At 39.1% G+C, this 144,179-nt stretch overlaps 2 protein-coding genes and 2 long non-coding RNA genes across 4 annotated transcripts; 3 read left to right on the top strand and 1 right to left on the bottom strand.

Annotated features, from left to right (window-relative positions):
• The first annotated feature begins 13,188 nt into the window (after positions 1-13,188).
• On the top strand, positions 13,189-21,325 carry LOC117810040. Its single transcript, XR_004630672.1, has 3 exons — positions 13,189-13,226; positions 13,669-13,730; positions 19,821-21,325. It is a non-coding gene; the product is annotated as an uncharacterized LOC117810040 (long non-coding RNA).
• Positions 21,326-63,941: 42,616 nt separating this feature from the next.
• pepd (peptidase D) lies at positions 63,942-84,056 on the top strand. Its single transcript, XM_034680594.1, has 15 exons — positions 63,942-64,068; positions 66,531-66,714; positions 68,113-68,240; positions 69,626-69,689; positions 71,970-72,017; positions 72,283-72,344; positions 73,900-73,944; positions 74,871-74,946; positions 76,625-76,671; positions 77,391-77,459; positions 79,729-79,806; positions 79,918-80,066; positions 81,454-81,638; positions 82,601-82,792; positions 83,539-84,056. Exons 1-15 carry the CDS (start codon positions 64,055-64,057, stop codon positions 83,662-83,664), a joined length of 1,467 nt encoding a protein of 488 aa, XP_034536485.1. The 5' UTR covers positions 63,942-64,054; the 3' UTR covers positions 83,665-84,056.
• A 2,044-nt stretch (positions 84,057-86,100) lies between these two features.
• Positions 86,101-139,630, bottom strand: LOC117809999 (thrombospondin type-1 domain-containing protein 4-like). The gene is made up of 18 exons (XM_034679527.1): positions 139,242-139,630; positions 138,608-138,744; positions 138,280-138,352; positions 136,468-136,778; positions 135,318-135,750; positions 133,054-133,156; positions 129,783-129,919; positions 96,867-97,071; positions 94,006-94,181; positions 93,227-93,323; positions 92,826-93,023; positions 92,464-92,593; positions 90,165-90,369; positions 89,744-89,917; positions 89,282-89,455; positions 88,945-89,124; positions 88,576-88,720; positions 86,101-87,598 (listed from the first exon to the last, which is right to left on the bottom strand). Exons 2-18 carry the CDS (start codon positions 138,634-138,636, stop codon positions 87,456-87,458), a joined length of 2,913 nt encoding a protein of 970 aa, XP_034535418.1. The 5' UTR covers positions 138,637-138,744; positions 139,242-139,630; the 3' UTR covers positions 86,101-87,455.
• Positions 87,345-89,498, top strand: LOC117810000. Its single transcript, XR_004630660.1, has 3 exons — positions 87,345-87,421; positions 88,552-89,180; positions 89,292-89,498. It is a non-coding gene; the product is annotated as an uncharacterized LOC117810000 (long non-coding RNA).
• Positions 139,631-144,179: the final 4,549 nt, after the last annotated feature.

Here is a 144,179-nt window from a genome sequence, read left to right as displayed (position 1 = left end):
AATGTCCCGGGTCTGTTATTTAACCTCTACTCATCAATAAAATGTTATTAAAGCATCACAGACTGTCTATAAGAAGTGGACAAAACCCTTGGTTTCAAAAGTAAAGTCAATGTGGGAGTGCCTCACATCTGCCTTATGTCTTTTGTCCAGCAGAGGGAGGCTCTACTGGATGTTGTAAGAAGTCAGATTGTAGGGAAGTCAGTGTAATAATTACCACACTTCTCAGTTGACTTATTGCCCTAGTAAATATTATCATGAGTTTAAAGTCTTAATTTTTAGTGTAAATGTTTTTTTTTAATCCAGCAGGATGTTCATTTGGTAAATTACAACTAAAATTACAAAAAAGTTGAGTTTACTTTTGGGCATGGTCAACAGTGATTGACAAGTTGCCATCATGCCAAGCTGTAATCCACATAGAGACATAACAGTGGGTATCTATACTGTTGTCATGATCACTTGGCCAAAACACTGGGCTCACAGTCTCAAAATGGTAACTCACAGTCAACAAGTTACATTTGGTGGGTGTGGATGAGTGTAAAAATAGCACTCCAAATTTCCCCACTGAGCAGCTGGGATTACAGCTAGTTGTGTCTTCAGTGCAAACATTCACATGTTGTCTTTTTTGCTCATTTCTAGATTCAATACTTTTATAAAGGTGTGTTGCCATAGCAATCAGGCTAGTAAGAAATAGTGTGAGCAAATTATGCAATCTAAAACTAATCATGTAACTCTGGTGACCAGTTGCAGTCTCAGTGTTCTGGCAGCAAATCGGGCTGTGCAAATAGTTTGATTAGCTCCACCTGCCAGCCGGCACACAAAGCTGTGATTAAAGCCAACTAGTGCCATGCTTTGGTCACAGTCAGAGTTTTCTGCCAAGACTGAAGAGATAAAATTTAATTTAGGTTTGATTTTACTGCTGGCTTCAGCATCGCATTCATTTTGCCAACCCTTTGTTGGTTTCTGTGACCCCACTCTGTTTCTTTAACCTAAAAGCTAATACGTACTGACTCATACACGTTAGTGATGGCATTCTCATGAAAATGTTAACTGCTCTGTTAAATGATGACTGTTTTATCGCATTAACATTCAAGCATAATGAATTTTATCTGTACAAAAATAACTAATTGACTTATTTTGACACAGTCCACAATGTAATGATAAGACATACAGTATGAGAGAAGTCTGAGGCAATTAGACCCTGTCATGACTTTCTTGTTTCCTGTCGTGTGGACACCACATGAGTCTTTCTGAAGACTGGACCTAGGTGAAGGGGTAAAGAGCAAAAGCTGAAGATCTGGACAAATGAGAGATAGACATATTCCCTACTTGGAGGGTTTGATTGATAAGTAGACAGCTGCAGAAAAGAACAGGTTTAAAGTTTGACAGCCAAGTGGTGATTGGCTCACAGAGGGGGTCTGGCGTTGTTCAACTGAGAGAGTGCAGAGAGAAAGAAGAAACATTTAGATACAACAATCACAAAGCTTGTTTCCAAGCTGTCTTTGATGGAAGAAACACATCAACTAAACATGTTTACTGTAGCTGCATTGGTGTATTGTATATGTAACCTTAATTAAGTCACATCATATCATTTTTTGTATTCAAATGTGGGTTGACTGAAGCTATAATCCTGTATTTAAAAAAATATAATAAGTAAAGATTATGAAGCCTCAACACACCACAGTTGAAGTAATCTCTGTACAAATATCCTGTTTAAAATGAAGAACTTGAAGGCACACTTTTGGATATCAGAAGCTTTATGGTTTCCAGTTTGAAGTCTGAATAAAACCGTCAACTGGCATTTCAGTTGGATTTTATGGTAAGGGAGGGAAAAAAAGCCCATGTGGAGAGCATACAAGTTGGAACACATTATCTGAACTGCAACTCTGGATTGCATTGGCTCTCATCTATCAGCTTTTCCCCAAACACCACCTGTGAGTCCACTCCAATCCGATGTATGACTGTTGGCTGTACTTAAGATTTATAGAATCTCTCATTGTACAGGAGTGAATAAAAAATACCCCTGTTATGGGTGCAGACATCTTGCACTGATTATGCCATTTGAAGCCATAGTATGTGTTGGAGTTATAAGCTGAAGTCCAGACTTGCAGCTCTAGACTGGTGGCTTCAAACATATTTCAGCAACGACCATTTTTCTGACCCACTTGTTTAATTCAACAACACCTCAGCTGAATCAGGCAAGAAGTGGAGAGTCAATTGTCTCTTAAGTGTTTGAACACAGGGCATCAGGCTTACTGTGCTTACTGTGATAGAGAAGATTTGAGTCTTCTCTATCAACATAGATTCACAAAAAAAGAAAAAAGAAAAGGGAATTAAAATATTTGAATAGGGAATTGACATATATGGTCGGTCTACCTCAAGTCATAAAAAGTTATTTCAAATTTAAAAATAGACTACTTGCGTGAAGGAGACTGTTTAACAAGAGCGATCACAAATAGAGACAAACAAAGACGAAAGACTCAAAAGACTCACTCTAAACTTCCTTATGGGATGCCAATAGTTCTATGTTCAAGCACTTATCTCTAAGGCGGGTAGGGGTCACATGTCACTGGAGCAGATCTCTCCCTCCTCTTGTACAGATACTGATAGATGTAATACTTTTAACTAAGGGGGGGAATTAAGATGCACAAAACATTCATATCATCCCAGTTTGGCAGTATATTACCAAATCATCAATTTGAAAATAACATTCTTCTAATCCAACAGAATGCTTAACTGTTAATTCACTCCAAATTACCTTACATCTTATATGACAATGCATTTCTCACTGAGAGCACAGAAAGGGAATGATCCTGTCCCATTAAATGAAAGTGAAACATGCAATATTTCACCATAATTTAAGGTACTATCACTTAGAAGCAAAGCATCCTAATCTAGATTTATAAAAGTGACAAAATTTAAATCAAACAAGTCATGTGTCTTTGATTTGATCTAAAACAAGGAAATGACTCTCAAACCAAACATAGAATCTGTGTTATCTTTACCTAAATGGTATAGTTAAACTATTCAATACCACAACTCTAAGGTTCCAACAGGCATTGATGTAGTTAACTTAGGTTATAGTTCTAGATACACATCCTGGGAAATCTGAGCTGGAAAGAATGAATTTGAAAGGCATGATCTGACAATTTCTTAACAATAGCTGTCATAGATCATCAAATATATATCATATATACTATTATTTTAATTGTCATCAGATGAGGAGTCCAGTTAGACAGCACTGTTTGGGATCACAGGTATGTAAGTCTGTGGCAAAATGGTTCAGAAAAGTGTTGCAGTCTCATAAATATTACAATATCTCTTGAGACCATAGACTGTATAAAATATGGACGTAGTATCCGTGACGTCACCCATCTGTTCCTAAGAGCTGTTTTGAAGCAAATCGACGGCAGCAGCCATATTGGTAATGCGGAACTCAACTAGGCAGAGTGTGACGTAGTGTGAGTCTCTTAGCCAATGGCTGTGTGTTCCCGACCGGGAGTCACGTCAGTCATGTCCTTATTTGGGCAAAACTCATAATCTTAATATCTTCTTAACCGTCACGTGTGTGCCATTAGAGAGATTAGCGTTGTAGGGCCAAGCCGTTTTTTGAACCAGGCTGTAAACATGTTTATTAATGCTGCAAAGATTGTCTTTTTCCCATTCATATCTATGTGGTTTCCGGTGTTTCTGCAGCCAGCCTCAAGCGGATTTTCGATGTATTGCAGTTTATATCACTTCCGCATTGGTTTCATCGTTTGAGACCGGAGTTTGCCGCTTGCTTGAGACCCAGTCCTGTGGGAGGAAGTGTCAAAGGTCAGAGAGGTTCAACAGTAATGCCTCCGACCAGATCCTTGACACAGTGGTGTCAAACATTGTTGCTTTGAATTACAAGCTCCGTAAAAGGTGTTGGGATGTTAAAAGTTGTCTCTCTGACCAAGAAGGAAGGAAGTAAGTGGGTTGTGGGCAGTCCAGGACTGGAGGAGTTACAGATTGTGAGTGCACAGCGGGATCTGGTTTTATCTGCTGTTTGAGATGTTGGGGATCAAACGGAGAGAGAGGCAGAGGATCTTTATGCAGGGTGGTGTCTCTTCAGAGAATGATGTCTGAATCCTTATGATCCTGGTTTAATGTGCTAAATAAGCCTGCTTTTTTATTTTCTGCGACAAGTTTCTGTTGCCTGTGGATATTATTCATGGTGAAGACAAAATAAATTCAGTGAGATCAACAGCACCATGTTTTTCTCAGATGACATCTCCACTGCAAACATGCACAATCACAATCACATTCCCCTCTTTCTCTCACAGTGACAAGTAACCAAAGTGTACCTCCAATTATAAGATCAACACAAATCTTCACAAAGTAATTAAGAAGAGAATTTAAATACAATGTTTTAACAGATATATAATTAAATCACAATACTGCCTGGTCCCGTCCAATACACTCCTGAAGTGTAACAGGAATGTTTTTAGTAATTATTTCACACTGAAATATATCACACCATGCTGAAGTTTTAAATGGCTTAAGGCGAAATTTTGTTATTTTTCTCTATGAAACACATTCTGACCTGACAAAGCCCATGTCTCAAGGTTAGATACATATTTTTTTGCTCATCAGACACTGAGTGATGACCACGTGGGGATTGGTTATTCTCTTCTCCGCCAACTCCACAGCAGTCAAACATGTTATTGTATAATGAGATGTAAGGTGAACTTTGACCCCTCTGACTTTTCCATTAGGCCAGTTTTAAAGTTTCTTGATGAAAAGTTCTGGCGAGCAGCTTCACAACAATCACACAGAGGAGGTCAAGTGAAATGTGCATTTAGAAACTGAGCATAGGCTAATTGGACAGTCAGGATTGATGGCATGCAATCTAACTATGAGAAATAATTGCTTGTCTCTCTTAAATTGATTAATGAAAGGACTCAGAGAAGATATTTTTTTTCTTTTGTTGCTGATTACAAGTGGCGATGTTATTTAATTTGGCCGTGGCAAGAGAGGAAAAAAATGAAATGTCTCTGCTTCTTGTAAGATTCTGATTGTGCATTATATGGCACGCTGAATATTTAAAGCCACAGGAACCTAATCCCCAAGAACCTTCTAACTGTGCAACTAAGAGTCCTATATACATGATTGCAGGCATATAAAAAGCAAAAGAAATAATGCTAGGCCATATTCCAAATATGTATTTTAGCATTCATACATTTTCCTTGGAGAGATGTCAAGGTATAATGGCCATAGGCATAAGTAGTTATCAGCTACACTCGGATTAACTTGTGCAAATTTATTTTGGATTCAGGGAAGTCATGTGCTGTATATGTTTCCTTATCAGTTTTTATATCACACTCATGCTTGTCACAATATTAAACGTTAAAAAGTTGGACATAGAATACTTTTCTCGTATCGTAAACTTTGAATAGGTAAAGGATAATGTGTAGTGGATGGCTGGCTATGCAAATTAAAATCCTGACAAGGTGAGCAGGACCCCAACATTTCCTAATTTGCATAACCACCAATTCACTGTACTGCACAGCCAGGCAATCTCTTTATGTCGACTTATTTTCTACAATGTGCGTGATCAGATTGTCTTAGATACAGCTTGTGATCATTTATTACTATTAAAAATCAAGAGTTTAATACAGATGGGTATTAGCAGCATTAATCACACTGCACACTCTATCTTGAATACATTTCTTATTTACTCTTTATATCACCAAAATAAAAGGTATCGCAATGTTTGGTTTTCCTTGTATTGTGCAGTCCTACAACCAAGCTAATTGCTACATAGAGCAAATCATGTTGCAATTTAACATAAGGGACCAAGTAAAATTCATAAATTCATTGTGAGAACGCATCTTCTCCCTCGTCTGATACATATCAGTACGACTCAAACACATATCAGGGTTCCCATGCATCCTGGAAAACCTGGAAAACAGTTGACCCATTTTCCAGTACTGGAAAACACCTGGAAAATGGGAGAAAAAGTAAAATGTCCTGGAAAATCACATATAGTCCTGGAAAATTATTCCAACATGGCTTTGTGCGACCTGACCCTGTTAACAAAACACATCCCCATTCATTGAAAGTTGAGTGCACGCTGTGCTGGAAAAGACAGCGACACTGCGCAACTTTTTTCACATTTTTTCTCCTTCACTTCATAATCATGCATTCACAGAAAACGGGGGTATATTGTCTAGTTTTATGGTACATTAACCTTGTAGAGTGCTCTTTTGATTCAAAGAGTCTTATATTTAAGTTATAGTGTGACCAGTGGAGTCGGGCAGAGAGCTTGGGGGTCTGTGCCTCACAACTTTCTCTGCAGGCTGAGAGCTCAATTACTGTACTCTAGCTCAGTTGTTCTCAAAGTGGGGTCCTGGGACCCCTGGGGGCCGCGAACCATAGCGTGGGGGTCCATGAAATAATTTGAATAAATTTCTAATAAATTATAAAATTGTGCTGTGTCATTACAAAACAGCATACACCATTGTTATGATACCATTTGGTGGCTCAAAGAGATATGCGAGTCTTGCTACTGTTAATTTTCTGAAAGCGTTTAAGATCAATTACTTGAAAAGTATAAATGCTGTCATGTTGAGTCCACAAGGATTGAAATGACCCTCTGTTTTAAAGGATACAAGTGGTATTTACTTGATTCAAATTGAAGTGTTATCTGTTTATCACTATGGTTGTCATGATCCTCATCATGGCAGCCCTCCCCTCTCCCTCTTTGTGTGTGTGTTTTGACATTTCCCTGTCTGTTACTCCTCCTCCTGTGTCTCGTCCCCTTGTTTGTTTCTTGTGGGTGAATGTGGACAGGGTTTCCAATCAACAGGCAGCACCAGGTGAAGCCATTCACTAATCAACCCTCTCCTATAAAGCCTCTGGATTTCCTCCTACTCATCGCCAGATCGTACTTCAGTTTTCAGTGGTATTCTGAGTCCGTGGCTCCTCAAGCATTTATGTTTTGCTTGTCTTTGTGTGTGTTTAGCTGACTTCCTTGTGTGTTTCTATCTTGCTTCAGAGATTGCCGTGCATGCTTCCCGCTCTCGTGCTGATCGCTTCCCTGTCTGCTGCTGAACCTGCCTGCCTTTGCCTGAGCTCCAGTTACCCTCTGTGTGAGTACGCCGGAGAGAGGGACTGCTCCGCTCTGTACTCACGGCGCCATTACCACAGAGTGAACTCCAATAAAAGACTTGTATTTTCACAATCCATCTTGCCTGAGTTCTGCTTTTGGGTCCAGTCCTGGTGACAATCCATAACAATGGTACAGGTTTTACAATACAAATAGTTCCAAGGGCATCTAAGAGTGCAAATGGTAGTAAGCATGTGCTTAAGTGATGGGAAGTTCGGCTCTTTTCAGAGAGCCGGCTCTTTTGACTCAGCTCCCAAAGAAGGGCAGGCTCTTTTGACTCCCGAAAGGCTCTTAATTTAGGATCTTTTGTAGCCGTATATTTTATCTTAACTTTGCAAAAACTAATGGTTTGTGTGTTGAAAACCATTTTACGTAAGGTGTTTTTATGAGAAGACTTATAATTGCCCAATTTTGTACAATTATTCTTTTACAAAACCATTCTCACCCTGATCCTAGGGTTAGGGTTATGATTAGGGTTAGGGTTGTGATTAGGATTAGGGCTAGGGTTGTGATTAGGGTTAGGCTTGTCATTAGGGTTAGGGTTGTGATTAGGGTTAGGGTTAGGGTTGTGATAAGGGTTAGGGTTGGGATTAGGGTTAAGGTTAGGGTTAGGATTAAGGTTGTGATTGAGGTTAGGGTTGTGATTAGGGTTGTGATAAGGGTTAGGGTTGTGATAAGGGTTAGGGTTGTGATTAGGATTAGGGCTAGGGTTGTGATTAGGGTTAGGGTTGTGATTAGGGTTAGGGTTGTGATAAGGGTTAGGCTTGTGATTAGGGTTAGGGTTAGGGTTGTGATTAGGGTTAGGGTTAGGGTTGTTATTAGGGTTAGGGTTGTGATTGGGGTTAGGGTTGTGATTAGGGTTAGGGTTGTGATTAGGGTTAGGGTTGGGATTAGGGTTGGGATTAGGGTTAAGGTTAAGGTTAGGGTTAGGGTTGTGATAAGGGTTAGGGTAGTGATTAGGGTTAGGGTTAGGGTTGTGATTAGGGTTAGGGTTGTGATTGGGGTTAAGGTTGTGATTAGGGTTAGGGTTGTGATTAGGGTTAGGGTTGTGATTAGGGTTAGGGTTGTGATTAGGGTAAGGGTTAGGGTTGTGATTAGGGTTAGGGTTGAGATTGGGGTTAAGGTTGTGATTAGGGTTAGGGTTAGGGTTGTTATTAGGGTTAGGGTTGTGATTAGGGTTAGGGTTGTGATTAGGGTTAGGGTTAGGGTTGTGATAAGGGTTAGGGTTGAGATTGGGGTTAAGGTTGTGATTAGGGTTAGGGTTAGGGTTGTTATTAGGGTTAGGGTTGTGATTAGGGTTAGGGTTGTGATTAGGGTTAGGGTTGTGATTAGAGTTAGGGTTAGGGTTGTGATAAGGGTTGGGGTTGTGATTAGGGTTAGGGTTGTGATTAGGGTTGGGATTAGGGTTAAGGTTAGGGTTAGGGTTGTGATAAGGGTTAGGGTTGTGATTAGGGTTAGGGTTGTGATTAGGGTTAGGGTTGTGATTAGGGTTAGGGTTGTGATTAGGTTTAGGGTTGTAATTAGGGTTAGGGTTGTGATCAGGGTTAGGGTTGTGATTAGGGTTAAGGTTATGATTAGGGTTAGGGTTGGGATTAAGGTTAGGGTTAGGGTTGTGATTAGGGTTGGGGTTGTGATTAGGGTTAAGGTTATGATTAGGGTTATGATTAGGTTAGGATAAGGGTTAGGATTAGGGTTAGGATTAGGGTTAGGGTTATGATTAGGTTTAGGATTAGGATTAGGGTTAGGGTTATGATAATGGTTAGGGTTAGGATTAGGGTTAGGGTTTGGGTTAGGGTTATGATTAGGGTTAGGGTTAGGGGTATGATTAGAGTGAGGGTTAGGAATAGGATTAGGGTTAGGGTTAGAACCAGAACTTAACTTAAGCAAACAGAACCAGAACCAAACTTATGCAAACAGAACCAGAACCAAACTCCAGCAAACAGCACCAGAACCAAACCCAAGCAAACCGAACCAGAACCGAACCAGACCCGAACCAAACCCAAACCAGAACCGAACCAGAACCGAACCTGAACCGTACCAGAACCGAACCAGATCCATACCAGAATCATACCAGAACTGAATCAGAACCGAACCAGAACAGTACCAGAACCGAAATGAACCAGAACCGAACTCAAACAAACAGAACCGGAACCAGAATCAAACTCAAGCAAACAGAACCAGAGCCAATACCAAGCAAACCCAACCAGAACCGAACCAGACCAGATCCAGAACTGAACCTGAACCGTACCAGAACTGAACCAGAACCGAACCAGAACCGAACCAGAAACATACCAGAACCGAACCAGAAGCGAACCAGAACCGTACCAGAACCGTACCAGAACTGTACCAGAACCGAACCGAACCAGAACCGAACTCAAGCAAACAGAACCAGAACCAATACCAAGCAAACCCAACCAGAACCGAACCAGACCCGATCCAGAACCGAACCTGAACTGTACCAGAACCGAACCAGAACCGAACCAGAACCGAACCAGAACCGAACCAGAAACATACCAGAACCGAACCAGAAGCGAACCAGAAGCGTACCAAAACCGAACCGAACCAGACCCAAACTCAAGCAAACAGAACCAGAACCAGACCCGAACTCAAGCAAACAGAACCAGAACCAAACTCAAGCAAACAGAACCAGAACAAACTCAAGTAAACAGAACCAGAACCAACTCAAGCAAACAGAACCAGAACCAAACTCGAGCAAACAGAACCAGAACCAAACTCAAGCAGACAGAACCAGAACCAAACTCGAGCAAACATTATTAACGTCCTCAGGTTGGCATTGAGAAAAATCTGATGCCTTAGCTTGGATGGGCTGATCTGATTTCTCCTCCCAGTGAGTATTTGCCCGGTCTTTGAGAAGACTCTCTCTGATGGAACACATGAAGCCAGGATACACAGCCTCCCCTCCATCACCTGTATCCTATATCCTCACATATGATTGGCCGCATGGCCGCCATGCTGACCAATCAAAACAAAGTTCTGCTGTGAGCAGAGCTGGGGCTGAGCACTGTGAGAGCTAAGCAGCGAAAGGAAAAAACTGGGAGCCGACTCTCGATGTGAGCCGGCTCTTCTGATTCACTATAAAGCATCGGCTCTCAGAGCTGCAGCTTTTGATCATGACATATCACTAATGTGCTTAATCTGTGTTACAATTATGAGAGGGCCATGGACAATTTTCTCACCTGTAAGGGGTCCCTGGCTCCAAAAAGTTTGAGAACCCCTGCTCTAGCTAGTAGGAGTGCAAACTCCCGATAATGAAAACAAACGGAACAAAAAGAGCGACACAGCTGCACAGAAACTCCACGTTGTAGACATCGCTGATCATAATAGACATCGCCACGCAGGAAGACAGTTTACATTTTTTTAAATATCTGAGAGATCTTCAAATACAGAGTGCGTCTTTACACCTTTGCTGGCTCTTTTTTTTTTTTCTTAGCTCATTTTATATTTTTTGAGAAAAGAGAAGGCTGAGATGAGAGTTGCCCATCATTGTTACTTGGTTGCACTAATAAAGTGAAGTGCTGTACATCTGTGGTTGCATTATTCTATTATCAATTTGCCATAATTTTTAAGTATGTAAGAGATGATTTCATTGATAGCCATAGACTACATGTCTTTCAATGTAGACTTCCACTGAGAGGAACATATTAGACTATTTAGGAACTAAATTAGGAACTAAATTTAGACGGTCATACTAGCTTGATCATCAATGAAAATGTCCTGGAAATGTCCAGGAAAATGATCTCTGGAGGAGTGGGAACCTTGCATATACTGACTGCCCATTGCACTGCTGTTGTGTGCAAGGCCAGGGGGATCGAAAGAAGAAGGTTACTCCACACCTTGAGTCTACAGTGAAAAGCTTACACAGAAAAAACCTGCCTTTTCAAATTTTGGTTTTCTATCAATAATTAAGGTCAGTTTTCTCTCAGATTTTAGATGGTTTTCAATGAGACTCTCCAATAATGTATTTTTAGTATTTAAAGGTTGTTTAAGGCTCTATGTCACTTGAAGGGTGTTCAGTTGCAGACCTTTGTGTGCAAAATAGGTGGCAGAATTCTTGCATGAGAGCTTTTTTGATACAGACCCATAAATAAATGTTTTTTTGTTGAATCATGTCAAGCACAATGAGTTAAAGGTTGATTAAACTAAAGAGGGCAAATATTATTTTCAGACATCACCGCTTTTCGTACCAGAAAAACATCTTTCTTCTTTTCATGCAGTTGTAGAGATGGCCTTGAACAACAGGGCCGATTTCTCCTCCTGCCTCCTGGTTAGCCCAGCCTTGAGCTGCCTGAGGCGCTGACTCCAACCTTCCTCTCCTATTTTCAGCAATAAAGCTGGTGATGTATATTAAATGACATAGGTCTTCATAAGTGTCATTGGCTCTCTGGTCTGATGAAGACTAATATCTGCACTCCTTTCAACAGCTGTGGCTTTCTCCTTTATAGCTGCGGGGATACTCGCAGAAGTGCAGGACTCTGGGGAGAAATAAAGGCGTAAAAGCCAATGTATTCCACATATGGGAATAAACTACAGTGCTATCTATGAGAGTGTTTGAGGTCAAGGCAAGTGCATATGGGCAGGTTTGTGCAAATGTATCCAAGCAGAATATTATCTATTGGGAAGCTCCTTCAGGGACTGAGAGTCACATCTAGAGGAGGTCTGAGAAGCAGATATTTACATTAAAGACAAACTTTTTCTGCAGGGCCCCCTTTTGGTAGTTCAAAACATTTTAAAGCTCCCCATCCCCTCACTGCACATAAAGGATATGGTTATATACACTAGACACACTATCAGGCACATCATTTGTAAACAAATTCCTGTCTTCAGAATTGTATAGAACACTGTCTGCAAAACATAAAGAGCAAAAACCTCAGTGTGTAATGCCTATTTGAAAAACCAACAAGCAACTTTTACAAATGAAGCAATTAACAGTGATGCTGCAATGGTAGAGGTCAAGCAGAGGGCAGAGTATGACTCATCTTCATTTCTTGTCTTTGTTTTAAAGGCGCACTGTTCAGTAATTAGCAGCATTTAGTTGAACGGACTTTTTTGAAATGTGATATAATATTTATTAGTATGTTTAAATTGTATAATCACCTGAATATCAAAACTGTTTTGTATTTGTTAGAATTAGCTTTTTACTGTATATCTACATGGGAGGTGGTTCTCTTCCACGGAGGCTGCCATTTTTCTGTATTATCAACAAACACAGTACAAAAAATGAACTAGTTTAATACATGTTTTGGTATTTAGTTGGTGGCCCTGAGAATGCACTGATTGGAGGACAAATGATAATAATAAGAGAGTTATTGCTCAAAATATTTTTTATTTCAAGATATTTTTGACAAATTGAGGCTCATATTTATCATGCATCTCAAGAGCTTCCTTTCCTTTAAGGCCAGCATCGCTTCACCCCTCCCCTCAGTGAAGCAATGGTTTTAATCTAAAATCTAGATATCGCTATTATTCCCATTTCTACTCTGTATCTTTAATAATTATGACATTAGTTGTAAATTCATTGTCAGCTTTATTTTTTTTAGTTTACCTAGCAGTCCTTTTACAAATTTGACAATGTTTTGATAGCTGTGCTCAACTTTGTGCATTGTGTTTATTTAGCCCTGCAATCTTTTGAAAAAAGTATTGATAAGAAACTCAATCTATTGTTCCTGATGTCAACAAAACATGGTTTATACTGTACCCTAATAACAAATTGATATTTTTTATTGGGAGTTTTATTTATGCAACATAAACCAAAGGGAAGGCTCTCTTAAGTTGCTGTTTCTTGCCAATAGTCTTTTGTATCACTAACTGGTTTCAGCCCACATATGGCCAGATAACATCCAGCATTAAGTGTAAAAGCCTCTACACCACAGTTTTTTTTAATGTATGTGCTGTGGGAGCAGTGGTTTTAGTCAATACTTTTTCATTGTTGGCCTTGAATGCAGCCTCTTGAAAGTAGGTCAACTCCTCCCCTGTTCCAGCCCCTTAATTAGCTGAACCAGATATAAAGCACCTGTGGCAGCATGGCTGCCCATTTGTCTTGGCTGTTTGCTGGTTGCCACATGCTCCTTGCACTGAGGTAGGTTACAAATCCAAATGATTATTCTAAGCTTCTTTTAAGTAATTTTGCATTTACTTAAAATTAACTAAGTTAATTTGTCCTGGAATAGCCCCCTGTCTGCCTCGGGTGAACTGGTGTCTGGTTTGCTTCAGTTTCATTCATTTAGTCTCTGTTGTCCTGTTGGTCCTTTGCATGAGGTGTAAAGACTTGAAGTCTTTGGTAGCTGTCACTTTGTAAGTCAGGCAACATGACTCGAGAGTTGATTTCATATTTTATACATTGTTTATAAAGAAGTTTTAATATGTAATGCATTCATTTCTGTATTTCAGACCTTTTATTGGCTGCTGTTTTGCCTGTGTTGAACATTTTGCCTAAGTTGACTATTTGCTTTATTGTATTTTCAGCTGGACCAACTGGTTTATTGACTTTTCTTTGTTTTAATACTTTTATTTCCCCTGAGGTGTTTGCCGGCTACTGATGGAGGCTAGGCACTCTGGGTGGTTCCCTGAACTGTTTATTGTGGTAAGCGCACGGGACAAAATAGTTTGCACCTATTTGCTGTGAGTTCACGAGTGGTGGGTAAGTTGCACTCCTGGAACACCAGTTTACGCTAGGCTGCCTCCCCTCTGCTGGCACCCCTCACTTCCACCTCCCATTTAGTTCATTTCAAATTACCTTCAATTGGAAGTGTCTTTTTTAGATACCACCATAATTTACCTCATTACAGCAATAAGAGCAATGGATCAGCAAGTTATCAGAGACAGACAGACCATTTTTAACACAAACTCAGGTTCTATTTGTAGTGATTATGTAGGATTAGGTTGTCTGTTAACATACATAAGCTGAGTGTGAAGAGCGTACAACTTGTAACCACAGCAAGGCATATTATTTGTGACATACTGTACCCATAGCATAAACGTATGTAAATCAGCTGTTAAACAGGACTTGTAATATGGGGCCTGTTTCAGATTTGCTTGCTTGCTGACCTGTGGCAATCACTCAAGTAGCTTTAGCTTTGTTTTTTCACATATGTCCATTTAGTTGTAGAGACTGCCACATGTAAACAACAACAAGAGGGATCATTTTTGGAATTAAACTGTGTAAGTTCCTGCGTAATGAATTTAAAGCATGGGAAATTAATAGCTTGTGTGAAAATAAAGAACAAAAAATATTTGGATTACTTGCATTGTTACTGTTGCATCAAAAATGCAGTATGCCAGTATGATGAATGATAAAGGATTTCCAGGCACTCAAATACTCTGAAGTTAAAAAAGTAGTACTCAGAGGCACTGCCATATCTCTTTTCTGACTCTATCCTGTATTTGTCTAGTATTCTGATTTTAAAAAGATCATTCTTTACTTTTTAACAATCATTCTTTGCAGAATGAAGAAATGGTCTGTTTTGCTTTTATAGGTCTTTGAATAACACCAGTAATATTCTCAGTCTGTTTCATAACCAGCTTAAAACTCCTCACAGTAGGTTTAACCTGCTTCAGAGCAGCATTTAGGTTCCCATGTTCGTTCACCCTGGTTATATAAGAGCCCGCTTTGTGTCACTAAAAACCTGAATATTTTATGTCACATTATCTTTATACATTGTCTTGTTTGTGACATTAGCATTTCCTAGAAGGGATATTATCAACTTTAAACCCTAAAGGCTGATTTATACTTCTGCGTCGCCCCTACGCAGCAGGGGCTGACGTGGACATGAGCCCCACATACTTGTGCGTCGGTGTGTCTGTGTCACGCAGCAATTCTCCGCCGAAACCCCTTAGGGCAGTGCGGTCTCTCTGATAGCCGGCCGCCTGCTTCCGGTCCCGCTACAATCTCCGTTTACTTTTCCACAGAGTTTCAGAGCATGTTATGTTAATCTACAGCTGCTACATGTTGCTGTTTATCATACAGACATGATTAAATGAAGAATAGAGAGGAGGAGATGAAATACGCGGCCGATGTCCGGGATCCCGGAAGTGTTGTAAATGCGGGAAAGACAAAGCCGTCGAGTGGACCAATCACAGGGCTTGCGGTCCGCGTCGGCTCTACGGGGAGTTACATTTTGGAGGAGGTGCACGTCAGCTACGTGCGTAGGCCTCGGCGTAGGTACGGGAGCTACGCGGACCCCCGGCGTAGGGTACGCCATTGATTCAACGCAGAAGTATAAATCAGCCTTAACCCTTACCTGACATCAGGCCAAACTGACCTTTTATTTCCACCCCCTCATCCAAGCAGAGAAGTGATAAAGATGGTGAGCATTTAGAAATATTGCTTCTCAGATTAGTCTGACAGTAAAGGGGGAGGCAGTAGGATGGGTTGAACATAATTTGAGGTTGATATGATTTTGCTGAATTTAACTGACACAGTGAAGCAAAGAGCATCCTGAAGGCCAGTGGAGATGGCAGAGATTACTTCTCCCAGGAGAGGCCACGCTCTGTCATACACTGTTTTCAGAAAATGTAGGAATGTGTCTCAAGGCCTCTGCTATGCTGTAAATCTGACAAGAGGCGTACTTTGCAGCCATTTGACCCTTTGACCTTCTTGATGAGAGGGTGCTGTGCAGGCTTTGGTCAGGGGAATAGAGACAAACTCTGTATACAGTTGATGTAGTGTGTTATGAGAGGAGACCAATGTGAGGTCGTCTCCCTTGCTCTCACGCTCAGTCAATATAGATGGAGGCAGGGCGCACTATGACATCCTGGCCAGTGTGTCCTTCACCATTGTTTTCAAGCTGACTGCACCATCTGTCACTAGAAAACGCTCGCATAGCCCAATGACAGAAACACTGTTGCATGTCAGGATGTCTGCTTGGCTTTTAATTAATTTCACTTCACTTTAATTCTGCTGGAGAAATCTACCATTATCGACTTCAAATTTTACACACAACTGAAACCAAACAAAAGTGCACAAGCACACATGCTTATTTTTTCTAGATGCACTATCGTTTTAATGAGGAAGATTATTTATTGCATCAAAATGTCAAAGTGTGAACAGGGACAGGCCCATTTACATGTCCTGTGCCCTGACAAGGTAACTATCCTTGGCTTTGACTTGACAGGGTCAGTCTGCTTTGGCTTTGTCTTCTCATGGGACATCATTAAATTTCTTTTTCCAGCACCTGGGCCTCTTTTAAGCATCTGATCACGTTCCTCCCTATCTCCCTGAGCAGTAATGTGATGTCCTCTTTCCTTGCCCTGGCTCAATTCTTAAAAAGGTAAAGTTCTCCCAAGACTGGTCACTTTTGATTCAGTTGTCTATAGAGATGAGGCTATGCTGGAAGGAAGCAGAGCAGACCTTTTCTGAGTCAGTGCTTGGCCTAGATTGTGTCACTTAAGGACAGTAGCATTAAAATGATAATGACAAGGTAGTCTGCTCCATAGAGCTACAGAGGAGAACAAAAATACACTTCCTATTTATTTTGATATCCAAGGTCAGGACCAGTGTGTAGAATTCATTTGAATAAAAATAAAAGATTTCTAAAAGCTGGACTTTTAACAGGTAAGTAGCTGTGCTTCAGGCTGATGGTCTACTTACTCAGTTTGTGATTTGAGGTTGGAGTAGAGGTTACAAGAAAAATGAAAAAGTGTGTTTTTAAATCACCGAGAAAGGTTGATCATCAAGTTCAATAAATTCAGCAATTGTCTTTAATTGCTTTTTCCTTTTGTCTGTCTGGCAAATTTTCTGCAATTTCCAAAAGTCTATACAAGCACAACTTTTTCCTCAGTACCATTGTTTTCTATGTATATGTAAAAAAGACTGTGTATTGCACCTTTTAAGTTTCCAACCACTGCAAGCACTTGACACTATGGCAGTTTTTAATCTTTGACATGCACATTCATACACTCTGTAGGTGCCATGCAGTACAGCAAATTAAATAATTATTTACACATTCACATAGCAAAGGTTTTGCCTTCAGGAACAATTTTACAGTCAGTATGTTGCTGAGTGATACTAAACATGCCAGACAGGGGATACGAGGATCAAGTTCTTGTAGGAGTTTGAAGCGTTTTTAAGAGCTGTATCACAGGTCCAGTTGTGTCTCTGATCAACATTTCTTGTGTACTTTTTTTTGCCTTTTGGAACTTCAAGAGTCTCTGCTGTTTCTGGACAAGTTCCCCTCAAGAGAGAGTTTATTTCTTATGGAGTCGGGTTATGTGAGGTACTTGTTTATAGCAAGTGTATTACCCACAAGAGATACCAGTCAGTACAGGCCCATTGAGAAACTGGCCAGAATACAGGCATGGACACTAAGATATAAAACGCTACAGACACTACTAAAAACATACTTATTGAAGAATGGTGTTTTATTGCATTGATTGTAAAAATAAGTTGGCCCTCAAGAAATGCATTGTCATTTAAACCTGCTTTGGAGCAGTACCTTTTGCAGTTGTTGACAAGCCCCTATACTACTGTGTACATACTGTACATCAATCTTTCAATGCAGTTTATTGATTGGATGTGATGTAGACGTGACAACTCGGCGCTCTCTTTGTGTTGTCTTTGGTTGTGCAACAGTGCCACCAGACATGTTGACCTCAACCAGACGAGAGGTGGAAGTCATCAAGTTGTTTTTATCATTGAAACGTTTAGCTGCTGCCACAGCTAGAAACTTTACCAAAGGACAATCAAGCAGAAGACATGGCTTTGGATGGTCACAGAGTCCAACCCTGTAATTTGTGTCGGCCTCCTGCCTCTCATTATCACCTTCAGATGTAACTCAGACCCACAGTCACCTTCACAAGCTGGTGGAGAATAGAAGCACATATCATTATCTGAAAACTGAGGTGGAAAAAATTGTCACTTTGTGTCAGTCACCTGAACAGCTACTGCTGCTATCACAAAGGACAGCTGAGGAAGAAATGAAGTGTATATGGCATTTTTTTATTATCATTTTGGAAATAGAGCTTACAGAGACAAACCTTGTGGATCTTTTAGAGTTTGTTCAGGTATGCATTTACTAAAATGAGGCTGACACGTCTCTTTTTAAAAAAGGCATTGTGAACTGTCTACCTTTTCATCCTTGCCTTTGTTCTTTATGTCATATTTTGGTAGACTTTAGTAAAAGTAAATGAGGATTTGTTAGATCTATTGTCAGGGCTTCCGGGATTTGTCCGAACTCTTTTGGTCCTTTACTGTGGGAGTCATAATATTCAGTGATGGATCCAGACTTTGATCACATTTGGTACTTAGTCCAAACCCTGTATTTGGGGCTACCTTCCCCAAGGAGAATTTTACAATTGAAGGCAGATCTGTGCACTTTATACAAGTCACTCTTTGAATTATTTTAAATCTGCAGGGGAGAACATCTGAAAATGGACCCCAGTACAAAGAATAAAAATAACGAATTGGGACACAAATATCTGACAAGCTAACCACAGCTAATGCTAGAGAGCTCTACAGCACATTCAAAATATCCATGGGCACTGACAATTAATTTGCTATTCACGCAACATGGGCGCTGGGTTTGAAAATGTCAGCTGAATCAGGTGGAAAATAGCAGTGACACTTGCATTGCACGCTAAGGCGCTTTACACCATGTACAAGATAGGGGCCATTATGTTCCTTCTCTATGTCAGTGTTTCTTCTGTAGTATAATCCTCTGTTAACACTGAAACTACCGACAAGATAACACACAGTGATGTATGTCTGAACCCCCGATCACAATGATTTCCTCTGATATCATTGACCGATAGTCTAGTATGTTACCAGCGTGTCCTGTTTGTGAACTGGAGCATGAGAGGATGAGATTGTACCTGTGATCCTATCAGTTTCTCTTCTTTACCTCGTGCTCCTGTGTGGATGCAGCACTTGACCTGAGGGCTGATGATTATATGAGAAAAGGCACAGCACCAGAGGGGGTTTCTTAATCTGTCATCAGCTCCATTCGGGCATCGAGACATTGTACCGGGCACCTGAGAGCTTTAATGACTATGTGTTAATTAGAAGGCAGACAGGATGAGGCAGAGCAGGTACAGGTGAAGGAGAAGAACTCTGGACACAGGGGGACTGCAGGGATCTGTGAAAAGGTCATGGGCGAGAACCGTGTGCCCACTGTGAAAGATAGTTTATGACAAGAGGACAAAGCCAGTGACCCAACACATTCAGAGTGCCTGACACACCGCGCTCTGCTCAGAATATCTTTTATATAAAACACACCTGCTTTCATCACACAAAAAGAATGACGGCTCCATTTAGAAGCCTTTGTCCAAGATGCTCCTGATTCCTATTTTCAGCATGACCTGTTCTATGACAAGCAGCTTTAAAGAATTATAATGTCATTTACCTGCATATTCTGGAGACATAAAGTGTTCTTCAGTGGAGCATTACAGATGAAGCAGTGGTTCTTAACTGGTCCAGTAGCCTCAGGACTCTTTGCCTCCTCCATGAACCAAATTCCTCGAATTGGTTGTGACATTTATTGGCAGGTGACAACAAGCGTTACTGCAACTTACTGTCTTGGAACGTGAATTAAAGGAATAGTTAGTTCTTTTTTGAAATGGGGTTGTATGGGGTATTTGTGAATATTAGGTGCAATTTGTGAAAAAAAGAAAACACAATAATACATCAGAATAAATTCTTCTTCCAAACGTCTTTAACCGAATTCTGTTCTTTTTCCAGCTTGTGAATTGGGCAGGCTGGACACGACCTCTAACCATCCGGGGTGGGTGGGTGAAGAGGGCAGCGGCTGAGGTGGAAAGCAGCAGCTTCCACCTGTTTAAGCTGTGGTAATGCTGGCTGCCAGATGTCATAATGCCAACAATATATTCTTGACGGGGGGGCTCAAAACTGCTTTGATTGTGGAAACTGAAATGACAATTTTCAAATTACTTTTTAAAACTAATTGAGGACACTTTTTAGGTGCTTGCTACTAGCTCCAATAGACTGAATTACAAAGATTTTGTCAAGTAAGTTTCTCATTAAACTCCAAAACAGGTGTACTAGAGCCTCACAGATATACGTTTACAGAAAATGTAATACTGTAGGCGCAAAAAGTATTTTCACTTTGAATAAGTAAGTTGCAATTTCACAAGTGTATAATTTTATGCACCAGTTGGCATGGTGATAATCAAACCAATTAATCTGGAAGTGCACCTGCTGAGCTGTACAACATGTTGTTTGATTCTGTTGTGAGACTGAGACAAGGACAGGGGCAGGATATTTATTATCCATGGGGATCCAATCTGTCAAGATTAGAAAGCGTTTGGTGATTTCATTAATGAGTTTTGTTGCATTGAGTGATCACAGTCAGAGGTTCTCCACAGTCAACAATGGTGGAAAATGTAATTACTCTGAAAGTAATTATTCATTCCAGCTCTGCTTGAAGGATGACTTTGAAAAGATGCTGGGTGGCTGATGATCACTGATGCCCTTGCCCAAATTTTGGTCAGAGGTGTCACCTGATACTAGAGGGGATCTGCCCACCAACATCGCTTATCAGCAACTGTTTTACATTAGACACAGCTTTGTTAGTTATGTTTTGTGGCTTGCATAATATTTTTACAAGGCAGCCCCCAACTGTTCTATGGTATGATCTTTTTAATTTAGACTTGGGAACCTGCATATCAATACCAGCAGCAATACAACCAAAGCAAAACAACATAAAACATTTCTACTGCACTCAGTGGAATGCTGAAACAATAACTCATCATATCTTGTCTCCCATCATGCATTGCATTGAACTGAATTACTGTTTTGTTAAGCTTGTTGTCTAAGGCAGTTTTTATTTGGGTTGTTATTTCTATCATTGCTACATGTCAGAAAACATACTCTGAACATGTCAGGTTGTAGTGTAATGCAAAGAAATGGTACCCTGATGCTCAGTTTGCATTGCTTAATACCAACAACCAGACCAGATTGATTATATTGTCTCCAAGATATAGAAAGGAATTGCTTTTTCAATGTCCAGAATTTGTTCAACCTTTTGTCATAAAATATGTGGTTCTTTCACACATGGAGTACTGTCCACTTATCTGGTCAAGTTCTGTGGAAAAATATTTAAAAGAAACTTCAAATTGTACAAAATAGAGCTGCCACATTGGCCCTTCATTGTTCCTTTCACACTAATGTGCGGGAGATGCATAACAAGTTATCTTGGCTAACTGTGGAGGCTCAATTAAAATCACTTCTGCTGTCTTTTATGTAAGCTATTATATGGAATAATACAATGTACATAATGCACTCTTCTTTTCTGATGAACTAGAATGTTCTGGTGGTTGTCATGGGTATGTGACACATCAGAGGTCACTGGTTATCTGGTATTACCAAGTCCACAAACTAAATGTATGATGAGATCTGTTCTTTTAATGGCGCATTCACACCAAACGCGAATAGAATCATTCGCGCGAATGAAAAGTCAATGCAGAGGCGCGTGTCATTCGCGCGAACGATTCGCGAGAGTTGAAATATCTGAACTCAGGCGCGATAGCCAATCGGCGTGCAGATCCCCCGGTGACTTGTCTTGTGTGACATATGGACCAGCGGAGATTCCAACGGGGATTCCCTCATCTGGAATATATGGGACACTTTGATTCTATCACCGTGCAGCTTCCCCAAACTCTGTGACTCTACCTGTTCTTATGGGATGAGGAATAAACAGGAGCTCACTGTGAGGACAGAGAGGGAGGAGGATTATGTGGTGAGTTGTGAAAAACTTTGCCTGTCAGCTATCGGTTGTAGTAGTAGGAAGTTATCTCTGCCCACTTCAGTATAACTGGCTTCCCGCAAGCTCAACCTTGTTACTGCGATTCATTCGCTTGAGTTCAGATATTTCAACTCTCGCGAATCGTTCGCGTGAATAAATTTGCTTCATACGCGCGCGATTCGCGTCGCCGAATACGCACGATACGCCCCGCCAGACCTCTACTCGCGCCTCTGCATTGACTTTACATGTACTTCATTCGCGCAAATGATTCTATTCGCGTTTGGTGTGAACGCATCATTAGAGCCAAGATTGTGTGAGTGAGAGTCCATGGGGGTTTAAGGTGGTATAAAACAGAGTCAAACTGACACTTTCATTACATGACATGTTGCATGGGAACAAGATGCACCATTAGATTACAAAATAACTAAAAAATAAGAAAAAATCAATCCATCATGGATTTATACCAATTTTGTTGAGTTTTTATATATTTTAGCTAACCACCAACAATCAAAAGGACGTCAATGATAATCCTGCGCATGGACTTGTCCAGACATCTTTGACTTGGGTGGCCAAATTGAGGTGCTGACAGGCAGGGGCAGCCTGGGTAACTGTGCCCATATACACCCACACTACAAGCATTTACCCTCTCTGTCTTCACAATACTTTAACAACTATGTATAGCACTACAGTATCATTCTGCTCTTATGTTCCTATCATTTTTTGACTTTGAAAAGAAACACAACACAGTGAAAATGCATAATTCATCTTAGCTTAATTCTCCAAGGGTTCAAAAAGAAGATGTTTGTCCAAGGTTACAACTTAAGGCACACTAACGATTGAAAAGGAGCTGATTTTAAAACAAAGAAAGCTACTGCCAGCCTCTTAAACTTCCCAAACCCTTGATTTCAACATGTCATTCCCCTCACCAGGTAAATAGTCATTCACAGTTTGGTATTTTGGGTGGCACCTAGGATGGCCAATCAGATTTCAAGGGGAGTAAGCGCAACCCCTGGCCATACCTCTGGACATGCCATGCCTGATCCTTTTTAAATACAACTAAAAAACAAAAAACAGTCCCAAAGTTGAATTAATGGCACCAAAAGAGATGTGGTGACTTACAAAGTAAGTTGTCTCATGCTTGCTTTGTTTAAATTTCCAAACTTCATTGAAAACTGCTTCGCAAACATTTGTTTACATTTAGTACAGGGGCTGAACATGAGTTACTACATGTCATCATGAATGCAATGAACTCTGTCCCACAGTTTAGTCAGCATAAATGTGGATGTAAGATGCGTTATTTGGCACTGTAAACTCTGCAACAGAGAGCTCACACACTTGCTAATGTGACAGTGGGACAGCACTAAACATTTACACAGTTAGTGGGGAATATGTTTCCTTACAAAGATCAAAGGTAATCAAACTTAACCCACACTAATAACATGCTAAGACCGAGACTAAAGGGTAATAAGGGTCAAGTTCTGTGGCACACAATCACAAAGAAACAGGAAGAAAGAATCTCTAAACCCAAAAGACAAGAAATGATAAGTTAAAGAAGAAATGATGCGTGAACAACAATAATAAAGGAAAAACTTTATTCAACAAGGATAATGCATGACATAATATTACCTCTGTTGTGTTTCAGTAATCCACGAGGCCTCATGCTCTTACTTCTGCTTTTATGTTGTACTGCATACATTTCCATGGTCATTTTCTCTCTGCCTAAATGTTGTGTAACTGGTACAGTGTGATAGCTATTTTTGTTTGGATACATTCAAATATTTCTAAACTGGAGGTGAGAAATGCATTTAAGTGACTGATCTCAGCGCTCAGCATGCACTTATAAACTTTTGGTTGAACCCGGAGGGCGTTTTGCTTGTTTCATTGGATGGTCTTTGATGTGATAATTTAATTTTATACTTTCTTGAGACTGGGCACATATTGTACTTGGTAGTTCAAATGATTAAAGGTTGTTTGGAGGGCCTGACATTTCCATGCCCTCACCATGTTTTATAACTCAGATTAGAAATGCAGCATGGTCACAGTCTCTGACTGTTTGTAATAAAATTAAAGTATGCATAATGTAGTTCACACAGGACAGAGTTTAAGAGTAGTGTTACACAATTTATTACACTGCTGTGTTGGGTATTTGATTCTGGTTGGTCAATCCTCTGTAGCAATGATTTGTTATCATAGCAAACTGGTGATATGCTGCTTTAATCGCAGACCCTTGAGAACAAATGGTAGGCTAACAATATCAACATGCAGGACACTGTCTGGTTAATTTGATATCTGTTTGTTCACAGTGAGAAAACCAAAGGAGAAATTAAAGACAGAAACTGTGGGATGAGACAGTTTAGTTTAATGTGAGTAATATCTGCTGAGTTAGCTGATTTTAAGAAGGCTCAAGATTTAACTGTTACTATGAATAGTCAATAGATACTATTGATTTATTAAATAAGAAGCTGAGTAATAAGCTGGTCCATGTATAGTGAGCAGGTTACTTTAGCTGAGGAACCCCTTCAGGCTAAGACAAAAACCCTCCACATTCTGTTGGGTTCCAATCTGATACAATAACCCACTCACAATACATTATCTCTCACATAATTATTAAAACAATCATCTCAATTAAAAAGTGATGTATGAATTTACAGACTGGTGCCATTACAAATTCTGGTCTAAAAAGCTTTGAATGCTAAGGCTAGAAAAGCAACACATAGGTGTAGTTTAATTGCTTGGTGTGGAGTGTGGTAACTTTTTTATGACTGACTGATGTTATGCTTTCTTCTATCTAGGTGCTCATTCAAGAAGTTTGTTTGTCTGACTTTGATGGACCACTAAATGTTTCTATTTTTATTATTATTATTAGTAGTAGTAGTAGTAGTAGTAGTAGTAGTATTAGTATGATATCAAGTTCACTCCTTCTAGCTAACCCCAGTTATTTTAAGTTAACCAAGCTATATTGGGCTTGCATTATATCTACAGTACAAATGGCACATGTGGTGTTCATCTTTGTTATTTGAGTTTAAAAAGTGTATTTTGATTCGGATAAAGGTGTCTTGAAGTAAAGATCTGGTCTGGATGATTGATTAGTATTGTTGCACTCCCAGTCATCTAAAATAAGGATTTTTAGCTATAGTTAATCACATTATGATCTAAATATCTATCTCCTCTGGTGTAAGATTACTATGGTTGCAAATGACACACAGTTTATAATCTGCATGAAAAAAAGTATGGCAAATCTTTCAAAGAGGAGTAATTAAACAAAAAAAAACTCTTGGTACAGTACCGCTTCACACCATTCCTTAGTCCTCATTGAGTCTAACAGTCTCACTTTATCATAAAGTTGAGTCTTCTATCAATCCAAGGTCCACTTTCACAGTACTCTTTAAAAGGTCAGATCCATTGTCTATTTCCTGCGGTGTCGTACAGTTTAATTTAAAGACAGAAGCCACTTCAGGCATGACAACAAATCAGGCTGGACATTCACTCCAACACTTCAGGGATAGACAGGGCTGATCACAATGTTGGTAGTGCCCTCTAATGACCAAGACATGAAACAACCATATTTACCTTAACATGTCAAATGTATGTAGCTATGTACATTCAGACAGAAACTGATCTTAACTCTGAGGTGTCACTGTAAGGTAATTAATATTAATAATTTAGATCATTAAGAATTTATTCTGTTTTGGAAAGATATCAACAGCTGATTATTGATATAACACATGACTGCTGCAGCCAAATAATTGTATTGCAGTGTTTTAGATTAAATTAATGGCTTCATTGAACTTTAAGTTTGCTTTAAAAAGCAATTAACCCCTATTAAGCAGCATCATCAAGGTAAAGTTTTCCAGATAGAAATGTGTAACTGTGAGACAAGCATTTCAACTGCAAGGTGTAGATTCTAAACTGTAAAATTAAACATTTTGAGAGTGGATACACACAAGAACTGATCTGGTATCAGCCATCCATGTCCAAAATGTCATTTAACTCAAAGGGCTCAATTAAAATCAAGAAAACATATGGTTAAATCAACTGAGTGAGTGGTCTGCCCTGATTTAATTAATGTAACTGAAGGCAGAGTTTTATAATGACACTGACAAAGAAAGTATTAAATGTGGATCAGTCACATGTGGCCTTACCTGATTCTCTTATAAAGGTCAGTGTCAGTGATACTACTCAGACATTTCACTAAGAAATGTCATCAGCTTGAAATGTCATGAAAACATGTTAAGGACAAGAGAACCCTTTGTGCTTGTGTGAGTCGTGTTAGGGGGAGGGAGGGTCACTCGTGTTCAGGTGCACTGTGGAATCCATGTAGAACATTTGGTGTCATTTCAGCCTCTTATTAATGTGTGTTTCTCTTTCTGCAAGCCGTGCACAATAAGAGACTTTTGTGTACCTACTGCTCCTAAGGCGTGGGCAGAGATGAGAGTGACTGTCTGTGGGGGAGCTTGCAGTCCACTGTCCCAACAATGAACCACAGAACAAGAGAGAGACAGTCAGATTTTTTGGTTGAATCACAACACTTATTGTGCAAGTTAATTTTCTATACAGAGATGACTTAAGCTACTAGTGGGTATTTTCAAATGTGGATGCAAGATTAAGAAAGTGAAAGAAAAAAAGGACAACTTACACTTGACAAAAGGATATGATATTTGATATTTAAATATCAGATTTAGGATTAGTGGAATCATTCTTGCCAAGAAAACCAGTTTCTAATATCACATAACAACCAACAATCTAAGGCTGTGAGATTTTTGTTTGGCTGTGAGTTCAAACAAACGCTCATAATTTGCACTAAATCCCACAGATCACAAACTTAATCTTCCTCATATCTGCAGAATAATATCTCTCTGAAAGCCAGTTTACATCTTCCCTGAGGAGTTTTTACTGGGTATGACACAGCCTCAATTCAGAACTAATTTCTATATGACCCACCAAAGCAAACCAGACCTACAGATGGGACATTGATTTATTAACTGTAGTAATTCATAATGTCTGTTAACTCTTTCAGTGGGTCAAAAAAAAAAACAGTTACCAAAGTGTCATGAAAGCACTCAATCAAACCATAGACTCCCTAAACGGAGGAAAAAGTCTCAGCGATGTCACCCACTGGTCTTAGGAAGCATAACGAGGCCAAATGATGGTGGTCACGGCATTGGAAAAGCTGACTCCAACTAGGTTCCAGATAATCTGGAAACTGGTAAAGAGGTGGAGTTGAGACTATAGCCTTGCCCCCTAGCCAAGAGCTACAACGCACCCACCTGTCAGCTCAACCAGCCTGATTATGCAATTGTTAGATAAATCCTAACCTCAATATAATCAAAACACATGAGATATAAAAAATGTGCAGTTTTCATGAATAATGATATGAGGTTAAAAGACCAAAACGTTTTTTGAATCAGGCTTTAAACAGCCCTAAAAGGTTAATTTGGTCTTACACCTTATGTTATAGTTAAACATTCTTGTCACTAGACCTGTGTGTTATCTTCTTACTTTGTTTTTTGTTTGTTTCAACCACAAACTTCCTCAGTCTTCCTCAGAAGAGTCACATAGTATTGCTTTGATTTGTCTGCCAGCCGTTTTATAGAGGTTTGCTCATCCTACCTGAAGCGGCAGGACAACCACGCCCCCTGTTGTTCGACAGTCATAGGACAGCATCCCATGTGTGTGACAGCATGTACGTAGGCCGCCTCATCCTGGTTTACTGTCCTCTTGGCACACTTCCTGATCTCTACTGCCTTCCTTATCCAACGCTTGTATCTGTTGCTCTCAGAAAGGATGACCTTGGCTTTTTCCCAGTCCATGATGTGATATTCTCTCTTGCAGTGTTGAGATGGCTATAAACATGTCAAATTCAGCAGTAAAAATCTTCTTTTTAATATGGGTCTTAAAGGGGTTTCATTGGCTTTTGGAGCCTGCCTCGAGTGGACCCACGAGAAACTGCAGTGAGCACAACTGCACTTGCTTCATTTTTCAAAACTGAAAGGTTCCTGCTTTGTCCAAACACACAAACTGGAAATTAATTCCCTAATGTTTAAAAAAGATGATGAGCTAAATTTATTTAAATTCACATTCATTGAATGTGATGGAGATGGAGATGAATTATACAAGTAAAAAAGATTTTGAATATTACATTTTGTGTCAGTTTGTTGGATCAACTGTGACAGTGTAGTCTATATATTGGACCTGTTTGTTATCAGGCTAAACTAATCCTAACTTAATTTGTATTTAAAAGAAAAGTGAGTAAGTTTCGGATATCTAATTCCAAACTGGAGGTCAATAAACCCATCCTCTATGGAAGAGAAATCTAACATCCTCCTGCAGCTTAACATCAAAAAATGTGGGAAATCTACTTTGTAAGTAAAATTGAGTGCATAGGTGTCATGTAACTAAAATTTTCTCATCACCATAAAAAATCACTCCCAGAACTAAAATTATTCCAATCCAATATTATTCCAATATCAGCCTGAAATCAAAGGGTCATCTGATCCTGTTCACTGTTGTGCAGCAATTTAGGGGGGGAGTGACACTGTTAGCGCAGGAAGAAAGTTACTGAAAAGGAGCACAGTTGATCAGGAATGATTGTACTTTTTGTCAATGAAAAAAAGATGCATCACAGGAGTTGAGTCATCCTACAAACACAGTGGTACTTTGTGATGGATGTGAAAAGCCTGGGCATTTGTTGTGTCCGCTGTCTTGTAGAGCAAAAGCTGTTTGACTTCTAGGTAAAAAGAGATTTTCTTGTTGTGAACTTTCAGGTGCCAGATCTCCTGAAAATGTTTGGGGCTTCATAGATGAAATATCATCCAATGCATAAACAACTGACATTTGGAATCAAAATAGACAGGACTTTTGTCTTATTTATCTTCCTTAGACTTGCACTCAAGAACAGATCATCCTGAATTCATCATATGAGATGAACTCAGTAACTTTGGTGGGTAAGCCTGTTTAGAGGATAGAAGTTTAAATAGAGCATCTCAAATATTTAAAAAGTCTATGGAGATGAAACAGATTGTGCAGTGACACAGATCAGGCCATTACACTGGGAACAGAAAAACAGCAGATTTCTCATAATGACTCTTGTAGGAACTGTAAACATCACCCAGAAACACCTCGAAACTCTGGTTTACATTTCTTTGTAAAGCCACAACATGTAAGAGTTTCATTGGTTCCTTCTGGTTATTACTGGAAACCGCATTTTCCATGTTTTAAAACCCTGGCATACAGTGGTAGGTACCTCCAGTAAGCCAGCTTATTCTGTCATATCCCAGGTCTCTTATTTGTGTTTTTAGTAACAGAGGTTTGAGCTTTTGCCCACACAGTGTAAACAGCTGACATCGCCAGCTCATGAGCAGAATATGTGCAGTAAAAATCCCTTGCAAAGAATCATAATTTGACTGGCAGTAAGTCCATAGATTGAATGTTATAACAAATAAATAGTCTTGTTTATTTCTGGCTGTGTTAAGTACTTGATTCTGAGTGGTCTAGACCTCATTACAATAGTGATTCAATCTCAACAACAAAACTGACGCTAGAGACATGCTGATCACACATCATATCAAATCAATCTGTGGTAAAGAGTCCAGCACATTTCACCTCTAAATGTTAATTTCCGTCTCAGGCTGGTCCCGAGAGTCTGAAAATAATGTCACATAGAGGGCACAGATGTGAGAGCAGCCTGAGGAGCAACTGGACCACAGTAAGGTCCTGTCCTGCAATCCAGCCTATATGGCAGCAGAGCCGGTGAGTGCATCTCTAAGTTGCTGATAGCTACAGAGAAACTTAAACTTTGAGTGACAGTAGTAGCGATATTAATAATACATATATGTTTAAAGGTGTCAATTAAAAAGCTCAGAGAAGAATGAGAGTTGAATGAGAACAGAAATGTCAACTAACTAAATATACCTGTTCACCTTGTCTAATATGACATTACTTTGATGGAAAAGTTCAGTTTAATGTTATTTACAACAATTAAGCAGGCAAACATTTTAACTTTACAGTGAGTAAAATGTTCAATTTAAAATTAATTTGTACAAAAAAGAGGCTGTTCAGAATCTGTTGCCATGGAAGAGTTGAGAGTGTACAGAGCTTGACTGCAGTTTGCAGGCAAATGAGTTGTGGAATTGTTTTTGTTTGCAATCTGTGGATTTAGTTTTAGCCACAGATTGTAAAACCTTGGCATGGTGTCGGCAAAAATGGTTTGTTGTTGCAGTATTTTGATACGGCCTCACAGAGCTTAAATACAGCAGGACTTTAAGGACAAAATGTGTGTAAACATCGTCTTTTAATGTTGTATGCTCTGACTTTATGTTACTACCCACCGCTGACACTGTTTTGTCAAGAGGGACCTCTGTACAACACTGATCACTGTACAGCGGCAACCATAGTGCCTCCACACGGGTGGGGCTTAATTACAATTGAAATAAACAATTCCAGGATTGTCTGAATTTATATTGAATTGAGAAAAATATAACATTATAGCAATGATGAAATGGTTTTTACTCAGCCCTATAGTGAACAGGTTGTTACGCAAACTAAAATCCCTCCATGGATGATACAAGACCTCTCTGCTTTGCATCATAGAATCTGATTGGGGTAACTACCTGTTCATAATACATTATGCCTTACATAGTGACTGCTACCATCATTAAGTAAAGATACAAAGATTTGTCAACAAATAGTTCAGCGAAATAATCATGAATAGGTTGTTTTGTATTGAACAAGAATGTTTCCAAGGCAGTTTCAACAGTAAACGATGGTTGTGTTTTGGCAGTTAATTTACATGGAAACAGTGTTTTGTACAACTGAAAACACAAACCTTTGAAAGCAAGTTCCAGAGGCACATTTTTTGAAAATGAAACCCTTTCTATTGCATGTAAACGAATGATACGGGGATCCTTTGAATGTGGTAACATCACAACCCCATACTTGCATGCATACTACATTCCCTGTCAAATAGCAATGTGGAAGTGGGAGGAAAAGAACAACAATGGTGGACTGTTGAGCCTGTGGTTTTTGAGAACGTATTCACCATAGTCTTCTTGTTTGTTTGTCCTCACCGCTCTGTTGAACAACAGCATTATGCACAGGCACGTAGTGGTCTATGGTGTTTAATTTCAAAGTTGTACTGCCAACATCTGGTCTGGCATGTATACCCCAGTATTTTCAGTCGTTTTTGCATTGTCATGTCAATGCAGATTTTATTTTTAAAGCAAAGGAATTACTTTTTTTGCTTTTAATGGGGCCATTCTGGAGTGAACAAAGCCTGAGGCTCAAAAAGTCTAGAACACAAAAAATATCAAAAGCAACACTCAGACCATTATTCTTTTTTTTAATGTACTCATCTTGTAAAAATAAATATGATGCCTGTTGTATGAAATTAGACACACATTGTAGCTTAGATGTGCTCAACATATGTTGCTTCACATACAATTTGTTACATGGAGACACATTTCAGCTCCACAACTGAATTCATGCCTTTTAGAGGCTTACATCCACTGTGTGCACGGCTCTCAGAGAAAATAAATCACTCTGACTGACTTCTACAACAGAAACAGAATTAAATTGATTTTCATGCCCACACTGAGTAATCCTGTTTGGATATCCTCCTGTGCTTATTGCCGTGGTGATTCTTACAGTAAAGAGAGGAGTGAAACAAGATGAGAAGGAAAATGAAGCCACTCCATTTTAAGCTGACACCATTCAAAGTGGGGATTATTAACCATTAACCATCCATTTCAGTTTGCTTACAAATGCATTCCTTTTGTCTTTGAAAAGCTTAGGTAAATCCAAAATGGCTTCTTTGAGGGGTCTTCCTCATGCCTAAACGACAGTATTTCTAAATATTGCTAATTTGTCTGACTTAAGCAAAGGGTTGAGTTTACAGCTTGTCTTTTGACAGATATTGTGTCGACAGATAGCATCAAACAAGAGGAACAGAGGTCTACACTCACTTCATGTTTTCTTTTCTTTGTATTCCCTTAAAAGCAGCAAGGGAATAGTCCTATCATCACCTTTCAGTGGAGGTGATGATGTGTTTGAACTGGCTGTGTGTGTGTGTGTGTGTGTGTGTGTGTGTGTGTGTGTGTGTGTGTGTGTGTGTGTGTGTGTGTGTGTGTGTGTGTGTGTGTGTGTGTGTGTGTGTGTGTGTGTGTGTGTGTGGTGTGTGTGTGTGTGTGTGTGTGTGTGTGTGTGTGTGTGTACCTGTGGTAGGGTATTACACTGGCACTGTAAAACTATTAGAGCTATTATTCTCTACAATGATGGCAGGCAGAATTACTATCATCAAATGTCTGCACTATTATGCTTTGGATTTGAAGAAAGAAAAAGAATTGCAAGGTATGTTTCACATTGGGGGCATTATACAGTTATATGAATTGAACTGTATAACACAAATGACCAAGTGCCTATCATTATGCTATTGTGCAATAAGTTGTGCAGCCAATAACAGTCACCCATTGTTTTGTTAGGTGCTGTTTTGATGACCTGAGTTTGGCATTATGGCTGTTTATATCTTTTATTTATTTATTTATTTTCAGTCAGAAGTGACTATATTAGGATAAGACAAAAGGAAAAGTGGTGAAGGGTTAACAAATGCTTGCATGTCAAAGTTTTACCATCACCGAGCCTAAACTCATGGTTTACTTAGCTAATTCGCTCTTTAGAAACTTTTTTTTCCACTGAACCATTATTGAAAAGGCACCAACACCACAAACTCGGCTATGATGTACAGCTCAGTAACTGGGGACAGCCAGCAGCATCCACCTGTCACTCACTGTTGGCTCAAATAAGAACTGGACAAACAGTAGCAAAACTATAAAAATGCAGCCACAAGCACAAAAAAAGAAACAGAACAAAACACAGTGACTGATCTATGTGTGTACGTCGCTTTGTGCTGTGTCTTGTCTCACACTGTCAGGATTCTATCTCCCATAACTACCTGCTAACCATACATTATCCCTTACATGAATGTGTGTGTTTGTGTGTGTGTATGTGAATGTGGTCATCAAGTCCAAAGCTTTTTAAGTCGTTAGATAAAAGATGCAGTCCTTTCATGTTACATGTGAATAAGTCAATACTGACCTTGGGTTACAGTAGGATCTCAAACAGTGGTCAATGTGTGTTTGTTCAACTCACACATCCACCCTGACCATCATTTGTGGATTTTCTCTCCTAATATCAATTCAACAATTTTCACTGAATGCCAAATCAGAACGTTCTCAGGACACTACTAGACTGGACTGCATTCTTTGTAGAAACCTTGTGCAGAGCCAGTTTCATTGGTGTACAACTATCTGTTGTGACCAGTGTGAACTGAATACAAGGTCTTTGGAAGTCACTCTACAGCAGTTATTCATAGGCCTCAGTATACACACTCTACACTATTAAAAAGGCATTAAATATGGTTACTTATTGGACTTTCCAGGCTAACTTTCAAGTTCCTTTTTGTTTATTTTGGACATGTTGCGTCATTGATTCTTCCAAATCCAAAACCTGGTTGAATTTTGCTAAGCTTGGAAGTATTTCTAAAGCCCCATTAAGTTTGCAATAACAGATTGGGCGTTTTACTGTTCAACCTTGTACTGGCATTGAAACAGTCTGAATAGTTATTCTTAGCATAACATTCATTGTGGCCCCTCTGCAGACCACTCTGTGCCTTCATTTGAGAACCAGGATGTGACTCATCTCATCATAATCTTTTAAGGCGCTCCAAATTACATTACAAACAAGGTCAGAGCACATTCAGAAGTAATAAGATTGTGATAATCATTTTTAATCCCCATCCACCCCACCCCCACTGTTACACCACGAGACAAACTGTGTTGTTTATTATATTTTCCATGAGTGCTGCAGATGAACAGTTATGGTTTCCACTCTCAGTACAGGGAATTAAAGCTTCAGCCCCTCCGGTCCCCCCCCCCCCCCACCCCTAGCCCCCAGCTCATGCAGTTGAGTTGATCGCCGATGTGTCTGTCTGTGAGTTTGCAACGTTAGACAGTGCAGACAATTATGCCCCTACCCCACAATGCACTTGGGCCAGGTTCATTTAGGTGTGACCGCGGGATTGGTCCCTCTGGGAGCAATTAGTGCTCACTAAAGGATGTGGGATGGTGGGAGCACCGAGATGTCAGACAGTGGCTCAAACCTTCGTCAGCTAAACGCCTGTTGGCCTCGGCTCCTTAGAGGGTGAACTGACAGCGTTTGGTGTTTCTGCGTGAATGCTCCCCAGCTGCAAACACCACGGCTCAGAGTGATTTCAGACAGTTCAACACAACCTGCTGCAAAGTGTAATGTCATGGTGGGTGTACTGTGTCTCTCTGTGTGTAGAAGACTGCATAAAAAGTTGATGGTGCCATGGTGCTGTAACCATCATTATGTGAACCAACTTTTGAACCTTGATTTTTGCACTTGGGCAATTGCCATCTGTAGCACTATTCAAACGAGGTGACTGTGGCTCAGTGGGTAGAGTCGGTCGTCTATCAATCAGAAGGTTGGCGGTTCGATCCCAGCTCCAGCAGTCACATGCCAAAGTGTCCTTGAGCAAGACACTGAACCCCAAATTGCTCCCTCTGTTGTTCAGAGGTGTGTGAATGTGAATGAATGAGATTAGCTAACACTGATGGTCCCTCACTACATAGCAGTCTCTACCATCAGTGAGTGAATGGGTATGAATGGGTGAATGTGACAAGTAGTGTAAAAGCGCTTTGAGTGGTCAAACACACTAGAAAAGTCCATTTCCATTTACCAAACGAGATTAGTATGACTTGGGGACCTCTGTTGATTTGTTATTTACCCCCTGACATCAGTGCTTGGTGTCACTAATTCACACTAGATAAGCAAAATCTGTAATTTACTCAAATTTACTTACATTTCCGATTGAAAACACTGATGCTCTGCATGACATCCACCTTGTTTTGGGGGGCAGCGTCACACTCTACAGAGCACAGCCTGCCGAAAAGTCATAAACAATACTGTTTTATGGATGTCTTTATAAAAAAGAAGGCATTCACACACAAAAAAAATCAACAAAGAATGCAAGTGCATTCAAAACTTTAGGACAATCTAAGATTATAACTTAATATCACATAAGTGTAAAAGCTACCATGCAATATAGCAATTCATTTTGAACCCAACCCCCAGCTATTTTTGATAACTGGGGATTTCATCTGATAATAATAAAGCACTACACTTCTATATAAAAAAAGCAACTTGGTGCAACCCACAAAATGTATTTAATCTTGTATTGAAAAAGACTTAAAACTATGAACTGAAACATAAACTCGGGGAGAAGGTGACAGACCAGAGGATTGACATCATACTGAAGAAACAGCCTTTCAATACCTTTTACACAGCAAATAGTCACAATAAGTGGCACATTTGCCTATTACATAAAGATGGCAAGATTATTTTTTTGTCAAAAACAACTACATCAGGATGAGCATGGCAAGATCAAAAAAAAGTGATAAGATGTTCATGTTTGTTGACAGATGGGAACAAAATCGACCCAAACATCACAGCAGATTTTAGATATACATTTTCAACAGTTGCACTTATGTGTAGGTATCTATTTAAAGAGAAAAAATATTTGCTGTCAGACAACCACAGATCAAAGCTAAAAACCCTGATTGGGTTCCACTTGCTTTTGCTCTCCACACTTACTGTTTATTTCTGCATGCAGCAAAGCTTGCTCATAGATGATTGATTACTACAGTTATAATTACAAATGTACAACAAATAGAAACTAGAACGCGTCACTGACTAAAAGATCCAGCCTACTGATCCTGTTCTATATACAGAGTCTGTAAATAGAGATTTCATATGATTGGTCTTATTGCAACCAGTAAAGTTGTCCTCTCGGGCACAGGCCATTATGAACAATGTAGGGTTAAGGCACTTTTGCATTTTCTCCACTTGAAGGCTATGTTCACTTTTTATATACTTTACTGTCTATGGAGTGTGTGTTTGTGCAAAAACGTGACTGGACTTCTTCAGCTGTGTTAAACAATTACGTTTAAAATGTGTTCTCTGGTAAATTAGTAGATGCCTTTGTTATGTTAATTAAACAGGCTTGTTTTCTTTTGTCTTCCCATCAAAACACTCCCAAAAGGGGAAGCGTCAGATCTCGTAGCTTTCTTCTTCATCTTAAAAACAGATGCAAAGAAGTTGAAACTTTTGACAAAACAATGTCTATACTTGTCTTCAAAGTCCTATTCATCCCTGCCAGTCACCCGTCAGCACAGGCAATTTATTCATCTAGCAGGAACAAAGAGACCCAAATTTGTTTCAGAGTCAAAAGGCAGTGATTTCTTTGGGATGTTCTCTCCATAAGACACAAATATAAATCCCTGCTAATAGCTGCTGTTATCAACATTCATGTTTTTTTCAGACTTCACTTTGAAAACACTGCTAAAAGTTTTGGTGCACTTCGACACTTCTTTTCTGAAGCTCAAAAACACCTTGTGACAGAATATCTGTTCGTTTGGCAGAGAGAACAGACCAGTTGTTATGGTAACAAGTTATAAATAGAGCAGCTGGGAGTGTAGGTGACAAGGGAACTGAGAGCTCCAGGATGAAAGACGCACACGAAATCCACCCCACAATCCCCTGCTGCAGACCTACTAACTTAGAGGGAAACTTGCACAAAGGGAGGCTTTGAAACATTAGTCGACAAAAAGGGAAAGGAAACTTGAGCTGCATAAATTACAGAATGCATTTCATCTCACCTGAATGTAATGTTTTTATTACTACTTTCTGTTGCTGCTTTGACAGCTGACATTCATGGCATGGCCTACGTTAATGTCTACTACTGAGGAGGCAAAAGTACACACACTCAAGCTAAAGTAGAGAAGTGAAGTAAGTTAGTGAAGTAAGTGCAAATTTAGAAATTTTACTATCAGTATTTAATTAAAAAGTTGTCCTCTGAGTTGCATTTCTATTTCCACTGTTTCAGTGCAAAGTTAACTGAACACCATTTGGGAGACTAAATTAAATCATTGGAACCCATTAATAACTGTTAGATTGTGATATTGTGAAATAAAAATAAACTACTTAAATTCCCCTTCCTTGTCATCTAAAAGGGTGCTGATTCACTTTAATCCATGTCACTACATTTTTCATACTTTAAACCAGCGACACATACATGAAACCTTCTTAACCACAGTAGTTTCCATCTATTGTCTCTTTTGTCTTGAAATGGCTTTAACGAGATGTTTGTCATATTGTTTTTTTTATTGTTTGTTTTTTTTGTTTTTTTGTTTTTTTTTCTTTTTCTCTTGTCTGCATATATATTTCTGGTTTGTGTCATGTTTGTCACAAACTGTCAAATATTAATGCAATTTATTCTTGCAGCAAAAGAAAAGAAAGAAAACCTTTTTCTTCTGTGCTTGTGACTGTGTGCATGCAACCATCACCATTCGTCTTAGAACTCTGGCCTATCTTTTATTGACAGCTAATATCATGTTCTGTAAAAGAGGGGGTGCACACCTAGGTGGGCAAAAAAATAAATAAAAAAAATAAGAGAAAGTGAAAGAGAGATGTTTGTCATATTGTTGTTCTACCAAAGAAGAACATGGCTGTGCTTGAGCTAACAGTGAAAAAAATTGAAGGGGGCTGTCATGGGAGGAAGAGCGTTTTCACAAAGCAGGGCCTGAAACAAGCACCACTTTTTACACCCAGTTTGTGACGTATGAAAACAAACTTGATGGCAATATGTGCGCACTGGTAAGCACACACTGACTCATGAGTACGAACATTTTGGAGGCAGGGGAAATTGGCAATGCAGGTGGTGATAGGGTGAGCTGAAGGCCTTTTACACAAATTATTTTATTACATAACAACATATTAACAGATCCATGTCATCATAATCACTAAAATCAGCTTAATTCATTTGGAAATGTGACTGTGGTGGCAACATGTGAGCCACTTCCTGTTGGCTTTGCCATCAAAAGATAAAAGTGTGTGTCTTTAAGTCAACCAAATATTGCATCATCTTTTCCTTATCTTCACATTTCAAGTGTAATGGAAGAAAAACGGACTGTATCCTAATGTAGCCATCAAGTGATAAAGGCCAAAAAAAACAACCGCGGAGTACAATCATTTTTCAATGTGCTCTTACACAGTGTAGTGTCAGTGTAATCATATATTTAATGAAGACTGCTGTGCAACACTCATGGAGTGCGCAGGGACACAGCGACGACTGAATCAAAAACTCTTGGCACATATCATTTGCACGTATTTATTGTGTTAATGAGAAAAGTATGGAAGTTAAGCGACTCTCACACAATTATTAGCCTACATTTCATCTCATACTAGGTCAAAGCAACCGGGCTAAGCTGCCCATGATGAAGCCAACAAATTAAAAGTTACATTCACGGATCAAACTTCTGTCAAATGGTATATGTGAAAAAGATCAATGTGTAATCTGCAAACATAAAAACACTGCAGTGACACCGGTGCGTAATGATGAGCGATAAATGCACTGGCACTACTGAAGGATATGAATGCTGCAGCGGCTGATTTATATACATTTTAATTACTAATTGCTAATTAATTAAGGTACTTGGCATTGACCACCTATGGACGAAAGTGGGCGTGAAGTGGGCTGAATACTAGGCTGAATCCAGTGCACATATTCCCAGGTGGTTTGTGATTTATAAAGGGGAAATTGATTGAAAGTGTCCGTGCACAAGGTTTTATAAATCTGAATTATTTTTGCCGCATGCCATTTCTGGCATATGTTCACTTTCAGTATTGATTCAACACACTTTTATAAGTGAGACCCCAAGTCAGCAACTTCAACAGACCAGCTGGAAGGCGAGGTGCTGGAAGTAGGGTACAGAGGTTTTCTGGGGCAGTCCCTTTACAGAGCCTACACAGCACTCAGGATCTCGGATAAGAGGAGGAAGAAGGCCATCTTTAGACATGGACACTGCTGAGAAAGCCTACAGGTGGCTCTGGATCAAGAGAGCTGATCCATGGGAGAGCACTGCTAGGGCACAAGTTGAGGTTTGATCAGCCTCAGCAGGGATTGCTGATATTCAACCCAAAACACCATATGACCTCAGGAAACATCACTGATGATGTCCCCCTGCTATGCATCAGAAGATGTTTCACAACAGAGCGAAGAGTATTGATTGATTTGATGTAACTGAGAAAGTCCATTCTTGTGTTGTTTTTTTTGTACTGAAGGTTCAGTTTTTTGTAAAAAATTCAGCAGAGTCCCAGTCACAATGACAACACTTCTTAACAAAATATCAAAGAACACAACAGTCTATGGTTTCTGAAGTTGTTTTTGAAGTAGTTTCCAAAAGCATTTCAGCGTTTGGTTTTTCAGGGTTAGACATCATCCCACAAATTAAAGCTCCATGTATTATTTCAAGTTGCTGTAGGATTTAAAACAATGACCACAGTTTAAAAAAGGCAAACTAGCCATAGATGTCTCTCATCACTTACCTGAATCACCTCAGCTTTACAGAGAGTCGTCCAAAAACTGGACTATATCCTGCTTTTGTGATATGCGATGCGATCGGAGACTGAAGCTAGCATGCTCTAAAAATGTGAGAAGTAGAAAGTAGAGATGTTTGTATTAACCTTTTGATTGAAAGAAGTAACACTTTAAAAAAGAAAACTTTAGAAAAGCATAGATACCTATAATTTCTACTTGAGTGCTTCTCCTTCATCACTTCCTATCTCTGGTTTGCTGTGACTCTGCAGTTTTAATGTCCACTCATGAAACAGAACTGCAGACAGATATGGATGTTTCTTCTTGTCTGCTGCAGCTTAAATCCCCAGCCTCCCCTGTGATTTTTGGCATTGGTGTCATGCACATTGTTCTCTGCCCCAGTGCCCAGCACCAAGGGCCTCCTGATATAGCCCGTAATTAGAAGCAGCTCAAGGATTTAATGAAGAGGCGCTCACTTGATGGCAGCAGCTCTTGAGACATTGCCAGTGGCTCTGACTTCAAAGCCGCAGATATGGCTGCTCAGCAAAGGCCGGGGAAAAGCTGCGACGAGATAACAAGTCATGGCTTTCTTTTGATTTGTGGTCTGCCAGGGCTCTTACTACATAGGTCTGCAGCCAGTGAGGGCATGCAAACGGTTGATCAGTGTGGCATTGCGCTGCCAGGCAATGAGTATCAGAAGCAATAGAGGACAGTAATGATGCGAGTGGGAGGTAAGATAAGATAGTCTGTGTGAATTTTCCCCTGCTGATTCCAAGTCAGTAACTAGCAGGATCACTTCTCGTCATCTACTTTTGAGAGCTCTGCCTTCAAGAAACAAACTCTGGAGGAGCTTTGTGATTAGCCATAAAGCCTTAGAGGAGGAGGATGTCTTTCAAAGTCATTTTCAACTTTCTTTGACTGCTGCAAACCTAACAGGAAAAAAAACACTGTAGTTATATGACATTTGCAATTTTCAGATTAATATAAATGAGAGTTGTCAGGCAATACTGTTTCTATTTGCTTGTTAGGTCGGTATCTGTTGGTTAAATGCATTGTTAATTGTACAGTTCATGGTGTCGTGTGCTGGTCTGTGAGGATTAATGAAGTAGATAATGTCCTGAGCTGCAGCACTGAAGGGTTTCCACCCACACATTCATTTCATATTAACTACAGTTTATTCCTCCAACTTCATCCCACTGATAAGATACTTTTTCCACTCTGAGATGCCCTCTAATTGCATTTTGCTGTTTCATAATTCCCATTTTAAACCGTTACATAAGACCTCTCCATAGGGTCCATACTGTACACACACTGAAAGGACTCAACAGATCAAGCTAATTTTTTCAGATAATACAACTCTTCATCTGATTACAAGAGTGTGTCCTAATCTCTAATGAGGACCAAAAAAAACTCAGACAGAAGATTTCTTCTCTATTTCATGGTGATCAAAATAGTTTCAGTACATTGTATCATCATCTCTACAACACAGGCCCCAAGGTTTTCCTCGTCAGTGAATAAAGTCTTCTTTAAAAGTCTGAAGGGAAAAAGTCTGTTTTAATCAAACATGGAATTACACTCCATCCAACAAGATCAAGTTCAAGAAAGAAAAGTTGAGGTAGACTTTCTAAGTTTGCTTTCTTTTTCTTCTGTTTGCTCAAAGCCTTTCTCGAGGAATCTTTTTATATATTCTGGTCCCCTTTGAGGATCCTGCAAAAAGCCTTTAGCTCTCAGCTGTTTTCATCTTTGCTCGCATTAAACAACCAACACTTTCACACATTCAGAAGGTGTATGACGAAAGATGCATCAGCAAGCAGCTCTTGAGTGAGGTTATTTCTGTTAAGGGTATATTCTCTCGCCAGGGTTCTATAGATGAATACACTTTTTTTCCATTCTTATTACACAATAAGTGAGGGTGATTCACCAACTCATCCTTAACTCAACATCATGTGTTCCCTCCTTTCAATCTTATTTTAACATGTTATGGAATATCAGAATAAGGTTTTTATGAGCTCAAAGTACATGCACATACTTTACTTTTGAGAACATAAAACCATCAAGAGTAATATACGAGTCTCTCATCCATGTGTTTGCTGTGGGAACTGTATGCCTTCATTCAGTCCTAGAAGTCTGCTAAGGCTGAACCTGCAGCCTTTAGATGTTTTTGATTTTGTTTGACAGTGACAAGGCAGAACCTTTCTACAATGGACAACAAGGGCAGATGATCTGCAAAGGCCTGAAATATCGTCATCAGGAGAAAATGTGCTACAAATGCGGAAACAATGCAATTTCAATAAGTGCTTCAGGTCTCCAGACAAGACAGCTTTGTTACTGACTGAACAGAGAAGAACTAACACTGAACTTGTTGTTTGGATAGTGAAGAGGCAGCCTGGTGTCTTGGAATACCGTTAAAATTATTGTAGACAAGAGGTATCTGCCCTGGACTTAAATGCCAATGTTACTGTTTTTTTGCAGCTTGTTTCATTTACAGTGTTTCAGCTCTTCCAGTTGTTCAGTACTTGTTTTAGAATTTCCGCATTCGCAGCCCATTTGTCCTGGATGAAGAAGGGCTGTTGCAGATTGTCTGCCCTTGGTGGCCACCATCCAATTCAGATTGCATGCATCTAGGTGTCACTGTGCATGGGCCAACTTTGAATGTTGTGTTTACAATCTATAACTGACAAGTTCTACTCAGTTTGATCTAAACAGAAAAATCAATTATGCAAACTGTTACAGATCAGATCCATTGTAAAATATGAGCACAATGTTAAATCAGCACAGATGTTTAAGCTCTACTCTTAACCGTTTTCTCACTTCTCTGTTTTAATCTAATTTGTGTTTCATAAGCTGATGTTTGAAGCAACCTTAAATGTATGACAAATAAAAGCTTGTGGAAAAAGCTTTCCACATTCATCATCTACAAGTCCACAATTCAATTTCTTCTCATAAGTCTCTCTAACACTGTCTCTGCATAAAGCTGCATGCAAAAGATTTCTGTTAGTTTGTGATGTCCAAACTATTACAAAGTTTTGTTCTGAAACCAGGTGAACTTTAATTTACTTTCAATCTTTGTGGACAAGGGGGTGACTCAAGGTTTGGCTGCAGATGGCACAGCTAAAAATAACTTTCCTTGACACTTCATCATCATAATAAAAAAACCTTTAGCATGCATTATCAAGCTAAATTATATTAATATTTTAATCTCATACTATCTCTGGCAGGAGAGGCAATTATTTTGCAGTGATGGAGTGTCACAGCTAAATGAATAAGCAGTTGTCACAGCACAGCACTGAGGAAAGGGGACATCGCTGTGTGAATATAAAGCTCGATATATTCACAATTAACTTCTCCCCTCCATTCCCCTGGAAAGCGTAAATAACATTTATGTTGCACTGTTTCTTTTGGTTGAGCTTGTTCTGCAGGGTGACGCATATCATCAGCTCATTACAACGGCGCACACACACATACATGCTGCTTTGTTCTCATTAATCTGCCAGTTTACCCCAACTCTCACTGTCTTCACCTAATGAGTATTTATGACCTAGAACTGAGTATGCTGAGATATCAGAAACTACACAGACAATACACTTTATATTTGGGGCATTTTTACTAAAGCTGATATAGAAGACGGTATAAAAAAAAGATGTAGAACAGCACATAAACAGACCAAAGTCACAGATTGATTATCATTACCCAGCTTTACTTATCATCAGGTGTTTAGCGGATCCCCTTCCACAGAGGCTGCCATCTTGCTCTGCCATGTTGCTACAGTATGACAGAACAAACAAACTAGTAACATACAGGATTTTGTATTCAGTGAGAGGCTGTGTTCAATGCACCAGTTTAAGATAAAGAAGAGGAGACTAGTTGTTTTTGGTGTTGAAAACTTGACAAATAGAGGATCATACTTGTCAGGTGTCACAGAAGCTTCTTCCCGCAAAGGTCACTGTTGGATCGACAGGAGGGGGGAGCAAGGGAGTGTTTCAAGATAGGAAAATAAATATATCTAGATATAAATATTCCCATTTATACACGCTGTTCCTTGAAATGCTTTATTCTAATTGGCGGAAACCCCATAACAGCAGTGGTTCATTCTCATCAACAAAAGGGGAGATCATCTTTAAATATTTGGTGTCAACTTGCTTGTATGTTTAGTTGGTAGCTGGGTAATAATCATAACAGGGCGAGCAGGTCTGCTCACCCTCTCCAAATTCTAATTCACATCACTACCTTTTCACTGTGCATTATCCCATACATAGCAGTTTATCTTAAATACTAAAAACAATGCAGGTACTTGTCATTATCTTGCAACTCATCACCCAATGGCCACTCAAAATGAGTCTAAGACAATTAATTTATAGCATTCAGCCCATAGACTTCTTTCACTTACTTTGTTAATCATACCATCAATGAACAAAGCCCCAGGAGCGAGTTTTCCTCTTTGGTTCTTCAGTTTCCATTTCAGTTTTGACACTGTTCTCACTACGTCAAGTTAATTGATCTAATTAGTATAATTTTCTCTCCAGCGCACCACATCAAACACTACATCACAGCTATTCAACTTCTCAACCAAACCAACTAGAACATTAGATTAACAAACACGGCTTCTTTAATGTTATATTTGTCCTCTTTTTCCTATGAAGACATAACTGGCCTTGAGACAGCTTCTTTATTTGTGTAAATATTATGTAGAGCAAGGAAAGAGCAGATTAAAGTCCCGTATGGCCTCTAGTTTATTCCTTTTAAAATGGAGGAGGAGAAAATTGGGTCAGACAGATGAAGACAAAAGAAGAGAAAGACTCTTTGTGTGTTTTCAGCACCAGGACTCACAGAGCTGTTCATCCATGTACTTCATTGAGACAGAACACCTGGCCTCTCCAGCCTGACGAAACACAGGAGCTGCACACAAATATTCTTTTTGAGATAACTTGTTTTTTCAGGTCATATGTACAAAACACTACAATATAATGTCATACATGATACCAAAATCCCCAAATTTTGAACTCTTAATATTGTAGGCTGTCATGATACTAATGAGGACTTTTTACTCCAGACAACATCCACTGATTGGTCACACCATCAGGATCAGGTGAAGTGTAAACACAAGAAGTACTGCAACTTGCCTATTAATAAGAAAAAAAATGTCCAATAAGTGTAAATGTAGTCAACTTAGGCAATCAATTCTTGAATACTATATTGACCAATGTAGGTGAGTCGTGCTGGCTCTGTGTTAGTGCCACCAGTGCTTACATGTACCATGATACAGATCTGCTGTATTACTTGTGCACTCCTGCCTTAAAAGAAGGTTCAATATCTAAAAAGACAAAAATATGTAAAATGTGTTGTGTCATCCACTCTATGTTGGGATGTTGGGTTTTAGCCTTGAGCTTTGATTAATGGCTTGTTCACTTCTAATGTTAAGGGGTAGTGAAGAAACCCAAGCTAAAAACAACTTGTAGTTCTTCAGCCACCATGTATGTTAAATTTGAACAGATTTGTCAGCTATGATCAAGAGATGAAGAGATCATACACAACAGTTTGAGTCAATTCTCTATAACAAATCTGGAGAGATAGAGACAATGTTTACAAACTGTGAAAACATCCATGTTGGTTTGGGAACTTTGTGGTTATGATTATGCTGTAGAGTGTTTGAAAGAAGCAACATGCAATGAAAAGGTCACTTGCAGTGGTGGGAAAACTATTCATACAGTTTTCTTAAAGCTCCAGTAAGGAGTTTTTAGTTGGTTGTAAAACAGACTGAAATTAATGATGTTTCTTTATGACCTGAAAAAGCAAACAAGACCAGGAACAAAAAGAGTTATTTTTTATGTTTGAAACAGCTGGTGGACAGAAGGTGTCCGACCTAATGATTAACCTCACACTGCTTGCACAGCCATTTTTAACACATTTCAAAACAAAGATGCCTGAAGACTGATGCATTTGGCAACTAAAAGTAATAATTACACATGTAAAGGACAGAACCAGTCATATGGCCTGTTCTTTGTTTTGTAGACAAAGACTACTTCAACAAAATCAGCACAGAAAAAAGTTCTCCACAGAAACGTTAACAATAGTACCGAATGTACACATTAATACTCCTTTACTGAAAGTAAAACTTTAAGTTATAAAACCTTAAATGTATCTAAGCATTATCAGTCAATTTAATATGTATATGAAAATTAAAAAGCTGTTCATCTTCAGAACAATTTCTATTTTCTATTGCCTTTCACTTTTAAGGATTTTCCAGCTGATGTAAACATTTATATGACGTCTGTTTCAATTAAAATGTAGGAGGATATTCTCAACAACAAGAACAAAAGCCTTGTTGTAAATGTTAGTCATTTTATGCATTTGCACTTATGACTAGGGTTGCTTTGTTCAAATGAACCGTACTGACATTTTTTCTGCAGTAAGAAAGAAGAATCAACAAGCGCAACATATGACTGAGCAACACTGGGACTCTGTATGCAATATATCTGCAGCTGTTATGTTATATTATAAAAGCAATACACCAACATCCTCTTGTCTGAAACCATCTGTCACTAAAGTGCTTAATCAGATACTGAAGGTGAACAGATAATTCAATAAAAGTTTATCTAAAATAAGATTTATACATTGCATTACTCGTGCATTTTACTGGTGGAAAAGTTTGGTTCGTGCAAGAGGAATGCAGCTCATTGTAGGTAAGCATCTCAAAAAATATAAAAGACAAAGAGAAATAAAGATGAAGCAGAAGCAGGAGGAAAAACTCTGCACTTATAGTCAATGTGAACATTACCCTGTGCCAAGACAAACACTTTCTGTGAGATGCCTCTGAAATAATTTAGTCAGTGGCAAACATGGATCCATCTCTGTATTAACATAGTAGATAAAAAAATATGCAGAATATGCCAAGGAACTGTGAAAATGGAGTGGAAATTTATACAAAAAAAAACATACCTTTTTTTTCTTTTCAGGCTTTCTCAGTGTATTAACAGTTTAACCTTACATTTTGAAAATGTCATTCCATGTGTGTGTCATTAAATTCTGAGCATCTCTTCATATTTACCTTGATAAAGCTTTCAGAGGAGTATTTAAATCATGCACTATACAGAGTTTCATGATGTTCCTGGATGATAAAAGCAACACCGAACTAACCTTGACCTCTCTGCCCTGATCGTCTCTCTCAACCCGATGAAATCTCTGTCACAGAAAACTGTGCATGCATGTTGAATATGTTTATACCCTAACAGACTCAGGGTCACAGTTTTCTTGGAACACTCCTGTAAGTCCTTGTGTTCTGATTTTGATTGACTGTCCATCTGAGAGGGGCATTTGTTTCATTTCTAAATGGAAACAGATGGTACCCTTTCTTTCCACTGTTAAACCTGAAGGTCGTTTGAGGGTAATAATGACTGATCTCCCGAATGCACCACACCAGCAAAGCAGATCTCAGATGGAAAAAAAGTTGCATAATAATTGAAATTATTTACTAGCTTAAGTAAGGGGCTTTAGAGCAATCCAGTTTTAGAATTTGACGAGGATAAATCCTGATGAAATATGTGTGCTGTCCCTAATCCTCTCCAATCATAAACAGCTGTCCTGGGTTATGGATGTGACTGTTGCTTAACCTGCAGAGAAAGAAAGAGAGAGAGGCCTTTGATCTGGATTTGGCTCTGCCCTAACCTGATCCCCTTTCCCCTCTCCCTGCCATCTGTCAGACTTTTTTTACTCTTGTTTTTTAAAGTGCATTTGGAAAGCCAAACAGCATCAGAAAGAGGTTTTATTCCTCGATGAGCTTTTATTTGTTTTCCAAGCATTGCTTTGGGCACACTTCATTGAGCATGCACACATGGGGTGTATTCTCACTTTCCCCCTTTGTCTTCTGGGTGCTGCTGAATGCAACCACGAGCTTCACCTTCCTTTAGTTATTTGATGGTTTAATGTTTGCCAGTTGCTGCAACCAGCAGGGAGATAGTTATTCCTGTTTGAGCTAATTATATTAGTCCTACACAGTGTTAACAAGTGTGAAGGTCAAAGCTGGATTACCCAGAAGACCCTCTGGTTTGAATTCCCATGCAGAGCATAGAAATAATATGAACATTTTTCTGCTGTTTTATTCCCTTCTCACGAGGCAACAAATTTCTCATAATGCTTTTTTGTAACTTTCCACTATTTAGCATTCAGCTCAAATAATTCTGCCATTAAAGTAAAAGTTTCCAGCTTGAACTGTGTGATATTCCCAAAGGACTTTCTTTCGTGTTCCCACATTGTCTCTTGTGACTTTTTGACAGTGCTCATGAATACAGTATAAGATGCTGTATTCAGGTATGGTATATTTTCACTTCCCCATTTATGAACTAGTGGATAGAATTTGTGAGAAGAACAAATTGAATTGAGCACAGATATAACTTCATTATAATTCTCTTAATTATTGAAGTCAAGTATCAGTCAAATGCTCTTTCCCTCCTCTGCACCACTGATGGCACTTCAGAGAGTTTTTTTAAAGGTATATGTAGGAATCCCAACTTATTTTACAAAACTTGCTGTAGCAGCAGCCTGATGAAGCAATGTGATGAAGTGGTCAATTTAACTTGTGTACTTAGCTTACTAATTTGCACAACTGTCTATGATAGTCTGGCTACTGTTAAGGATTAGGTGAGTGACACTCTCTTGCAGTCAGACACTATGAGGCGGAGGTCTTTATCACTTTATCTGGTAAAATTAAGTGTTTACATTGTAGCGCTTTCTTTACCCTTTTCTACACCCCAACGTTCATGAACTTAATTCATGAGTTTACCCCTTTATTTATGCATATACTCTCTTGATTAAGCTAAACTGTCTATTTAATATCAGTGTTAAAGGATTATTCTGTACCTTACTTTCAGAGATCTAATTTACTCATTTATACTTAAAATTAATCATGTGACAGCTAGGTCCCCATAAATTAATTTCAACTTTGTTAACAAATGAGAAAAAAAGGATAAAAATGGATCACAGGTAAATGAAATACCCAGACTGAAATTAAATCTGTTAAACTCAAATTTAATCCCTAAATGTAATATTCTTTTAAGCTTGTTTGGTACCTGTCAAAGTATTTAGTTCCAACACATCTACGTTCCTTTAACCCTTGTTTGGCTTTTTTTTTTTTTCCTATTAATGAACTTTACCCCCAAAATACTTTAATAATCTAAAATACACAAAAATAACTCAAAAAAACTCAACGAGAAATACAATTTTTAAACCCACACTACAGGACTGATCCATGCTGGGGAGCGTGGGGGCTGAATACAGTTAAATCCACTTCACTTTGGAGAACAAAAACGTAGAGTACTCACAGTAGCAGCAGAGTCCAAATGGTGCACCATGAAGCTTGTAGGATACAGACAAGCTGGTATTGGTGGGCTGACCGTGGTGGACCCTTGTTGGCTGACATCTCCTTTCTTGGTCTTGGAGTTCAGCTAGCCGCTAATCTCACTCTCTCACGGTTACAAAAGCAAACAGCCACAATTTAAAATTTAACCCTATGAGCTGGAAAACTAAGCAGCCAGACCAATGACCAGCTATGGCAGACAACGGAGAAGGTAAAATCATATTTTTCCCTCGTGTTCCTTAAGCTTAGCTAGCCACTGCAGCTAACACCCAAAATAGCCAAATCCAGTTCCAAAGTCCTCTACCTGCCACCTGTGGAGAAATAAGTTGAAGGCTGATAACTTGTCCTTGTTGGACAGCTAAAAACTCTTAAGTCGTTACTAATGTTCTGCTTCTCCAAGTTGCATCATCTCTCTCCTCTTCTTTTTCTTTTTTCAACCACACTGCTCGGTGCCCTCAATGTCCTGCCCTACATCCCATCATCAAACAGGAAAAGTGACATGAATTTTAAACAACAAAAACAAACAGTGAAGTTAAAATTCTTTGGTTGTACTATGCTTATATACTGTATTAGCCAAAGGAAGTAACCTTATGGTATTTAAAGTTGCAATGTGAGGTTTATATCAAAGTAACAATATTACCATCAAACAAAGACATAAGAACGTTAAATCAAACACAAAAACCTTTAGTTAGCAAATTTATGAGAAGACTAAATTATACAGGGCTACAACATGGACATGTGCATCCTAGTTACAGACCTTATCCCAGTTATTAGTTGATTATATTAGGGAAATGGTGTTTACATCCACACAGACAAACCTGGTAATACATATCCCTGTATAAATAATAGATACTTGTATCCCAGTTTGCCGTTTACTGCATCTTATTTGTGCAGGCGCCTGTAATGTTTGTTTATTTTAATTCTGAGAGAAATGAGACCGCTGTGGCTTATTGCAGGCTTAGCACTTTCATATGTCAATATCGCGCTGCGGATATGTCTGATCAGCCTCATTTCCAGCAACAGGAGAAGAGAGGGACAGCAAGTATTTAACATGTCCTCAACTCTGACTGGTGTCAGCCTGTCATTGCCATGGTGTTGGCGCCTAGGTCCTGTAGCCTGCTCACAAGAGACTTGATTAGGTCAGCATTTTAATGCTATAAAATGCTCTTATTGCTGCCGCCATGTTTGTTTTGCTGATACGTCACTTGTCTGAGGCCGTGCTTGCACATGTTTTTTGGCAGCAGTCAGAAACTGTGATAAGCAAGCGTTTTCTTTCAGGGTTCCTCAGATACAAAATCAGGTTTCTCAAAACCAGGATAAGGGCTTATCTCAGTTTCTTAATTTAGAATATGACGTTTACATACAAACATAAAAACTGTCTACTTAAAAACCAAATCAGAACCGGGATACGCAAGTCTATGTAAACATACTAATTGCCTCCAAGGTTGCTCTGTGTGTTTGGGTCCCCTCTATTCTCATGGAGTCATTTGTTATTGGGCAATGCCTTTTGATCAACATCATCAATCATTAACACATTCATGTTTCTGTCACTTAGGAAACTTTGCTAAACTAAAATCTGTTGTCTCCCGAGCTGTTAGAAATTCTGATTTATGCTTTTGTATCTTCATGGCTCCACTATTTCCTCAAAGTATTTTCTTGACCATCCAGTAACGGTAAAAGGACTACTGCACGGCTATTGACTGAGTCCAGAAGGTACACCCATTGGGTTTTTCCTACATCGGCTCTCAGGTCTTTAGACCAGGATCTACTCCTTGTCTCTGGTGTATGACTCAAAATAAAGATCATGAGGGAGATTTTGTGGAAGATTCTCCCTTTCAGAAACACGCTCTGCTTTCTTTACAAACTTTTTATTTCAAATCGACTTTTGGCAATCTAATGTATTTGGAGCAGCTTTATGTACAGTGTGTGCCGATCGAGAAATGAGCTATGCAGACTACATTTGTTTTTTGTACCAGGCTGTAAATGTGTTTATTTCTTTTGTAAAGATTGGCTTTTTTTAATTTGTGTGTATGTGGTTTCTGGTATTTCCAGAGCCAGTCTCTAGCGGACACTCGGGAAACTGCAGTTTTTAACATTTCCGCATTGGCTTCAATTCTTGCGGCTGGAGTTTGACGCTTGGTTATGGTATATTACAAGGAAGTTGTCAACATTGTGTCGGCCAGTGCAGCCACCACCATCACCAATGTGACCTGAAGCGGTTGGACATTCCCCTGTTCATTATGTATTGCATGCAGCTGATTCACTGCACAAGGCATGCTGGTATACATATGGACCACACCAGCATCATATTTCACAGCTTTTCTCGCTCATTAGGTAATAACCATGCATTTAGAGAAAACGGGTATACAGTGAACACCTTTGGGAGGGTTGGTTTGATTGGAAAGGTGAGGACAACCCTGAGCAGCAGAGATTCCAGGCAAATTGTTCATGGGCAATGGATCTGTACCTCACAGTTATCAAAGCAGGCTCAGCTCAACTACCGTATTGGTAGCTGGCAAGACTCCACATAGCGAGAACAGATGGGACAAGGAAGAGCAACACAGCTGCTCAGAACCTGCAGGTAGTAGATTTTACTGACGGTAATGGGAATCATCACTCAGGGAGACAGTTTATAAGTTTTCCTTTCTGAGTAACCATCAAAAACAGGCCACTACAAACCAGAGCGACTTATATAATGGTAGTCAGCTACTGACTTACTATTTTTAATTCAGCAGCTGTTATGAGAAGACAAAACTAAACAATACAATTGCAAGTGGCTGTGAAATACTGAGAGTAATTTATAAAATACATTGAAATATGATGAGGCCTTCCCTTCACCAAATGACAATCTCTTACTTTCATTCAGAGATTTGTATAATGTGTATGTTGGCTCTAAAGCAATTTCACCAAATCGCCAGCAACACCAATCAAAATGTTTTACTACAAGTTTTAATTTCTACACTGATGACTCTGTGATGTACAGCTCAGCATCCACTCCAGATCAGGCCCTCTCTGTGTGTCACAACTCTTCTCAGGGTGTACAGACCAGGTCTGTATCTCACTACAGATATCCATCTCTGTCTCGTTTCATTCAGTAGCCGATGAAAAGATCAAACGGGTTTTCATTTTCGGATCAAATCCTGCCTTTCTTTCAACTTCAAAAAGAGACTGGTTGCTGTCGATTTTTATGTCTTTGCGGGTAACATTAATGTCTTAAAAATGCACGCCTCTTCTCAAAGCCTACATGCTGAACACTGTACATCATGGAACACTGAGGTGAATCCAAAATGTTAAAGCCCTTATTCATCACTGTTTGCTTAATGCACATGTTGAATGGTCTCCCTTGTTCACATGTGGACTAAACAGCAGGATATTCTTTCAAACAAGTCTATTTAAGTGATATTTCTATCTATTTTGTCAGGCATATTGAAAAATAAATTTGATTTCTTGTTGGTATTTGAATTTAGATGAAGGTAAATGAAGTCAAAACCTGACCCATTATTTTTCTTCTTGTATAAAATCACACAGTTTAATGAGAGGAACTGTTAAGTCGTAAAAAATGCTTAGCCTTGTTATTTTGACCTAGTTTTTATACAGCTCTGCTAAAATCTAATGAGGACATTAATCAGCATTGCCACAGTAAATGGTCTAATACTGATTTTTAGTCCAAGAGCTGCCAGAAAGCAGGCGTGTTAAACAGGATGTAAGAGATTATGTTAAAGACAAGTGATTTAAGCATATAAAACTCTTTGAACACGCTGTACATCTGCACTGGGACCGAACAGAGAATGAGCAGCCCAATTTGGTTATGCAAGGCCTTACTGGCCACTTCCCCAGTGTGAAGCCTGCCTCCCAATGTAATTCATCCTCCAACACATCATACACAGCACATTCTGTAGCTTACATAACTGAACCAGCCTGAGTTAAAGTTGTACTGCGCAAAGTTTTTAGAAACAGTGAATGAAACACTGCTGCTGATTCAAAGATGCTGACCGATGATTTAAATGAGAAATACATGTCCAGTATAACCTCTATACAGGAAATTCAGCTCATTATCAGGGTCTGATATGGCACACATGCTCATTCAAAGGAAATTGTGAGCAGGTGTTCTCGTTAGAAACTTCATATTCACCCATTTTAGCTACCTGTCCAGCATAAAGTTGATCAACTAGGGATCAAATTAAACTTTTCAACAGCTATCCAGAGATTTTTGAACTCAAGTCCTTTTTTTCTTCTCATGGATCCTCGTGTTGGCAATTGTTTTCTAACATGATGGCCATAAAACTTGATTGGCTAGCATTAGTCTCCTTGTCGACTCAGAGCTTAATGCAGCTCTCACTCCTTCTGTGTAAAAAGAGCAGAACAAAACAACTTGTCTTTTTCACTACAAGGTTATTTATGCAGCACTGAAGGTCTCCATTGCCTCCTACAGCCATGTTTATCTTGTTTAGCTCTCAGGAGATCTGCCTCTAGTGAGTCTCCTGACTACAGCCAGCCTCCCAAAGGCATATTAACAAGATGGAAACAAGCAAAGCCGACACTCCGAGACCATCCCTCTCTGGCTCTGGCATCTTGGCAGATGGAAAGGAATTGGCACATCATCCTTGTGCCACCAGCATTGCACCCACGGGGATGCAAATGCTGTGACTGTCAAAGTTTGAAGGATAGATGTCTTATAGTTAAATAGAGATGACAGTGAATTGTTTTTGGAAAATACAAAACAAAAGAATTGGTATTTTCCTGTCAGTAAGCTCTAATGAATAACTGTCAGTGTGATGGTGTTTTTGTCTGCCAATTCCCAAGGTCACCTCATAGAAAGTTATAAATCACTGTACTATAAATGTATAAAGAAATGGGATTCATGTGCTAATAAAAAATGTCCCCTGGGCTTGTAAAATCATTTTATAATGAAACATGCAGGAAATCAATGAGATGATATCCTAAAGGGTTTTGTCGTCTATCTGGGAAGACCATATATGTGTAAGGAGTCTGCATGAATAGTTTCTTTGACCTGAAAGGAGTGTAGATGTGGCCTCAATAGAATTTATTTAATATTCTTTTGAATCTCTACAGATGCTGTTCATCTATCTAGAAAATGTATCCCAAAGTCATGGTAATACAAATTACCTCAACCTACATTATTTCTTCTTTTCAAGGTTGAAATCTTAGCAAATTTGGAAATGATAGACCCAATAAGTTTCAATCAAATAATATACACAGAGAAGGATCATTTTGAATGCCACTAGTATGAATAAGCAAAATAGTGCTATATTTTTTGATCATACAATCCCAAAATGGTCCAGTAGCCGACCCCTGTAGCACACCTTCATATATTGTATAATGATTTTGACGACATGATGGCATGCTAAAAGTGAAGCCAAAAGATTTAAGATTAGAAAATGAATGCATTTCCACTCTTTTTTTGAAGTCAATGAATTGTAAACAGGAATATAACACCTGTATGATACCATAATAATAGTTGCTTAAGTAGATAGTGAAAACGGAGAGGGTAAATGTTATTAATTTGTGTGTGTGTGTGTGTGTGTGTGCTTGTGTGTGTGTGTGTGTGTGCGTGTGTGTGCATGTGTGTGTGTGTGTGTGTGTGTGGTGTGTGTGCGTGCACATACTCCAGTGCCCCAGATTAGCCACCTGGAATATTGGTATGTTAGTATTTAACCCATTAATGTCTACGAATTGTCATTTGTGTTCATCAGAAACATTCCTCACAGCCCCTGTTACATCAACTAGTGTCCTCATAGTGTATCAAGTGAACCCCTCCAGATTGACCTTTCAGTATATTGCTCATTAATAAATACTATTCCTTCCTTCTCCATATATGGAATATATGGAGATATCCATATATAAGCATATATGGAATGCTTTTATAGACTAAGTCCTACCAACCATTTTCCATCTAAGTCTGTAGACCTCTCATGATTTATCTTTTGTTCAGTTATATTCTATAATGTTTTTATTTGTTTTAATGTATCATGTTTATTATCTTGTATGTCCTTTAAAAACCTGTAAGCCATGGATTCACTGCTTTAACAGTTTATTTTGATACTCTGCTTGGAGATTACCACTCTACCAGCCTCAGCAGAGTTTCAGATAATTCTCCGTCACGTTCTCATGTAATCATAGTTTTGTTCATAAAGAATTCTCTACAGTGAAAATGAATAAATAAAAAGTTTTTTTAGTGCACTTTCAATCAAAGTGCTTTAAAGAGATTCAAATTATAGAAGGTATAACACCATGATTACCATCTCTCTGACAAATGAGCCTCCTGCAGTTCTGTGTGTACTGTATTAGTCGTGTAAAGGAGAAACCACGAGGAAATGTTACAAAGATTCACATAAGATCCTCGAACTTCCTACGACTGTGAGTGTTTGCTTCAAACCAGAAAAAGAAGCTGTTATGCTACCAGCTGAGCCGACCTGATGAATCTTTGCTGTGTTATTAAAATGTATCAAGAGTGTTTGGGTTAGTAGGAGTGATACGTCGACACTTCAACTCTGAGAGCTGATTCCTACTGCGTTGACTCTGGCTCTTAATGGGCAATATGTCAGCAGCCGTCACGGAGGATATGTTGCCATTGCTTTCATACAAGAAGAGGAGGCAGAGACGTGTCATCCACCTTTACAGTGGATGAAAAACACATGTAATGATTAGAAACCATGACAATGAGCCAAGTAAAGTTCCCCAAATGAGCCAAGAAGAATTCCAAGGAATAAAATAAGGACCACAAGGAGTGTAAGTAAGAAGAGAATATATCAGGGAACATGAAATGTGCAAAATATCAAGTTAACCACTGGACTACACAGCTTTTCCACTGATGTAGATTATTTTTCCCATGCTGTTCTGATATGTCTAAGTTTGTAAAAACACCTTCAGGTTGATTTCTCACTGGAGTGAAGGTGTTGCAGTAATTAGCCTGCTGCTCATCTACTTCAGGAGCAACTAATCAGCTTAACTCTACCTCAAACAGGCCCCCCACCGAGGGAGCCGTAGCAACAATTTCCATTCTTCTGTAAACTCAGCCTTTTATGTGGTGGTTCAGTTAGTGATTAGTGTTGTTCATGCAGGAAGAAGTTTATGCATCAGAGGAAAATCTGGTCAAATAAACAGAACTCAGGTTCCTACTGTGTGGTGTAAACTCTTGTTCTTATATTTACAGTATTTAATAAAAAACTGCTCTGTGTGAACAGGTTCATCAGAATAATTAATCATTAGAATTAATCTTAACCTACTACACCCTTAACTTCATGATGTAGACTCACATTAATATCTTCATTTTCTGTGTGACTAATTTTCTGTGCTTTCCCATTAACTTGTGTGCTGGCCGTGTTATATCTCCTATTCATTGATATCTTGTAGAAAAAATAACGATACTAATTTATGGTCGTCAGCAAAGCATGCCTTTGATGTGCCTGCCTGTTTGATGATTACTGAACATTGTTTAACATCTTAAAGCTCTGGACATGCGAGGTATATCAGGGAGAAGGTGCTCTGGATGATAAAGATGTAAAACCACTCCATGGTTGTTAGCATTTCCCCTGATCTGTGACTGCTGTCATCACAAGCACAATGATCAGAGTGTGTGTTTCTCAACTTTGAACAAATTCCTTGTTGGCTCTATTATCTTTTTCTTTAGCTTACAGAGTTGACCCACAGTAGAAAAAATAATAATAATAATATGAAGTTTGTTCTGATAAAATTATACTTCAATTCAATCAACAAATAGAAAAGTGGAGTTGTGCCCACAAGCTAATGGGTTTAAATAGATATGTGTCCATTTCTTTATTTTCGAGCGCTCACTCATTCACATTATGGTCAGATATCTCACCTAAGCTTTCTGGTACAAGCGGAGCTCATCTCTGCTGGCTGATATGCCTTCTTTATATTTCCAACTAGAAAATGGTTATTAACTTAAAGCTTTAGAGTTTGAATACATTTCTTAATGAAAAATCAAACCTACCAAAGGAGAAGTTTATGCATGACAGAAAGCTTTGTTTTGTAAATCCCACCCATGATTGAGTTGCTTTTAATCCCACCTTAATCCTAGTGGGAAGATCATTTTAAATCCACTGAAGCACAACAAAATGTTACCATAATGAATACATGGCAGTCAGAAAGACCAGTCAAACGTCTGAGGTTCATTTCTCATTATACAAGAATTATTTTTAACCAAGCGATCTGATTAGATAGGTATTCACTGAGTGATGATAGAAAGTAACATCACGGATGCTTTTCAGTTCATGTGACTCACTCTGCCTCAGCAGGAGCCCTTATACCACAGCAGTGCTAATATTCAGCACATCACAACCTTGAGTGTAATACTGCTTAAATATCACATTATCTTTCTAGAGTGTGCCAAAAATATTTTAAAAAGACAATCATTAAATGTAATCTGTTTTGCTATGTAATGTTCTCTACTCCTTTAAGCCTTTCTCTGCTGATACATTCAATACAAGTGATACAAGTGACCAAAATTGAAGAGGAGCTGTCAAATTAAGTCCATAATTATATTTATCTTTGTCTTTGGGAGGGACATTATAATTATTTGCACACAAGTATTGAATAATGAATGCCTTATTTATATGGTAGTATGGTGATGAGATTCATATTTACAGATGCAGTATGTAGTATTTGGCAGCATTTAGCAGAACAGACAAACTTGGTATGGAATACATATTTGTAAAATTATCACCTGAAAATAAAGACAGTTTTATTTTTGCCTTTTGTATCTACATAGGAGCAAGTCCCCCACCATGGAGGCTGCCATCTTGCCCTGCCATGTTTTTACTGTGGCACAGAATGGACAAACTAGAAACATATTTGTTTGTTTGTTTATTTTTGTCAGAAATTTGTTTTTGGTGGGTGGCCGTGCACTGGTTGGACGACAATGAAGAAGGGATTGATTGTTGTGCGTAAAATAATTAGTACTGATAGAAGTTTTTGATGGTAAAAACTTGCCAAACTGAGGATCATACTTATCATGCATCACAGGAGTTTCTTGTTGCAGTGTTTTAATCTAGAATCTGACCACTAGATATCACTAAATATTCCCAACACTGTACCTTTAACCCTCTCCTGTGACAGACCTTCGTGTCTGAGACCCACTGACCAGAATTGATAGCAGTAAGAAGCTTCTCAGCAGAATGAACCTGCCTGAGGCAGCTTTTTGTGTTTTAATTAAAGCCTCCACTGGTCTTCTGAGGTGAGTAAATAATCTGAGACATATGAGCTTCTCATCACACTCCACTACCTGCCTAATAGACAGAAGCATTTCTGTAGGAGAGAGGTTGGGTTACTCTTTGAGGGAAACGTATATTGATCTTATCTCTCTTTTCCTGTTGGCTTTGAAAGTGTCAGTTTGTAGTTTGATTAGCTTAAAATCATGACAGTAAGAAGGTAGGGTTGTCAGAAAAAAATGTCAATTTCAAAATATTTCTGTATTATAATTGCCTTCTTCCTTGTCAATTTGATAAGAGTCATACCTCGCCTTAATCAAACCATTACTGTGTTTTGGTATTAGTGTTACCTTCCTGCAGGTCACTGGGAGGCAGTATCAAAATCTAGCCTCTGTATTCACTGGGATATATAAAATCTATCCCAGATTACATGCTGCACTGTAAAAAGGAGTGGTGGAAGGCTGTGGAGAAACGTAAGTCCTGTAAGACTGTAAGCTTAAGCTGCAGGAGGTCCTAAAGTTTCTAAAATAATTTAAATAACCAGATCATGAAACGACCCCATGTAATTGATTTATTAGATCAGCCATCATGTTCTGAATCCCTGGTTTTACTGCATAATGTTCATTTTGTCAATAATACTTTTTACGTAAAATGAATAGTAAGACAATATACAATATACACCCCCTCACTTGTTGCCATTATCAGCTCCAACAGTTTCAAACATTGTTATGCAGACGAAAACCTACTCTTCTTCCTATCATTTCGGCCAGATATCAACTCAGTTTTAGCACAGATCTTGTCATGCCTTGCCGATATCCCTGAACAGATGAAGGAACGCCACCTGACTGAGTTTCTTGTCATCCCATATAGTCCCTCCATATTACCAGATCAATATCCAGCTCAGATTAACCCCAGCTCATGCCCAATAGGTCGGCCCAGAATTCAGGCGTCATGATTGATGACCAGCTAACCTTTAAGGTTCATGTGGCCTTGATTGCTTGGTAATGCTAATCTGCCCTGTATCATCAGGAAGATTGGACCCTACCTGTTAGAGCATGCAACAGCTCCTGTCACAGGCTCTCATAATATTATCATGCATTGACCATTGCAACTGATCCAGAATGCAACGGCATGACTGGTCTTCAACCAACCCAAAATGGTTAGTTAATTCAATACAAAACCTTTATTTTTTCTCGAAAAGTTACTGAGGTTTCCCTCATTTCCAAGGTCGTCGAGATCACAGGCACATTAGAAACAACAAACAAACACACACAATCATTCACAAAACAATAGATTAATTAAATCAGGTACAGTTTGAGACAGTGGTCAGAGATCAAAGTCTTAAATTCTGCAAAATAGGGAATGGATATCAACGTTAAAGTCAAAATGGGAGGGAAGCCTCAACAGACCTTACAGAAAGTTTCTCACTAGACATCCCTGTTAAACTTATTATAATACTCCACTCTTTTATTTATTGTATAAAAATGGTACGCCAATGTGCGTTACCAGCCATCCTCTCTTTTGCTTACATACACAGCCCCTTTTTTGTCCTGAAAATCTCTGTCTTTGAAGACACTCCTCCTTTTAAATGTCCAACCCCCTCGAGGAATAAAGTCACGGGTTCAAAGCCGAGCTGCTCAACTGTATCAGAACAACTTACAGCTGGCACCAGAGATAAAACTTAGGATGCAGGGGAATTGGCACCCAGTCTACAGTGACAGTGGTGGCTTGATGCCTGGTGTCCCAGGGTCTCTCTTTGTTCTTCGAGCAGGAACACTTCCTCCATGCCAGGGGCCGCTGAGGGGGAACAACGGAATTATGAGTGTGAAATGTTTGGATATATGGTTTCAAGCCAGGGAAAAATGTGAATCAAGGCATGGATTTGAACTCATTTAAATTTCCTATAAAGTTTTTATATTTTGTCAGAATAGCAAGCATGATTTTAATTGGATTGTTTTTGGCCTCTTCAAAAGCGGCCACCAAATGTACATGCAAATAATGAGCACTGGTTAAAACTGCCTCAGGTTCAAATTAAGCATAACTTACAGAGAGCAATGGCCTCATTTAACTGAGACTGTCATTGGCAGAAAGGTTGTTTGAAAGGTTAAGAGTCTTATTAATAATACCTGAAAATTGACTAGGGTCTTCACTATTCACTTTTCGACAGAATATAGAGTCTTTGTACTAGTTCACACTTTTAGAGGTGCTTTTTCAATATCAAGCAACACTTAATCTTTAATCAGCAGAGTTTCAGGAGTTCACAGAAAAAGTTCCTATCTAACATTAAGTTGAATGTAAACTTTTGGGTTAGCTTCTGTCTATATTTCAGTAGTTTATAACACTATTAAAAAATGTTATTTCTACCAAAAAACTGACAAGTGTCAACATATCTTGTTAGCTTACACAGATATGTCAGCATTGTGAAAGCTGCTCCTGTTTCATTGTCAGTGTGTGTCAGCCCTGTTGACAGTATGTCAATTTTTTCTGGATGCTGTCATTCATGAAACATTATTTAGAGCTACCTGCATCATGTATTTGTAGTCACTCATGATATTTAATTATTTCTTTAACACTCTGCATTGTGACAAAAGAGGGTTGCAACTCCCCCTACTGTTTTGACTGTAAAGCACTACTAAGGATCAAAGGTAGTAAAACAGTAAAATGATTATTTGCAAAAGGTCTCAACTCTAACTTTCAGGAAGTTTTAAATATTGACAAGCTCTCTTGTGTAGTTACTACTATCCAGAATGTCCAGATAGTGTCAACTTTAACTGTGGAATATGTGAAAGCTAAACATTATTCAGACCGGTCTTGTCTTAAAAAAGGAAAATATTAGAATTACATTTTAACTTGTAAACTAAATTTGGTACACTTGTTGTAATGCAAATGTTTGGAAAAACTTAGGCTGCAAAAATCACTAATAAAAACGTAGCTTTGCATATAAAAGAACAAAAAAATGTATCTTCTATTTGACTCTGCAAGGTCAGAGGCCTTATTGGCTCTATTCCTCTCTTTAGTTTGAAAAACAAAATCGAATGTTTAACTGCATACAGTAATGTTTACAACACGATGGCAGATGAAGCATCAGAGAATGATGCTATTTCTATCAATGCTAATTTTGTACCAAGTGCAAGCAACTTCGTCTTTAACCTTATACGTTTATTCATCCTGTAACGTGTTGCTCTTCTAGGTTCCCACAAGTTGATATCAACATTGTCGCATGCTCACCCCCCGCACACACACACACACACACACACACCCACACACTTGCTTGAAGTGAAATTTTTGGAACAGTGTAAGAGACCACAAAGTTGCCATTAAAACTGGTCACCATAAGAAAAAGTGGCTGAAAAAAGTAACTCATTGACTAGTTTCCTCAAAGATGAAGGAAAGATAAGTTTTTTCCCCTACGTTTTTTTTTTCAGAAAATCCCAGACTTTATTATCGTCAAAGAAAAGACAAACTTATTCAAACCATAGACTGTATATATAATGGACAGCATTGCTTCGCCTTTTCACATTGTACGGTTTTGAAGCCAAAATATCCCGTTACAGAATGCTGACATCTTATACATTTTCTGCAGCTAGAGTCTGCGCAGTATAGGAATTTGTGTTTCTACATTAACAAGCTCTGATCTCCAGCGTAGCGTCCCGAGGTCCAACAGAGTTTCTCTCTTCGGCAGCTGTCAATCAAAGTAAACCCGGGTGTAAAACCCTGTTTTTTAACCTCTAATAACTAACGCAAAATAAACTTTTCAGAAAAAAGAGGCCTTGAACACAAAACAGTCAAATAATAACTACATATCACCACAGCATACAAATGTGAGAAACGTTTGTATGACGTGTATTTATTTTTTAAAGTTTGTCCGCAGCCTGATTCAAATTAATGGAGGAGGCAGAGTTTTTGACCTAAACTGCAGCCAGCCACTAGGGGGAGCAGTTTTTGTGGCAGCCTCACTTCGAGCCGAGCGTGATGACGTGCATTTTATTTAACCTCTTTAACCTAACACATTTTATGATTCAAACCCTTCAGAGAAAAGGACACAGCAGAACTGACAGAAAGATATATTTTAGTGGAAGTTCTTTTTTTGCTCTTTATTTCCTTTTTATATTTTTTGATGTATATTGAATTGGTCCACAAAACATTCAACCAGCTAAAATATAGTTACGACATCAACATGTCAACAAATACATTTAATTGTCATACTTTCTGATTCAACATCTTCACGTTGAAAGCAGTTTGAAAATTATTATTGCGATGGCATTTCTTAGGAGTCATTTGTAGCAGTAGCTGAACCCTTGTGGGAAAAAAATATAAGTGTATGTCTTTTGAATACATTTAAATCTGAGTTTTTTTGCACTTTATGCACTAATCTCCCTAGAAAGCTGTGGGTCTACCCAGGGGACTCCTCCTATTTGGACGTGCCAGGAAAACCTCAAAAAGGAGATACCAAGAGGCATCCTCATCAGATGCCGTCACCAACTCATCTGTCTGTCTTTCGATGCACAGGAGCAATGGCTCTACTCGGAGATCCCTCTGGATGTCTAAACTCCATACCCTATCTCTAAGGCTGAGCCCTGCCACTATAACTAATTTCAGTGGCTTTTATCTGCGATCTCATTCTTTTGGTCAGTACCCAAATCATGATCATAGGTGAGGGTTGGAACATAGATCAAAGCCTCGCCTTCAGGAGAAGCTGCCTCTTCACCCCGATGGTCCGGTATATGCCTGCAGTACTGCTGCTGCTGCTGCTGTGCCTGTCAATGCCCCCCCTAATTAAGAAGACCTTAAGATAGGCTACTTTTTCACTCAGGGCAAGAACTCACTCCACACCCAGCTCAGACATTGGTATATCTCCATTTACAAGGCACTCTGAACAAAAATCCCTGCCTACTTTTCGTCTCTTTGACTCTACGTAGAGTGAAAATCATAACCTGTGTGTTGGACATTGTGCAATTTGTTGTTCCCAAAGTCTGAACTGAGTTAGATAAGAAGGCTTTTAGGTTTCTTCACAGTAAATGCACCAAATGACAGACGCTTTACTTCTATCTAATCCGATTTTAAATTTCAATGGAAAAAAATGGGTGGGTTTTCTTTAGGGTAAACCTCCAGATCGTTCAAAGTCGTCCCATAACCAGTCTGCTGTAAACAGGTAGTTCTTACAGGCTGTGACTCTACAGGTTAATGTTTTAGTTACTCGAGGCTTTGCTTTTGAAGTCACAGCAGGTTTAGACTCTTAAGCCTTGGGTCCACAGGATGCGTGGCGTTACGTTACGGCTGCGCCGCGCCGTGCATTGTTCTATGGTCCACAGGGCACGCCTCAGCTCTGTCTCGGAAGCTCTGTCTCGGAAGCATGCCCCCGCGCCGCTCTGCCAGAGATACGCTTGCCCTCGGTCGGAGCAAACACGCTGCGCAGCCGCAATGTGGCGCACACGTATCCTGTGGACTCCCTGGGTTAAGGAGTTTCTGGGGCTTGGGTTGCTCTGTTCTCAGAGCAGATTCAGGGGTCCCTTTAAACTCTGGGATTAAGCCACAAAAATATCCTATGACTGTACAATCTTTAACATTAAAATAGGCAACTAGTCAATCTCATCTCTTGATGTTAATAAATGAAATATGTTTTAACAAACCTACCGCATGACATTCACATAAAACAAAACATTTTATTCTGAACATACTTGCTAGCCTACAAATGAAACAAATTATCAATGTATATTAACTCCTTAAGATTAAACCTTAATTTAAAATCCTTATGCATCCATGTACATGAACATTATTTTCTTTTGTATCCTCTATTTAAAGATTCCTGTCATTGAACTAAATAAGTACTGACTTTATACAGTCTACGGTGCTGACCTGCTGACATGTAATGTTTGATGGTGTGACATTAAAGGGTATAGGAAATTGGACGGATATCTTCCGAAGTACGTAGCTCATAATACTGCATTATTTTGACCGTCTTTATTCTTTAATCTTTTTTCTCGATGCTCTTTAAATTGATTTATTCTTCTTCTTTCCCCTTTTTTCCTATGAGTGCAACACTTTGCAAACGACAGCGGTTCATAAGGTTTATTTTTCATAGGAGGAGTATGCATTTACCATTGAGTTGAGTTTTTCCTACTGACATGAACGCAGCACGATGCCACGTCAGCTGACTAGCGCCAGAGCAGTACCAAACTCACGTGATCCCTGTCAGCACGTGACAGTCCGGACCAGCACGTCAATATGGCTGCACCACAGTGAGTTGAGTTTTCTGATTTCTAACAGTGCTTTGACTAACTATAATAAATACTATTTAGTCAGAAAGTTAAATTACTCTTGACATTTTCTTTCTACATGCAGAAAAATAGAAATGCCACTCCGCAAAGCTCGCGAGCTCGTCTGGCGATGCACATGCAAAAAGAGATGCAAAAAGAGATGCATGTTAACCAGAAGCCTTAAAATGTCCTTATACCAAACACATTTGAAGTTCAGGTTCGAAGGTATTTATCTGAACGCGACACAACATTTGGGGAGTTATATTTAATATTGTTAACTGTCTTAATAAAATATTAAATTGCACTTTTTTACATCAGGTAAAACTGAAAGTGCTGTCATCCCAATTAAACATAACAGGTTACTTACACATTTAAATTGTCAATAATGTAGTTTTACTAAAATAGAAAATATATTGAATCGTTCTTCTCCTTCTTCTTCTCCCTCTTCCTTTGAAATCTGAAGTTGTATGCCTTTTGGATGATCCTGACCCCAAACTAGAAACCATTAGAATAACTGTGTACACATTTATATCTTAAAAAATGTGTATGTCACATACTCTGTACCTTCATTATGGTTAGTTGTTTTCCATCAATGTACTTTCATGCAATGCAGTCGGTTTGTGTTCAAACAGTATATTATCTTGTAACGTGTATCGTTGATAAATCATGGATGTGACTTGAATAAAGGGATCCATAGAACTAATTCAGAATTGTGTATTTATAAGTATTCTAAGTGAATTGAAATGTAGCAGTCTACTCTCACTTCTGCAAACATGTACAATCCTGCAATTTCTTAAGTCTAAAAAAGAAACAAAGACAGAAGACCTTCCTTGAACACTGAATATTTGTTCCTGTTTCATTGTGTTTTAAGTATATTGCACAATGTTCTGAAGTAATTAGGCTGTCAGATGATCTCTATAGAACAAACTTTGTATTCTGTTATCATGAAGCAACCAAGGCAATCTTGTTATGATCATTTGATAAAACAAGGAGAATCTGCTGCGGTAATCAGAAAGTTGTCAGTGATCAGCAGACATGCAGAAACTTCTGCTAGAGTCTGGAACAAACAACACACACCCTCTGAGATTATGTAATCCAGTTTTACCCTTTCCTCAAAGATTAACATAGTTTGACATTTAGACATTGACGATGATTTTTGTTTCAAGTGTGAGTTATATTTTTAAGAAACTCAACATTTTAGATGATTTACATTCCTATTTTAGGGCTAATGACAAGTATTTATTTGGATTGTCATGCAGTTCAGTTGTGTAGACTTTCTACTCTAAGAACATAATTTATCACCTGAGTGGCTCTTATCTGTCCTCACAGCTACACCTGCCAACTCCTCCACCAGTGAATGATACAGAAATCCTTGATCCACTGCGAGGTTGTTATGGATTAACCTTTGGTACGGTTTAGAGTGATCCAGATATGACATTTTGTTATCTTATCAACAAAGCCATGGCTAAGATCAAGATAAATTACTGGACTTATCAGAAAAAAAGATGTGTTTCTGTCTATATCTATGTCTTAACAGTAACTGGAGACGGTCTGGGCTGTGGCTGGATAACTTTTTCAGACTCAAATGACCCAGCAAATCCTTATAACCTGCAGATGGATCTAATAGGGAATCATGGGTGCCCTCTTCTTTGTGTGTTTATGTGTTGGGTATGAAAAAGACTGAAAGAAAGTTCTACAATAGAACGTTTTATGGAATATCCCAACTCGTGGGGTATAATTATCCTCTACCTGGTGCAAAATCTTGATATTTCTAATTTATCTCACAGCGTCACTAATTCATGACCAATGGCGGTGGTGCTAATGACATTAATCCTGCATAGAACCTTTTAAGGTTAATTTGTATTCTTCAGTTAATCAGATGTCATGATGTATAATATGATTGTGTTGCAATTTATCGATTACAGCAGAATGTCTGCATCCTGATGGTTATTGGTGCCCATATATTATGCATGATCTTGTTAGTAACCCCTTCCCATCTCTGATTGGTTTATTTTGTAACCTGGAGTAGGATTAAAGATGGCTGAAGAGTAGATGCAATAATTTGGACACATTTCCATTATTTATGAAAGGCTTGTGGACCAGTCTTACTCTAGACCAGGGCCAGTCTCTTAAAGCTGTCCCCTCTGCTCCTGTAAGCCCCGCCCACGTACAGATCATAGTGCATGCTCAATCAGGACGATGTAGGAGGACCAATCAGGCGAGTGGCTCTGTTTGTTCAGAGCTGACGAGAGCAATTGGAATTTATAGATTGCTGGATACAGAGGCTTTGGAAAACACACCAAAATATCAAAATACCTCATTTATTGATGGCTGTTGATGAGTGTACAGTTTTTTTTTTTTACCCCAATCCTACCAACTGCAGCTTTAAGCCACAGCTCTCCCCTGAACCACCCTGTTTTGTGCCCCCCCCCCCATCTTTTCAGATCCGTCTACTGGCTCGGTAATGACACCCTGAGGGTGTCTGCTGCCCTGTTTGCAGAGAACCGTCGACGTCTGTGTGACGGGCTGAAGGCCAAAGATGGGTTGGTGCCCCAGTCAGTGGTGGTGCTGCAGGGAGGAGAGCAGAAGCAGAGGTACTGCACGGACACAGACCAGCTCTTCAGACAGGTAAGTGGTTGGTGGAGGACAAAATCTTGAACCCGAGTAGGTGTCAAGAACTGGTTTCAACTTGGAAATTGATATCCATATGGAAATTGATTTCTATTAAATTGAAACCCTTAACCCTTAACTTTAGTTGCAGTGCTTAAGTTATTACCCCATGCTATTATTTAGATGTAACATTCACTAATTGAAATATATTTTATAAGGTTATAAGTTAAGGACCCCACACAATTTATAATAACAGGATTTGTGCTGGTAGATTAGTGGGTATTTAAATTAATTTACAAATAAATCCATGAAAAGCTGTGACTGCTTTCTAGTGGAACCCCTAACTGAGATCAGCTGTTCCCAGGCTAACCTTCAATCAAACATATATCTGCTATTTGAACTGGCCTTGTTGTTAATACAATGTTAAAAGCCCCCTTAAAAGTGTGATTGAACCCTAGGATAAAACACTGTTAAATGAAGTAAAGTCCAAGTAAACACTCACTCATGACACTGAATGAATCTTTGAATCTCAGCCATCCATCCAAGTCAGTTGCAACTTGAAGCACCTCCAGCATATCTCCATGTGCCCATTCCCCTCTGACCTTGCTGCAGGCAGAAACCTATATTTTGTTTTTGGCTAATTTGAACCAGATAGATATTACAAAATCTGAGCTGCAAAAGAGGTGAAAACCTAGAACTTGGATTCTTGCCACATTTAAGGTGTTTTAAAAAATGTGATTGTAATCAGATTTCTACATGTGTCTCATCCTACATGCTGTGAATGATAAAATTAGATTTCACTGCTTTTGCGTCACTATCATTGTGTCACAAAGCACGGCATGAAATCCAGAATGAAGAAAGTGCATCAGAGCAGCTGAGCAACACGGGCAATGATCAGTGGGAAAGTGTGAAGGGTGTTTCTTGTGCCTCTACAATTGAAAGCCAGACCTCCATTTTAGTGGTTAACAAAGCCCTGAAATTACAGCAGACATGTGTTGAAGATCCAGTTTTTTAACAAACCTGATTTGCATGAATTCTGAGCAAATTTAGGTTAGTTGTCTCCAATCACAACAAGCCTTTAGGGTACTGTCTCAGTGCCACAAAAACCTTATCTGGGTTATACAGCTGAAAAGTCCAGTTCTTAGCTTTTCTGGTAGTAAATCATCTCACTTTGTCAAAAATACAGGCCCGCCACCCTGCAGAAAAAAATCACTTTTGTCAGTTTTTCTGACACAAAAAATACTCACCTAAGTGAAGGCTTTATTTTCATCTTGCTATATGTATTCACCGTGAACTACCTGTCCTAATGAAGGACAGCATCAAATAATTTGTAATGCGTTAAAAATCTAACTCTCCTCTAGCTGCCCGTTCTAATCTCCTTCTCTAATGCTCAGACTCCTTCTCTCCATTCTACAGGAGTCTTTCTTCCACTGGGCTTTTGGAGTAACTGAGGCTGACTGCTATGGAGCCATTGATGTGGATTCAGGGAAATCCATCCTTTTTGTTCCCAAACTGCCTGAGAGCTATGCTACTTGGATGGGAGAGTGAGTCACACTAATCTTCAAAGAGCGCAGTACATGGCCAACAATCAGAACCAGCTGGTCCATAGCTGCAGGCTGCAACCTGAAGAAAGAGTCGACAAAGTCACACACAGTTACATCTTTTATTCAAAGCAGAAAACATGTTTTTCCACCAGTGTTTGTAGTCACTTTATGTATTGACAAAGTCATGAAGAACCTTTCACACAGTATTTTTGTCTCCCTATGTTATTGCATACATATTTACTATTCTAATACCAAACACTGCTGCAGAACTTCAGATCTTAAGTGCACTGTACACAAGGTTAAAAAGAGTTAATAAGTCAGATAACATTAATCATAATTATTATTATAATTATTATTATTATTTTCATTTTACTGCTCGTTTAGGAAATTATGATGCCTTTTGCAAATGGCTGTAAATTCAGCTTTTGCAATGTAATTGTAAAATAACCTAAACTTGCAGGTAAACAAGTCCTGGGTTAATTTTTGCTGCTTTATTTAAAAACCTGAATACAATATTGAAATAATTTTATGTGAACTTCAGTGGATTAAAGACGTAGTACATGCAGTTAGACTCTTGATTGCATGCAAGCTATTCAGTGAAACCACTCCACACGATGATCAGTAAATAACCTGCTGACTCTTGATGGTGTCACGTGTGCTCTTCCCCTCATCTATAAACCACAGAACAACTTTTTAACTCATGTGACACATATAAAATAATAACACAAGTTACTCAATCAGCATTTGTGTTTGGTAACTTAAATTCAGCAGGTATCTTCAGACAGGATATAACAAAGTGTAGATAGCCTCTTGGTTTTAAAACTGAAGCTCTGTGGTGACAACATTCTTCTTAACGGCTAGCCTGGTACGACTCTTGAAAACAGATTATATTGAAACAGATGTAAAAAAAGCTTTACTTTTCAATAGATTTATTATCTCAGGAACATTTTTCTAAAAAGTTCATGATCCCAGCTGCGAGTTTAAGTCTTCTTGAATTCAACATGGGTTTTATTTTGTGACTAATGGTCTGGTGTAAATTTATATGCTTAGTAAAGTATGGTTTGCGCAAAAGCATGGATTGTGAGATTGAAGATTCACAAAAATGGCATTATGTCAACCAGGATGGAGGCGTACAAATATGTATTCATCCAAATATTGTTATTGAAGGTTCCAAGGTAAAATCATGGCCGATAGTAAGAGAGCCAAATTCAAGGCAACAGACCAGGCTCCCAAAGCATTGGTTCACATTTTCCATGTCTTGATTGTCTCTCAGGTCTTTACCCTGCCTGTTTTGATTCCTAAAATGCTCAGTGTGTGTATGTGTAAGACTCCTTCCTTGGTGCCTGCTATTTTCTTCACTAGTTCCTTTTTACATGTGTTCACAGGATCTATTCCAAAGAGCACTTCAAGACAAAGTACGCTGTGGATGAGGTGCAATACGCCTGTGATGTAAGTCTGTCTCTGTAAGTGTTGGTCTTCACAGCCTCTGTGCGTGTGACCTTTTTCTGTGCAGCAAGTGAACCTTAATGTTAAGTTACTGAACTATGAAGTTACAGCAGAGGACACCACTACCTCCACAGATTGTTTTTAAAGGTGAGCGCCATCATTCTTTTATTGGACTCCTGGAAAAGCTACTTCTCAATTTGTACAGGGACCTTTCAGATTGAAGGTGTCACTTCAGTTTTCAGTTCAGATCAGGCACTGTACCACTGTTAATGCTGATATTTCCAAGACAAGAGCTCCATCTGAATGATCAGCAGCCGTTGTGTGTGTTTACTCAGCACATCATTGTTTCAGATGGAAGAATGATTTCTCATGTACAGTAGTTCTTCTCTGTTTGATGTACAGTAACGAGTATTCACTTTAAAAGTTTCTGTTTAATTTTAATGGCAGTAGTGAATTTGAAATATTACTTGATACGCTTAGTTACTACAATTAGTAGAGGAGTTACAGTAATTTGTTACTTAATGATGGGCACACGTCCAGCTGAGATCAAAGACCCAAACATTTCTTGGGATGTATTTTATTGTACTTTTACTATATCTGTTATAGTGTCTTGTAGTTCCTTTTTCTTATTTTACCAACCTTGTCTCAAAAAAACGCTTCAAATTGAGGCGGTCTGTGATTGGCTGTTAGAGCCTGGGGAAACATATAGAAATATATGTTTATATATATATATATATATATATATATATATATATATATATATATATATATATATATATATATATATATATATATATATATACTCAGTGATTCCCAGGGGATGTATCCTGGAGGTTTGACAGCTCTGTAGCTATTTTGGAGGTGTGCCCGTCAAATCAAAATAGTATCATTTGACTAAAATAAAAAGCTCTATCTATCCAGAAATAAATGTGCAACTGCGTATGATCATTTCAAATATTAACTTTACTGCGCAAGTTTGTGTTGAAATGATCACAGCTCTATATTTATTTCTCTATTAACACTGTGACCTCCTGATGACTCATCCCGCTGATGTTATTTCGGGATTTTGACATCTCCACACCTGCTTGAGGTGTTAGATTTCCCTAATTAGTCACAGGTTGAGATTCAAATTTTCACTTCTGTCAACAGCCAGTTCTTCAATGAGGTATCACAGCTCTGCACTGCAATGTATTATAAGAAAACATTAATCCTGTAATAACTGCCTCTGTATTTGTTTAACTCATACTGTTATAAGACAAAGAAATCAGTTTCTGGTGTTCAGCATTCAGCTGGCAACGCTGCCTGCAGAAGGATCTGAAAGAGAACAATATTTCATTTTAAATCCAAACTAGGTCATGAATATTTGAGCAGTTTCTTATATTCTAAACACACTCATGATAAGTATTGCTGCACACAGTGTTTCCTGTTGCTAAACTGGCAAGTGGGCAGATATTTTTATTTTATATTTTTGGATCCGTGATGATATTAAAAAAATAAAAAAAGTAAATGCATGAGTCACATCTCCACTTTCCAAACTTTAGTTGTTATTCTGCAAGTGAGCAGCTTACTTTAGAATACACAGGAGTGCCCACATAGGGTTTTATTAACATTGAGTTCCCATATTTTTATGTGCTTCAGAAAAATTCAATTTCTTTCAGCAATCTCTAGAGTTGTTTTATCTGCTTTTTCTGGCTTTACTTGACTGACAGGTGTGTTTTACTCCAGTGATTTACATCTGCTGCACACACAAAAAAAATCTCATTCATGCTTAAAATAAATTCAAATCTCAGAAGTCTTCTATCAGATACTTTTTGACATACATTGAAAAACATGAACTGTTAAGGCAGTCTCTTTTACAGACTGAAGTTATTGCTATCTGTTCATTTACTCGTGTGATCTCTTTTAAAAACCAATATAGTCCCAACAATACTTAGCATTAAAACAGTATATTCCTTGTCTCCTAATTAAGATTTTAGGTGTTAGGGAAGCTTTTTTCAGAAGTGCGATAAGAGTTTGATGTCGATGTTATTATTAATAAAAACAAAGATTAAATATCACCAGTCTGTGAACACTGAGGATCTGCTATTTCAGAGACTTGCTATCTGACATTTAGTCTGTTGGCGGAGGAGTAATAAAGTCGCTCGAGGTTTGTCATTTGGTGTGCCGCAGAGCAGCAGACAGGCTGCGTCGCCTCAACAGCGTCTGCCAGAGTGACCTTTATTCTGCAGGAGAAGAAAACCTGTGCTTGTTGTCGTCTAATTACTCCCTGTCTGCTCCCCTCAGATTGCTGATGTTCTGTCCAACATGAGACCTTCAGTTCTCCTCACACTGGTACGCTATTTACCTCCACACAATTAAGCCACTATTACCCTCATCCATCACCAAGGTTTTTCTGAAAACAGCAAATGAAAATAATTTTTATTTTAAACAAGTTGTAATCATCTGTAGCCAGACTTGCAAGTCTTTTCATGTCGTATTTGTAAATAAAGTTTGAGCCAGGGTGTAAACCATTTTAATGAATCGCTCTGACATTTTAAAGCACTTGGCCGTGATGTCATTGTACTTGTATTGTGTTTGTTTTTCTTTTTCCATGCAGCGAGGACTGAATACAGATAGTGGGAGCATCTGCCGTGAAGCCTCCTTTGAAGGAATTAGCCGGTACGTTTAATTGGCATCACTTTGCATGAACATAATTATTCCTTTGTTTGTTTGTTTTGGAGGCTATCGTTTTTTTATCTTTCTTTTTAACCAAGGATACAACAGTCTCTCATGCATAATGATTGGTGCCCATTAACCTGATTCTGAAAATAATTGAATTAAGCAAACAATTCTGCTTTTGCTTGTTAGATATCAATTACTGGAAATGTTTCTGTTGTCCTTAGCGCTGGTCTTTGTTCTTATCTTTACTGCATACATTACAACATTCAAGCTTTTCCTCTCTCTGACTGAAGAAGATCTATAGACTAATTTCAAATCCATGCGTTAATAAATTTTACTCAATTAAGGAGAGTTAAATACTGGAAGTGTACTTAAAAAATATCTTAGGTTAAGGTCAGTTTGTTTTGTTGTTAAGACTTCATCAGTGTGAAGCATCTTAATTAAGCTGAGACACTGATAAAGACATATAACAGGTGAAGATCCCCACAGAGTCTGGTTGCAGGTGGTTCATGGAAACTTTCAGTCAGGTCTCTGTGGAAATCGTGAAGGTCAGGCTGGTGGTGGAGAGGAGGCGGGTTGTGTAAAAATAGTTCTGAAAGACAGAAGAGTGATATTTAAAGATCAACAGGCAGGGGCTGATTGGAGAAATGCAGGTAGAGAGACTGTTGGGAAAGTTTGGTGACATTCAAACAGTGAAAGCAGTTAGAGGAAAATAAGAATAAAGGAGGAAATAGAACAGAGGAATTGTATCTCTTTTTTTTCTTTTCTTCTCATTAACCATTCTCCAATCCACCTGAACTAAATAGCAGGAAAGCTTTAAAGAAGCACCTCACAACTCATCTGTACAGACAGGCCTCTATCTAACTTGCAGTTCTGGTTGTTTGTTTTTATTTCTGTCTTTTTTATTTCTGACTAATTAACACATTTTAGTTTGATTTTTTTAATTTGTGTTTTCTTCTCATCTCTGTGCTCCCAAATAAATGTGAGTGCAAGTGTTTTAAAAATGCTGGATAAAAAAGATTTTACTTGCTAATTCACAAAAGTAGTGACTACTCCCGAGGTCCCTGGATGTTCACATGATGTTTAAATGTACAGCAATTTTGATATAAAAAATGCAAGGCAACAGGGAACTGTCATATAACAATGTTAGGGACATCAAACAAAAAACAATAGCTATATACAAAAAGCAAAAGGTCCATCGAATCAATGATTGTGCCACCAAAATCAAGCAGTTCTATGATTATAGCAGGACAAAAACAGGAAAATCACAATAAGGTGAGCACAAAAAGGTTCTTCATCAAAATCAAATTGGCACATTACATGTAGAAAACTTTTGTGTCTCATAACTCTTTAAATTCTGTTAAAAAACGCTTTTACTTGTAAAATGTGTAATGTGTGACAGCACATCTACATTGATATATATCTTTTCAACCTCATATATCAGCTTATGTTACCTTGTATTTGTTTTTTAGTCAGAAAGTTAAAAAAAACTTTCATCAAAGCATCTTTGATACTGATTTTGTTGTTAATGTTTCTTTGTTGTTCTTTATTTCAGCTTCACAGTGAACAACACTCTTCTGCATCCAGTCATTGTTGAATGGTAGGTAATTTAAATGTGTTTAATATTTAAATCAGTCATCAGACTCAGGATGTGAATAAAGACATTACTCAGGATCTCTCTCATAATAACCTTTGAGTTTTCTGCTTCATTTTTAACTCTCAAACCACAACAATCACATCTACCTGTCAGGTAATTGTGAGTGTGCAATCAAAAACAGCAGCTTCTCTCTGGCGTGTTTTTTCTTCCCTCTCAGAATCGGGAACCAGGCCGCACAGATGTAATGGACTCCGTGCTCGCCTGGTCGTCCTTGGCATTAGAGTTTGCACCCTCCAGATGAATTGACATTTTCTCAAATAAGGAGGAATGCTTTTCAGGCACACCTCCTGGGGAGCAAGACTTGATTGAACCCGTCTGCCCCCCCATCCCTGAACAGCTCACACAGCTCTCCTTTAATGGGCTGTCATTCCTGTTACTATTGGTTACCACCTCTTGGGATATTTTTCTACTTCTGTTGTTGTGGTGATCATTAATACTCTCCTATATCTATCAATGTAAGGTGAGGAATTAGAAATGGGATGATTAGCAGGCACTTTTTTTGTCCCAGCTTAAATCAAAAATTATATTTCATTTTAATGTGGTTTGAAACATTTGTAGCTGCTCTGAAGCAGAAAGCTGTGAGGGTTTTAGGTGGAGTAACAAACACGACAGGTTTAATTTATCTACAGGTTGACCGCGTGACTGCTGTTTGTTCTCCACATAATTTACTGTCATATTGATTTTATTAGAAAGAGGAGTTCAGCACTGTCTCAGTATCAGCTATCAAAATACAGGCCGAAAGTATGACATATTTGAATTCCTCAAACTGTTGAACTTTGCATTCATCAAGCTTTGCATTAATAATCTGTAAGTTTTAGAAGCACAGTGACACATGGCCTCTCTCTCCTTATTTTGTTCTCTGTCTGCAGCCGTCTGGTTAAGACCGACATGGAGCTGGAGGTCTTGCGCTACACCAACAGGATCTCCAGTGAGGCCCATAAAATGGTAAGATCCATCAGGGTCTGCAGTGGTTTGTTTTGAAATTTCAACAATAAAATAAAGGAATAAAAAGAGAAGGTCAGAGCATGGGACGAAACAGCCAAAGTATCAAGCAGCTTATTGAGTTTAAAACTGTCCCAAAGGATTCAAGATGTCAGGCTCCTCTAAGGCTATAAACTGTTTAAGCGCTATCGATTTAAACTTCATCCAGCTGCTCGGAGGCTGGCCGTTAACAGAGATAGCCTTTGACCAATAAGCTGTAACATTAAAGCAATATTTTACTTCTGCACAGGATTTCACTTTATCACCATGAATAACGTCTTCGGGGGTTGAGGAGCAGTTAACCTCTCACATTTATCTTTCCTCTGAAATCCCTGACCATGAACGGTCAATACAGTTTCCTTTACAAGTGTCATTAAAAGACTTTTCAGAGTTATGTTATTACCCATGTGTCCTCAAAGTAAGGTCCATTGTTCTGTTAATGTGTAGTAAAAGCAGAAAATGCTCTTTCAAATCAGCAGGGGCCGGAGGGCAGTCTGACTGGGCCTCCGTCACAAACATCCTCTCAAGATTTTTCTTAAATGTGTTCTTAAAAAAATTCAATGAGTAGTCTGAGGCAGAATTCATGAAGCTTTTCTTAAATTGATGAATACCATGTCCTTGTAAACTTGAAGCTTGTGCTTGATGTACCCTATTAGGATGGGTAAACTGGCCAATGACCATATGAGGGCGTGAGACTGCAGTGTCATGTGCACACACAAATATGACAGGATTAAAAAGAGAAGTGGAGAAATGTTAGAAATGCACAAATTAAATCATAAATTGATGGATCACAAAAAAGTTGAAGCATTTGAGACAGCATTAAGAACCCAAAGAAAATGTTTATTAGCAGGGATCGAAACACAATTCTATGAAGTACCAGGTTCTGCATTTTAGATGGAGCTTATCAATTCTGCTGTTGGGTCACATGCGTCCTATGACGAACACTCAAGTCGAGTCACATCACTGAAACCTAATCACTGGTGCACAAGCACACATGGATTGCATAGTAAGTAATATTGAAGTTTTGAATAAAGCTGAATTGCAGGCCACATAAAGCTGAATTGCAGGCCACAAGGTCTTTAAGAAGAAGTCTGAGGATCAGTTGTGAGGTTTTCTAAATGTGCTAAAAGCTCTGCAGTCTGGTTACATTTTACCAAAGCAAAGGATGAGGAGGAAGTGCTGTGCTTCTCATTGGAAGATGTGTAATCTTAATATCTTCAAAATTGCCACGTCAGAAAAAAAATTCACCCCCTTTATGATCTGTAAAGATCGGCTTTGAATTGGTGTGTATGTGGTTTCCGGTACTTCCGGAGCCAGCCTCAAGTGGATCCTCGATGAACTGCAGTTTTTAGCACTTCCGCATTGGACTCATATTTTTAGACTGGAGTTTGCTGCTTGGTTCAAAGCCAAGTCAATACAATGACTATTTTGGTGAAAGTAAATATAATGAATCTCTTAAAGCAACACCGGTTCTGTTGTCCTCTCATTTTAACACCAAGTATCAATCGTGGAAAAGATTAAGACTTTAATTGTTGAGGAGGCTCAGTAATGGTGCCAATGTTGATAAACTTGAACAGTTTTCCTCACTGGTGATGGGGCCTCAGTTTGCTAATTGCATATGATCCCTCTTCTTCCTCTGTAGATCATGAAGAATGTCAGACCTGGACAGAAAGAATATGAGATGGAGAGGTAAGCAGTGTGTTTTTCCCATGAATCCTCATTTTCTCCCTATAAGAAATTGTAATGACCATGTCTCTGGACATTCTGCTGACACATCTTCTGTAGCACACAACCACCTTTCAATGTTAACTTTTATTCACTTTGACAGTGACATTACATCAGTTAAAGAGGAAAACAGAAATCAACACAAAGGGAGAATAACTGTTGAAAAGAAATACTCCTGAAGCCAAATTCAGGGGGAGTAAATTAGATGGATGGATGATTCTGGAGATTAATTAGATAGTTTAAATGTAAAATTAAAGATTGAGACCAGATCTCTGAAATGTCAGGTCAGGTGTGAGTGGCTTTGTTTTCACTGCATGTATGGGTTTGTGTACTTGAATTTCTCTTTGAATTACCATGCTGATAGTAACCTGAGCCGGGCTGTAATTAAACTCAGTTTTCCTTGTTTGAAACATTGATTTTAATAATCTTATGTCAGAGCAGCTGTCACTCATGCTGATTAGCCTTTCGTTTCATGGAAGATCCAGGAAGCGTGACCTTGTCATCTTTCACAGTGTTTGATGTGTTTGACTGGGTGATGATTAAAGAATCGCTGAATGAATTCTTAAAAAGGCAGAGAGTCAGAAAGAGGGCAAGGAAAGTATTTCAGTTAATTAGTGCCTTCTGTGATCTCTATGCTGAAAATGTTCAGTATGTTTTTCTTACTGTTTTGTTTTTTTTCTCAGCCTCTTCCAGCACTACTGCTACAACAAAGGAGGAATGCGCCACACCTCGTACACCTGTATCTGTGGAACGTAAGACAAATGTTTAACTTTTCATTTCTTTTTTTTTTTTTTAGCATTTTATTTTTCATATGAAATCATAAAGCACATTACAAAAAAGAACACAGACAAAAAGAGAAAAAAAACTAAATTGGGAGATATTGAAATATTACATGATTAATTTAAGTGTAGAAAAGAAAAAAAAAAGAAAATATTCTCAGTCTATTCCAATGCAGATAATTGATAACCACTTGTTGCCAAGATACACACTGAGGGGGGACCACTTTGTTTCATTTCTGACTGATGCTTCTCTAGAAGATGACAACATGTGAAATAGGATAGAAATATTTGCAGAGGAACTGAAGCCCAAAGCTCCAAAATATCAAACGTGTGTTTTGCCGACCTGCGCTTTAGCAAAGCTGATTGGTTGATTGTTGTGGGGCAAATTTAAATACAAGGGAAAAGTTTTTTAAAAAACATCAATATTAAAATATGGGGAAAAAACAACATGCAACCCAGGGGTGCACAATCAATCGCTATTTCAAGGTTGACACAACATTAACATTCACAAAAAAACACATCACAAAAGTTTCAATTTATCACAGTGGATAAAAAAGTTAGTATTTTAGTCAACAAGCAATGCTTTCTCACTCAGCAAGTTAACTTTTTATCATCTCGGTGGAGTTCTAGTTTTGCAGTAGTAGCCATACTTTGACAGCATTTCGATGCAGTCAGACAAAAGATAAAGCTAGCCATTAGCAACCCTCAGATTACAATCGGTATGATGAATTCAGGGATGGAAAAGTTTTGTTTTAATTTTTTTGGATTCAGGAGAGACATGTCACATCACAAAAAACCTGAAGAACAGCTGATAGACATAGAAACCATGAATTAGACCTAATATTAATCTTGCAGTATTTGTTTATTTATTGCACCATATGTTTTGGCAGTACTGAACATATCATATTTTCAGTACTGCCATATGTTCAGCATATTTTTCTCATACCATGCATGCCCATTACAAACATGCATAGTTAAGTGACACCTGTGCATGTTTGTCTTCACTGCCTCTGAAGAAGTACAATAACTGCTTTACTCAGTCACCAAAAATCAAAACATCTTATATAATCTACCAGCTATACGCCTGCTATATTATCTTATAATAAGGATAATGTATGTAGGAGCCTAAATGCAATTCATATTGTTTATAATAATTTAAATTCATGTGTGAAATAATAATTTAAATAGTTCATTCATTTTACAAGGATTCAGAGAAATATTTACAGATGGTAAAAGTCAAAGTTTACAATTCTATATGCAAAGTGATTTATAACATTTGAGATGTATGTGTGTTTGTTATAGAATGTCGCTGTTGGATGGGTGCCCTAACAGTTGCATTCAGTAACCCCGCCCCCTTGTTAAGGTGCTTTAATCTCCGGAGAGAAGTTGTTTTTGAATTAATGAGGATGCAGTTAGGCAAGCAGAAAGTAGAGCCACACAGTTTTTTGTCTCTCTTTGAAGATCTGGATGATTTGGATGTAAACTTAGATAATGAACACCTTTCTGTACCTGTTCTATTTTTGTTGAAGTATATGCTTTTATCGAGGGGTCCTGTGGCGTTTTTGAGGTGAAGTACAAGAGATGAGGATGAGGAGATTTGTCAAACTAGTGTGTCAAACTAAGGCTTCGTTACTGGAATCCACATTTTCATTCATGGTAAAAAGAAGATTATAGGTTAAAAATTGATTCTTCAGACCAAAACCCATCTAATTCTATCTGCATATCAAAGAAGATAATTAATAAAATACAAAAGATGTAGAAACACTTTATAATATATATGATGGAGCAGCCTTTTTAGCCTCTGGACTGCAATCAAAGACAGAAACAGACTATAGGATACACATTAATTAACCCTGCAGTATCCTAAGTTCTTATTGTCTGTACCAAACCATGCTGCTGAAAAAATACATCTAATTCCTCTTTGTTGCCAGGCTACTGTTGGGTGGTAGTCTAATTTTCTATGAGGAATTTTGAGACATTATTATAATCATGTTTTGGCCTTTTGTATTAAAGGCCATGTGTAATGAGTGCCTCATGAGGATTGGTGGCCAGTGGATACAAGTTATCTTCCCAGTTAAATTAAGAGCTTGAAAAATAACGACCTGATCTTCCGAGTGGTTCATCAAAGGTGTGCTGTATGTCTTTAATAGTTACACGGTAAAAGAAACTGATCAAATATCAGAAGACTGGAGTAGTAGTTACTCTGTGTTATAGATTCATACATATTATTTTTTGCCAACAGGGGGAACAACTCCTCCATCCTCCACTATGGCCATGCTGGAGCTCCCAACGACAAGACGATTGCAGATGGAGACATGTGGTTAGTGTTCTTCAGTAGATTTTAGCTAAAGGCTAGGAAACACTTCAAACACAAACCCAGTTCTGTTTTTGACTAAATGTGACTGAATGGTGATTTTTTTCCCCCCTGCAGTCTGTTTGACATGGGTGGAGAGTACTACTGTTACTCTTCTGACATCACCTGCTCCTTCCCAGCCAACGGCAAGTTCACAGCAGACCAGAGGGCCATCTACGAGGCCGTCCTCAAGTCCTCCAGAGCTGTCATGGCCGCCATTAAACCAGGTCATTATCATAATGATTATTCATTACACATAGGAATAAAAGTTAGTAATTAGCCTTACACGACACAGTAAGCCCCTGTGGATGAAAATATGGGGTGTAAATGTACCTGTTAGTCCTGCAGCTCCTCTCCTAAATCTTTGAGAACATCCAAGATTTTCTTTGTACTTTTAAATGAAAACACAAAATCTGTTTGGCTCTTTATGTTTTATTTCATTCTCAATTTGACCCTGTTATCTCTTGGCTCTTTTAGTTTTAATTTCATTTATCAAAGCTCCAAATAGGCAAGTAAGCTAACTGAGCTAAAACTTAACATTTTTTGCTGTATTTATTAGTCATCTTTATCCTCTAGTTACCACACAGATTTTTTTCAAACCTAAAAACATCCTTGAATCATTTTCAGTAAGATCTAGGATATCTTTCTGCTTCTAATTGCATGTACTCTGGTTTTGCAAATAACATTTCTTTATAAATGAAACTTGAAAGTAGAATGTTAGCGTGGTCTAGGACTCATACTGACAAAGGAGATCATGCAAAATCAACCCAGGGTCTCTATGAGTGTGTTCACAGAAAAGGGCTGTTCTTTGAAGAGTATGACCAACCACAAACATGAACAAGTCTCAACAGATTATCATATTTTGCAAACTCAAAGCTATCACTATAAAAAATCTGATGAGATCATCTCAAACTGCATAGTAAATTCAACAAAGCTGCAGCTGCAGATGAAGGAGGAGATGGCAGAAAAAGAAGACTCATCGTGTGTGAATGTGCAAATTAAGGTCATTAATAGTGCAGGATAGAGCTGACTGTTTTAACACCTGTTTATTCAATTATATTCATTCATCACACAGATGTATGCTAGTGACATATGTGATGATTTTAGACATCCTGTTTCAGCTGCAGTCCTGACGTGATCAAATGGAGAGGTATTTAGATAATGAAAACATGCTTCAAAGCAATAAGCAGAATTTTACATCTTATTGATACAACTAGAAGTATCCAGTGCTTTTTTGAGTTTCTGTCATAGGATGGTATTGGTGCAGTACAACTTAAAGTTTGAAGTAAACAAAGAGTCCTGCTCCACCTTCAAGAAAATTGATTGGTCAGTAAGTAATGTTTTTCAGAGGGTGATATGGTAAGGTGTTCTTATTTGTTTATTTAAAGGGACATTGCATAGTAATGAACATTTCAGCATAGCATCCATGTAAATATTCATAACAAATGCTAAAGATGAATAACAGATTGAAACAATACATCATAAACCTGTTCCCTGTACCCTGGGAAGAACTGACCCACCTTCATAGAACCCTGCAAATTTAACTGCAAATCTTGCTTTGTGGTACAGGCCCCAGCTCTTCATTAACAACAATGTCATATGTTTGTGTCCAAGGTGTAAAGTGGACTGACATGCACCGCCTGGCTGACCGGGTTCACCTTGAGGAGCTGGTGAAGATTGGCATCCTGACCGGCAGTGTGGAAGACATGTTCAGGGTCCACCTGGGCTCCGTCTTTATGCCCCACGGCCTGGGACACCTGCTGGGCATCGATGTGCACGATGTTGGGGGATACCCTGAGGTAAAAACAGGACACTTTTGCTTCCAAGGTTGGCCACATCACAAGCAACTAGCAGTTAGTGGTGTAACAGTCAAAGTCTCCAGACTGCAGAAGAAGAAAAACTTACTCCTGTTCCTCCAGTGTTGATGTGTCATCAATAATACAGAGCCTGTGTGTAGCAGTGAGAACAGAAACAAAAAAGGCCAAGCTGCAGGAACAAGTTCAGGCTGAGGTCAGGAGAGAGAGGAAGGTGACATGTTGACTTGAACTTTTAACACTGACAGTTTCAGGTTGTGGTTGGGGATGTTTGCAGTCAGCTACATACGGTCAACATTTAATCCACTGAAGCTTCAGAGGAACTGCTGACTGTCAACCAGTAGATCATGTTAGTGGGAAGCATGTTATGAAATTGGAATACAGAGCTGGTTAGTTTCAGTTTGACAGGCAGGAGACGTGCAGGGAGGTCTGAGCCTGAATCTTTTTTCATCTTTCCTTGGTAGAAATGTTTTTAGCACTGGACATTAAAGAAAGTTAGAGGCATTATTCTACTTTTTGATTTAACACCTGAAAAAATGTATAAAGTCCAACTTTATTGTGGATTCCTGTAGTTATGTTTGTCCTGAAACAGTGACCTTGTTCAGTCTGGTTGCAGAGACCATTCAGTTCATTATGTCTGATTTAAAAATGAGTACTTTCAGGGCACCGCTTTGGCCTGGTGGTTAAGTCCCATGGACAGAGGCTATAGTCCTCATGTGGGCAGCCCGGGTTTGATTCCCACCTGCGGCCCGTTGCCCTATGGACTCCCTATTCTCTCTCCTTGTTGTCTGTTCTATCTACTGTCCTGTGCTCTCATTAAAAGCCTTAGAGCCCTGCAAACACAACTTAAAAACATAAACTAATACGAAATAAGTTGCTAAATGCTGATATCTGAAGTATTACTACAGTGAAGTATTGTAGTTTGAATAAAATGTGCTGTTGTCTAGGGAGTGGAGCGTATAATTGAACCTGGGCTGAAGAGTCTTCGGATGGGCCGCCTGGTGCAGGAGAGGATGGTCCTCACGGTGGAGCCTGGCATTTACTTCATCAACCACCTGCTGGACGAGGCTCTGGCAAACCCTGCACAGAGCTGCTTCATCAACAACCAAGTGTTGGCTCGCTTCCGGGGCTTTGGAGGGGTGAGTCTGCCTGCACAGTTTTATTTGTTATGCTTTTTACACTTTGTTAAACAACAGACAAATGGAATTGATCAAGTTGAGGAGAGGATTAGTCGTTCGTTCCCCACTGATGCTGAAGTTCACTGGACATAAAGTGGCAGCTGAGAGCTTGCTTCATACCTGGTCCATAGAATGTTAAATAGATTTTCTTTTCTGTTTTACAGCATGCTGTGTCTAAATGTTACACAACTTATGCTTAAAGTTATTAAGAAATACAAAACATTGTCACTTTACAACATATTACTAAATGAAACTGAGGCCTCAACATGAGAAAATTTGATAATATCAAGATGTTGTCCTGCTGTGGCTTTTTTCATTTATACATGAAGTTTTTGTGACCTGAAAGTCATCAATTGAATTTGCGTCAGAGCCATGAGGATGATGATGCTTTAATAGGGACAGCATTTTAGCACCATTTTTTTGTCATAAATTTAAAGCAAACTTTTCACTTCAAAAAATGGTATCAGGAAGTAAAAAGGACAAACAAAAGGATTGATCTCAAAGCTGTGTAATGTTATAGCCACATATGTGTCCTGCATAGCCGCTGCAGCAACTTTAGCAGCCAGCACAACACACATTTCCTCCTGCATTCTCTAAAGGTTTTTCTGTGGTTTCTTTGACACTTACTTTTTATGACTGAACATTTTCACATTCCTCTTAACTTGTTCCCTGTTTGACTGACTGAGTGGTGTCTGTCCCATGTGTAGGTCCGTATTGAAGATGACATCGCGGTGACACATGATGGTGTTGAGCTGTTGACCTGCGTCCCTCGCACTGTGGAGGAGATCGAGGCTTTCATGGCTGAAGCTGCCAAACCTTTCAGCCCCCTCTGAGTGACATCTACAAGTAAATGTGTACGCTTTGGTATCATTAATACTGTAATATAGAACAAAGATAATTCTTCTGTACAACACAAGTTATTAATTACTCACTTAGTCGTACAGAAAATCAACATTTTTATGAAGCTGTAGAATCAAAACAACAGCGAACAAAAAACGCAACTTAAAAAGCATCTTTTCAAAGCTTTCATTATGCTTTAAAAAATAATGTAGCTCTCACTTAAAGGGAAAAACTTTACTTGCATACAAGAACAGTATTAATTTCTGTGCCTCTTGAAAATAAAGCCTTTTTTAATCTTTTAAAAAAAATGTATTCTTCTATGTTCCTCTTTGTATACATTGGTTCACCAAATGCTGTGAAATTCAATTAAAGGCTTAAATTTTGATCTTGTTATGCAGTTTTTTTTAATGTTTCAGTTATTTTCATGATTTTTCTCTTTGTTTTAGGGTTAGCTTAGGTTGTACTATTTTTCACTCTTTATTTTTTTGTGAGAAAACAATGGTCAGGCTATTTTGTGGTCGGATTCAACATAGTTATAACCCTCATACAATGTTTCCTGACTAGCTCATGTGAACTTAAAGATTTATACAATCAGTACACAGCAGTCACAGATCAGAAGTATGTTTATTGTTCTTGGAGGGGACTAGTAACTTTCCTGATGTATAACATGGAAGCTGGCTGTGAGTCTGAGACCTGTTTAATAGTGCATCACATTCCCATTTTATACCCTTCATGACAAAGTGAAACTTGGCATGATGAACGACATACCTTTTTAAGTAGACAGTCTCTTGGGAAATTTTATCTGGATGTAAAATAATGTAGAAACGTGTTTTGTTAAAGTTTACCTTGCAACTTGTAAGTATGCAGTATAGAATAGAATAGAATATATTTTATTGTCAGTGTCACAAATACAACAAAACTAAGTGCAATCTTATTGTTTGAAGTGTATCAGTAAAATACTGAATACAAGCATGAAGTTAAGGGTTAGGGAGGGCTACCAACTTTGGTTTGAATGGGACTGGATCATTTTCTAATTAAATACAAGTTAATCATTTTAAAGGTATGATCATGTTTATGGAAGCTAAACTCAAAATGTATGTATTAAGTTTGACCTATATTACAGCTGCACTACCAGCATCTAAGGTTGGCTTTGTGCTAAGTCCAACGGCTGTATGTGATCAGTAATAGTTGTGAAAAATAAGTCATCAGAAAAACATTTTTGAGGTGGGGCAGATGGTCTGAATGAAAAACAAATCAAAAGAATTAGCCACTAGAGGGCACTGTAACTCTAAAAAAAGAAAAAGCATTACCTCGTATGATTACAGAAACAGTTTTCTCTTTGATCATCAGTTTCCATGCTGTTCAAGCACGCCCCAAGAGCTGCATGAGAGCAATGTTGAATCTGAATACACAGCAAAAAAAAACATGAGTCAACTTTTGGGAAGGGCTGGCAAAGGTTTCCAGATGAAGAAGATGTTGTTTGAAGTGAGGAAAAACAAGTATCATTTATCTGTGGGAATCAGCTCAGCTCAGCATGGAGGACACCCAGAAGACCCAGACTATTAGGATACTAGTCTGAAGGTGTTGGAGGACAGGTGAAAAGGTACTTGGGAGTTACTTAGGATGGGCCCCCTCTTCCTTCAGGGAAAGGTTCAGTTGATCAGCTGTGGGTCATCTGTTGTTTAATGTCAAAGTCTCTCCCACTGAGACCAGAGTGAAGCTTCATGTCCCCATTTAGAACATAGTGTCCAGCAAAATAAATCACAGCCACCTTAAGGAGGGTTCAGGTAACCCCAAAGTGTTAAGTTATAATATAGAAATAAGATATGACAAGGAAAGAACATCTGCTTTCAACAAGATGTATTTCTGAGCACTGTGAACTCCTTTAAAAGGTGCCTCCTAGTTAGCTAAAATTAGCCTCTACTAACTGTGTCATAAGTGTCATTTGGTTTTGGATTGTTCATACCAATACACTAGACCACAAAGTTTCCATGAAACAGATTCATAATAGAGTACACAGAAGAAATCCTGTAGATGAAGCAATGCTCCTTCTGAAAGTCTGATGTTGTAATACTGTGTTTGTCCTCTAGATGGATGACTTAGATCAGAGACATTATGTTTCTGTTCTTAAATGTGATGACAAACTTAATCAGCTCACAAGTTTCACTGAAGTTTGCTATAAAGTGTAGAAATGAGTTACTTCATTTTCAAATAATCTCCAGAAAACTATCAGACAATCAACTTCTGATGACTGAAACAAATGTGGATGATTTCTTGGATGCTTTTCGATTCTTCTCTGTTGTTTTGGGAAACTAAACTATCATGCCATGATGCTGACATAATTCATATCACAGTTAGTTTTCTCTTTACTTAAGAAATGGACTTAAATGCAGACATATGTCGTCCTGAAATCAAACCTTTTTACATACAGTACTTACAAGTCAGAGGTAAGTTTATTGTGCGTGGAGGGAACTGATAACATGTTATACAAAATAATGGAACACTTGAGAGGTACAGTGTGTAGGTTTTGTATAAAAATGAACGATTACATGTTGAAAAAGGCTGCTTCCGATTTACTATAACAAGTCCTTATATAAACCGTACCGGATAAATAATCAACAAATACTGACATGATTTATCTTTACAATATGATATTACCAATATGAATAATTCAATGGTTCATGATTGGTGGTTTATCAGGAGTTGTACAGCTGTGGAATGATCACCTCCCACAGAAAATACTATACATGCAGTTTGTTTCATGTCCCTAAAAATATGTTAGTGTTGTTCACCATCTGCTTCTACCATCCAGTACACTGAGGAATGCCTACAGTCAGTCCAGAGGCTGTGATTGGTGGAGACACAGCGAAGGTTTTATCCCCACAGCCAGACAGACAGGGGCCACCGGTGGCCGATAAACCAGCGTCCTCCCTAGGGAGCCACATAAATAAATAAAGAGGGCTTTTTTTTCTCCTCAGTTACTGGAAGGACTGTCTGAAAACCATCAAGAAAGATATTTGTCATTCACTCGGTCATACATACATACATGCATACATTTTACATGGGCTGCAAATACACCTTGTGGCTGTGCATGATGAAAACCTGTGGTTTGTTTCTGTCATCAGAGAAACATAATCTGTGGCTCTACAAATTGATTTTTTCTTGAGATTCCATGCTGTGTTAAGAATGCACCATCTATGATTTGATGCACAATGTTTGCTCCTTAAATTTTTTGATTTGCCACTGTCCTCAGCTTGTAGGGCTTACATATCTTTGGTCAAAAAAGGATTAGTGGTTGATTATAAGTGAGATATCTTATGAAATATTTCCAAATATCTGAGCATCAGAGTGGAAAGAGCCATGATGGATCATTTGTTTTCTATAGTCCTCCTTAAAAAGTTTTTAGGTGCTCTCCTCTTCATCTTGTGTAATCCACAAGTGCCAAAACTGGCTGTAGACGGCTGCAAACTGCCCTTCATGAAATCAAGATGGATTCTTTATATCAAATGTTGTGATTCAAATCCAGTTTTCTGTAGGTTTGACAGTTTGCTTCTGATATCTCTCACCAAACCAGCACTCTGTTTTATCAAGTGAGAGGATTCCTTGTTCACAAGCTGTCTCCAAAAGAATCAACAGAATTGTCTCTTCTTCATTTTCTGTCCTCAGCAATCACAGCAAGTGTCCGTTAATGCCAAGGTCCTGCTGATCCACACTCCCTGCAGGTCGTGGGAGGAAGACTGCCTGCAGCAGGTATTGAGTCCATCCCAACATGTAGCTTTGGGTGCTAGCTGCGGCCCCGGGTGATGGGCTGTCTGTGGGCCACTCGTGAACATGAGGCACAGCATGTCATCTTGTAGTAATCGTACACACAGAGGCGGGCCTGAACCACTACATTGCAGTTAAAGTATTTGTCTCTGCAGTTCTCATCTGAAAGAAAAAATAGAGTTTGCTCTTATAGTTTTGAGACAACACATATTATACAAAGTCAGAAACATTTATAGCTCCAAAATGCTGCTTGAGCTGCTACTGTTGAATAACGGTAAGAGTTTAACAGCTTGCTCAAGATACAATTTCCAATTCAATCATTCAACGATGGCAAAGAAACCTCTCACTTTACTCCTCATGCAAGGAGCTGCAAAGCTAGTCTTGTGTTCCCAAAGCTGTTAGGAACAGCCCTCTATTAATGTGGACATACTGACAGAGACTCAGTCATCAAATTTTTTAAGAGCTCACGGTGCCCCATTACCAATTTGGAACATTGCAGGCCTGCTTTTAGTGCTTTAAGTTTTTAAAAGTAGTATGCAAAGTTGAGTCTTTAGTTATCAAGCCCCTCTTCTGTGGTAGTATCCTACCAGTTTGGGTCCTGTGGCAGATGGCCACTCTACTTTTTAGGCTGAAAACTTTCCTTTTTTATAGAGCTTATAGTTAGGGCTGCTTGCTTGGACCAGCCCCTGGTAAATGTTGCTCTAGGCTTAAACTCCCAAGAGCCTGGTACACTGAAGTCCTGTCCATCTCTCTCCCTCAGTCTGAATGCATGTGTCCCTCTAACACACGCCACTAAGTTGATACTTTCCCAAGACTTTCTGTGTTCCCTTGTCTCACAGGTTCCTGTTGATTGTTGGACTCCCACTTCTCCAATTGTTATAAGTCATACTTATTATTATCATTTTATATAGTTGTTATAGGCCATGTTTGTAATATTTCTATTCATATTATGTCATTATCAATGGCATTTCTGTTGTTATTTTTTATTATTTTTGTTGTTTCCTTAATGTCTCCCTGTCTGTTCATGTATGTTTCTATCTGTCTGTCCTTCTGTCTGTCCTTTTATCCCCCTCTCTTGACTGGACTAATAAAAGAAAAACTCTGAAATATTCCAGATAGAATGCTGGGAGATGACTGACCTATGCTAGGTATGCAGGGCTCTGGGTTGCAGTCCTCCTTCTCTGCCGGTCTCAGCCTCTCGTCACAGCCCTCAGTGGACAGCATGTCATCAGACAGGCAGCGTACCTCCCGCACACGGAAACCTCTCTCACATGTTTTGGAACACTGGAAGGGCAGGAGTCAGTGACAGCAGTCAGACCAGGTCAATGTAACTTTGGGTGTGGCTTATTTGACAGTTTCTCATGAGGTAGAAGAAGAAGAAAAAAAACTTGAGAGATGTTGTCATTGCAGTTTTGAGGGCCAAACCTCAGTAAGGCTAGTAGGGAGGAAACACCTTGATTAAGGACATCTGAACAGCACAAGAGGAGAAGTTTACAGATTTTACTCACAGCACTCCAGTCAGTGTGATACCACTTTGCCCCACAGGCTTTCAGATTGCAGCTTTGCTGGCTGAGGGGGCGATCCAAAGAGGAGCACTCATATGGTGGCATGATGTTGAATCCTTCATCAGACTTCACCAAGCATACCACCGACCTCTGCTGGCTGCCTGCACCACACTCTGCAGAGCACTGAGTCACAGACAGATATATAACATATGGATTCAATAATACAAAAGCTGAGACAGGTGAAGTGCATGTCACTGTGAAATCAACCTAAACCCCATATAATTATCCACTCTAGACAACCTCCCTATAAGCCCTGCCTGACCTTCTGTCATCCTCATACCTGGCTCCAGGGGCCTGTGAACCACTCAATGCGGTTCTCACAGGGGCCGTTGTTGCAGACCTGAGAGTCGGCGGGACGCTCATTGCCACAACCCTCCAGAGGAAGGCTGCTGATGTGGTTGGTCAGGCAGAGGATTCCCCGGGTCCGTACACCCATCCCACATTCAGCTGAGCACTGTGGAGTAAAGCGATCATATAGAGGCATCAGTATTCATTTCAGTCCAATCCATAACAAAATAAAAACTCCTAAAAGGAGGTTTAACTCACATTTTCCATCATAATCATTTTAAAGTTTGTGAAATTATCCAACACGGCCCTCACTCTAAACACAGGTCAGTTGCAATAAAGACCTAAAGCTTTATCCCTGCTGTAAAAGATCTAAGGATGCATAAAGACAGACCAGACATACAATGAAAAGCACTGTTTGGCAGTCACTATGTCCAGCTTTATCTCTAACACCTACCCTGTTACTCCATTCAGTATGGAACCAGCTTTTGGCACAGGTTCCCATGTCACAGTTCTCTACATCGTGCGGCCGAAGATTCATGTTGCACTCCTCGTCAGGAACAAAGTCGCCCACGTTGCTGACACAGCGAACCTCTCGTGACCTCTGACCCAGCCCACATGGCACAGAGCACTACAGAGACATAGGTCACATGGTTAATACAGTAGAAATAAGCACTTCACGAGAGACTGAATGATTCTTTGTTTTTTTATAAACATGGGCTTTAGCTTTATTGAACAAGTGCACCAATGTATAATGTTAGAAATTAAAATCTTATTTCTGTTTGTGGTTCTTCTTGGTAAGCTGCTTTCTTCTTATGTGCAGTGTTTGTCTGAAATACAATTTTGAATGTGCACATAGTGACTGAGAGCTCACTCACAGCGGTCCAATCGGAGCGGATCTGCCATTCACTGCAGATCTTCAGCTGGCATGTACTGGTGATTTCAGGTCGCTCTAGGTGTCGACAGTGGCTTGTGTGGACGTTGAGGGTGCGGTTGGCATAAATTTGGCGACAGAGGACCTGCCGGTGCTGCATCCCTAGGCCGCAGGTTTTACTGCACTCTGACCACTCTCCAATATCCCAGCTGCTCAGGAGGAAAAATCAAAACAGCTTGGTGTTAGCAAGATAACCCTGGCAGTGTATATCGACAGAACTTTTGTATTGGATTTTATGTAGAGTTTAACTTCAGCTTTAGTTGGAATTTGTTCATGGCTTGAGCATTTTTGAGAATGTTGCTGTTTCCTCTGCACTACATTTTTTGGAAGATCTTTTAGGAATATTAATGGGTTTAGTACATAGACTGTATAAAATATGGACGTAGTATCCGTGACGTCACCCATCTGTTTCTGATGCGCTGTTTTGAGGCCAATTTTCGACGGCAGCCATATTGCAGCTGTCGAGTGATTGTGATGTAACGAGGCGGGCTTTGAGCCTCCTAGCCAACAGCTACAGTGTTCACGCCTGTCAGTCAAGTCAGCTGTGCCTCTCATTGGAAGACTTGTAATCTCAATCTCTTTGAAATTGCAGCGTTAGAAAAAAATTCACCCCCCATACAGTGTGAGCCAATCAAGAAATGAGCTATCCAGACTACACTTGTCTTTTGTACCAGGCTGTAAACATGTTTATTTCTGCTGTTAAGATCGGCTTTTTTTAATTGGTGTGTATGTGGTTTCCGGTACTTCCGGAGCCAGCCTCAAGCGGATCCTCGATGAACTGCAGTTTTTAGCACTTCCGCATTTGACTCATATTTTTAGACCGGAGGTTGCCGCTTGGTTTAGTATGATATAAGTTCAATAAATAAGCCAAATATATCAAATATAACACAAATAAGATTTTGGAATATTTAAAGTGTTTTAATTTGGGTGATTTGGCTTATAGCTAATGAAAATCAGAACACCAGTATCTCAAATTATTCTAACATTCCTAGGATCAATTACAAAAAAGATTTAAACACAGAAATGTCCATCCTCTGAAAAGGCTGCTCATTCACTTGGTTAGGATTCCTTTTACAAACTACTGCATCACTGGGGCGAGGCATCAGCCTGTGGCACTGTAGAATTGTTATTGAAGCCCAGGTTGCTTTGATATTAACCTCCAAATAGTATCTAGCAACTCCCAAGTGAGGAGGACGCTGCACCGTGGCGACTGGCAGCCCAGTTTGTCAGTGTCGTGGGATCTTTGTTGTGTGTCTGATGTGCTTTTAATGTTCGTACCACAAATTGCCTCTTTGAGGAGATTAAAGTTTTCTAAGTCTGAGTCTATGTCCAACTGGTCTGTTTTTGTGGGTCAGGTGTCTCTCATCTTTCTCTTGATTAATATCCCACAGATTCTCTATGGGGTTAGGGTCAGACAAGTTGTCTGGCAATCAAGCACAGTAGTATCATTGTCAGAAAACCACTCAGTAGAAGTTTTGGCGCTGTGGGCAGGTGCTCAGTCATGCTGGAAAAGATAATCAGCAACTCCATAAAGCTTAGCACGAAGAGTTCTAACATCCCTGGGCAGATGACTGCAGTGACTTCGAACTTGATAAAACAGTGTGAACCAACACCAACAGATGGCATAGTACCCCAAATCAATACACATTGTAGAAACTTCCCATTAGACTTCAAACATCCTCGATTCTGTAGCTCTCCACTCTTCAAAATGGTGGCTGTTGATGACACCAACTTTAGTCAAGCTCTTCGAAGTTCTTGAATCGAAAAGTTTGTTTTTTGACAATTCTCTCAAGGTTGCGCTCATCTCTGTTGCTTGTGCACCTTTTATTATCACACTTTTCCTTTACAGAAAACTTTCCACTAATATGCTTTGATACAGCACTCTGTGAACAGACATGTTTTTCAGCAATGACCTTCTGTGGCTTGCCTTCCTTGTGGGGTGTGTCAATGGTCGTCTTCTGGACAACTGTCAAGTTAGCAGTTTTCCCTATAACTGTGGTTGTGTATTAAACTAGACCGAGAGATACATGGAGTTTATTCTGTTTGAATAGTGATTAACTGAAACTTGAAATAAAATATTCTAAAATGTTTTTCTATTGTTTGAGTTGTAGGCCATAATATGTTTTAGTTAACAACTAAATGAGTCCAACAACTTTCTGTCTGGGCTGAAAGTCCTTTAAATGTACTGTAGCAACATTCAGAAGTGTGCGTTTGTGTGAGAACAGAAGAGTGATGTTACTCACAATGCGGGGCAGGGCTGCAGGTTGCAGGCCTCTTCCTGTGGAGTTGGCTTACTGCTGCTGTCACACAGAGCATCTGACACCTGGGCTTGGTTCAGCCGGGACACACAGTGAAAGACGGAGTATCTGAATCCTTAAAAGCACATAAACAGAGCTTTGATTTGATCACTGAATCCCACATCTGAGTGTGTTTTTAAAAAACGTGAGAAGGAACAGAAAGTCGATGCTAATCTCCATGTAAGAACATATTGTTCTAGAGTACAAGCCTGTAGGGTTGCATTCAATTTTAATAATGTAAAAAAATCAAGCACCCTTAATTTTGGATCGATTTCTTCTGTTAAAAATGAATCAATTCTGTGACTGACCTTTACCACAGGAGGCGCTGCACTCTGTATTTCCAGCCAGTTTCCAGTTGTACTCTCTTGCACGTCTGGGTGGCTGTACAAAGGGAACCTGGTTGTCAGGGAGACGAGGAGGAAACCTCCCCCCACCTGCTGGTGTTAAGTTATCCTGGTGAGTGTTGTAGTGGTGGTCATATCCACCTTGTCCATTCACAGTGTTCCCTAAGATGTGGATACACAAGGTCAGAGTTACTGAGAAAGATACCAACAGAATAGAGCCGCTGTACTGGAAGAAATGGTGAGATAAAACAAATTGACAATTGTTTACTTAAGATTGTTTTAATGTTTTCTCTCCAACATATTGAGAAATCAGGTTTAGCCATCTCAATAAACAGTCAGAGGTGTGTAAAGTGGCTCTTATTTACCTTCATGTCTGTGGTTTGGTTGCTGAGGGCCGGCTGGTGTCTCAGAGGGGAGAATGTATTCATAGTGAACTCCAGGGTTCGGCTGCTGGAAGATCATCTGAGGCAAATCATAAAATAATACTCTTCATATTTTAAATTTAGAGGGTTCTTCTTATATCTGTTATCAGCTTCAAAACATGTTCAAATTTTGGTTCTTCGGTCAAACCACAAACTGTATCGTAAAAGCAGATGAAGCCTCTTGATTTCAGAAGCGCTGCTCAACAAGTGCCTTAAACATGTATTAACTGTAATGGTTAGCAGCGGGTGACTCCACTTGTTTGGGGAAAAAAATGTCTGATTGAATGAAAACAGATGAGAAAAAGATTCTCAGTCTCTGGTTCTGAGTCTCCTTCAGGACATCATGATGGTTATTTTAACATTTTTGTTATTATTCAGAGTAAAATCCTGGATATGGCAAGATATGCTTTAGTGCATGGCTACTTGTGATTAATGAGTTGCCAAAACAGCATCCTGTAAATCAGGTTAGAGACTTAACAATGCTTATTCACCTTCCTGACCATATATGGTTACTTCTGGTTTAGAAAAATTAGATGATGGTAACGATGATATAGAAATCAAGGTTTGAAACAGAGGTTTGTTAACTACTGGGTGACATCACTGTGGCCATCTCTACTTCATATAAAGTCTATGAGTCAAGCCGAAGCGTGTCAGTATGTCTAAAAGAGACTTATAGTGGTTACTGTTAGGCATGTGGGGGTCCGTGTCAATTTCTCACTCACATAAACATCCAAGATCTCATTGGTGGGCCCTTCAGCAAGAAAGGACTCCCCAGCTGTGCTCCGGATTTCATTTGGTCTTCGGTAGGTGAACATGGTCCCCCCTCCTTCATACATCCCTGGTCGGTCAATAGCCCAGTTTCCATTAATAATGGACCGCCCTGATCGGCTTCGCAGAGCTGGAAGAGACGGACAGTAACCACACTATTACCGATGTCAGCTTTGACCTCAAACAAAGAGGAAAAGACTCTCATAGCATCTTCCACTTAATTATTGTTTAATGTCAAACCAATCAGGCATCTTGACATCTGTCATAAAAGACTTCTGACATCGGCCCCTTTACTCAAAAAAGCTATTTTAACAGACCAACTTAACGCTCTAACATGTACTTTCAAAGTCCTTTATAGCTGTGACGATCTGTTTGTGCTGGCAAATCTCTCCTGCAAATCCAGTAACACAATCTCCAAAGATGTTTTCCACTGATTTCATGGATTAAGTACAAGAAGCCATTAGAAAAGCATTAGAAGTGTAACATTAGACGGGGTTGTAAAAGACTGTTTGGACAACTAAAAGCACATTAGACATGCACAGTGTAGAACAGAGGCCTATTGAGGGAAAGTCCGGGACGTGGTGAGGGTACAGAAGGTGGTGCCTGTTGGAGTCATGCTCTTGTTTCATATTTTTGTTTCATTTTAAAACTTATCAAACCATTTTTGGTCTAAACTTTGTACTTTCTCAATCACTATAAAAATAATCTTAAGATGACTCCTGTTTATTTCACCCTAAAGGGTGTTTTACATTTGCTTATGTTGAGAAGTAAAAGGAGTCATTGTCTGTGCATGGTTTCTTTTATTAAAGGGTGATTCTCATAGTGCTAATTAAGTGTTTAAAAATATTTATGTGACTATTTGTCGGTTTACACATTACTCAATGTGCTTGTGTGTATATAAACGGTCAGTTACAATGAAAGAAAGCAGAGCATACTTCACATCCCAGTGCTTCGTATTCAAAAGGCTCTGAATCCATCCTCAGAGTTTCTTACTAGTTTTTCACAGAGAGCTGAAATTCCTCACCTTAATTAAAAAGACGGTGAGGCTTTAGGGGTAAGATCCTCTAATGAAAACCTGTTTATTCACTTCTCTCGAGGGAAGAGATGGTGGGGGGTAACCTGGCTGTTCCCCCTGTCTTCCAAACCTACCGCTGATCTGGGGCATGGCTCTCATTAAACAATGTCTGACATTCCTGCAGTCACTTCTGAAAATAACCCACCACTGTGTCCCACTGTTGCCACTCTATTAAGACGCCAATTATCTGTGCAGTGTGTTTCACTCAGAGGCTCCAGTGAAAGGCTGCAGCTCACTGCTGGGTGGTATTATGGGCTGCACGCTGAAGAAACTCTGAACAAGTGACACCACCCACTGGGGGATCTGCCTTTTTAGACAAATCTGGTGCTACAGGCAGCTGCTGCAGCACAGCTGGAATGAGCAGATTGTCCACATAACAAGTGACAAACCAATTAACATTTATTTACTTTAACTGTGATCTTTTGTGAACCTTCTTCTTACTCATTGCAGACATACAGTTGTAACTTGTGCTGTTTTCAGACACACATTACAGAGAAAGCTCTGACCCTTAAATTGTCTTGAGTTAACTGTTTACACTTGTTCCCTCACAGCATGAAGTTCTCCTTGTTGGACAGGGTGGTCTTAGAAAGGTTGACACGGCAAAATGATGCTGGACTAATCACAGTGCAATGTTTCACAACATTATTAAGGATTAAAACAGCTGATTCTTTTGATCACCCTTCCATGTGTTTTAATTTACTTTATTTCTTATTCTCTTTTGTTTGTCTCACATGTTTGTTTGTAATTCACCGCTGTGTTGTCAATGATTGCGATTAAGTTCATCTAAAAGAAACATGGCAGACAAGCAACAGAGCTCTAAGCATTGACAGCGGTTGTTGAATTTATACCACTGCCAAGGGTAATTGAGCATATACATGGTATCAACAGATGATTGGAAAATAAATCTTAAATAACAGATTATTACCAAAACATGCTCACCATATTCTTACAGAAAACCTAAACCTGTCAGTACTAACATACAGTACATTAATAAATCATTGAAACTGACAGCCTCTGCTACTGATTCACACTACGGCAGTATTTTTTCGACATAGAAGTAGGACTGTACAGAACACTGGTTGAATGATATAAGCATCACCACCCACACCCACTCGCTCTCAGTAAACACTACCTGCTGTGTTTCCACATTAGCTCTTAACCATCTACAAGGGCTACAACACCATAAGAGGGAAGCTCTGCAGTTGACAGCATTTGATGACATAGGCTGGATGAAATCCTGAACCCTTGATTTGCCAAGAGAAAGATAAATTAACTGTGACAGTAACGAGTTATCCAGCAAACACAGCAGAGCCTCATATCTAAAAATATTTTAAGCAGAAAAACAAAAGTATATAGTTTCCATTTTCAAGTATTACTTTCAAATCAATATAGAGACCAAAGCTTAACAATATCCTTGAAAGCATGAAATGAGTAAATAATCTGCCAATGAGGTCACTTAAATTTGAAAACTTGTTAAGCTTCTTGAAATAAGAATGTTGTCTTCCAATTGTGAAATATTAGACTTTAGCTTACATTAAGTGAAATCAGATATTTTTACTAGAAAAAAGACAAAGACACTTGCAGTGTAGATGTCATGATAACCATAAAACCGGTCTTCGTTAAGACAACAGAGACCAACAGCCCAATACCATCACTTTCTCTGTTGTTAAAGTCATTAATATCTGAAAACACATCCAGTACTGCTAAGCACAGCATAACTCAAAGTTAGTTTTTTCTCACCTAAGTAGTTCCTGCTCTTCAGCATTTCTGTGACGTTGATCTTGGTGGCTCCCTCTGGGATCTCTACTATCTTGTGGTAGCCAATCTTGGTCAAACTGTGTTTAAACAGACCAGAGACCAGTCTGCAGGTTGTGTTGTCACCTCCACACACGCCACATTTGTCCATCACCTTTCCTGATCCCAGATACTCATCACAGCCTAGACTCTGTGGACAGTGGAGAGAAACAAGTATAAATGAAAAGTGTTGAGAGACAAGTGCTGAAAAGTGAGACAAGGCTTCAGTGAAAAGGTTGTTGAGGATTAATTAAATCTGTTTGGTATCTTAACTATTCTTGGCATAATAAATAGCTAATTGGGCTTTAAATATTACATTTACAAAGCTAAGTCTGTTGCAATTGTAAAATGACCTTTATGAACACACATCTTTAAATTCACAAATAAAAAAGCTAATTAATAAAGGATTGTGTTACTATGCAGAAGGTGTGACTGTCTTTGAACTCAACCCACAGTTTCCTTCCTACATCTCTAGGGTGTGAGTTTTCTGTGCCATACTGGTGCAAGTGCATTAAAGGAAACCCGGGCACTGTAAAAATAGAACAGTTAACATCAGCAGTCCATAAATTCACTCAAACCAGCAGTAAAAGCAACTCGCTGTGCAAACAGGTGGTGGAGCAGCCAAAACTGGTCCCACTGAGGTACCATACGCTCAAACAAACTGTGGGCCGTGGTTTAAAGATTAAGTCTCAAACTGACCACAGCTGCCAATAAGAAAGTAAACAGAGTAAACAACATAGAGGAGATCTCTCTGGGATTGGATAGGAGCAAATCTAACAGCCTTACACTCAGCTTGAATCTCCTGCTCGGCCTTAATGTGGATCCTCTAACTAAAGCTGACATACTCATCTTGTAATGCAAACATTTTCCCACAGAAACTAGCATGCACTGGATTTTAGCTTTACACAACCTTCACATATGCCAAACCTCACTCCAAAGATAAACGACATAAACACTGTTACAGGAAGCATATAATGGTCAGCTCCATGGGTTGTCTGTACCTGCAGCTGACTTAAAGTTGTATATCAGGATCCATGCACAGAAAAAAAGCACACGTAGAGTCTGACTCTCTCACACCCGTAGCGGCTCATTCAGTTCATTGCCAAAACACCACCTGGGCCAAAACAAACATGAAGTGGCTGCTTCCACACAGGAAATAAGGGATGAGAGAAAGAACACCAAACTACATATAAGAGCAGTGAGAAAATAATAAAACTGCAGAGTGCTTCTGTGGTCAGAGTGGAATAGTGTTGCAGAGCAGCATGGGGCTGGATAAAGCCAGGATAAAAATCACTAATCATAACACAGTAACTTTAAAGGCTGAATTTCAGAATCTCACTTTACAGAACAGGGAATACAGCACTGCAAAAAAAGAGCACATAAAGTGCACTAAAACACATCCTGGGATGTTTTGAAAAGCTACAATGAATCCACCATGGAAAACAAATAAAAATGAAGTCAAGGAGGAGAATTAATGACAGAATTTCCAATGAGTATCTCCTCCATGTCTCCATTTTCACCATAAATCCATTCAACCTAAAACAACACCATTACAAGGCGAGGCAGATTGTGCCTGAAAAAGGGAAAAAATGTTCCTCTCATAAAACAGAAGCTGACATGGTGAGAGGTTATCTGTGGCCATTTGGCATGGGAACATGTCTGAAGACAGACATATTTATGCAAGAGGAGAGAGCAAGTTAAAATGTATGACGCCAAAATCAGATTTTTTAAACTGATATAACTGTGGATGTGAAAACACAGTTGTTTTTCAGGCAAAACATCAAGATCATTTTTACGCCTACAACACAGCAAGCATTAGAGGGTTTACAGACAACTTGATATATAATGATTTGGACAGTTGTGCCACAAATATCATTAAACTGTCAAGTCAAACTTTTCAGCCTTTCAGTAGCACACTGCCCCAACAGTAACATCATAATCTGCCTCTGAATAATCCCACAAACTGTCACATCTGCCCTCCAGACTGACTTTGACAAATGTGACCTCAACTGTGAACCCTTCAAACTGAGGTGTCACTGGGGTGAGGACACATGAACACAGCTCAGAAAAAAACTCTCTAACCCACAAGCCCAAACAGAAATATCATCATGGTTAATGACAGTGAGTTTAGTTTGGGAATTTTTGACTAGTTTCTGTATATTTATTTTGTTTCAGCTTCTCTCTGTGGGTGGCTCATGTCATCTGGTGAGGGATCTCACCCTGTTTTCAGTGGAATTATGACAGGATTTTAAAAAGTGGCTTCATCTGGAAATGGTTACTAGTGTCAGGACGTTGGACTGAATACCCAGTCAACCCAGAAACTCTGAAAACAACATAATCTTAAAGTAAATCAGTGTGGCTGGGTTAAACGCATCACATTGCAGAGTGTGTGTAACAAACTGAACTCAAGCATAGCCAAAGGCACTTGTCACCCCAGATTTATTCTTCTTCCAGAGAAACAACAAGATATTTAGAGCCAGACACAGACGCCCTGAAAGGGAGTTCTAGTCTCGAAAGGCTTACAGATCAATCATGAAAACACATACGACTCTAAACACTGCAGGTGAGCAGGTAAACTGAGTTTGTAAGGATAAATGTTGACATAAACTGAGTGCTAGGTCATACAATGAAAAAAGAAAACAAGTCACTTCTCATAATATCTGGGGTCGTGTGAATTCAAGGACCTTAAAGATATAAGGAATTAGCTTCCACTTATTTTGCTTAACCTCTTAAGTCCTCCACTTCCTTTGTTACAAAGGCTTCTAGCATGGCTAATGCTACTCTAAGAAAATGGTTCTTCAGTGAAGGCTTTTTCTATAAAAAATAATCATTTATATGTGAGTACTCAAATACTGGGTGAGCTTTTTCTGCCATAATTATGAGAAAATAGGTCATAACATAAAATGTATACATAGATCAATGTAATGATGCAAAAACACAAGTTATGGAAAGTTATAATTATGAGATTCAAACCTGAAAAACAAAATAGAAAGTCATAATCATGAGAAACTAAGAATTATCAGATACAATGTCCTGGTGAGATAATTTCGCAGTGACATGATAATATTTATAATAAAGAGGTCTAAATCGTGACAATAACTGTGCCAATTCTAAGAAAAAAAGTCTGAACTGTTAGTTTGAAAGCTGTGCTTATCAGTTAAAATGTCATACTTGCGACAAATACAAGTTAGTAATGAACATGTATGTGTCCTGTCCATGAATAGTGCTTAGCAAAGTATCTTTCTGATGGTAAAGTCTAGCCCTTACTGCAAACACTTGAAGACTTTTTATAAGAAATGCAACAAAAACACTTGCCATGTTTTGAGATGTTGTACTTCTGAAAATGTTTTGGTCAGACTTTCTTCAAATTAGCAAAGGTACAGTTGACCCTGTCTGCAGCAGCTGATAGCCTAGCTTCTGTATCAGCTTCTTCCCTGCCATCTTCTTAACAACAGGGACGAGCTATCTGGCATTCGTGTGCTAATACACCAACTATTGACAAGTACCTCATACAACACCACTTAATATATTATATATCCCCATTGCTATAGATTTTGGGACCAAAACAATGAGCTAAAGGACAGTAAAACAGTGTAGTAAGAAATTGAAAATTATGGACAAATATGTTTGTTTCATAAGCAACACCTTCCCTATCAAAATTGGTCATGTCACCCACTGGTGTACAAAATATGTGTTAGTGCAGCTCTAAAGGGTTTAACTGACAACCTCAAGAAATGTGTGGTTGATACTTATCGACATTACGTGACAAAAACATTTATGAGTGTAAAACTCTCATAATGTTCTGAATACATATGTTGTGACTATCATCTGTAACCATTTTCAGCAACTAGATTCTTATCAATGCCACATACTGAACATGGAATTTCACACTTCAGGCCAGATCTTGATCTTTCTGTCAAGTAATTGTATAAATCATTTTGAGTCTGTTGTCTCTCATGCGTGTGTACAGAGGCATCTCATCTCTGAGATAAAGATTAACAGGCAGACATTTAGTCTATGCATACATCAGAGAGTTGTGGTCAGCTGGTGTAAATATCAGACATTTGTATTGTTCCAAACATTTACAAACTAATATTATACAGCTGCTAAGGCCCTACATTTCCTTCAGACAAATCTTGCATGATGTTACACAGTTGCTTGCAATAATTCTGCTTTTATCCATGTCGGAGGTCTAGTGTTTGGCTTCACACTTGGAAGGCTAATGTGAATAAAGCTTAGAATGATATGAAGCTTGAAATTCACAGCAGTGGTAGACACAACACGCAGGCTTGAACTCCTCTCTGCAAAATTAAGTTTTAGATGTGGTGGAAAAAAGGCTAACATGATACTGGAATGTCTCAGAGCAGAGGAGTGTGTGACAGGGTTTGTTGCCTTTCATAAACTCTGCTGGTTTTGCAGAGGTTCAAACGTTTCATGAAGTTTTCTCAGACAGAATCGTGTCTTAAGAATCAGGCACCCTAGGTCTCTCACACAGGCTTGATTTAGCAGATTTACCAGGTACAGACCACTTTGTGACTGCAATTATTTTTTATTACCAAAGGTTCTATACAACCTAGATGATTTAATCTAATCAAATAACATTGATATCACAATGTAACAAAGTAGTGGTATGATGCCTCCTAAAACAGGGATGCTGGACAAGCTGTATCTGAAATCTGAGCCACAGGGTGAGAGATATAATGCATTGAAAACACTACTTCAGCATGTGATAGAAAGCAAAAACACCTGTTTCTGTTGCTGTCAGCAGGTGTTCATGGTTCTCAGACAGATTAATCTGCAGCTGAAACACACGTCCAGCCAGAGACTGACAGATTAAAGCCAGCAGATTTTTTATATTGTTTATGACTGAACCACAGAGCTTCATCCATCCACTGCATCCAAATGTGGCTGGCTGTTTTGTACCACATACACAAACCCACATCAGAAAGGATGCTGTGCATATTTCATATTGCAAAGGGTTACATCTCTCTGTTACCTTTTCTTGTATTTCTAATATGCTTCTAATAGTTTGTTAGATGCATCTATTCAGTTATAAGTTAAGACTTAACTGCTTTAATTTTATTGTGACTTGTAAATCAGAAATTCAGACACCAAACATCAATCAGGAGCAATATGAGACATGAGAATGAAGCCATAGTGAAGAGACATCGATGACCTAATTGTAAGTTGCAGTTGCACAGATTTGTTTTTTGTAACATGTTGCACACAGATGTAAAACAAACAGCAGACATAAAAAAAACGGAGTTACAGCAAAGCTACTTGTTATATATATTTTTAATTTGTGTTTATTTGCTGTTTCTTCTGCCACTCTGTATTTTTCTTCTTCAGCTGATGATCTCCCATTTACATTACTCTCATTCATTACATTATCGCGCAAAAGGGAGGAGTCATGAGTCATAATATCGGAAAGTGTTGGAAAATAAGTTAAGAGTTAACTCTAGCAAGTTTTAAACCAAAGAGAGGAAAGAAAAAAAACGCCATTTCAGGTCTTTATGCTGAGATGAGAGGAAAGATGGATGATTCACTGAAGTCTGCAGAGAGAGGTGAACCCACCTGCAATGGATGGACTTAACGTGCTACTGAGTCCTGTGTGAAAATTGTTACCCATTTTTCACAATGAGTGTGAAATGTATTCCTTTATGCTGCAAACAAGCAGTGCTAATATGGCAGACGTTTTACTGAAGGCTACAGAGGAACAGAAGTTGACTCAAAAACGATCTGGCAGCAGGTATTGGTATTGTGGCAAATATGACCATCCCTGTTACAGATATATCCAGGTTAACATAAAAACAAGTTTCTGTTTTAAAGTCCCAGCATAAAATGTGAACAAGTTTAAATACACAAGTTTATAATGTCTGCTCGAGCACTAAAATCTGTATTTGTTTTTCATTGTTTAAGAAATTTATCTTATTTATATTGTTATTTTTGGGCAATTTTTGCATTTATTTGATAGGACAGCTGAAGAGAGACAGGAAATGTGGGGAGTAGAGAGAGGGGGAGGACATGCAGGAAATGGTCGCGGCCAGGAATCGAACCGGTGACCCCTGCCACAAGGACTAGCCTCTGTATGTGGGGTGCTTAGATAGCTAGGGTTTATATTATTTTTTTGATTGTTTGAAAGCTCTGTAAATTTACTTTACAGACATAAATCATGAACATTGTTTCATCTCAGTGAAACCAAACCAAAATGCAGAGAATAAATTAATAATCCTGAACTGTGCCTTTTTTAGGAGTATTTAGAATTAATCACTTACTGCGATATCATGATGTATCAAGTTATGATTGTCTCGAAATATATTGATTATTACAGTATTGTCTCATCATGATATCGTTATTGTGGGCCACCTATCATATTGTGTAGTGTACCGTAAGCCACCCCTATTGTACACAGTACATTTATCTGTTTTCGTGCAGACCTACTACAACTCCATTCTGTCTTCTCAGGTTTTAAGTTGGACTAGCCTTGTGTCAGTGAATTGGTCTGGAACCATTCAATGTATTTCCTTTTCTCAAGGGCATTTGCAATGGCCGCATGCTGTAGTGGCTCTGGAAATGATTGGACAGACCTGCAACCAATCAGAGCAACGCAGTGTGTGACATAGCGGCAGAAAATGTAAACAGACAGTGGCATGCATTTGAAAATACATCATAGAATATATTCAAAACGGCTGCAATAGTGGATTCAACAGACTTCCCGTCTGTGGGGGAATCTGCCATCTTGGTTGTTTACAAAAAGGGTGACGTGGCATCACAGAGCCTGCCACATTTCCAAATAAAGGACTATGATTGGTCCAGTGTGTCCTAAGTGGGCCGGAAATTGTTAAGAATGCTATTGACTCCCAACCCAACTGTGAAAATGAATATGAGCTGTCTGGTGTGTCTGGGGATGCCCAGTCTTGGACTGCAAAAAGTGACAGCACATAGATAAGGGAGTATTGGCTTCAAGTCCTTTATTGTTAACTGACGGCTCACCGTTGGATGATAGCTGATGAGTTTCAATACTGGTCAACACACAGTGTCATGTTGTTGAAAGTGGCTTTGATGAGCAACGCTAAACCCAGGTACAAAGATTGTGTGACTTGCTCCCAGAGGAAAATTTTACAGCTCAAGGCTTTCTCTTTTAAGTCTCAGGATACAAAATTGAGATTCTCACTTCAGCCCCATTCTAGTTTCAAATTGTTCTCATTCATTTCTCGTTAGTTTCTCCTAAGATTCACTAGTAGAAATAGTTGAGACCATGACATGAGTCTTATTTGAGACTTAAATGAGAGATCTCATTAATGGCTAATTTTCATTTCCTTTTTTAAATATATTTTTGGCCTTTTTGCCTTTATTTGAGAGGACAGCTGAAGAGAGACAGGAAATGTGGGGAGTGGTGAGCGGGGGAAGACATGCAGGAAATGGTCGACTGGCTGGGAATCAAAGCAGCGACCCAAGGACTGTAGCCTCTGTATGTGGGGCGCTTAGACCGCTAGGCCACCAGCGCCCGACATAATCCGCCCCTTTAATTGTAATAATCTTGCTAAATCTGGTCAGCCCTTTTGCGGCCCATATTTTAAATAAATTGTCCGTCATACCTGGTATGAAATCTCTATCTTTTGCAATTTCTCTCAAATACACTAAATCTTTGTGAAGTTGTTTTGTTCCAAACAGACTTGTAAAGGAATGACCATAATGTGAAGTCAAAGAAGAGATCATTTGACATCTAAATAGCTAATCTTGCAAGTGGTTCAAATGTTTTAATGAGAATTGTAAGTTTGTGGACAATTGCATTGAAATCTTAATTTTGCAGGGCACTATAAATGTTGATGAAAAGATGAGCTCAGGCTCTTTCTTTGCTCCATCTGAGCTCAGCTTGAGACACAAAAACAGAGTCTGACAAAAACAAATGGATGAGGTTTGATTGAGACATTTGAGAGAGCTCCCTGATTTCTCCACCTGAGCTCAAAAGGAGTCACAACATTTGAGAAATACCTGAGAATTATTTCAGATTTTGACGAGATCTCCTTTTGAACTGAAAGGGAGACTAAGCTGAGACTTTTTGCAACTTTTTTCTGGAGGCAAGAATGAGAAACAGGAGAAATAAGCTATAGTCTCATTTTGCTTTCAAACAGATCTAATTGTTGTCTAGGAGACATAAATGAAACACTTTTGAGATCTCCTCTCTAAAATTGTTTTCCTAGGGGCTGCCCAGTCCAGACAACACACCAGGCTTGACTCTGCTCTCAGAGAAGGTCCACACTTAACGTTAACACACAGCTGTTTGTGCCAAGGCCAAACCAGACATCGAAGGATTTAGCTATCATAAAAAATGACATATATCTCTCTATATAAAAGCAGGTTTTGAAAGCCCTTTAAGCTAAAAATGACAATTCACAGGTCTGACAATCTTACTCAGAAGAATTGGTTCATCTGCATGCTGCTTGTCTAAATGCTACGATGTAATGCAAGAGGTTATTATGAATAAAGGGATCAAAAATACAATGGATGAAAGGATGTTTCCTTAGCCTGGAGACGGTGCAGTGGTTAAGCCCTCTCCCCCAAAGATTAAATCCACATGAATCCCATGTTGGCTGAGGCTCAGATCCAACCCAAACCTAACCTGTGTCTCAGAGGTTTCCCACTCAAGCTCTCCCACTGACCGCAAGAAGCAAAACAAAAAATGCAATACTGTGAGGCATGGACACTTACAATATATATTTTAAATGTTTAAAATGTACTTTACTTATTACATTTCTGTTTCAAGGAATGTATAATGTCAAATGTTTGCATTTTTGTGAGTTAAAGCGAGAGGATGATTAGAGTAACTCCTCGTGGTAAAACCTCTGGGAATAAAGCATGCCATGATGTATACTCCTACTGTACAAATGTTTCCCAGGACGGAAGCTGTGCCGTATTTTAAAAAATATTTATGAGTGTGGGGTTAAAGGGGGGCTATTTAGTGAGCACGTTGGGGATTTCTGCAGCTATTTACACATAGAAAGGTTTTAATGTTCTTTGGCAAACGGCCAATAAAGTTATCATGACTTAGTCAGCCGTGACACAGAAGCTCATCTGGAAATGTAATTAGCAAAAGTTTGGCCTCCAGGTTGAGAATATAGAGGCAAAATCACCCCAATGACAAAGAATTTATAGTGAAAGTTCAAGACGCAGCGTCTGGAAATGGCATTACTGAGATCTTACAAACATCCGAAGACAAAAAAGCTAAAATAAGAACGTGATTCAATACAGACTCAAAATGAGGTTTACATTGGGATGAATCAAGATTATATATGGATAACACATCCCCTCTTTTTCATCTAAAGTGCACATTGTGGTTGTCAAGGCTACCAGCATCTGCCTCCCACATGCAGGGATGCTGTGGATCTTGAACTGGTTTTAATGAGCGGGGGCAGGCGACGCTGCTTTACTCCAGTCAGCACTTCAAACACATCTGTATCTGTGGAAGCCCGATGCCATCAAGTTCATGTGGGACAAACTTACTAATAAACTGACTCAATGGCTGACTATACATCCTGTTGAGTACAAAATATGAGAGAAATTTCCTCCAGGATTACACAGGATATGACCCAGATCACTTTCATCACTGGTACTGATTTTAAAATCAGCTATTAAGACATTAAAGGAATGGATGTGCTGGTGCCTTTAACTTAAAGGGTAACTTGCAGGCTGAAGACCAAGTAAATCAGTGCAGTCATAACAGCTTGAATGAAAACGGCCACTTATTCCTCGAAATTTGCTTCCCAATGCAAATCATATGAAATAAATGATTACGTTTTTCAACACTTTTTAAGGAAAAAGGTTTATTATTAATGTTGTGGAAAAAATGAACCTGCAAGTTGCTCTTGAAACACTGATGAACCAATCCTAGTTTTTGCGGATGTAAGAGAGATATCCTAGATTTATAGACTGTAGAGTATTTTCTTTTCAGAACTGAAAATACAAGAGCAAACATGTTACAAACTGGTTAGAGTCCATGTACCCTACTGTAAACTGCAACCGTTAGCTTAGTTCAGTAACAATAGTAATAGTAACGCAGCATTACATCCCAGGATTAGAACCTGCTTACCAACTTTTAATATTCATTGGGCTACAGGTTGTGTTTGAAATAAACAACTACAAGTGTTTTGTACTTACTCTGCTTCTAAATGCTGTGAGTATCGGCAAGTACAGTTAGCAGCTCCAATGGGAGAAGACCAGAGTGAGAAATGAGAGACAGTCTGATCTTGTGTATTTCTAATCTTATCACGACTGACTTCTACACTGTAACATAAGAACAATCATCTGTTGAAAATACTGACCTTATTTTCTTAGGACATGTTGCCTCTAGTAAGGATCTTTAATCATAATGTATGTGCCCATTAAGTGGAGACTCTTTCTTTAGTAGTGTCAAAAATACTTTGTATTCCCAGTCAACGCATGTTAGCTGAAGTGGTTTGACCTGCTTTAGCTCCAAAAAAATTTGTATGTAGTGGGATAAATGGATGCTGAGGAAAAATGTTGGCTCTTCACGAAAGCATATGACTACCGCCCAAAAGTATGAGAGGTGCATCATTGATGCAAAAAGAAAGGTGTTAAAAAATCTGACTCCCTTAAAAACATCTTGAAGCATTGGACCAAATAAAGCAAATTAACCATTACAAAGTAACAGTATTAGTTGGACATTTTATCAAAGTAAATACAGCCTTTGAAAGGAGATGGCACCTTATGGGGATTTAATTTTCTGTGCATGGAAGATTTGACCTTTAACTAAAAACTAGCAGATTCATTCAGTTTGTTTCTTTTCCTTCAATTAAACCTCTGGCTCGGTAATCACTGGAACAAAGTTGAGAAGACTAACCGTGGTTTTTAACCACAAATAGAAACACAAGTTCTGGCGTTTTAGATAGTAATCACTCGGTTTTCCACTCTCCACAACAGAGCGTTTCATGAAATCATAGCAACATGTGTCAAACCCAAATGGAAACACAGACAATCTGTGGTTATTGACTGTAACAAAGGAAGAGACAAGCTGAGGACAAAACAAGAGTCTGTTGTAGTAGTTTTAAAAAAGAACACACTTTGTATTATTCTTCTGTCTGTGCCTTTTTAAATGTTTAACCAGAAGTTTGTCTTGTATTTATTACTTTACAGACACAAAAGTTACAGAGTTGAAATCAGGTTTTCAAATGTACAGGATATCAAACTTCTTACAAAGCATTAGAGCTTTGTAGCTGGGTGGTGAAGAGTGATGTAGGCATGAGTGGCAAGACCTTTGATCCCAACAGTAAAAAGAGGCCTCATGCACCCCACAAACTGCCCTCACCGCCCGCAGTGAAGGCCAGAGCGTCTTCGTTAAAGGCTCCCTTGCTTGTAAAACATTCCGAAATAGCATTGAGCCTGGTGGATCTACAGCCATAAAGATGCATACGATTTCTCCTGCCATCACTGCTCTGATTTGGACTGACTTCTTTTGGGAACAGAATGACTCTGCTGACCTTTAACATTACAAGATAAACGATGTACACCTGAAAAACGTCTATAAAAAGATATATTATAATACAACTTTCAACATGTCATGTCTGTTATTTTTTCTGTTAACAGAGTTTTGAGACACGTTGTTCTAAAGGTCTCATTGTGAGGTAAGCCTGACCCCAAAAACAAGTACCCCTCTCTTTGTACTGACACTGAGCATTTCTTATAAGACGGATAAGGTGGAAAAGTATCTCCTCATGCATCTTCAGCTCATGTAAAAATGACAGGGGGTTCCTTTACAGTCATTTTTTTTGTCATGTTCAACAAATGTGCAGACTGAGAGTAGCAAAGGAGTTTTCAAATATTTTCATTTTTCACATACAGTAAGACTTGGGAGACTTCATATAATGAAAAAGTGAAAGCCAATGTCAAAACAAAAACAAAATACCAGACAGGTCTCTACAGATAGATGACCCTGAGGTATTTATAGAAAATACAAATAAAACAATGGACATAGTCTCTGTATTCAAGGGGGTATGTCTTCAGTCTGTATTGTCGAGACCTCAGATGTTTTGTTTTCCAAATGTAGGATTCATGTCTACCAGTGTATGGACCTTTAATATTAGCATTAACTTGAATGAAATTCTGCAAAATATTCATGATCTCTCTGGTTACTTGTCTGTCCTTCTCCTAAAACTGTCACTTTTTTTACTCAAACTTCTTAAATCCTTCCAACATCCAGGAAGCTGCTCCCACACAAAATCTAAAAAGTAACTTGACCCACATTTTGTGGAATAAAAAAATTGATGGCTATGTAGGTTGCAGTCATATAAAACTCACACAAACCTCATCATCAAGACCTTGGCACTCCACAAGTTTGCATTAACAACCTCAGGCACCTCACAGCCGCCTCATTAATCATCAGCAAACACAGGTGAGCTGAAACTCGCTGAGCTGAGCCACAGTCAGCGACAGGCTAATTCAGGCCTGCAGTCAATCCCTAATAGAGTTCCAAGTGCATCTTTATAGTCCCAGTACAGGCCTGACTCTCTGAGCCTTCCACTAGGAGGGAAATCTAATCCCACAAATACCCTGTGAATGTGCTGTGGAAAAATAAACCGCTCAGGGGCCAAGCAGAGCCCCAGTAAAAACAGCCATACTGTAAATACTACCACTCAATAGATGGACCACAGGATTATGGTGGTCCAAGTTATGAAGTGACACTGTCCAGGGGAGCCTGGGAGAGCTATAAACTTTAAGGAAATGAGAAGCAGGCTAGCATGCATCTGTCAATTTAGATATCCTAATCAGACCCTCTTTAATAAACAAGTCTAAAGTAACTCAAGCAGTGCATCTTGCAATGCTACCCTTGAACCAAGATTTTAAGCATCAGTGAGAATCCCCTCTCTCTCCCAGGTTCCTCCAGGACTCATCAGAGGTGCAGTGGGTCCTACCTGTGACCGCGGCTTCCCCTGCACACGCATGTGGAGGCAGACGAGTAGCAGCAGAGCCAGTCCTGACAGCATTCTCTCATGTGGCCACAGAAATGTCCGACCAGTCACTCAAGCTTCCTCACAATGTCCAGTGGCTGCTCCCCGTCAGCCTCTTCCTCACCTCTGACGCTCCGAGAATGCCAAAAAAACCCTCTCGCTGCAGGGCTGATCTCTACAAGCTCCTCTTGTAAACTGAGCTGGGGGAGGTGCAGCTGGGGGAGGTGAGGGGGCTTTTTTAGGAGGGAGGGAGATTGAGAGGTAGAAAATGAATAGGAGGGAGAGGCAAGAGGAAAGGGAGGCAGAAAGGAGAGTGTTGTAGCTACCGCTGACAGTAAATTGGAAGCCAAAGAGGAAGTTTGGGGGAATATTTTTAATGTGACAGAAAAAGTAAGAGAGGAAGGAAATTCTTGCAGGGCTGAAATGAATGTGTAAGCCAAACCACTCTGGTTAAAACAGTGTGGAAGTAATTGGCAGGTGGGCATGCTTTCTTATGGAGATTGCAACAAATAGGAGTTACAGAAGTTTTTAGGTTCTTCATGATACCACAAAAAAAGGTGAAAAAAGCTCTTTTGACCATCCTGAGGATGAAAACTTAAAATCAAAAACATGATTCTCTTATTTCTGCTCACTCAAACATAGAAAAACAACAGCTCTAGCACAATAAGATCCATTTGAGCTTAATTACAAGCCACGTTGAGACGCTTGAAGCACAACTGCTGCAGCCAAAAAGACCCGACTCATCAGATGTTTTTTCTATTCGGCCATCATCGTTTCCAGGACATTAAACACTAATTCACCGGGACATACTGAGGTAAGGAGTGCACTCCTCATATCCTTTTCTTTATTCTCTTTTTCATAACATGATGACCAGACTGTTTATGAACATTGTGGCTTAGCTTTTTTTATATACAAAGAAACTTTTGCAAGCACAGGTCTGGAAATAACCCGAGTTTATTGAAAGCGTACCTGTTTTAAAGTGGCACAGAGAGACCACAACAGGCTGCTGCACAGTCTGCTGTATGCACTGAGAGGCTGTGTGTCAGATGTTTGAACAATAAGGCACACATGGTGGGAATACACACAGAGGAGAGGGAGGAGATAGAGAAGGACGATTCCACGGAAATGTGAAAACAAAACTGCTGAAATACGTCTCTGGTGAGATTTGAAATTAAGCTTGGACCTCCACAAACTTTTTCGGTGTTATGTTTGAATGATGTTTTCCAGAATACTATTTATCTGGAGATTCAGAGTAATCAACAGATATCCAGTGAAACAGCTTCTTTATCCTTCCAATAGGGAATGTACGGGGTAAGTTGACAAAACGATTTAGTGTCACCGCCATCTTTAGTTGGAACCAGAATTATTAGTGAGTTAAACAAGTTGTTAATATCTTTATTATTGTTGGCCTGAAATGCTTCACTTGTTTCAACATAAGTAATCATCACGTATACAACAGTGCAGACACTTCTTGTCAGAGTTCTGCACAGTAAAATCTGATCAAAAGGACTTGTCAATTTCAATCCATCAATCAATCAATCTTTATTTGTATAGCGCCAAATCACAAAAAAATCACAAATCAATGCACTTTTACAGACATAGAATGTCTAGATCGTACTCTATATTCAATTATTAACAAAGACCAAACATCAAGTCAGGATAAGATCCTGTCCCATCTTACAGACAGGACTCAGTCTTATCTCTTCTTAATCCACCATGAGCATTGCACCTCGCAGTATATAGCTCGTTACAGCATCATGGAAAAGGCAGAAACCTCGAGCAGAACCAGACTCATGTTAGACAGCCATCTGCCTCGACTTGTCTTGAAAGCTTTAATATAAAATTTGAGCAATAATGCTCCTGTTTGGCAAATTTGACAGTACTACACAATCCAAAAAGGTACATCGTGCAGTATTTAGCAGAACAGATTTGGTAGAAATGGAACATAACACTCAAGTGTGTTTAAATGGGAAGTTTTGTTTCTGTTAACCTAGAATGAGATTTGTACATGTGAGCCAGTCCCCTTCAACAGGGGTCGTCATCTTGCACCGCCATGTTTCTACAGAAGCACAGAATGGACAAACTAGCAAGGAGTACACTCCTCATATGGTATTTAGTGGATGCACAAAATGTTCCCCCTGCTAGACAAAGAGGAAGAGGGTGTTTTTTGTGTGCAGAAGAATTTGTATCGACAGAATTTTTTGGATGGTGAAAACTCATACTCAGCATACATTACAGTCCCTTTTCCTTGAAGGCCACTCTCACTTCAACTACAAGACGGGTGAGCAAGGGAGCAGATCTAACTAGACTCTGACTGCAAGATATCACAAAATGTTCACATTATACCATTTCTACATAAAACAATAAAAAAGTTATCAGAAATGCAGTTGGGCAATTTGGAAATTGCACATTTCAATTTCAGATTGTGATCAATGTCTGAGCTCTCTCTAAAAGGCAAAGAACAACAATAGTGAGCATGCTAAATTTGTAAAAGAGAGGTGCACATGTCAAAAATGTTAAATAACTTCATCCTGTTCTTTAACAGCCGCCTCACCCACCACTGCGAACTGTATGCTAAAGCTATCATGCCTTCCTTAAATGTAAGGAGGTATACACAATGGATGACTCTGGTTTATAAGGCTCTTCTTGGCTTGACTCCTACTTATTTATGCACTTTTCTTCGGAGAACTGGAAGCCGTTATGCCCTACGATCAAATGACACTTTGCATCTTTCTACTTCTCGTGTTCGACCTGAAACGGGAAAAAAAGCATTCAGTTTCTCTGCCCCCTCTGCTTGGAATGCCTTCCAATCTGAACTGAAACTGTCAGCATTTGTTTCATTGGAAGCTTTCCGCTCTATCTTAAGAAAACGACAACGGAAATCCTTCGAGCAGTGCCTGTATCCTTAAACTGTTACTATAAAATAACTTCTGCACTTTATTTTATCAAATTGCTTGTATTTTATATTTTAATGTTTGTTTTCGTTGTTATCTGTCTGTTTTGTTTACTATGACGTATGTTGCTGCCTCTCTTGGCCAGGTCACCCTTGTGAAAGAGGTTTCGATCACAATGGGTCTTTTATCTGGTTAAATAAAGGTTTAAAAAAAAAAAAAAAAAAAACAGGATCCAGATTGGCAATGTTTTAAACACCAGCAGACACTAATCTATCCCATTAAAATTAACAGCTACTACAGAGCTAAAGACTCCAGATTTATGTGCACTCACATAAAATAAGTGAGCTAAGCAGATTGCCAAATATTTGCTTGGTAATGATGTGGATGTTGGCACTATATTGAATCACTCACACCCTGCCACCTTTCCTAATAACTGAGAAGCTGTTTTACAGAGCAGGCAGAGGCAACGAGTGCACACACTCATCTCCACACCTGCAACTGGCTCAGCTTATGTTGGAACAGAGTGGGCTGAGACTCACACACATACACATACACACACACACACACACACACACACACACACACACACACACACACACACACACACACACACACACACACACACACACAAACACACATAAATCTGATCTGGCCCATTTCTTCCTGCTAGCAGCGTGAATCTTTCTCCAAAGAAAATAGAAGCACACTCAAACCGTGAATGGCTCACTCAACCTGCTTTGCTTTCAGAATTGAACCCCTCATCCTCAACCTACTCACTTCACACACACACACACACACACACACACACACACATGCACACACACACCATGAAGCAGCATGTTTAGTATGTGATAACAATCCCTGCAGTCAGCACAGCTGCAGACGTGTGGGAGGCTTTTTTCAGCAGCTCATCCGTCACGATGAACCTACAGACATCATCTTACTCCCCTGATCCGCCTCTGATCCGGACAGACCTCATTACGGAGGCATAGCGCCGAGAGGTCAGGCGGGGCCAGACTGACTCTGCAGCACACCCCGGGGTCTTTGTTTCCTCAAACAAGTGGGTCAGCCCTGAGGTAACCTTGGCTAGAGGTGCCTGATTCCTCCGCACACGTCAGAGTCATGATCTGCAGCGGGAGGGCTCAATGTTACTGTACTCTCTAGGTGCCCCGGCAGATACACGCTCCATGCAGAAGCCGTACTCAGCTCCTGTGCTCATACTCTCTGTCCCACTCTGTCTTGCACTGTCTTTTTAGAGGATGTTTATAACTAAGGCTCATCAGCAGAACCATGACTGCTAACATTTCTAGCAGGTGTGGCCTCAGTGGGAAACACTGTACCTGGCAGTTGCATTAACTCAGTCATTAATCTGCCTTACATCATGCTTAATAAATGAAGCGGGAGAAAACAGGATGATGCAAGGCCCGTGAGGTGTATAGAGTTGTTCTAATACAGATGTTTGTATTAAAAAATGTCTCAGATACGGCCTGAGATGTGCCCGTCAATGCATGGACCCATATACAATACATTAAAGTTAATTCATCAGATAAAAGCCCCACTGAGATTCCAAATCTCAATTTACAAAATCAATCTATGTTGCACCAGGTGGTGTAATGTGTTGGATTAATATTGTGTTACAATGCTTTTGAGGGGCTGGTGGCCTAGCGGTCTATGTGCCCCCTATACAGAGACTATAGTCCTCGTCGCAGAGGTCGCTGGTTCAACTCTCAGCTGCGGCCATTTGCTGCATGTCTTCCACCATTCTATACTCCCCATGATTTCTGTCTCTCCTCAGCTGTCCTATCAAGTAAAGTCATGAAGTTTCATGTCAACTTCATCTTTTAATCTATTAATCTCTGTTACTTAAAATTAAATTGGAGAAGGTTTGGTGATCTAGTGATTTTTTTTAACTGGAAATATGGTATTGAATTAAGGGAAACTAAGATTAAAACAGAGGATTGCAGTATTGCTACATTGTGGATACAAACTGGTAACCTCGAAGAAGAAGAACATAAGCAAAAACAAGAGGAAGGAGGAGGAGGAGAAGGAGGAAATAATTCAAGTGCTAAGTGCAACATGGGATTTCAAAGCCACAGATTTGCTTTTAAGTCAAGTCTAGACATGTCAGATGCAAACGAGTAGCAACTTCCTTAAGGTGCCCACTGACAGGGATCAATTCGCCTTGAGTCATGCCAACCCTCTCTGCTGGTCACCGGTTTTCTTGACATTATTGCTGTTTTTGGCGCTAGGTATCCCAGCATGCTTTGCACAAAACAGTTGATGCAATACACAATGAATGTTGGCATGTATCGGATACTTCTAAGACTTTCTTTAGATGTACCGAAGTAAGACTTTCACGTACTTCATCCATCAAATCTAACGCAGGATTGTAGGCCTTACTGATTTTTCATAGGATGACTGTCAGTAGCAACTACTCTAGAGCAGAAAAGAAGAGCTGATTTCAGGTTAGCATGTGACAATTACAAACAACAACAGTGTGTAGCAACTAGAATATTTGGCGAGATGGTCAAACTCAACTGAAAAGCTCCCTTTCTCACCCCTCCGATTGGCGAAACAACTGTGGCATTCAAGGACAAAAAGGCCCTGTAATGCATAAGTATGATCCTCCATTTGTCAAAGTTTTACCTTTGAAAATGTCTATCAGTATGAATTATTTTGCGCACAACAATCACTCTTTTTCTTGGTTTTCAAACTGGTGCATTTCAAGCATATGTCTGTCCTGTGCTACAGTTGCCCTGCCCCTGACAATACTCAAGTTTAGGTATAGGAAATGGTATTGGAAAGTAGTATTGAAGCATATGTAGTACACGGTCATGCAAACGTTACTTCACAGCCACATCAGTCTTAACAAGTGTCTACTGCTCTTCTACAGATTCTAACTCTTCATTCATTTCATCCACTCCTTCTGAACACTCAACCATGTAAATCTGTTATCTGCAGCATTAAAAAAGAAGATAGTAGGAAGAGAAAACACATTTTTACTGCATCTGGGATACATATTAGTAAGTAAGGCCAGGCATGTAGGTCCCATGATTGTTTCTTTGAGCAATGTATTTGACTGAGAAAGACAGGAGTGGAGTGCAGGGAGGCGGGTTGATGAGTAAAGCAGGTCAGGGGGATTTGGGCTGGGAGGGGTAAGGTGTGGCTGAGAGAAGCTGCTGTTTCTTCATGTTCCCTGCGCGTATCAGAAAAAAACAGCTGACAGGGAATCACATACTGTTGTAGTATATCTCTTTTGTACATCAGAGGTCTCCCACCATCTGCCATCCTGAGTCAAGCGCAATGGAACTGTATGTTGAGTTTCCATTTTTACATGTCCTGCCTGAATGCAATAAAAACCCACTGATGGCTATGTGTGGCACATAAATCAACATGGTAGTCTAAAACAGTGCAGTATCATGCATGTGTGTTGTCATTCTAAATCAAGCTTTGTTCAACTGAAGACCTTGACCTAACATTCTCTCACAATACTTTATTCCTTCAATGTTCAACTTTAGTAATTCTCCCTACTTCATTATTTTATGGTTTCTTTATACTTGGGAAAATATATCCTAAATGTACAGCATCATATGAAGCAAAATGCTCATTTACATCTGTTGTCTCCTGGTGTACAGCATGCAAAACAACAATTAAAGAAATCATAATCCTTAATAGAACTGTAAAAAACTGAAAGGAACTTTTAGCTGATTCTCTAATAGTCTCACTCCTATACTGATGCCTCGTCATGACCAAGCGGCAACCTCTGGTCTCAAAATATGAAGCCCATGCGGTAGTGTTATAAACTGCAATTTATCAAGAATTCACTTGAGGCTGGCTGCAGAAACACCGGAAACCACATAGACACCAGTTCAAAAAAGACAACCTTTGCAGCAGAAATAAACATGTTTACAGCCATTTTTTTTCGAAAGTGACAGTTCAGAAGATATTAAGATTAGGAGCTTTCGTCCAAATAAGGACATGACTGACTTGACTCAGACGGGAAAACATAGCTGTTGGCTCAAAGGCTCAAACTCCTCCCCTTTACGTCAAACTATGCCTGGTTGAGTTCCGCATTTCCAATATGGCTGCCGCCGTCGATTTGGCTTCAAAACAGCGCTCAGGAACAGATGGGTGACGTCACGGATACTACGTCCATTATTTATACAGTCTATGGTCATAACCTACAGGGCAAAATTAGATTATCAGTGCAAGACATCAATAGCTATTTGGCACTAAAGCTAAAGTGTCTATGTTTAGGATTCCACTCTGATGTCTTCATCTGTAGTCAAAGAACTTCCTGTCACAATTTTCAGCTCCATCCTACAGAGAACTAAAATGTAGTCACAAGAAAAAGAGATCACTAATTTTAGCTCTTAGTAGGAAGTATTATTATTACAGAACAGTGAAATGCAAGAATCCACAGTTTAACAGGCTATATCCAACATGTTGACCCTCCATAAATCTTCAACAAAATCACACTCTTTGGCTTAACATGAGGTGATTCAACTTCAGTTACGAGTCAAGCATGTTTCAGTGTGAAGAAAAAGTTTCACCTGTAACACCTGGACCTTTAAAATCTGACAGGTGCTCATTAAAATTCAAGCTTTTGACAGCCCAAGCACATATTAGGAATTTTCAAATTTATGATTTAGTCTTTTTGTCATTTTTACTGTCTTTCCTCTTTGAATGGAATTTCCAAATTTACACGATAACAAAAAATCTGTATTATCCTTTTTTTGTTCCACCTTGTAAAAAGTCAACCTCAGAGTCAATCAACATTTACAATCCCATAATTAACTATCTGAGCCTTGTCAAGCAGATTTTTATGAGGCATGAAACTGGGACTGAGTTCCAAGATAGAGAACCACTAGACCAGACAAGGTAAGTGTAATCTCTTTTTTTGTGTGGGGGGTTAACGTCTTTATACACCTGGAGGTGGTCTTTTGCTAATAAAGCTTTTAGAAAACATCAGATAAGAGTCTAACTTAGGAGGAAGTTTGACCCTGAGAAGCCAGGGACCCACAGCACAGACACTCTATCTGTAACAGATTTACACATCTACAAAAACGGACAAAAACACACCAACTTCCGACACATTCATAAATAAGCCTTGATAATTAATACTGTGTGCTCAAATACAGATATAGTCACATGCAGAATGATACACTTATTAAAACACATGTAGTTGTATGACCCACTCACAAACACTCATACCTACACCTCTTATCTTATTCTCAAATGACCATAAATTCCTGGAGCCCAGCGAGCACTGACCACACAGTAAGGGCTGGGGATCTCTGACATTCCAAACAAACCAATGAGGCATAAAATGTGCTCAACTGCCTCTTCAATTGACAGCCACCCAGATAGCAGCCAATCACTGTCAACAGCCGTCTGTCTGAGGAAGACCTGTGTGACCACTGAGGGCTAAAAATACAACCCTGCATCCTTATAGTATCCCCTCATAAATCAGTCTCAGGAACCAGATTCACTGCTCTCTATTCTTGAGACACACGACACTGAAGAGCTTAACCTGTTGAGTATTATAGACTTTCCTCACTTTTTTTCAGCTGTCCCTGATCAACTCCAACATACTGTATCTAACTTGTTCGCCATAGACTGTATCTAAAGGTAAGAAAACAATCAGAAAACTGTCAAATTAAGCACAACTTATTTCACATGGCTTAACACAGATTCACAGAGTCTAAATCATGGAATATTTGCTTGCAGTAGTCATTAAGGTCTAAAAATACTAGTCCAATGCGGAAGTGCTAAAAACTGCAGTTCATCGAGGACCCACTTGAGGCTGGCCACATACAAACCAAATAAAAAAGACGACCTCTACAGCAAAAATAAACATGTATACAGCCTGGAATAAAAGACGAGTGTAGTCTGGATAGCTCATTTCTCGATCGGCATACACTGTACGGGGGGTGAATTTTTTTCTAAGACAGCAATTTCAAAGATATTGAGATTACGAGTCTTCCAATGAGAGGCACAGCTGACTGGATTGACAGACGGGAACACTGTAGCTGTTGGCTAGGAGGCTCAAAGCCCGCCTCTTTACATCACAATCACTCGACAGCAGCAATATGGCTGCTGCCGACGATTGGCCTCAAAACAGCGCTTCAAAAACATATGGGTGAAGTCACGGATACTACGTCCATATTTCAGACAGTCTATGGTAGTTATATGTTTAACCAGAATCGGCCTACATACAACTTTATCCCCATTTTCTAGATCAAATACTGCCAAACCTAGCAGCGCTAGAAGACGTCATCCGTCATATGTATGGGTCATATGAGTAGTAGAGTATAATAGCATTATGCCAGTAGCCATTAACCAGTTATTGTACATCCAAGGATGTTGGTGGATGGCTGTGCTAATGCTTAGACACAACATATGACAACTAAACAATGACTAGCCAGAGTGACAATGATCAATCGTTGACTAACATCCTTAATCTATGGTCTGTACATTTGCTTGCCTTCAATGCAGATCATCACATGGTGAACACTCCAGCTCCCTGTGACAATTTAGCTCTGTTAAAAATGTCATGAATCAGTGTGAAGGGCTTGTGAAAAGTTCTTGTAGGGAACTTTAAGGTTGTGTTGATTTTGTCTTCCCCATGGCGATTGTTATCTCTCTGCTGATTTGTCCAGTTAAAGTGTAAACAGAGTTTCTGACACAGAATCTCATAGATCTTTGTTCGGACTTCTTAAAACTCATTTTTACTCCCTGGCTTTTAATACAGCATGAGAGTTTATGTTGGTCTCTGTTTGTCCTTGAATGTACGGTATTTTAAATGTTACCATTATCTATTTCTAGTGTTGGTATTTGTTTTGCAGCACTTTGGTAATCTTGTTGCTTTTAAATGTGCTATATAAATAAAGTGGATTGGATTGGATTGGGAGAAAAATGTAAAAAGCTGTTTCAGCAGCATGCTGTTAACCACCCCCTCTGACACCTACCCAGTAGTTTGGCTGACAGGCATATAAGACAAATAACATATGGTTATAATCAGTCTTCTGTCTGATGGAAGATATTTTATCATGTCAATTTTCACGCCCCTTGTGGACCAATTAATACCTCTTAATACTCCATACCTCTTCTGCTGGCTAACAATGCGAGATAGATAAACAAATACTCTTGAGGTCAAGGCTCCGTACATCATATCTTTAAAATTAGTTCCTGACCCAATGGTATAAAGCATTAAAAATAACTATATAGAAATGATCAGTATTCTTGCTGGTGGTCTGGTTTTCTTTTGTGGGCCATACAGATGCATCAGCAAGAAATGTATACTTTTAAAATCAGTCTAAATCTAAACTGTAGGTTTCTGTGTGTTTAAAAACATTTGCAATGATTCAATTTTTGCTCTACCAGGGTCTTATCAGCACGTAATGTATAATAAAATTATCTGAGAAAGTTTTAGAACAAGAGTAAGACTAAAAAGGGAAAGTGTTTGAATCTGATTGTGCAAATATTTCTTACTGCTGCTGATACAAATATTTGAAGGAGCAGTCCCAGCTGTTGATGTGCTGACCAGCCTGAATATGATCAGGAAATAGAAGTTCAACAAAGCGCTGAACAGGGTCTGCCTTTTAGTCTTTGATGGAAATATTCCTCTGACAATGCACAAAAAGCCTTAACTAGTTCAACATTTGTGTTCAAGCAAATAGCATTAAGAGTGCTGAAAGGATGTCAACAAATCAACCATATTAATAACGAAGGCAGGATATAACCAGAGGAACTACCAGTGTGTTGGAAACAGATCAAATGGAGATCATAATAAATGCAGACACTTTGCTTTTTCACAGCTTGAAGGCAGCCCCCTCACAAAGTTAAATACTGCCTGTATCCTGAAAAAGACTTTATGAGCTGGATCAGAGCCCAGCAGAGATGTTGTGGTACATAACAAGTGTCTGACCAAACTTAGAGCACTGAAGCCAACCAGAGTCACCCAGGTCACACAGAGTCGATGAGGGCCAGTGAGAAGCAGCAGGTGAGACAGCAGGGCGCAGGAAGTTTAGGTCGAACTGAGACATCAATCTGTCAACTCTTTTACATCTGAACTTCTCAGCCACCATTTGTCTCAACTGTCTTCAAACTGGACTTCTTATATTTATGCCTTATGGACAGAGACAAGCACCCTAACCAATGTCACATACTGTATTTCTGCTATAGGGCTAAAAGAAAACTAGATCAGCAGTAGAACTTATCCCTTAAGTAAATACTCATTAAATCGAAAAACCTACATCCTTCTTAATCTGTGCTGCCTTTGTTAACATTTAGACATATTGATTGAAAAATATCCACACTTGCAGAATAATTGTAACATTGAAACTCCAAATGAACTCTTGTAAAGATGGACTTCAGACTGCTCTTTTACAATTCTGGGTAAACAACTTAAGTTTATTTAAAGAGCTGAAAGCCATGAATGCCAATGTCATTTGCTTCACATGTTTCTATAGTTGTACAGAACGGATAAAATGGTAAGGGACGTAATTATGAGTATTCATATTTAGTGAGTGGCTGCTGAAAATGCAGCAGTTGGAAGAAGAAAGTGTTTTTTGTTTTGCACCAAACAATTTGTATTGATAGTTTTTGATGGTAAAAACTTGAGAAATGGAGGATCATATCAAGCATGCCCTCAGGAGCTTCTTGTTCTTGAAGACCACCATCCCTTCTGAAGTTTGATCCACTGAAGGGGTGAGTAAAGGAGTGTTTTAGTCTATAATCTGTTCACTAGATATCGCTAAATATTCCCATTCATATACACTGTACCTTAAAAAGTGATTATGTTTCTTCTATTGAAATGGTCAGTTACAGTCACAATTTTAGCTATGTCTATAGTAACCATTAAATCAGCTTTGCTGAGCTGACTTGGCTCTTATTACTCACATTAAATTGAACATTTCTACAAAAGGTGAAATATAAAAAAGCGAAGATGAATGCATAAATCAGCTTTGCACCTGACTGCCTCATTACTGTCAGAGTCTGTGACATCCTCTGATATACTCTATGTAACACAGCTGTGTCCCAGACTGTGTTTACTTGATGCCTCTTCTCCAATTTCATTTATTTTTCTGTCGTAACCTACAGTTCTTGTCTCCGACCTCTCCTGCCTTTCCTCCATTGCTTCCATCTTCTTCTTGATTTTCCCACCGTAAACAAACTGATGACAAACATATCGGATGTTTTTCAGTGTGTTAATATGATTACAGTCAGTTCTTTACAGTCTATGTTTAAAGCTGCATCCCTTGCAACTGTGCTCTTTCAAGGATTCAAGGTCTTTTATTGTCATACCAACACAAGCTGTGGCATGATATGGAACGAAATTTCGTTTCTCAGGTCCCGTATGAAGCCACAAAGAACACACATAGCAATGGTCTGCTATCGAGAAATAACAGACTAGCTATGGAGCTTTGACCAATCAGAATCAAGTACTTTGCTGGGGGGCTGGATGCTATCCAAGCTATCAAGGCAGGGTTTACCCTGGACAGGTTGCCAGCCTATCACAGACTTTAATGAACATGTTTACCAATGTTCTGTCAATCTATGAGATGGATGTAGAGATATATTTCAATCTGAAAGTAGTGGACAAAAAATTAATGTACACTACCATCTGTGAAGAAATGTTGATAGCATGGCTAAAAAAATGTTTTATTTTGAAATCAACGCAGTGTGAGTTAAAATCACTAGACAGATATTACAAGAACTATAACCATAAAGCTATCATAACTGCTGTTGTAAAAGTGCAATAACTGAGGACTGGCTCTGCTGACATGAATCCATCTGCAGTGGGTAATGATGGCGAATACACTGTGAGTGTACAGCTGTGGGCTGTCGTGACAGAGATGTGATTGAGGTATCTCCACCAGCCTTCACCAGGCAGGCTGTATATCAGAGCACTCATCCCCTTTTTAACAAGTCTGCCTGTCCACCTCGGCAGGGAATGCATAAAACAGATGCAGCTGTCAGAGGAGAGAGGTGAGGAGTGGCCGGGATGTTGAGTCTGATGAGTCTGGGCCTGAGTCACGCTCTGGGTGCTGGGAAACATGCCAGTTTGAGAGGAAGGCTGTGGATGAGATGTCAAGACTTTATGGTGTCAGTGTTGTTCTATTTTATCTGTCATATCTATTTAGAGATAACACGCTTACAATCTGAGCAGAAACCTGTCAATGCTGTACTGCTTATCAACAAACAGTCACTAATACAAAGTGGTTTAGAACATTTTGGCTTGTTTCATTTTTGGCACATTAATCATCCACATCTTAACTAGATTTCCTGTTGTTTCATCATCGTCTTCCAAAAAAACACAGAGGAAGTAGTGCAAACCCACTTCTGGATCTTGAATAGTGCATGCAGGAAAGATTTTTTACCCTCAGCTGGGCCCACCACCGCCAGCAGAGAAGTGTGTGGTCAGTGATCGCCCTTTAAAAATACACACACCCTTCTCAGATGCCCTTCCTCAGTATAAAGAGAGAGGGAGTCGCAGCTGAATGAAAGTCCCACCATAAAGGGATCTTTATCTATTCGTCTGAAATGAGTGAGCACATTCAAGAGGCTTTCAGTGCCTCTGAGCTGGCTTCCAACGTCTGCATGTCCACGTCATGAGAAAAGGTCCAGCATATTAAAAAGACTAATGGTGAGCTAATAAAATGATCAAACGATACCAAATAAATAACTAATATTTCTCAGATCATGCTTGTTATATTACTACAATTTTACCAAAAATGACATCACACTTTCCTTTAAGGTTAATTCACAACTAATGACATACCTCTATAAAACAAAGCACAGGAAGTTTCAATTAACTTTACAGTTAAGGGAAATCATATTCAGAAACTGTGCTCTGGTTGTAAAACCAGAATGGATGTATTTTTTCTCTTAAGTGGATTGTGTGTGAGAGTGGACGGCATCTTTGATTCAAAATCCCAGCCAATGCTTAAGGGCTTTGAGCCTGCATTTTTTCTTATGGCCAGCAGGGGAGACTCCACTTTACCATATTCACAGGGCGGCCTTTTTTTCTGTGATGTCATGATTAGTGTTAAAAGCTCAAATGTTGTTATCATGTAATGATAAGTCTTTTTTAAGTATTTTAAATGTGGAGAATCAGACAGAATGTGCAGAGAAAATCCAGAGAGACTTCTGGAAACACGAGCAGTTAAAAAACATTATGTTATATCCCATTAGCTTTTATCAGATTACAGCTAAAAATAGCATTCAGCCAGTATTTAGGTTTTTCTAAACAATTGATTATCATAAATACAATAGGAAGAGTGAAAGGTCAGGTTGAACACATTAACATGAGCCTAAAGTACAACATTAAGTGTATTTAAGTATTGGAACTAGCTGAGTCAGCGGAACAACAAATAATTTCTAAATTGTGTAAAGGATAATCTATTTCATCAGGAAGAGGCACAATTATAAACAGTACACTAGATGTGCTGTAACTCCTTTCCGTAGATTGATTTTATATGTGTGACGTGTGTGATCAGATTGTCCCAGCAGTGTTGCCTTTGCTATGTAAATCAGAATCAAATATTCAACATGGCTAAATTATGAGTAAGAAAGCCAGATAATAAGGGATAGTGTATGTTAACAATGGTTATGGAAATTAGAATCCTGACAGATCCTGAGCAGGACCCTGACAGAAAGCAGTGAGGTCTTGTCCCACCCTATATGGATTGTGATTAACTGAATATCAACACTGCTGTGATTCATTACATCTTTCCATCTTGGCATTTTCTGTAACATCATATGCCTAACATGTTCATCATTATCACAAAGGCTAAGTTTAGCCTCACAGAGCTGCATGTAAAGCTCAGGACCTGTCAATATATCAAATATGTAAACTAATGTACCTGGATCAAAGAAAACAAGTGGTTCTGAACCTCTTCTAGGCCTAAAGGATTATCATCAGTCTGTCTAACTCTTTGACAATTAACACTGCAGTTTAACACCTCAAACATCTCAAACAGAAAGAGAGATTGAAAATCCTTGGTTTTTCATTTGCAGGTTGGGGTCAGTACAAACCAATTTATATCAACTGTTGTTTGTTCAGCTGTCCAGTCAAGAGTGCATTACAATTCAGCAGTTTAGCAGCAGCTCCTTGGAGCCATTAGGAGCAGGACAAATAATAAAGGAAAGCAAAGCTCCAGTCGCACGCACAAAGAGAGCTTAGCGTCCTTATGAACACTCTTCAACTCTTTAGTTTGCCTGCAGTCTGTGAAATTCACGATGTAGACTAGTCTGTGAGTATGCAAAAGCACTAAACCTGAATATAAACCATTAACATGCAACCTTACACAACCATAGCAAAAAAGGGAATTGGAATCTGCCATGTTCTTGTTCTTTGCCAGACATTTTGATGGACAAGAGCACTGAAACCTTCATTATGAGCTGCTCAAACGGCTTGTATTCACATCATCTGTCTCAAAGCTTTACAGAAGCATTGAGCTGCCAATACAGGACTTGGCCACAGTCCAGGCAGCGAGAAAAGGATGAAATCACACCAGTCCACCATCAGACAAAAGCTGAAGAACTACTTGAGTGCAAAACTACAGGGAACAAACCTCTAAAGAACTTGATTTGCCTCATTAGTTTGGCTATAAAACCTGATAGACACTGGAGTCTCTTTCGCGGGCAATTTGAGTTTGTCACTGCGTCAGGTTCAGAAACATGAGGAGGACTCCTGCAGTTACACTGGGGGACAAAGGTCAAGTGGACAGAGCTGGGTTGTTATTTATGCAGCAAGAAAGGTGTCAGGAGGAAGTATTAGGGACCACACAAAGCACACAAACTCTGTATGTAATGCTAAAATGAAAGCATAGATGAGCTGCATTTCCCTTCAAAATAAGAGTACAGGTAAATTGTTCTGAATAATTGAAATCATGATTAAGTATCTTAAAATGTTTTACTGCCACCACCTGCTAAAGAAGTGAAAGAGGAACTGATATGAAGGCCAAAACTAAAATTACCTCCAGACATGACAGCAAAGTGAAATAACTCTTAAAGGAAACTGTGAGATGCTAAATTGTGTAAATTCAACCTGAGCTCACAATTTGTTGTCCTTTTTATTCCTGTATCACTGTCATTTAAAAAAAGTAACTAACTTTCACTAAAAGTTTTTCTCATTTTGACATCTAAGAAATGATTAAGATTCCTTAAGTTCAGCAATTTTCAAACTGAGTGAATATGTCAAAGTTTCTAGTTGGACCCGTGTCTCCCTTTATATCAGATGGAACACGAACATCTTTTTTCACAACCATAGTTTCTGCCATAGCAGCTAGTTCTTATCGTGCTGATTTTACTTGAGTTTACTTTTAATAAGTTATTTGATGTTAAAAAGGAGAGGATGTGACGTTGTGTCTGACAGCTCTGTTCACAAATGCTGCTGCTGCATCTGTTGTGTCTGGCCTGTTATCTGTAAGTTGAATGTGTTTGGTCAGCTAAAGGGCCATGACGTCAATCTCACAGCTCCACCAGCAAGTATGCTTGGTGCATGTCTCGGCTCCAAACCACTTCACCAGTGTAACATGTCAGCACCCATTTTATCAGTTTCTTGGCCTCATTTTTCCAATCGAAAAAGGTGGAGGTGTGCCGTCCATATTCATATATATCATATAGTGAATTCTTTCATCATAATAATTTTATTTCTAACCAAACTCAAACAGTTAGGACATAGGACTTTAACTGACAGGTCTTTAGTTTACTGCACTTTAGACCTTGTTACTGTTTCTGGTTTGGGAAATAGCCAACAAAAGTAGCTTGAGCCAAGTCCACATATATATTTTTGGGGTAAATATTTTAAACCACACAAACAAGGGGGCAAACTTTGTGACATTTCCATGACAGCTTCTCCATATGAACCACAGCATAATGTACATATTGGTCTGCCAGTGTTGTTTGTAAGGTCAGACAGGGATTTAAACAGTCTGGTTCCCATTATATTAGAGCCAACCATAGCAAACAAATGTAAACCACACTCTTATGTAAAGGATGTGTATAACATGTAAAATACAATCTGGGTTTTGTTTATGAAATGACACAGTTTGAGTTTCCCAAAGAGAAGATTAAATATGTACACTGTGCATTTAACACACAATTACAAAAGTAACTCCAATACTAGAAACCCTCAAACTGTGATAAATAAAGAGTGGACAGTTGTGCACTGATTTCTCATCCACTGAGCGCTGTGCTCAGTGGATGAGAAATCAGTGCACAACTGGTCGGCTCCTGGTCAGAGCTGGACGCCTCCAGGGCCACATCAAACAATCCTCTTATTCCACATGAAGCATGAAGCAGTCACACAAACTCCAGCCTTAACATTAGCCACAGACAAGCTAACTGTAGTTGATGCCAAATGATGTTATCAAATCTCAGTGCGTGATATAATCGATGTCCATCAAAATTGCCAGAAATCTAGTCAAAACTGTATATACTATGAAATATTCCTACACAGCCATAAAGGACTTCTGACCAGGACGTCTTTTTACATGCATCCTCATTGTCCAACTAGCAACTGAGAATACATTGAATGTCAGCAAACAGATTTTTAACTTCTCCTGTTTTAAGACATTATTAAGAAGCAAAATGATCCACTGTCATGTGTTCTGCTCTTGTTACTCCCCCTACAAGAATGTATGCTTTCTTTCATACAGCCAAAGCCAGCTGTTTTATGACTAGTTGATAAACTAAGGATACAAATGCATTAAAAACATAAACCAGAACACTGCTGGTGCAAAAATTAATTCCCTTTGTATGCCAGTTTAGCTCAGTTGGAAAAGCAAACACCCTATACAGAGGCTACATTCCTTATCGCACTGGTCTTGGGAACGATTCAAAGATCTTGACATGATTTGGTGCATGTCATCCCCCCTCTCTTTCCCTATTTTTCCTGTCTCTCTCTCTCATGGCGTACTGTTAGGTGGAGGAAAAAGTCATCCACCAACAGAATCTGCGTTTTTATGCAGTAAACAGAAGAGTACTTAGCATGCTAATGTTTGCTAATTGGTGCAGCATACAAAGTACAGTTTAGGCTAACGGGAATCTGATTAGCTCTGGGGGTATATCAGAGGTAGGTAATTCATTTAGGTGTAGATGTATTTTAGTTTTTAACACAGTGGTGGGCCCACAGACTGATAATACAAACCAAAGAGAAACTATTAAACTGAAAAATTGTGTTTTGTTTTGATCCATCACTTATTGGTGTATTTTGACAAGTTCTGGGGTATCATGTTAGGTCAAGCAGAGTGCATCAAACCAGCTGACCATCAGCTGATCCAAACAGGCACCAATGATGACTGACACTTCAAACAGTCTGTTGGAGCTGCCAACTCCTCTTTCTTCCCTGTGGCTCCTTCCTGCTCCATGCTGCTGCTGCTGATAAATAGCTGTGCTGTTTACTCCCTCTACCAGGCCAACCTCCTCCTCTTATGTTTTTTTTATTATCAATATGCTAGTAATGAAAAATCATGCTTTGAGCATTAGACACGGTGTATATTCCATATGTCGTATGCATCTGCAGGGTGCTCTTAACCCTGAAAGGGGGGCAAGAACTTTCAGCAACTGCTACAGAAGTTTTCTATGATAATTCCCACAATAATGCTTGGCTGCAGTGACAAGAGCAGTTCTGATTTAAATTGAATAATCCAGATGTTTTTACATTATCTCTTGGCTTGTAGCTGAGGGGATCTCCTGTTCAAATGGCTGAACCAGCTGAGCAAATCTCTATGGGAAGAGTGAAAAATCTCCTCTTTTTAAAAACAGTGGATGATTTTAAATCTTCAGTATTCAAAAATATAAATCTACAGCAGAGAATTTCACACTGATCACTTGTAGATCAAAACAGTTTGTGATATGATGATCTTTTCTATTTATAAATCCAATACATTTTCAACTCTAATAACATCTCAACCCTGCTCAAAGATTGCAATGTCGTGTGTTAACTATGAAATTTGTGATCATGCCATAATGAGAGATCAGAGGGCTTTCTATCTTTATTAAATCTTAATGTTGCATAGATTGTCTGGATTAGAGTGCATGGGAAATGCACAGGGTTAACAGAGGGGGGTCAGCAGGACCAGCTGAAATGAGCTCTTCCTTCAACATATTTCTTACAGTTAAACCCTGACCAGGAAAATATTAAATGAGTGCAGCACATTGGAAACATAGCCATAAGCTGGCCCACACAGTCTCTCTGTGTCTCTAAGTCTGCTCTCACAGGTGTGCTTTCATCATGTGTATTACATGGGTCAGAGGTACAAATATTTCCTCTATCGAGATCCCAGATCTCCTGTTTTTGCCCATAGGGTTGTCCTGACCTTCACTTCACTCCTTCAAATCACAAATGAAAAGCTGCCACTCTGATGTTGTGCTGCCCTCTGCTGATCACACTCAGCACTACAGCAGAGCCGCTGTTGAGAAAAAAAACATTTCTAACAAAAATGCCCAGTTCCTTTAAACATTTTATCAGAAGTGTCATTGATATGTCACTCAAGTATGAGCTACATGTATTCTCATATTTTCTAGCTTAATATCAAAACTTCAGGATGGGTTTTCAGAAGGCTACACTCTGGGTTGAGTTGGGGAAATATCAAAGTGAAAAAGTAGCCTGCTGCAAACTTCAAACTTCAAAGAGTACCCAAAACAATTTGATCAAAATAGTTCACCGTTCTTTACAAAAATATTTTGCCACAAAATTAATCCACAACGGATTTCCACAAATTAGTATCCTTTTTTTGGTAACATGGCCTTCCTGTCCTCAAATATACTGCACTTCGTCAGTAGAAATAGGTCAGGAATAAACTGGGATGTAACAGTAAGCTAACATGCCAGTATCATCTCCACAAACAACATGGATCTGATTGAAGTGGGAACAGTGGTAGGAGAGGATCAAATCCGAAAAATCAGAACAGCTGGTAGTTGAAGACGAGCTCACAGCCTTGAGGATACTCGTAGAGGTAGCATAGTATAAGGTTTATATCATGGCCTACCATACACTTTCCTGCCGCACAGAGAGACGAGTCGTTCTTCCCACATGGCGTCCCATCGATCACCCTTGCTGACTGTTGTACGTAGAACCTGAACCCTATGGCCCGGCAGTTCAGTTCACAATGCTGATCCCCTGGAACTGAAAAGAGGAACAGTAGATTGAGACAAATAATCAGAAATCTAAAACACATTAGTCATATAGTGCACAGTGTGAAACAAATTAGCATAGCATCAAAGATGTAACATATAATATACATCAACCTTCATATTAACACTGAGCATGAATAGATCTTATACTTTTATTTATTGTCTCAATATCACAACTGAAACAATGAATGGGCTTATCACTAAGCATTTTTTTTCCTTGCTCCCAGGAGAAACCTTCTAACAGAGGGGATAATGCAGAAATGAATGTTAAAAATTCTGTTTGGGGCAATGATGTCATTACTTAGTTTATCAAACATAACAAGGTTCAACCCTGTTGTTTACATCACTCCCTGCACTGACTTCAGCAAAGTTTTAAAAAAAGATATTTCTAAGAAAGCAGCAGTGCAATTGCTAATTTGTGTTGTTACATTACAAAAGCACCAAAGAGGAAAGAAATAGTTTGTTATACTTAAAAATGTACCAGATCAGCCATCAGCTAGTTGGTTGTTGAATGATAAAATCTATAAAACACATAAATCTCCGGTTGGTTGTACTTTACACAATATATAATGTCCTATATTCCCATACAAGTTTTAAACCATCCACAGGGTATTTGAGAAGTTACCAGTTACTTAATGTAACATTTTATAATGTACATTTTGAGGGGCATCAAATAAAGGCTCTAAAGTTGGATGAAAATATTAAATGTATCCTTAAAAATGCTCAACTTTGTAATAAAAGCTTTTTTAATTCGAAGAAAACATCCCTGTTTCTTTATGATGACCCAAAGTAAACATTGAGTGACCACAACAGACCCTAATCCATGGAATAAACGTTTCATTCAGGTTCTTTGTTAAGTAGCTAAACTGTAGACCTAACATATAGGCATTTTTGAAGCAGATGTTAGAGTTTGTTTAAGCATTGTTCAAAATGGGTGTTGTATTATCCTGACCTTACCTAATACATGTGCCTGAGGTTATTTAATCTATACATCTGCATTACACGTCAGTAAAGCTGTAACACAAAGACGACATCTTTTATTACACGTGTTTGATAGGAAATTAAACTGGAGGCATTTTTTTTTCACAGACAACTTATGTTTCAGGAGGTGTTTTGACTGTTGCCTAGATACTTCAGGTGAGTGCAGGGACAGAGTGTGTATGAATTCAAAAATGATTCCAAAGACAGGTGACATGCTGCAGTGCATACATCACAACACCACTTCTTTCATGTAGGTCAAAGGTCAGGCAGCTGAAGATGTAACTGTCAGCTTAAATGTGATTAATGGGTGTGACCTTAAGTTTGTGAGGAGAACTTTTGAGGTTAGGATATGGACCATCTTAAACACCATTGAACAATTTCTGCTGCTATTAATTCAACTCATTTTAAACACCTGAAGTTTTGCTGACGTGTCCTGAGATTTTCTTCCAACCATCTTCTGAAATCATGTTAGTTTGAATTAAGCTTTACTGGTGACATGGCTGTAGAGATGGCAATGTTTGTTGGTCGGTTGATCAAGCTTCTACAAAAATGCAAAAATAAATTTGTAAATTTGTGGTTACTGACTTTGCTGATCCCTAAATTGGACAATTGTTATTCAAGAGGTTTAAAGCTGTGGTTTTCATAACAATCATCAGCTCAACATATTGACTGGTCAAGAGCAAAGTTCATGAACAAATATTCAAAAATCACAATAATAAAATTGTTTTTTTTAAACTATTAATGACATTCCTCTCATGCTAAGCAGTGCTTTTTTTCAAGTGTTTAAAAAAAACTGCAGTCAACATAGCTAAATTTCAATCAAAATTGGTAAGTCTTGAAATATTATATATGCTGTGAATAATGTTGACAAAAAATGAAGTCAATGGTTTGCAAATCTTTAAAAGCCTACATTTATCTGAAAATAGTTCAAAGGAAACATATCAAATGTTGAAACTGAAATATTTGATTGTTTGATGAAAAGTTTATGCTCAAATTAAATTTGATGCTATCTAAAAGTTTTTAAAAATTTGGGGCTGGGACAACAAAACTCTGAAACTAGGAGAAGAAACAGGTTATGACTGAATCTAAAAATGACACTCCAGAGTGGCCAAGTCTCTAAGCAGTAGAGATGGGAATATATTCACTCTTCTGTGAGAGACTAGGTGTAGAAATAGTTTTGTGATTAATGAATAGAATAATGTCCATCAGCATAAAATTGTATTGGACGAACGATGCAAGGCCAAAAAAACAATATTGGATGTCCGTCATTTTTGGGCCCTTAGACGGCACTACATTCAAAAAGAGGTGAATCTGTAGTGGAAATCACTGCATGGGATCAAAATCACATAAGAAACAATTATTTGTGAACACAGTTTATCACTGCATCCACAGATGCAGTACCATGTAGAGTAAACCATATATAAACATGGTTTAGAAACAAAGGCGACTTCTCCTGTCCTAGATGGACTGAGGCGGGGTGTAAAACTGTCCTGTAGTCTGACAAATCAAAATTTGACATTCTTTTTGGAAATCATGGACACCATATTCTCTGCTGTAAAGAGAAGTGGGACCTCCTGGCACTTTAGAAGCCAGCATCAGTGGTGATGTGGGGATGCAGAAGTGCACATGGCATGGGTAGCTTGGACATCAGGGGAGGCACCATTATTGCTGAACAATATACACAAGTTTAATATTTAGTTTTTGTTAAACATGTAGTTTCTGCAATAAAAGTATTTCCTTCTACCCAGGATGATTATCATATCTTTATGTAACCTATCGTAACAAGCACAATTTCAAAAAGACCAATGATAGATTTAATTAATCAATAAAATGTATATTTTCTATTTTGCTGCTAGCATGGCTATAGATTAACCATTTATTTATTTTTGTTTCTTAATAATTTGGAAGTTTTTCTTCTTTCTTGTTTGTTTATTTTACATTGTACTTGATCTATTATTATTCTATTTTATTTGTTGTTGTTCTGAATCTCCATCAGCTGTCACTAGCAAACCAGCTGCTCTTTCAGGTTGTCAGAAACAAAACTATAGAAAGCAGTTTTCAAAGTAGTTTCATCCAAACAAAAGTGGAATTAATATTATAACCATTTAAAAAAATAATAATAATAAGTACAAAGGTTTAACATACCCTCGTTGAAAGGTTCCCACTCGTACAGTCTGCCCATGAAAGGCTGGTTGTTGTATGAAGAACACTGAACAGCTCTGATGTGATTGCTGGACAGAGAACAGGCCTGAGGAGGACCGACACACACACATTAACACATACACAATCTTTTTCCTGAGTCCAAGAGATAAAACCTTTTGTTATTGCAGCAGGCCCACATTTTTTGTTGTCACTCTCAAAAGCCACTGGTTGACTAATGCACTCTGTTTTAAATGTTTTAACCCTGTTCCTGTAACTCAGGCTCTCTTGCCAAAAGCAGTGAGATTTATGTATTTATGGAGGCTCCAAAGTAAAACTCAGCCTCCCTGACATCTCACTACATCTCCTTTATCTAAACAAGCCCCTGCTCTGCTTCACTTTACTTAAATATCGGTGTCATCACACACCAGAGACAATATACAGAACCTGACACTGTTTGAATTTAGTTTAATGCACAGGACGGATTCCAAAACCTCAGAGAAGCAGCCCCTCTGTACTTGTGCACAACAGCTGGGGTTTAACTTGTAGGTGTTCTTACAACAACAGTTATATCAGTGTTTTCTGCTTAGGTTACCAGTAAGAAATATCTATTAAACAGGTTATTGATTTAGCAAATGTTTGATTCCACCGTAAATAAAATCATATTAAGTTCATAAGAAAATGTCATTATTAAAATCCATTGAGTTTATAGTTTCTTACAAAACCATTCTGGTGCATAAAAACAATTTTTTTTTAAATCACAGTTCAACTAAAGCCTGGCCAAGTTTAAGACAGCATTCACTCAAAAGAGCTGTAAAACAGAAGACTGAAAGTTTTTCCTTTACTCAGACATCTAAATAAACATATGCCTCCCTTTATAAAACATGCAAGTGTTCAAACTTATTAGAGGAGTTTGGTGATCAAACCATCTAAACATTCACTGAAACTAATCTACAATGATCAAATTTGTCTGACATAAATTGTTTTCAGATTAGGATCTTATAAGCTTAGCTTTTGTTTTGTTGCTGTGGGAGTAAAATGTGTTAGTCTTTGTATAAAAGGTGTCTGAGACAGGCCAGACGTTTTTATATTTTGCTGTAAAATGTGGTTTTATGGATTTAATCAAATCATTATGTGGCGCACCCAAAATTGAGAGACCATTTATGTGTTTATTATTTTTTTTTTTTAATTTGTAAATTATTTACTATTAGCACTTTTTGTTCAGAGCAGAACTACAGGTCGAATGTTTGACACAAGAGCAGTTGTGCCTGGGAGGTCGTTTGAGCGGGACACAGTTTGTCCTGAATAATTGCTTTAGGCCTCAGTTGTTCAATGTGTAGAGCTAAATGTAGCTTGTGTTATGTACAGTAAATGTGCTATAAGTTGCACTATAAAAATATAGTAGCCCTTAAGTGCAAGTGAGCATGTACAGTGTACTTTTACACAGTTAGGAGAAGGAGACAATGACACTTTTAAATTGTAAGATGTTTCTAAGATGATGTAATTTTCTGCAGTGGGAGAGGAAATATTGCACTTAAAAGACACTGGAACTGAAACAGATGTACATGAACATATATGTTATGTTATTTAATTTTGAATAAGAGATGCTTCCTGGATGGCAAACTGAGTGCTCTGTGTTCTTTGTTCCTGATCTTAATCCAGTATTATACAGGATTCATTTTTGTTACTGTGGTGCCTTTCTTGGGACCCGAAACAATTACTTTCATAACCTGCTTATTCTTGTTTTGATAAACAACTGTATTAATAGAAAATGTAAGAGTATCAAAAACTAACTTCAACAATGAGCAAAATTAGTAATCTTATTTTCCATGTAAAGCTGGGGTTGGTAGTCAGATTTAGATGCACTTTTTGTTATACTGGTTAAAATGATCTTTATGTCCTGATGGCAATCAATACATAATGTGTTCTTAAAAAAAGAGTGGAAAAAAGCTGCTCTCTATGTTAATGTGTTTTCTAATGTTTTGTGTTTTCTTACCACTGAGTGAGACATGAGTTGACGTAGTGCAAAACACAAATGATGTGCTGAGGACTGGTTTTGAATTAGTCACGATCATATGGTCGCAAATCAGTGGCGCTCCTGCATGTGAGCGGGGGGTCATTTTGGAGGAGCTCCAAGGGAAGGAGGGGTCGGACGGAGTCCTGAGGAAATGCTACATTCAAATTCATGCTAGTTTTCCGTGACTACCAACCCTAGTTTTAAGGCATAGCTAATGTGCTAAAAAATACTAAGAAGGTGCCGTTTTGCATACATTACTGTTGCAGATCTGGTAGTGAGCGTTCTCCCCTGAGCAGAAGGATGCGGGCAGAGGATCGTAGGGTCTCGCCTGGTTCTGCTGGGGTCCAGACGTCTGACTGTCTGGTTGTCGCTCAGGCTGGATCTGACCCTGGTTGTCTGAACCAGGCTGGTAGAGGGGGGCCCAGACTTGGTTATTATTGGGCTGCCTCGCCCTTGGCTGCAAGTGGGGCCTTCCGTAAGAATGGAAGTTGTTGGATGGGTCAAGATTGTTTGACCTCTGCCCATTATAGCCTCTGGAAGTGTGGTGGTGGCCATCGTGCGCAGGAGAACGTTTCTGTCTGTGGGGATGAGGTGACCCAGAGCTCTGGCCTGCATCTGTCTGCAATGGAGCAACATAAGGAGCCCTGCCGTAGCCATACCTCCCAGGGACGATGTCGGAGACCCTCCTGAAGATACAAACATGAGGAGATGAACAACGAAGTCAATGACTGAGTACTGTTTGTAACCTCTATTACTATCTAAAATGGCTATCTGAGAATTGAATACAGAGACTAACTATTTGTCTCACTTCTTAAAGTAAATCTACCTTCCTAAAACCAATCCGAGACTGTCCTAAAGAGGCCATCCAGATTATTTGGATTGATATCTTTTCCTATTTTAATTGAGCCAAACTTCTATTTTCATGGCCCGTCATCCAAACTGCTACTTTTGACAACCTTCCAGATCCACTGTGCGGATTTCTGGGGGCTTTTTGTAGTCATCTGGCTCCTTAGATTCCAACTCAAACACCCCCCATTACTCTGCTGTCAGTGCTATTTGTTTAAAGGCAGACACAACAGGAAAGAGGTCACAAGCCGAGCTTTTGACTCCATCCATAAAAGACCAGTTTCCAGTGAAGAGTGGTCAGATGGCAAACAGTGACGGCTCCAAAGAGTCACATTTAGACCAGGCTGCTCAGCATGCAGCAAAGATGTACAGGCTTTTGAGGGACTCGTGGATCTTGCCAAAGATACTGAAAATGTTCTCCATTGACATGACACTCAAATTACTGCCAATAGTATCTCCGGATGCTTATGTTACCTACATTAAAGCATTTGCCCTGGAAAATGATTAACAAGAGTATCAACACCCATCCCATCCCTTATCGCAGGATGATACAGTACCTGCGTCCACCAGGCCGGGTCTGCGTCCTCCCCCTCGCCTCTCCTCGGCCACTGCTGTTAAAGAACCTGTCTGCGTCACGATGCAAAGGAACTGTTGGCCGCAAGGCTGAGATAACATGTCCTTGCTGTTGAAAGGGAACACCAGTTCTCCTGGAAGGAGTGTAAACAGGTAGACAGGGCCTGTTCTGCTCCTGAACCCCTCTACCACAGGTCCGAGAGCATGCTGACCAGGGACCCCAGGCACCCCATGAGCCCCGGATATCTCCATGCTCGGCCCTGGACTCCTGTTGGGTCTCTGTACTTTGAGGAACCTGTACGGAGGTTAAAAAACATTAGCAACACCACAGAGAATGAAGAAGCAGCATAGTGGCATCCAAAGTAATAAGGACTGGAAGAAGGCCTCCATCAACAAAACTTTAATCTCCAGATTATTTCCTTTTCTAATGACTCAAGTCGGTGACCTCATCTCATCAACATGACTGTCCACTTCCTCCTCCTCCTCCTCCCACTGTGAAACTAACCCTTGCTCACAGAAATGAAGCGCTTATTTGCCTGATTAGTGGGTGTCTGTTAGAGCCCTCTCCCCTATTAGCTACATGCATTTCTCCCTGTTGACTCTTTCCCTCTGTGCAGCTTTGCCAAATACGTGTTAGCAGGGATCGCTGCACTCTCTTTTTGAGGAACCTGCCAGGAGAAGCCCTGTGCCAAGCCGGCTTTATTCGTGGAGCCGCGTGGAAATCCTGCTCTTTAAGGAGCACTTTGTCTCCATTCACAGCAGACTCTCTGGGCAAACACATGGCTGTAGTAAAAGCTCAGTTGCCTTTGACTTTTAGTGGACGGAAAGAGAATACAGAAGCAGCAGGGGGAATTGGCAGGAAGTTCCTCCCGTGTCAATCAACCTGTGCAGCTATTCAGAGAGACCTCAGCCCCCCTCGCTCCCTCTACTCTTCTCCCTGGCTTCTGCCTTTGTAACTCAACCCCAATGTCATCCCCCAGGTCAGCTGTAGGTCACACAGCTGGACTCCAAGTGGAAACACATGGAGCTGACTCGCACCAACCTCCTCTAACCTGACAAGTGTCTGTCTTCTCATCAGGTGCATCTACAAGTTTCTTTCTTCCATGTGGGTCCTTTGGCTCCAGAGGTCAAAGGGTGATTGGCTGACAGCTGACATACGCTCTCTCTGTTTCACTACAATTCACTCATGTTCTCATTACAAGTTAACAGATTAGCACCCAAGTCAGGTTCCCCCTTGGGAAAACTTTCACTGATTACGCATACTGGTGCAGAGGAAGTTGGAATAAAAGTCTAAAACTTAGGGGGAAGTTTTGTTATCCTGCCCTGACAAGATCATAAGTCATCTTTAATGGGACACGCTCTAACTGCCTGTGCCAAGTTCACAGATATAAGCTAAAAAGATTCTGGAAAATGTTCAAGTAAATTGGAAAAACTCAAACATAACAATGAAGTGTTGACCATTACTTTTGAAATTGATAATAAGTTATTCCGGCTCTATAAAATGTGCGTAATTAATGGTTTCTGTACTCTTCCTTGACATGGACCACAAAAACGCTATTTGAGGTCATATGGCTTTGGTAAACACTGATCTATGTTTTCTGAAATATAACATAATAACATACCCATTAGTCCAGAAAATGATCGCCAGCATGGAAATAATAGAAAAGGAAATAATTTTTAATGGTAGCCATATGTTCAGGGGGGGCTACCATTCTGCAAATGGTGTCACACAGATCACATATGTTACAAAACTTTTCTTTGCCATTGGCACCACCTGCTACACAACTGCCTCTCACCTCTATCCTGTGGTCTGTTGCGTGTTGGCAGTGCAGGGGGTCTGGTTGGAGTAACAGCAGAAGAAGAGAAATACTACAAAGAACAGACAGAACAGATTACTGTTGATACTGGTACTTTTACCAAAGAGGTATTGTAGCTTTAGAACTAAGAGTACACAGAATGGTTTGATGCAAAAAAAACAAGAAAGCCAAGAAAAAAAGGATGTGATGCATTCATAAGTTAAACTGAATTAAAAAAACAGGCACTTTTCTGTTTGGTCATATGAATGAATACAAAAACTTTAAAAAGAATAGATGAAGATTATTTGAAATAGTCACTCAGACATACCTGAATATCCAGACATAGGCTCCCTGCATAGCTCCTGGGTTCTTAAGGGTGGACACTTACAAGCAAACAGAGACGTTTACATCGATGAACACCTGAATGGTCCTGACACTTTCAACACAAAGTGAAGTGAAGAGATCCTGCAGAGTCAAAGCCCAAAGCAACACTAATGTTGAATCACTATCCATCTACAGAGTAGAATTATGTTCATAATACTACAAAATAAATGTAAAATGTGCATATGTGCTATGGTCATCCCATAAATGTCAACATCCTGCCAACAGTCCCTGAACAGACTGACTCAGGGAAAAAGTAAACGACTTGTAACCACTTGACCATGTGAGTTGACCTTTCTGACCTGTGGCTCCTAATGAGGGAGCCCCCCTGCTGAAAACTGTTACCCCCATTAGACAGCAGGTCTGAGGTCCAGAGAGAGTCCATCACCCCTCACCCAGACCTTATAACTTCACCATGCTTTGCACCTTGTCTTTAATTAAGTTCACAGAAGCAGACAGGATGGTCAAAAGTCCTGCACACAGACTACACTAAGAATTAACAAAGGAATGGGAGGAACTTGTAACTTTAACAAACATTTTCATCATAATGATTAAAGCTAACTGATAACACGTCGACGTACCTGCAGGTCACTTGTGTGAGAGTTCTTGTGAAGTATTTGCAACTTCACTGTCTTTTCAAAGGAGAGTGTCCTACACTGCAGCGCTTACATATCCATTTCCGAGCGCAGACCTGTCTCCTCATTGAAGAAACATTAATCCAGGTAGAAATGCAGATTTTTCCCTCCGGAGACTTTGTGCTGCGCCATGTAAGTCAGTAAATCCGTATCCAGAGTTGTGACTCAAATCATAGCGCGGTAAATACTCCGGACCCGGATCATCATGGTGATCCCCGCGGTTCTTGCTTTACGCACGAAGACACAGACTGACAGGAACCTGGAAACAGACACGGTAGATAGAAAACTACCTCTGTTGCGCCCCCTGCCGCGACAATCACTCTCCCTCTGTGTGTGTGTGTGTGTGTGTGTGTGTGTGTGTGTGTGTGTGTGTGTGTGTGTGCTTATGTCAATGAAATATGTAAGTGTGTGAGTCCTCCATTCTCCTTTCCCCACTATGAGTATGCGGCGCGCCCGGTGTGTGGAATAGAGGGAGGAGAGAGAGAAAGTTATTTTTTCAATTGCCCTACCCCAGTGCCTCTGACACTCAGCTCTCTCACACTGACATTTCCACATTGGAGCCACAGGGTCGTAAATGATCTAATTTAGCGGCTGTTGTGAAGCCAGAGCTCTGAGCGGCACCTGGAAACTACTATGGTGGACTTAAAAGTATTTCTAGAGCCAAGATATCCTTATATGTGACTTCAGCTAACACCATTCAGGAACCGAGTAACACAAACAGAAAACAGGTGTTTGAATAACATTGAATAAAACAATGTGTGTTATACTTTTTGATTGAATGTGCTCTCAGATATGAGAAAAAGAAAAATTAGCTGCTACCCCAAAAGTTAACACTGCAGTGCAAAATACAATCTTTAACTCAAACATATCAATGAGTCAGTTTATTGAAATCACAAAAAAACACTTACCCACATCTGTGACGTCTTCCTAAGTAGATACTATGCAATAGGATAAATATATTTTTGCCTGGCTGACCTCACTCCTCATACCTCTCAGCTGAAGCTACATTTAACTGATGTGGTGGGTTACTGATCACTTTATCCAACTTCAAAGTTCCCCTTGTGCACTGTTTTTTTTTCCTAGTTGCAGCTGTGGCTCAGAGGTAGAGCTGGTGGACTTCTTATCGATGGTTGGTGGTCTATTGAAGTGGCATTGAGGGCCTAGTGACTGCTGTTTAAGAATAGTGAATGACTACAGATTATTCATGTGCAGCCTTCACTTTGCCATAAGTGTACAGACTCCAGAAAAGGGAGAATGTGACACATATGTAAAGTGCTTTGAGTGATCAATGCATTCCATTTATCATTTTGAAGCTCATAATACATGCATTCACTCATAAAAGGTAGAAAACTACCACAGAGATTTAAATCTCTTTATAATCTACCAAATACACCATCAGTCACTTTGTGTATACAACATTTGATTACATAAAATATATAAGAAAACCTTTAAAAATAAAAATTAGATCCGGTCTATTCAAAATGCTCTTCCTGTATGAAGGTGGTCCCAGAGTTTTGCACACTGGTATTCATAAACCTCATGTTCTCTCTTGAGCCTGTTGGTTTAGTTTGTCTGAATAAAAAGACAGAGCCGTGCATGGTTCAGTGATTTACACCATACTATGTGACATACAACTTGCAGCTCGTTACAGCTATTGTCTGTCAACATACTGGCATCACACAGCCTTTTTTATCTAGTCAACATCATCTATCAAAACAGAGAAATCTATGTGTCAATAAGTCTGTACTTACACTTGTACTCGTTCCTGTGCCTCTGCACAGTATGTTAAAATACATGTCTTTGTATGTACCTGCAGGGGAGCTGGTTCTGTTGTCGCCCCGCCTGGCCAGCGGCACTGGTGCGTGGATGTTGATGCTTCTCAGGAATTTGCCTTTAACCCCAATGTTTCCAAACCCATCGCGGCAAAACAAGGCACCAATTAAAGCATCTTTAATGAACTGCCGATCCGGATGACCCAGTGGAGGTCATCCCCACACAAGATCCGGAGGGGAGAGTCCCTGTTGTTTAACACCAGAAAAAAATATGCATGGACCTGCCATTGGACAGTTATTAAACTGGAACAATATACAATATCAAACCACACTTAAGATGTAATAAACATATTAAAGCACTTTGTTTATGTGTTACATTAAATGAATAGGTCAATGTACCTTATTTCTGCTTGTATCAAAAATTCATCTGATAAAAATAAAATTGAACAAACCTTCCAGATTACTATCCCACTAAATAAATGTTCTGTGAAATAAATTTTGATTAATTAAGAAATAAGACAACCATGTTGTTTATTAGATATACATTTTTGAGCTGCTCTCAGTAAAAATATGGTGTTACACCTCAAACACATAGAAATGACAGTTCAGGGTGTGTTTTTTGTTTTTAGAGTGCCTGGCCCGCAATAAACAATGCTCTCAGTTCATTCCAGTAGAAGCCAATAGTTGGTCCTGTGAGGTGGAACGAATTGGCAGCAGTGTCTCCAGACCAGACAAAAGTCTATCAGAGCGTCGAGCACTTCAACACTGCAGATTCCAAAGCTGTACAGAGCTTTATTGCTTGTCACTCACCCAAACACAAATTGTGAAGATAATATTGCCTGACTGTAGTCTTTTGTTAGGTCCATGACAGGACAACAACGCTGCTGTCTATTCACTCACTCTCTCTATTATTAAACTCCTCTGTGTGGCCCAAGATTTAGGTTACCAATTTATTTTAAGCTATTTTAATAAACTCAACACTCAGATTAGCAGGAAACCTTCCACAGATAAATGATCAACACAGTGATAAAGCTTCTAAAGTGTTCTTCTTATGTAATTACTTATTAAAACTGAATTGTTCAAATATTAAGTAATATGGGGCCACCATTTAATTTAAGATAATTATACAGTACATAACTGATCACTCACTGTTCAGTATGTGCTGTCTTGAATGAGTTGTCAGTTCAGTTGCTGCAAAAAAGAGTGATCCCTGCACCTAACTTGATTAGCATGATGAATAGGGGAGACTGGGTACGGTTGTAACATAAGGAGAGTTGCAATACCACAATTTCCACCACCTGGGGATAGGGACAGGAGTCATATGATCATTTCAGTGTTCACTCACTTCCTCCTCAAACCCACATGTTGAATTATAAGGCCGGGAACAGGTGCACCTAGTTTCTACTGAGAAAAAAAAAAGGTTTAAAGTAGGAGAGTAAACTTTTTGATCATGACTAAATTTTGTTTAGTACTTATACCATTGCATAAATTACTTGTAGTAGAGTAAAATGTATTTACTATGGAAAATTACGCAAATTTCTCTTGCTAATTTCAAACCACTATACTAATCAAGCTAGCAAAACCTTGGCTTACTAGTGTGTGGTGGGTTGTAGCACATCACTAAGTGTTACAACCATCCTCTTACATACCACTTATTACATTATATTGATTTGAATAGTTTCTTAGAATACTTGGGCTAGTGGGAAAGAGAGACTGCAAGAGGTGTGTCTGCCATGTTTTTAAGACAGTATCTGATGAAGTCACACTGAAGGGCAAAATATAATGACAGAAACCTTCACCAATCAAAACTTTACACATATTTTTGATTTTCTAGTTCAATCCACTATGACCTCTACTGCAGCCAGCCAGTAGGGGGATCACCAATCATTTTTGGCTTCACTTTTTAAGAGCTTTCAATTTGTCCTTTTTGATAGTCTATGGACCAACCAGATACATACTACCTTCTACATACTCTACATTATCTACAGCATACTGCTGAATAACTTGACAGTTAATATGCTGTTAACAACATACTAATCTGTGCCATCTCTTGGTCGTGACTTTAATGGTGTGTTACTGGTCCAAGCTACATGGGCTAAGCTAGCACACGTTTCAGGCCGTATATAGAATTCAACATCAATATATAAACATTTTTTAGAGAAACTCATGGCATGGCCTCTGTTTTTGCTTTTTTTCCCTAATTGCTACTACTTAAGGCTGGTTTATACTTCTGTGTCGACCCTATTCAGCAGTGGTCGACGCGGATGTGAGCACTATACTTTTGCATCTATGTGTCTGTGATGCGCAGCAATACTCCCCGAAACGTTTGAGGGCAGCGTGGTCTCTCTGATAGTCGGGTCGTGACTGAATTTCAATTCAGAGCGTTTTATTTTAATTTACAGCCAATACATGTTGCTGTTTATCATAAAGACATGATTACAGGGAAGAATAGAGATGACATGTTGGAGGAGATCCGGGAAGTGCTGTAAATGCATGAAATACAATGCTGGCGAGTGGACTAATCACAGGGCTTGCAGTGTGCGTTGATTCTAGTGGAGGTGCGTGTCAGCTACGTGCGTATGCCTCTGCATAGGTACGGGAGCTACGCAGACCTATGACGTAGGCTATGCCGTTGATTTCGAAGCAGAAGTATAAATCAGGCTTAACCCACCACTTACTCAAACATGTGTTACAACCTACCCTGTGAAGGGATAGGTTGTAACAAAGGAACACCATGTATTTGAAATTGACTCATGAGATCTGTTTTATTCTTGCAGAGGTTTTGTAGTAAACAAATGTGGGTACTTTGTATAAATATTTGAGCCCTTCTGTTAAAATATTCTGAGTTACGGGTCCTGAAGCAAGAAATGTTACAACCATATCCAGTCTCCCCTATCTAATCAGATGCATGCATACATATTCTAGCCTTCAAAGTTAAATAAAAAAATATTTTAAAAACAGCATGGACCAAGACATTCGGAAAATATCAGAGATTTAGGGGCGTCTCATAGCTGTAATTGCTACATGGTTCTAAATAGTAATAACTAGGCTGTTATTGCACCAAAATCTGTTAATTGCACATCATTAAGCAACTACCTAAAATGTACTTCAA

The sequence above is a fragment of the Notolabrus celidotus genome, chromosome 3 (genome assembly GCF_009762535.1).
Source record: "Notolabrus celidotus isolate fNotCel1 chromosome 3, fNotCel1.pri, whole genome shotgun sequence".
Taxonomy (NCBI): Eukaryota; Metazoa; Chordata; class Actinopteri; order Labriformes; family Labridae; genus Notolabrus; species Notolabrus celidotus.
This window is presented reverse-complemented; position numbering and strand designations above follow the sequence as displayed.

Excerpts from the sequence above, each read along its gene's own strand:
- pepd (XM_034680594.1), top strand. Across the intron at positions 74,947-76,624 it reads CCAGTGAGGCCCATAAAATG|ATCATGAAGAATGTCAGACC; the intron begins GTAAGATCCATC and ends CTTCCTCTGTAG. Across the intron at positions 76,672-77,390 it reads AAAGAATATGAGATGGAGAG|CCTCTTCCAGCACTACTGCT; the intron begins GTAAGCAGTGTG and ends TTTTTTTCTCAG.
- LOC117809999 (XM_034679527.1), bottom strand. The coding sequence starts at position 138,636 with ATGCAGGGAGCCTATGTCTGGATATTCAG. Across the intron at positions 93,024-93,226 it reads ACCAAACCACAGACATGAAG|GGAACACTGTGAATGGACAA; the intron begins GTAAATAAGAGC and ends TCCACATCTTAG. Across the intron at positions 90,370-92,463 it reads CTGCAGCCCTGCCCCGCATT|CTGGGATATTGGAGAGTGGT; the intron begins GTGAGTAACATC and ends CCTCCTGAGCAG.